This window comes from Lonchura striata, chromosome 1 (genome assembly GCF_046129695.1).
Source record: "Lonchura striata isolate bLonStr1 chromosome 1, bLonStr1.mat, whole genome shotgun sequence".
NCBI classification, from domain to species: domain Eukaryota; kingdom Metazoa; phylum Chordata; class Aves; order Passeriformes; family Estrildidae; genus Lonchura; species Lonchura striata.
Window position 1 is genome coordinate 140,638,292 of NC_134603.1, and position 104,003 is coordinate 140,742,294.

Below are 104,003 nucleotides of genomic sequence, written 5' to 3' on the forward strand. Positions count from 1 at the left end.
AACAATATGAACCTGTAAAGGGTTTTGACTTCATAAGTGCTATACACTTCAATGCAAAGTCAAATGCTGCTTAATGTCTTTGGAAGTATGATCATATTTTGTTCTTCAAAGAGCATTTTATGAAACAGATCTAACTCCTGTTACTCCATCTATTTTTTTGAAATAGATGTGTGAAGTGGGGGAACATGGATGAAAACAAAAATGCAGGTTGAAATATTGATCATTGAAAGACCTGAGATACCTGAGTTGAATAGCTCAAAAGAGATTTGAAAGGGGATCTGTTACCTAATCCTTAGGCTAAGAAGCTGCTGTTAGTAATAGTTTACAATAATTCCATTACTTAATCTCCAACTGTGAAATGAATGGGTATTTCTAGTCGAGTTATTAAGGGGTGTAACTGAACCTCACAAGGAATCTCCTATCCCCAAAAGCATTCTTGTTTGTGTCAAACTAGTCCTTTGCCCAAAGGGCTTTTGCTGAGGAACAGGAATTGGCCTACATAAGTTAACAAACTTCAGCTGCTGTTTTTGCCATATTCATGGTAAGCAAATAGTTCTTTCTCCAGAGCTGTTGATTTTGATACAAATATCCTTAATGATTTCATTAAAAAATCCTCTAAGTAAATGTTATTTGAAATATTAGCCTTTCTACTGTAAACAGTATAGAAAGTTGCTTCTCACAAAAAACTCTTCCCTTCTTAGACAACATCTTTCCATTTGTCATCAGCATGTAGATTTGACTGAGAAATTGTAATGCTAATTTCGTTCTTCATAATTATGTCTATTAGGTTTTAAATAATTCATTTTTCCTCCCTGCTGGATTACATACTTCAAAAAGTAAGGCTTGCTAAAATTACATGCTCTTGGATCTGGTAGCTGACAGAACATAATGCATATGAGACTATGGTCCACTTTCTTGAGAGGCATTTTTAAAGTATTCTGTAAAATACACTGATGTGATTCAGACCCTTGAGGGAGCAATAGGCATAATTGGCTCCAGTTTCAGCTTTTTACTTGCATAATTTAACTGACCCCTTTGTCCCTCAAGTAAAATGAAGGTGCTCTTCAAAATGGGCTGCAGTATAGTTCAGCACTGGAAGCAACTGCTAGAAAACCAATGCAGTAGGATACAAATGAAAATTATACCAAGGGACAGTGGCAGCTCACAAATGGCACAAAATGAGGATTGTAAGGTAGGTCCACACATCAGACTTTGATACACTACTCTGTAGCATAGCAGCACTGAACTCAATAACCATCCCTAAGGTACCTGTGAAAGATAAGTCCCAGGTTGCCTTCAAAATCATGCTTGTCTGCCTTCTTTACAGAGATCCCCTACATGTATTCCTTCAGCAGCTACAACAGCATGCTTCCATGCAAGATTTTATGTGTCTCAACGCTGCCAGGAATGCCTCATATTAGTGATTCACAGGCTCTCCATAAGTAGCTTGTGAAAGACCAAGTGAAGAGGAGCATGAAGACTGCAAATCACTCAGACATGTCAAGTGTCACACATTGCACTTGCTGCCAAATCATGTTGGTAGCAGAGCCAGCCATGACTTGTCCTCTCTTGCATCTCAATTGATGGGCATCATTGGTCACTCTTTCTGTCACAGTCTGTCAAAAATTGGCTACTCATACACTGGATCATAAAAAAATAAGAGCAAGTCATACTTACGATTACTTTGGAAACTGCTGTTGTGGAGCAATAGAAACATAGCCCAGTTTAACACATACATCATAATTAGATTTTGCAAGCATGTAATATAATTTTGTTCCCCAAAAAATGGAGCCTAGGTCCTCCTTGAGATAAAGCTGCAGGTCCATTCCTGGCAGTCTGTGAGAGATGAGAGGGTCTCCTTTATTACCTGTACTCCACATTTAATCGTGGAAGTCACTGCACTGAGGATGCAAAATATACATAAAGACATCTACTAACAATGCTAATTAGTATTAAATATGATCATTAAAATTAACTAGTCATTTTGATATGTTCTCACAAAATGCTTGTCAGTTCTCAAAATTTGCCTCTCATTTATTATTTCATGCTTGTGTCAGAGGATGATGATACTGATTATTTTGGATTACTTCAATTACATCATTCTAGATCTGAAGATCTTACACTCTCACACAACTTCAGTTCAAAGAGGGCAGCTTCTGTTTCTGCACACAGCCATTAAATAGGTTGTTATTTGCATCTCTTCTAAAGCCGACTTTCAGTGAAAGTCTGGGAACATTCATTATAAAAATGCAGACTGCATTTCTCTTAAATTAATTAAAAGGCAAACGTCATTATAGATTGTGTCAGATAAACAAAATTTACACATCAGCTGGCTTCACAAAAGGCTCCTAATTTTTGTATTACTTTTGAAATTAACTCTTTGCATGCTCAAAGAACACAGAGACCCATTTATCTTCAAAAAGCACTTCTCTTTGATCTGAGTTTCTGTCATTCCTACCTTCATGGATAAAAAAGATGTTAGATCTTAGTATGAAGCTCACAAGCACTTTAGAAATCTAGCACTCAAAATGAACAATGCAGAGAAATCATTCTGTAACATTCAGGAGTGGAGCAGCGCTCATAACATGGGTTCCTCATTTGCCCAGCGTGGGGAATCCTATCTGAACACCTCTGGAAGTGTCAGCTTCTCTCCAGCAAAGCTCTCCCCAGGCCAGCTGGCTGCTGACCTTGTAGAATGTACCAGCTCAGCAGAGCTGGGGCTGATCTGCTCTAATTCCCTCTCTCTGGAGCTTTTCTTTCCCACCAGAGGGCATACACTGTGAGCACACAACTCCCTTCAGAGGAATTTAAAATCTATATTGTGTACTAGATAAATGAACTGACTGGAATGCCAAGTTTTTGTACTCAATTCCATTCAATGGGGCTGTTAATTCATCCTGTTGCTCACTGGGTAAATTATTCCATTTGCTACAAAAGCAGTTGGTTTAGCATACTTTTGTTTGACTGCAGAGTGCTGGATGCGCAGCGCTTTTGAATAAGGCCATTCATTTATTTAGACACCGAGCTAACTGCTAGTACTGTGCTGGTATTCACCCACATCTCTGGATACCATGGAAATAGTTGCTCCCTGGGTTCTAGGCATGCCTAAAATTTTAATGTAAATAGGAGTCATTAAAACTATTTAAAAAAAAATGTGTCTACAGTGGTAATTTATTTATGTGAATTGTGTGTGACTAGGTGCGGGTATGAGGGTGGCTGTGAGGAGGGGAGGCAGCAGCACAGCAGGCTGCCCGGTGGTAGATGTCCTGAAGATAGCTGAGGTCCGTAAAACGGGTGGAATATGGCACGTTTTGGAATTTTCACTTTCCTGTATCGCAGCAATACAGGCAGAGGGGAGCGAGGGGAGGACGAGGAAGGCGAGACAAAGAAACTACGTTTCCCGGCGTGCTCCCGCGGCCTCGGGGCGGTGCGGAGGAGGGAAGGGCAGGGAGCGCGGTGGAGACGTACATGGGCGCCTGAGGCCGGGCGGAGGTCGGGCCGGGCTGAGCGGGCGAGGCCGGTCCGAGGGGCTGGGCGGGCTGTCCCGGCCCCGCCGGAGCGCAGGGCGGGGGCCGGGAACGGGGCTGGGGCTGGGTTCGGCCCGGCTCCTCCCGGCACCGCTCCGTGCAGCTGGCTGCGGCGGGGGCGCTGAGCCGAGCCGAGCTTGCCCCGCCGGACGCGGCCCGGCAGCCGAGCAGGAGGCGGTGAGCGGCCGGGGCCATGGCCGAGACCGGCTCTCTGCACGCCACCAGGTTCGAGGCGGCCGTGAAGGTGATCCAGAGCCTGCCCAAAAATGGTGAGTGCGGCGGGGGCTCCGGGGCAGCGGCGCCATCCGGGCCGGGCGGGACCGGCGGCGGGCAGGGCCCGGCGGGGCGCGGCCGCGGCTGGAGAAGCGCTGGGAAGCTCGGCCTCAGTGCTGCTCCCCGCCGCGGGGCCCTCCGAGCCCTGCCAGCAGCTCCTCAGTCCGGCCCTGGACCAGGGCATCTGTCAGCTCCCCGCGGTTTCAGCCTCCCTGAAATCCTGAAGTTGCTTTAACAAAGCGGTTACTGTGAGTTCCCCTCTGCTGAAGGAGTTAAGGAAACGGAAAAGAAAAAAAAAAAAAAAACCCGGGTTTTTGATAAGACTTATGATGATTTTTAAAACATTTTTTTATTACGTACAGCATTCATTCTGGTAAAATCGGATGTTTTTGAGGTTCTGAGGTAAATGTCACTGTAAACTTCTAATGATTATAAGCCAACCTCAAGCTGCTTAATGGATTAGTTATGAGTCTTCCCTGGTAGCTGTTAGAGTTTCATATTTACATTTTTTACCTCTACAAAAGTGTGTTCCACAAAGGAAGAAGAGAAAACCAAATCGGGAGGTACGGTGAAACTGTTACTGAAAGTGTTGTCAAATACCTAAGGTAAACAAAAACACTGCAGAAGTCCGTGTTCTGGGATTAATTGTGTTGGTTTAGATTGGTTATTTTGAGTTCTGGAGACTCGGAGTAAGTTATCCTTTGTTAACAGTTAAGTGACTTGCAAGATACTTTGTTTACTGAGACTAAACCTGTCCCTTTAAATTGAGTGACAGGACATCGGCTTGATGTTACTTATTACCTGTTTTTGTTCTAATTGTGGAGTTTGACCTTAGCAGTAGGAAAGGTTATAGTCCTTTATACTCCATTTAAAACTTGCTGTTTGTACAGTAAATATTTTCATTGGTGCTGGTTCTCAGTAGATAAGATGAAGATGTTCTCTGTTGGCTTATATTGTACTGCTGTAACAGGCTGCAGGCTGTTTTCTCGCAGAACCATAAGGCTTGTAAAATATTCAGTAATATTCTTGATGACAATTTAACTGTATTTTTAAATGTTTTCACTAGGTTCATTCCAGCCAACAAATGAAATGATGCTCAAGTTCTATAGCTTTTATAAGCAAGCAACCCAAGGACCCTGTAACATTCCACGACCTGGATTTTGGGATCCAATTGGTAGATACAAATGGTAACTTTTCATGAGTTGTTGTTTTGCGGATTTTTTTTTAATGCTTGGAGTGGAAATGTTTAGAAGAGTAGCACGTGGAGAAAGAAACTGTCTAAAATCTTTCTTTTTTAAATAAGAAGAACATTCATGATCTTTGATGCTTGAATTAGTTTTCTGTTACATTCTGACTTTCTAACTCAGATAACTGATCACTTCTCAGAGTTGCAGATGGAAATGTTCCCTTGGATTATGCAGGTGGGCAGGTTTTTCTTGGGCAGCCACCATCATGGTTCCTCTGCAGTGTTTATCCCATGTCGTAAAATGAATTCTTAGGTGCTCTGAAGAATGAATGATGTGGAGGAGTGTCTGGAGCTCTTCCTTCTTGAGTTTTTGTGCCTGAAGTAAATAAGAGCTCACTGGCAACCACTAATACAGCTTTGAGCTCTTGGTGGGGTGGTTGGGTGTATGTCTTTCTGGTTTGTCTGCTCAGTGGCAGGTCTTCCCACTATCTGTGTTTGCCCTGGCCTGGGAAGACTTCTGATTCACCAAATTCCGAAGTTGTCTTTGAAAAGCCAATGTGAATGTCTTGCTTATAATTTAATGATGATTTGTCCTGAAGAACAGGTCATGGTGGTCTTGGGAATCTGTGAAAGGATTCCTAGGATTTCTTCCTTCCATCCTTCTCAGTCTCTCCAAGCCAGAGTGCAGGGGATAGACTAGGGCTGGGAGCTTTCATCCACCAAGTTGGTTGTAGCTGGAATGTGAGCCACCAACCTTGGTGGTTTTCTGTGAGTGGGACAAATACTCTGGAATGTCAGATAATGTGCAGGACTGAAGAACTGTTTTATTGCAGTCTGTGTTCTGACAGATACCTTGTGCAATACTGATAAATTTGGTTAGAGTTTTCTGTCTTGCAGAGTTGGAGAGGGGAAGATTTTGTTTAGGTCATAAGTAGCTGCTGTGGTAACTATTTGCCTGCTAGACTTGATGTGTCTTTCCCCCATTGCTAAATTCAAAAAGGACAGATTTTTCTTCTAGCTTATTCTACCTCAGTGACAACTGTTTGTAAGTGCTGGCTGAAGTGTCTGGGCCTGTTTGTTTTGTACAGCAGAGGATCTTAAACTCAACTTAGTCAAAAGGGTAATGTGTGTGTCTTTTATCTGGACTTATTTACAATTTACTGGGTACTTAATCGTAGGTAGTCAGTGAGGAACTCTTCAGTCCCCAGTCTGTTCAGTTTGTTGCTTCTTCTTCCACTGTGTGATTATCCTAGCAAATTATATATTTGTACATAAAAAATAACGTGAATCATTTCTGCATTTTACTTGTATCAGAAAAACTTTGGGCATTACATAACTGACCTACTTAAGGCCAAGCTGAAAAAAATCTGAAGATATTGAAGTTTTATGCAACTTTCTTTCCTAGGGATGCTTGGAGTGCCTTGGGAAACATGTCCAAAGAAGAAGCCATGATAGCCTATGTTGATGAAATGAAAAAGGTATGCTTACTAATGAAGGGATTTTCTAGAAAAAATGTTCCAGAAATAGAGGAAGGGGGGTCTTGCTGACTACTCCTGCCAAAGCTCCAAATTAGTTATCCCCTGTGTGAACTGTTACATTTCAGTACTATGCTGTTTGGCCTGTAGGAAGAAGAAAATTACAAAGTTCCTTCAAAACACAGAATTTGTATTGTTTTCAGAGAAACATGAGAGTTCTAGCTGATAGGAAGCTTAAATGACAGAGCTAAAGAAAGTGAAATACTGGAATAATGGTAAAGGGGGCATTACGGAAAAAAAACTGTAACACACACTGCCTCAGTTCTTAGAGCTGAGAGAGGTAAGTGATCCTTATTCTGGAAAAGAGACTAAAACAACTTTCCAGAAAGGCTTTAGGAGAAAAGGTCTTACTCTCATGATTGGAGACATGAATATAATCCAGTATGTAAACTTAACAATTTTCTATTTTTCAGGAAGAACTCAGTAACCTGAATTTTCTGTACTTGTTACAAAAACACTCCATGAATATTATAGTTGCTGTGAAACTATTAGCATTGAGTAATGTGCTCTGTTTTCAAACAAATGTGTAACTTGTAAGCAGTCACAGTGACCATATTAAGCAGGGAATTGAAGCATTAACTAAAGTAAACAGAGTTAATTTTCATGTCCTTTCTTAACTAACTGTTTTCACTGCAGTCTTCTCACTGAAAGTTTTTGAGACTACTTCTCCAGTTTAAAGATTATTTCCTGTCAATCTGAATAAAAGTATAATTGTAATCTATTATTTTAATGAGGTTTGAGTCAAAGAAAAAAGTTCTACTCCAAATACACTTGCTTTTTTTCCAAGGCCACTATCTTGATGTCAAACTCTGAATTTGTTTAATAGGTGATACAACAAAAATTTTTTCTAGACAAGGAGCTGCAGTCTGGTTTACTGTTCATTTTCCTGTCTGTAGTTCTGGTAATTCAGTTCCTGCTGCTATTACTGTATCTGCTCTAAACTGGAAAATAAGCAGCCCCAGAAAACACAAGTTTGTTTGATTAAAAATCCCACTAAATTTTAACAATTCCTTTGAATGTGTGCCACAAAGTTTAGTGCTTCATTTCAAATCTTGAATTCAATATGTGTTGATATTTCAGTAGATTACCTTACGGGTTTTTTTCAGTGCAGTAAGTGGTTTGGTCAGGACACTAAAACCAAGTGAAACTGTAATGTTTGTTCTAAAAAAACTCTAGTAAGCCTCCTGTGAGGAAGTCTGCTTCCTTGACCCTAATGAGACACAAATATTCTGCTTCTGTGCAGATTATGTCTAGGGATTGGAGAGCAGATGACTTCCTGCCTTGCTCAGCTTTGAAACTGGGGAATCTGTTTACTCTTCTTTGGTGCTTTTTCAGCTCTCACACTTGGAATACTGCCTTCAGCTTTTCCATCCCAATTGATTCTACTTGCAATGTCAATGGAAGTGCATTTCAGATGGATCCACTGGGCTGTTCTATCAGCATATACTGCATTAATCCTCATGGACTTGCTGTGGGCAGTCTAATGTTGCTGTGTGGGCGTCCATGTCTGAGGGGGCAAAAACCCACTTGAATGCTGATATCCCAATGTTTAAGGGTGTATAAGACTGCCATATTCCCCCAGCCCTGGGGCATTCCCTGGCATTGGCACATTGTCTTTGGGCTACACATGCATCAGATGACCCTGTCACAAAATTCCAAATTTGTTTTAGGTTTTTTTCACTCCTTAGTGTGGCAACCTTGAAAATTGCAGTTGAGGAATGTGTCTGGGTGAGGTTTTGATATGCTGGTGAGAGATGATAAAATGTATTATTTTTAGTTAAAATAAGCAAAATGCACCTGTGCTCAGATTCAAGGTTAGTTTCATGTAGTGTTTCTGAAACTATTTCGTGATGTTGTTTAAACTAATTTGTTTAAATTTCAGATATATTGTTTTGTTACATATTACAAATAAGTGATAGCATGAAGTGTTAACACTATGTGGTGTTTCTAATTTAAAACATGACTATATATGAATTGTGTGACATCCAAGGAAAACAGTAAATCAGCATACATAATAACTTATTTTTCATTTTGAAATTTTGAGATAGCTTATTAAGCCTCATGGCTATAATAAGCAAGCAGTTACTTTTACTGGTGAATGTACTTTCTCTTTTTGTGCTCATCTAAAAGTTAGCAGTTGAAAAAAATTCTAAGAATAGCTTTAAGTAGCACAGACTATATTAAGGTCCATTTAGAATACATGAAGAGCAGTAATGTGAAGACATCACAGAAATTCATGTATGAAACAGTTTATAAAGCTGGCTATAGTAATTAATACATAACAAATGCAAGCCTTATTCTAGAAGAGGCTTCTTGTTTCTCTCAACGTTATTGGAATGAAAAAATCAGCAGTCACAAAACCATTCAATCTCTGTTTCATATCCAGCTTTGTGTATCTGAGTATTTCTCCCTAACAGACAGAATGAATTATGTACACTGAACAGATCAGAGAAGTGGCAGTGAAACTGCAGGTCGATAGAATTGTTGTCTTTTGGTATCCTTGACTGGTTTGCACGTGCTGGCTTGCTAGGTGTTAGCCAGCCTGGAGCTCCTGCTCTGTGCAGTAATGCTGCATGCTCCTGCTGCATGCTGGCATGCTTGGTGCCTTTGAGCAGCATCTTCTGTGGCAGCATGCACCTTCATCTGTTGCTTCCTTGGTGCCCCTCGGGAGGAGGAGGTGCTCTGTAGCTGTTTGTTTGCTTCAGCCTGTGTTTTTACCTACAGCTATTGCCACTTTCAAAATATGGTAACTAAAACAGTAGAGGATGAAAGAGGAACAAAGCTACTGGCAAAAAGCTTGTTTGAAAGGACTTAAACTGGAATGGGACAATAATATCATGTGCTTTAAAAATAGTATCCATTGAAGCTCTTCTGCTTATTTTAGACTTAAGATTTTGCATTCCTATCATATGATCAAACATTGTTTTTGTAACTTAAAATGAAGAAATGCTCCAAATGACTTCAAGAGCAGAACTTGGTTCTATTTCTCTCTTCTTCTAAGTGGGTCTTTGTGCTGTCTCTCTTTTGCTGTATTGTGTTTTTTATTTGGGCTTAGAAGAACCTTGTAGAGCACTTCTGATCTGCTCCTTACATTCTATTGAAGGTGGCAGGGTTTGACAGTACGGAGTCCTCTAAGACGAAAAAAATATTTCCATTTTATTGTCTCTGTGGAAATAATGATATTGACTAACAGCAGTCTGTTGAACTTTGAGATGGTTTTGTTCAAAATTGCAGAAATAATGGATTCCAAGGTCTACTAATAAATACTGTGTCAAGGCTGTGTCTTAGCATTGGCAAACACATTAGCTCTCTCGTCTTCACCTGAAAAAAATTAATATAAGATTTTTATTCAATAACTTAGTTTTATGTTGTTTCCCTGTAATTTAAAAAAGTAAAAAACCATCAGAATAACAAGTTTAGTGACTTAGTGAAATGTTACTGAGTTTGCAATAGCCAGCAGTTTCTAAAATCAGTTGAAATGAATGAATGATTGAAATGCTGTTTCATAAGATGCTTCATGTCTTGAACTTGTGCAGATTCTCGAGAGTATGCCAATGACGGACAAAGTTGAAGAGTTACTACAAGTAATAGGCCCATTCTATGAAATAGTAGAAGATAAAAAGAACAGAGGATCTGACCTAACATCAGGTTCGGACAAATAACTTTCTTTGTACTACTAATAATCATTACTCAGTGGTTTTGGGGGCTTGTTTTCTGTAAATGATTTAAAAGCTAAATGTTTCATCTCTTTGTTCATTCTCTTTACTATATGGCAGTTCGAATGGAGAAAGTCTCTAAGTATTTGGAAGGTAGGAATAATAAATTATGTGTAAATCCATCATTTCCATTGTTTTGGTGCTGTAGGAACTTCCTGCTAACACTTGTGACTTCTGGGCTTGCCACTTCATTAGGCTGGGTTTTTTATTTATTTCACTTTTAATGTGATTAGGTCCAGGAAGCTGCATGTTTAGTCCTTGTTGATGGGCTTTTTGAGCTGCTGAAGGAAGCCTGAAGAAAGGAGAGTATTTAAAAGAAAACTACTCTCCCAACCATATCTACTTTGTGCCTTTCCATTAAGAAAATGAACAACTAATGTATATTGATATGTTTTGATGTAGATGTGGATTGTCAAAATGAATACAATTCTGGTAATCCAGCTCTGTCATCCAATATAAAATTAAAAAAAAAAAAGTCAAACCTCATGCTTTTTAAATCATGGCTTCTCAAATTTTCTGAGGCTCAAGTTCATGAAGGGAATATTTAAACATTTTAAATTACTGACAGGTGGCAAACCTAGTGGTATCACAGCTGCATAAAAATAAGTGTGTTGATTTTTATTTAGCAATCCCATTGTGAGAATGTTTTGATCATACCAATTATGTTACAGATAATCTGTTCATAAGGCTGTTTCATAAGTCTTACAGTTGTTTAAATCTGGCTTAAAGTGACATTTAAAAGCTAAAATGCAGCAGAGAAAAACTTGAAACTGTTTTTAAAAATGAAATCCATTGCACAAATAAATTGGTTAATGTCTTTAAGTAGCATGAGTCAAGGTTAAATTATCTTTTGTATGTGGCTTTTTTTTAACACTACCTTAAAGGAATGTGGTTTTATTATCAAGCCTCAGAGAAACAGAAATAATTTTTCATTGTTTTGGGGAAAAGTAGTGGTAGAAGTTTTTACATGGCCATTTGAAAGTGGGTGTGACTTTTTTCTCAACTGAAGTTGTGTATACTTCATGTGTGGGATGCAATAGGTTTGCCTGACAGCTGGATTGATGGGGTGGGTAAGAGTATCAGTAGATTCAGGTCAGTGATCTGTGTAATAAGGATTTACTTGGACTTGGTGTCTGTGGCACAGTGCCAGAAGCCACTTCTTTAAAAAAATGACTTGTGTAGATACATAGAGAATCGTGGAAGTTAAACTGTACCTGTTTTCATAACAAATCTAGCATAGTTATTTTTTTAAGAGGCAGTTTAAGTATAAGGCAGTGTAAGTTAAACAGAACAGCAGATTTCAGCTTCACCTTGTTCTGTCATGGTTGCAACAATTCTGGTGATATGTCATCATTCATACCACTTACAGGTGTAACATCTGATTATGCTGTAATAAATTAGGACAGGTTTTCACAAAGTCCCTTGTATGTTACCATTGCCCTTAAGGTTTTGAAGCCCTTTCTTTGGTGCTCTTACCAGTTCCCTGATTAAGAGCGAAGCTGGAAATAATTATTGTTGTTTACAGTACAGATATCAAAACATTTTGCAGAAGTCTAGAAGCATGATTACCTTCAGATCTTCAGTCTTTCAGATGCCCACTAAAGAATATAACTGATGGGTCTAAAGTCTGTCTGAGATGATGTAGACACTGGTGACCATACTGTTAAAAATTGACACACGGTTATATTTTGGTTGTGTGAGTTTATCCAGTATTGTTTCTTTCCTCACCCCCAAACCCCTACAGTCTGTAAGTTCTGTTGTAGAAGGTATGTTTTCCAGGGGCAGGCAATTTGTATGTTCTGAAAACCTGGATGCTTCTCTTGACTACCTTGCTTCATATTGTACCCCCATTTTCTGGTCCATTCTGTTTTGAGTTTGCCTTCCATTCTTCCATCAAACTTTAATCTGTATGCAGATCATTATCTAATTGCTTAGGAATTGTATGCCACTGCCCCAAAATCAACAGTTTCTTGAATCAGTGGAAGAGAATTGTCTGTAAACTCAGTGTACATCAGTTATGGCTTGTGTATTGTCTCTAGCAGATTTGCCTCAACAAAAAAAAGTGTAATTGCATGTCTAGTCTTTGTGGTTTATTTGAAAATGTTGAATACAAACCATTGAAATATTGCCTTTCTGAATCAATAGAGTCTGTGGGTCCTTAATAAAGAATACAGAAGTCTGATATGCCATACAAGTCATTGAAATAAATGACTTGTAGCATCTACTAGGAAACAAGATGCATGGGTTACAAGTATCCAGACTTGAATGTGATGGTAAAGAAAGAAAAATAAAGACTAGACTGAGCAAATCTAAGAGTTATTTTGAAAGCACATAAACTGGGTGGCGTTTCAAAAGGTCACCCTGCAGCTGTGTAAGAAGCTTGACTTCTCTGGAAAGCTGTGTCAGTAGTGTCTGACAGGTATGAAGTGCTTCTTTACAGACAAAGTCATTGACAAATTATTTTTGGGTACGTGATATACTGGACATCAAAAAAGAAAGTGGGCTCTTAGCTGACATAGCACTGCAGAAGGGAAGAGGTAACTCTTGCAGCATAATAGAAAGACTCTTGTTTGTAGCTGCTGGAAGAGTAGAGGGACACATCAGGTGGATAGGTTCTTTAGAAGAGTAGCATTTTAACTTTTTTGAACTTGCTAATAAATGCACAAGAAATCTGATGTCTAAATCAGTGTTAAAAAGGCAAAGAAGCTTCACAACAGCATTGCTCAGTAAATGTGATTTTTTTAGAATGGGCTTCAAGTTTTCTTGTTTTAAAACGGCTGAAGAAACCAAAGATGGGCTAGGATTGGCACCTAGTGATCTGATATGGGGTGGAAGATACTGAGAGTTTCAGAACCAGTCATTCTTCAGAATTCTTTCCTGACAATGTTTGTGGATTTTTTTTTTCAGAATGAGAGTAAATCTAAAAGGGGGGCAAGGAAATCACTATCTGACAGACTCCCACACTAAGTTAAGGAATCTGAGCAACTAAGCAAAATATCTGGAATTGTTTACAAGTTGTTCAGTAGAATTTTTCTGTATGATCTTTTTGCTTTGTGAAAGGGCATTTAATTTGTTCTAAAATCCTACCAAATAAGGATGATCCTTTGCCTGCATGCTGAGTAGTAGTGGTGTTAGTAAACCATTGTGAAAACCAAATGTTGCCTCCAGTAACAAAAAGTTACGTACTGCAGAGACTGTAAGTAGTTTCATCATTATACTCTTGTGCCATGGCTTCCTAAGGACCGTTTCTCTCCAAAAAGCTTTTCTCCCAGCTGTGTTGCAGTTGCACCAGATGAGGGTCTGCTGAAGCAAGGTGCTGTGTATGCTGCATATGCTGGTTTGGGGCAGTGCTGATGGCAGCACAGGCTGTTAAGGAGGAACCCATGCAGGGCACTTCTTGTGTGAATGGCAGAACTGGTCCAGCTCACAGGCAGACACAGCTGTTTAACAATTTGCCTGGGATCTTCTTGCACTCGATATGGGAGCTAAGTTTAGAATGCAATACTCACTGAGGTCTGTGTGCTTTTAGAGCAAATACGTGTAACCATTTGTATTTCAAAGGCAGTAGTTAGCACAGGATCAGCTTTGAAAAAAGTGAGCCTGTTCCTAATTACTATTTTTCAGTAAAATACAGTATCTTTTCCAACTCTTCTTTAGGTGTTTCTTCAGATGGAGTATAAGTAGTTTATCTGTTCAAATAGTTCTGTTTTCTCAAAGACCTTCTGAGGTTATTTTCAGTATCTTTGCTTTCTAGTGGGGCATTTGGTGGCTCTTTCTGCTCGTGTGTGAGCCTTTGCTCTGAAACACCCTCTGTTTCATAAGCTCACTTTTTCATGGCTCTTTGACTGCAAGGATACTTGCTTAACAGATTTCCTTCCCTTCCTTCCACCTTTCTTCACTAGGATTTTTACAGAACTCAGTGTTGATGAATCTTCTTAGTCATTCTTAAGAAGGGGAAAAGAGCTAAAATCTGTGTTGCTTTGAACAGCAGTGCTTTAGTAGGTTCTATTAGTGGCTGCACCACAATGAGGAGTTGCATTGAGGCAGGAGGAGCTGCTGGGTTTGTGGGTGAGTGAGGTTTTTAAAATCCCATACTTCAAACTTTTCTCCCCTTATATTTTCCAGTTATAAATTAACAGGTATAATCAAGGTTACAAATGATATTCAGAAAGGCTAGCATGAAACTTACTATGCAAACACCTTTTGTCAAAATCTCAGTAGTTCAGCCTTCAGAAGTGTCTAGGACATTTTCTCCAGTATTTGCTGCAGGATGGGATTATTACAGAAGATTAAGGGCTGGGCCAGCAAGTGCCAGTCAGTGGAGAGTCTCAGTGAGATGTGGAATCAGTGACTCAACAAGACATGGCTTGTCCTGTTGCAATCTATATCTGCTTCACACTTTACACACCAAATCTCAGCCTCCTCTATGAACCCAACTTCAAGCTGATGGCTTTATTGGGTGCTGTCTAACAGTGCTGGAAACAGGGCAGAGCATCAGTGCAGCTCTAAGCCTGAGTATTAAACTGCTCCCCTCTCCATACAGAGTGATCAGAAAATGAGCAGCAAAGTATCCAAATGGGAAAATGTAAGATTAAAAATTATTTCTTTGTAAGTGGAGGGAGCTGTGAGACATTTTCTTCCATGGAAAGAAAAGCCTGTCTGTATTGTGATTTATGCTGTGTTGAGTCAACAGTAACAGTTTTGGTGCATAATTGGTTGTTGAACTTGGATTTTTTTCTTCCAGCCAGACAAGATTTCCATACAAAAGGGAAAGTAATTGCCAAAGCTCTTCAGGTTTCATAATTTAGGAGATGTACCCGCTTGCCAGAAAATTCTGGCATCTTATATTTTAGCTGTCTTATTGTAGTTAAGATCTTGTGATGAAAGAACTGGAATCTGTCTGTATTTCTCAGAGCTCTGTTCTGCAAAGAAAAGCTACAAAGAAGCAGTGGATGGAGGTGTGGGAGGCTGGGGAAGGACAAATACAAGTAGTCATATCTTGACTGCTGTCAGAAAAGTACCCAGTGGACACAGACTGGTGTGTTTCATGTTTAACTTTGTGTAGAAAAAAAAAAAAAAAAAAAAAAAAATTATAGCCTTTAAGATGCATGGAAAAGCCATTTGTTTTACCTCAGAGGCCGTGTTTGCTATGGGCTTTGTAAAAGGCAGTTCAGATGGTAGGCTTGGAGCAGACAACAGAATATGAAATTAATGTTATTTCATTTTTGTTTGTTTTCTGGTACAGGGCAAAACAATTTTTGATTGCTACAATGTGCAACTCGGCTATGTGGCCTTGTGTTGTTTTCAAGCATAATTCTGTTTTCTTTATAGGGTTCTGAGTTCACTGTGCTCACATTTTGTATTTTCTGGGACAAAACTCAAGGGTGTAATAATGCTCCTTCCTAGTTGTCATGCAAAGTGAAAGTTCCAGATGACGACTTTATCTCTTCTGCACAGAAAAGAGCTTAGCAAGTTTTGCTGCTCCCAGAGGGAAGTAGTACCAGGCTTGGGGACATCCTGGATCCTGGAATGATGTTACTGTGCTTTCAAGTGACAACGTCTAAGAAGCAGCTGTTCTTCATGTTCATTCTCGCACGTTGGCCGAGGCGCTGGCAGCAAGCGGGCAAAGCCTGGACCCTGCTCTTGCTGCACACGTGCCGTGTGTCCGAGCTGTGTGTGCCTGGTGGCCCTGGACACCTGCGGGCCTTTGTGGAGCTACCTGCCAGTGCTGGGAATGCTGTGGAGCAGCTGCTGTTCTGCCTGGGCTTCTCTCTGCCAGGAAATCCCAGGCACGTTGTCTCTGCTGCAGAAGGCTGAGGAGCATCAGGGAGGAGGGAAATGTATCCAAGTCAATCCCAAAACTTGGTATCCTTGTTTATATGGCACATACTCTGAAAATCCTTGGGAAAAGGTACTGACAATATGGACGGAGATGAGAAACTCCTTAGATATGGAAAAGTGTAAAGGTTTGGGATGACTAGTCAGTAATCCTAAATACTGTACTTGCAAGTTAATATGAATGTCTGAGAAGTTGCTGTTTTCTGTGTTTGTTCTTATCCACAGACTATTGTTTGAATGTTTATTAATGGTAAATAAAGATGTGAGTATTGTTGATTTAATTTTTTAAAATTAAATACAGAGGCATCTCTTGGAGTGTAACAGCTTGAAAAGCACATTAGCAGAGAGAGGAGTGCTGACAAAACAAGGCTGTAGTCTTTTGGAGTATATTAAAAGAAAAATAAAAATGAGGAGAGTTTTTTTCTGTTATAGTAAAGTTTAGGAGGACTAAACTAGACTAATAAAAAGGAAAACTATATAGAGGAAGATGTGGCTGCCCAAGTATGTGTGCTTAGGGTGTACATTTGTCAGAGAACTTGCACTTAATGCACTTAAATTTAAAAGAAATAAAACCATGGTAGTTAAAGACACTTAGATTTTTCAGTCTGTATTTCTGACAGACTCTTCTAAAATATTTTTGTGATAGCTGCTTGTTTGACTAGTGTAGAACATGTTACAGAGCAGCCTGGGCCCTTAGAAATTTTCTTTGCAAAGAAGAAAATATCTTTTTAATATAGTGATGTAGATATCTTTTTAATACAGTGTCCTATATTAAAAATAATGCAAGGAAAACTCTTGTTCTAGCTGAAGAGCTTATTGCTCCCAGATGCTTGCATGTACCCCTTGTGTTTCATGCAGGCACCACTCCTTGCAGTATTTGGTACATGAGTTTCAAAATGAGGTGGGGATTTGTGTAACCAAGTGTATTGGAAATGGCAGAACATGGTTGCACAAACTTGGAATTGAAGTAGGGAGCCTACTTGGATCAGTAACAAGCATGAAACATCAAGGGGTGATGGCTAGAAAATAATTACAGTTACCTGATGATGAAAACAACTTTGTACAGCATATAGACTCGACACTTAACATAAACAGAGGTGTGCAGGAGATCTCTACACAAGGTGATACAAGTGTAGGTCATGGAAATAATCTTCTAGTGGTTAAGAATTTATTGCTATTAAGCAGATAATAAAGTTATGGTATTTCACGAAAGCATATACTTTTTATTAAAAACTGAGGGTGTGCACAGCTAGCTAAATGTTTTATCACATTTCATGTGCTGTTGCAGACTGGCTCCTTCAAGGCATGTGAGAGGCTGTGGAACTTGTACTGTGGTGCACTGGGCTAACCATCAGTACAGCTCCAGCAGTGCATGTTAATTTTGTATAAGAATTACACAGCTGTTGATAAAATAAAAATACAAGGCATTTGAGAAAAACCTGCTAGGCAAGGTTCTCTTTGTCAAATGACCTTCAAGCTGGGACAGATCTACAGAGGCATTTAAGCTCTGAACTCCCATCTGGGTAACAAAAACAGCCTCAAAATATGTGAAGAGTTAAAATCTGCATACTTACTTTTGAGAAACTTAGCCCCATTATGAAGGTCATTGAGGATAATTGTAGTGATGCCTTTAAAGAAATATATTTAGAATGGTTTGTAGAAAATCCCTTAATAGAGCTGATACTAGAAAATAAACATCTGGTGAAAAGTTTGTAGAGAAGCTGCATCTTTGTTCTTCACATCCTTTCTGTCTTGCCTTTTTTTTTTTTTTTTTTTTTTTGGTCAAGTCTTTCTATTTCAAGTTGTTACTGTTATACGGCTCCTACTATTTAGCATTAAAAACCCCAAACTCACACCCCAGGCTTTTACAGAATACAATCCCTTCTATGGCTAAAAAGCAGTACAGCTTTAATTAAAAAATTGTCACAAATCTCTCAGTTTGATGTTGTACATAGTGAGATGAAAATAATAAACTAAGAGGAATTCTACAGTATCTAAAGTAGGGCAACAGAAAAAGCTTCTAACATTTTGCATGCAGTTGAAGTGAGCAGATGAAATAAAAGGTTGAAGGGTGGCTGGGTGGGATTAGCACAAGCCAAGTAAGGTTTCCAAAGCTTGCTTAACTTGTGTCATTCACACTGAGAATATACATTCCCCAGGGAACAGCCATTAACCTACTGGCAGGGGATGTGGAAGTCACTGCTAGCTGGCTCTGCTTAGTCTGTAAACCTGTCATCCCCAGGATTAAGTTGATGATTGATTGACCATCGTATCAAGGAACCAGCAGATACTGGTTCTCTTAGCAGATACTGAGAGCGACGAGAATGGAAGCCAACCGTGGGTTTACTGTGTAGTAAAAGCAACTGGGGATGGACCTGATGAGGATAGTAGTGTAAGGGTTCTGAGGAAAAGCACACAATTAGGCCTGGCATTTCAGGTGTCCAAAATCTGTACAGGGTTGTGTTCTTAGAGTGTGCATCAAAGCAATGCCTCTTTATGGTCTTTGGGAGCACTGTTGCTAAGAATGACTTAGTGAAAGAAATACGATCCTGATGGATTTCAGTTATTCAGGTGTCCTGTGATATGATACCATAAATCTGTAACTGCTGATACATTCTTTCAGTTCCTCCTCTTAATTTAAATGTATGTGTAAGTTCACTTAGAAGTTTCCCCAAATGAATAATCTCTTTACTGCAAGTAAGTGAAGAAAGAACAATATTGAATGTTTTGAAACATTCCTTTCAAAAAGAAAGTAAGTAAATCTTAGGAAAAGCCTTATGGTGTAGCCGGGGCTTTTTGCAGTATCTTTGGTAGGATGAGGAGCTTTACAGTTTTAATTCCACTTCACAGCTCAGTGTTCCTCCTGGTCTTGTCTTTCCTGTTTACTCCCACGGCGGGGTAGGACACATGGATGATTGTGTCCCCACCCCCGTGTTGTTAAAGGGAAGGCTGACGTTAAAGGGAACCTTGACTTACGGTGCCAAGGGGGCTGTGTTTGTGCCTAATGCTCATGCTGTGAACCTTATCCTTCTTATGCTGCTGCTTCTCAGAAAAACATCCTGAGAACTGGGATTCACAATTCATGAAACACACTTGTGAGAAAAAAAATATGGGATTGATGGGTTATGTTGGGATTTCTCTTTTGTGAAGCAAATTTCCGTGCAAATAAGTAGTGACCTTCTATGAGGAGAAAATGAGCAGGTGCTTATATTCTTGTGGTGTACAAGATAGAAAATTGCTTTTCCAAATCACATTTTACAATAATGTAGGGATATTTTAATCTTCAAATAAAGAGATGGATTAAATCAATCCAAAGCAGTGATGCATGGTGCCCACAGAAACATTACCTTGCAATAAAACTAAGGTGAACTTAATATTTCACATATTCATTGTTACTATACAATAAGTTATTTTACCTTTTATTTCTTTTTTTAAAGTGCTGTGGATAAGCTTGGAAACTAGAGAAATGTGGGAGGGCTCTTCATTGGAAGGTTAAAGTAGATAAAAACCTTAGCTTTAAATTACCATGCAGCAGAGAAAGTAGTGAAGCTGGTTTGGCAACTCCAGTGTAATTGGATATTATTTCGCAGCTTAATCCTAAATGTGAGAATAAATCTTTCAAGGTTCTGACAAGGGAACATAGAAATTATGCAAATGAAATGCTGTGGTGACAGTTAAAACAGTCAGATTTCAGCCTTGGAGCCAACATGTAATCTGTGCAAGTGTCTCACAGAAACTGTCCCCTCTGTACTTTTGTACTCTGTCCTAACATAGGAGGCTTAAATTAGCATCAGGATGTATTTGATCATAACTTTTTTTACAGGAGATGGTAGAATTGTCCTTTATATACTTCATATTTTTAAAGAATCTTTCAGTTTTTTGTAGAGTTACAGTAAATTGTGATCCTTGGAGTGATCAAAGATGTGGAAAACAAGGATTTGGTAGTTACTTTGTCTATTTCAATATTTGTTTATTTAAATATTTAGGGAAAAATACTCAGTGTATATATTAATTTCATCAGCTTTTTCACTGAAACCAGGGAATTTATTTCCCTGTGTCATTTGTTAGGTAAAGATCTGTATAAATGTGAGTCATCTTATCATATTTTGCATCTGCCTAAATTACAGCAGAAGATGTGTGGAATATTGTATTTACCTTTTTCAGAATTCTTTTGCTCACATAATTGAATACAATGTTTCAAGATTTGCCTCTGAACTGTGAGCAGGTTTGAAGCATTTCAGCTCAAAAGGGAAATTCTGTTAAAACAGTAATTTCTGGGTTTAAAAGAACATGGCTGCATCAGTCCCAGCTGCAGCTGTAACCTAAATACAGTAATTGGCTTGGTCTGAGACTCCTTCTGAAAGTGGCTGCAGTCTCTTCCCTGGGGGCTGCCTCAGAGTCATTGAGAATATCTGCACCAGCATTCAGGCACCCAGTGATGGGCCACAAAAGAGAAACATTAAACCAATTAATTAAGAGTTTACAGAAATAAGCTGCCATTATTTGGTACATCTTCTAATATAGACCTACTTTTGTAGAACTGTGACTGATATTTTTGGGGGTGGTAGTGGTGGTGTATGTTTGTTTCCTTTAAAATAAATCTTTTATTCTTTCCTTTTTTTCTTAGGCCTTAGTAATGTTATGAATTCCACTCCAAATATAAAAGCTGTAAATGGAAAAGCTGAAAGCAGCGATAGTGGAGCCGAATCAGAAGAAGAAGGGCTTCGTGAAGAGGAAGAAAAAGAAGTGCAGATGAATGGAAAGGGTAAGTTTTCTGGACCAGTGTGTGTCCCTGAGTTGTTCCTAGCCACCTAAGTGGTAGAAAACACCAACGTAGCATGAATACTTTTTCAGGGGAATTAGATGGAAATACATGTGAGTGCATATTGTGAAAGATGCCTGTGTTTCAACCTAGGCTGAAAGAATTAAAAAGAATACAAATTTGCAAGCTATGCCATATGATCTTTGACTTGCCTAGCAAGTTCAGTGAAAAGGTTTTCTAAATATCTATACCCTGCATTGTTTTGGGTTTTGTTGCCAGTGCTTTTTTGTAAGAGCTATGATTGACTACATGGCCTGTAAGAGTAGAATTGAAAATCACTGGTTTTTTTTCAGAGAAAATAAAACAGACCTTCAAGTAAGATTTATTTAGAGGATCCATAAAGAACTGGGTGCTGAAATAACAGCATCTAGTGAAACCCAAATGAAATAACATATTTAGAATTCTATACACATGTCCTCCAAGGACATTAGGATTATTTTAATTTAGAAGAGACACCTACTTTGGATTTACTTACTTATGTTTTAAGTATCTGCTCTTTGTCCTTTTTACAAGAACAGAACAATCCATACAAATTGGAATATAGGAGCATTTTTTGTTCCGTAGATACATTACACATACAGTCCATTAGTAAGCTAGCTGCTTGAAAAAATATGGTTGGAGCTATTACGTATAGAGCTTTCTCTTTGCAAAGTTTTCTTTTCTTTTACAGATTATAAGAATGTGAAACCTGAATCAGCAGCTGCTAAGGATTTGGAAGGTATTGTTAGTAATGGCTGTTACAAAGACAGATTTATCCCAGATATGCAGAATGGCATCCAGTCCAAATCTGCCTTGAATGGCTTGAACCCAGAGGAAGAAACAAATAAAATGGAGCCAAGCCTAGAAATAGCTCAGAACGCTGCTCACCAAGGTATTGTCCTTCCAAGACCATGTTTTCATTTGCACATGTTTTTCATGGAAAATGTTCTTTTATTGAAAACTTAATCCCAGGTTTCAGAGACTAGCAATAGTATCTTTCAGTTGCAGAAATCTGAAGACAGAATACTAAAACAAATTAATTAATTCCAGTTAAAAATAAGACTTTTTTTTAGTATCTCTTACAGAAAGAGAGAGGAATTCAGAGACAACAGAAGCCTAAACCCCAGAAATAGAAGTGTTTTCTTGTAACATCATTATGCTACCTGTGCAGATGCTATTTGCCTTTGAAAGTGAATTTGTAGTTAAACAAAAATCACTGATACCTGATTTATCATTCTGAAAAGCTGAACATTTTATAAATGCCAGTTCATTGAAACTGGGATCTGAATATATATTTTTAATACTAACATAACTTTAGGCAAAACTGCTTCATACTGAACTTAGGAAGGAGAGCATAATGCAAAAAAGCAAAATTAAAATTATGAAGTATACTTTTCCCACTAGTAAAGATTTTCTAAATTCCTAAATTAATAGAACACCTTTATTCAGAATCCAAGTTTAGCATGACAGTTGTAGTTGGAAGGGTCATGAATTGATGTTCACCTACATGTTTTAACTCATTGCTCTAGTCTTTGTCAGGGTTGGCTCAACTGGCTCACATTTAAAACCATGTGTGTTATCCCTCTTTCCCTGCAGGTACAAGTGAAGAGAATACTGAAGAGATCTCAGCAGCTCAGCACTTAACCAGTGATTCAGACAGTGAAGTTTATTGTGACTCTATGGAGCAGCTTGGACTAGAAGAGGTAGGGGTTCAGTATTGCTGGGTGTATTTTGAAGCTGGTATGCTGCTTACTTTTTAAGAGGTTCCTCTCAATCAAGTGAACATGGGTATGCAGATGTGAATGATGTGGCTCATGCATGCTTCTTCTGTTTGAACTAGAGGGGTTTGTTCCTTTCATTGCCAGCATTTTTTATGACTTGGTTACTGCTAATCTAAAAGCCTTGAAGCCCTCAGAGAATTTATGTATGGAAAAAGCTTCAAAAACAACAGTACAAAGAAACAATTGTCAAAAAAAGGAGAAACAGTACAAAGAAACTAAGGTCTGTGTCCACAAATTAATGTAGGGTCTCGTAACATGTAGGGATCAAAATTCAGATATTTTTAACAAATGGAAAGTCTCTTTGTAACAATTCACTTTTTGCTTGCCTTTTTTCTGGCCTCATGACTTCTGCATTTGTTTCTTAGAATAAATAAAGAATAAGTGTCAGCAGGTGACCTGTAGGCCAGTGCCTGCAAGTGGCCTAGGTCTTTAAAAGTGTGGGATTACAAAGATTTCTGTGTTCTCTTGTGTTCTCTGCAGTCATAATGTACACCTCTCACTTCCCTATAAAAGGTGAGCACCAATTGTGCTGCCATTGTTTTGACTGGATTTGTGCTCCTGCTGATTACTACTCATAACTGTAATCTTTGCTGGCTTTTTGGCCTAGACCTCCTTCAGAGGCCCAGGTTAAGTGTGGGCTTTGTAGGTTGTACTCAGAGAGCTCATTTACTGATTCTGGAGAGAAATGTGTGAATGGTGTCTGGGATCAGAAAGGCCAGAAGCACTCAAACATTGCATCATTCTCTTGTCTGGCTTTTTTAACATATCAAAATTCTGCCCAGTAATGAAGCATATTGGTAAATGTAATTTGATAGAAGTGCTGCAAGCTGTCTTATCTAGCTGATTGCCCAACCTTATGTATTGTTCAAGCTTGTTTGAGATTCTTTAATTGAAGTGGGTGGATAGTTTGTCAGAGTTTCCCAACCTGCATGAGGAAAGTTGTAGTTTTGCACAAAGTAACAAATGTTTAGGTATATGTAAAGAAAGATACAGGTCAATCAGTTCAAACTAGAAGAGGTTCACTTAAAAAAATAAATACTGCTGTTTCTTGGAAAAGATGTAGCCAGCAGTCTGCTCTTCAGTTCTGATGATCCAGTACAAATTTGGGCAACAGTTTCCATTTCACTGCCCCTCCTTTTGGTTATTTTGACTTCTCCATGAAAAAAGCTGACTGAGGTCCCCAGTCTGCTTTAAGGTATCCTTGTGCAAGGGCCTGCCCTGTGCCAAGGGCTGATTGAACCACCCACCAAGACAGCCCCAGTGCACAACCTGAGGAGCACCTGTGCCACCCTTTTTTACTGTCTTCCTGCAGTACCACCAGTTTGGAGTGAGAAGTCGATAGAATACTCTGCTTTCCCTTTGTTTGGTGTGAGGTGCACGTGCAGCCAAGCTGTTTGGAGCAGGCTGATGATAAGCTGCTTTGCTCTGAGTGCAGACATTGCCTGCCCAGGGCTGCTGACACCATGGGCCTTCTGACCATGGCTCCCAAGTTCAAGGGAAGAGACTGTTTCACTATCTAGGAATCAAAGCCAGTTTTACAGGGGAAAATGGAATGGTTTTAGACATTAATGTTCTATTTTAGTAATTATTGAGTATTAGTGTATGTTGGAAATGTCTAAAGAAATTCCTGTGGTATCACTGTTTTGAGATTTGCCTGAAATGCTTTCTCAATCTGGAAATAACATTTAGACAATATTAAGTATATTCTACAGGAAAACAACTGCTCCCCTTAAAAGAAGTCTTAATTCCGGGCAAAGTATTTTCTTAATGTGAAAGTAAAGATGATCTTCTTTTCCTTTTTAATGTTTAGCTGTCATATTTTACAGAATTTACTTACTTGCTAATGTTAATTTGTAGCCCTTGGAGATCATCACATCAGCTAAAGGATCTTTAAAGCATTCATCCCATTTCTTGGATGTAGATCACAGTCTTCTGTTAGAAAATACGGATTTTCCAAGGCGCACTTGCATGACTTATGGGAATCTCCAACCTGGAAATTCTGGAGAGGGAGTAGCTGAAGAACAAGGTGAAGTCAAATGCGGAGGAGAAGATGGCAAAGCCAGTAATGGGGGTCCTCACAAGGAGAAAAAAGGTGGAGAAAAAGCAGATTTCTACAGTGTCAGAAGAGGGAGAGGTACTGTGACCCTGCATTTGTTTCCCACTCTTTTCACTACCATAAACTACTGGTGTCCGAGAATCACCTGTCAGCACTGTCCAGTGGGACAGTCATGTGTATAATGCTGCTGCTCTTCACAATAGAAATAGGTAACAAAATGCCTATTACAGTGAGTAACTTATACTCCAGCTGCTGCTTATGGCACTTGGGTTTTTGGAAATGCAATCCTCAAGACCAGTCTGTGTCTGAGAGGAGCTTCTTTAGAAGTTACATACTTATTGTTAAATACATACTCATTTATATCTCTGTGGTTTATCTGAAATCATGGAATGCCATGGAAAGATACCAATGACATATTGTTTTGTATATAATTGGAATGTTATCCACACCTTTGAGTTATTCTGATATTATCCATTATGATTTTTAAAAATTAATGGTTCTTAATCACGTAATAGCCCAGATGTTCATTTTATGTTGGACCTCTGTGCTTTGAAATACCATAACACTTCTAATAGTGTCACCTATGAGCAACACCATATTCCAATGGTATGATCTGTAAAGTCAAGGATAAAATCAGTTTTTCTTGTAAAACCAAAAAAAGGGAGAAACTGTTTTATCTATATATAGCATCTTTTTTATATAGCACCTATAAGTAATCAGATGGAAAAATTAAAAAGAAAATCTAAATAAAATGTTTATGTTGGAAACTATTATAAAGAACATAATATAGTTAACTATCCCTTCTACTCTTTCTGTTTTATTTAAGTTTGCTACTTACAGCCAGAAACATGACAGGCTAGTTAGTGGTAGTTGTATCTAGTTTAAGGGAGTATTGTGGATTTCAAACAATTACCTTTTCTCATCACTGTATTCCAGTGATCTTTGTTTTCTAGCTGGAGACTTTGCCAAACTTAAAACACATACTAAGACAGATCTTACTTTTTGCTAGGGCAGAATTTACTGCTGAACTTGACTGGTTGTGTGTTAATAGCTTTTTATAAATGTTCTTTCAGTTCTAGGAATTTGAATGATACTGTCACACTAAGGCTGTAGGGAAACATCTCAGATGACTTTTCAGTGACCTCACAGTGCTGCAGTCTGAATATAGCCTGTGACGAGGAGTACCACAGTCCTGGGTGAAAACTGAGGAAGAAAACGGAGCTGTTAAACATTTTCAGTAGAGCTGTAGCCCATTCTGTGTTTCTGTTTTTCCTCCCTCACAACAGGGCATAGACTTCAGCCTTTAGGAGATGGTTCCCAGGGTGGCCAGATGGGCAGTGGAGGGGATGGCGAGCGCTGGGGCTCTGACAGAGGCCCCCAGGGAAGCCTCAATGAGCAGATTGCAGTGGTGCTGATGCGGCTGCAGGAGGACATGCAGAATGTCCTGCAGAGGCTGCATATGCTGGAGGCTGTTGCAGCATCACAGGTAATATTCTTTGGAGTTACTTGATCACCTGTTATTAAATGTCCTTGGATATTTTTGTGCTTTTTCAGATTAAAATTTTTGACAATAATTTCTTAAACTGTAAAGACATTTCAGTCACATTCTGTAGTTGAGTCCAACTTAAAATTTCTTATTGGTACCTACTCTTAGGAGTACAATTTGTAACTTTGATACATGTAAGCAAAAATATGCATTTTTTAGCATAGAAACTAACCATATGTTAATTGATTTCTGATCAGGCTGATCTTAGCCATAGTTATTGATACACATTACATGGGCTCTTATGGAGATTCCACAGTTAATGTTAGTAGTGCATGATCCCAGAGAATTCAGAGCATTTTCAGAGAAAGTGAGAAATTATCTTTCAGATGGTAAATGTTCACAGGCAGAACTCCAGACTCTATTTTTCAGATAGCAAAAGAGTTGATTGTTCATAGCTTTATTTCCTTGGGAAGTAATCCAGTTTTATTGGAATTGTACATCACGTCCTCATCCAGCCAATAGAACTCTTAAGCAAGTGTAGATGTTATTGATACACTGTTTCTTTTTTCTTTCTGTTTCAGTAGAACATGTTGTGAATATAGGTTAACCAGCAACCTGAAAATGTTTGGTTTTGTTTGACTTGCTTATATATTTTGATCTGCATGAGAATGAGCAAGATGTACAAGTAATATCCTATGGGATGCACATACTGCAAATCTAATGCAGCCATAGAAAAGAATTTATTAAAACCATACTTTTGCTGCATCACAGATATTCAAGAATCTAATGTTTGGTTAAATACAGATTGATTTTCTATCTCTGCCTGAGCAATATAAGTAGTAAAAGATTCTTTCCCACAGCAGCTCATGCTGTGCTTGCTGTCCTTACCTAAGGAGAAACAGAAGCTTCTGTTTCATTTTTACCTAAATTAAGAAAGACCTAGAAAACCAGATGCTTTGCTTCTGTGGAAGCATCACAATAGTGTATGGGAACAGTGTATCTTGAAAAGATTCTGATATTTCCATTTTCACTATTGCCTGGAAGACATGGAATGGAGTGTTCTCTTTCCTTTATGTTGTTAGACGTGCCTGGGGCAAACTAAAACAGTGTTTTTGACCTCAGTATAGACTGGTGTTGAGACATGCAAACAGTCAAATTAAGCTGTTGCGATTTCTGCTCTGGGTTGGAACTGGGAATAGACCAGAGCTGAGAAAGTTGCAATGACAAATTGAGCAGGGGAGCCTTCAAAAACTGTAAAGAGGTCCAGTAAGTGACACTAATTCATTTTGTATGACACAGAGAAGTGATAAAATTACTATAAAGAGTAGTGGAAACATGAGAGGTAATTTAGCAGCTATGTGGGGTCACATGGGGGTGGTTCTGTGCATTAAACTGTGATATATGCAGATTGCAAAGACATCACAAGATAAAAAACCTCATATTCATGTCTTGTGAAGAAGAAAAATTTTAATTGCATTTTCCTTATTTTATACTTAAAAGCCTTTTTTTTTGTATTTAAAGGCAAAATCTGCAACACTACAGTCAAATTACCAGCACACCTCCTCTGTCAAGGTAAAATACTGGGTTTATGATGTAAAAAGTGTGTACTGTGAAAAAAGATTAATTTGAATATTTCATCTCTAGCTCTTGGTATGTGCTTTTTATATTGTCTCTTCCTTAACTAGGAGATAAAAAATAATCTGTTTGAGGAAATTACTTCATAGATTAATATTTTCTTACGTCTTACTATTATTTTCTTTGGTACTGTAGCATTTGAAGTTGATGAAGTACACAGTGGTATTCACTATGTGCACACATTGCTCACTGGAATTTTTTTCTGTTTTCCATAGAAACCATCATGGTGGCCCTTTGAAATTTCTCCTGGTATTCTAGCTTTTGCTATTGTATGGCCATTTATTGCCCAGTGGTTGGTACATGTGTATCACCAAAGAAAGCGAAGGTAAAGATGTGCATTCAATAGAACAAATACATTGTGTGTCACCTGTTTAAACCAATAGGTAGTATCATGTTATTTAGACAGGACAGAAAATTCTTCGCCTTGAAAGTTTGTCAGTATGAGAAAGTACTGGTTAATTTGACTTTATATGTAGTATGCTTTATATGTGGCAATTTATGTTAAATCTTTGAAATGTGATGCAGGTTAAATAATTTCAAGCATGCACAAGTGGTGAGGCTGGATAGCTTGGAAGTGTCTTCTCCATAACATTCTTTGATCCTCCGACTCCTCGTATTTTCTTGAACCATTTTCACTGCTTCTAGGCTTCCTAGTCTCCTTGTGCCATGAGATTTTTTTTTTTTCATCATATTCTTTGTAGAGTGCTGTCACCTATATTTTATATCTACTAGTACCTTACTATAATATTTTTATAACATCTACCTTGACTTCCTTCAGCTGAAGGGCAGTTGTACTCTGATCTTGTCTCTTCTCAGCTCTCTAACCATCAGAAGGTCAAGTGAGTGTTCTCTAGTTACTGTCTGCTTACTTCAGCCTCACACCTGGTTCTGTTAGCTTAGTGTGCTCCTGGCTTTTACATCTTTTTCCTCTGTCAGACTGCAGAGAGTTTGCATGTGTGTGGATCTTTGGAGAATTAGCTGAATTTGCTCTAGTTTTTTAATGTTTGCTAGTTTTCATGGTATAGTTTTCTCTCCTGTGGTGAATCACAGAAATAGAGTGGCTGAGGTTGAAGGAAGGCTCTGCAGGTCATCTGGTCCAACATCATTGCTCACCAGGGACACTCAGAAGCTGGTTGCCCAGGACTGTGTACAGGCAGCTTTTGATTATCTCCAAGGAGGGAAACTCCACCACTTCCCTAGGCAACCTGTTCCAGTGTTTCCTCAGAAATGCTCCAGACCTTTAATCGTCTTTGTGGCCCTTTTCTGGACTCTCTCCAGTTTGTCCTTTCTCTCTTGTAGTCAGAAGACAGAGCACTCCTGGTGTGGCCTCTCCAGTGCTGAATGGAGAGGAAGGGATAATGTTCACCTTCACCCTGTTGGATGCCAAGATCCTTTTCTGCCAAGCTGTCTCCCAGCTGGCACATACTGATGCTTGGGGTAGTTTCTCCAAACAGTGCCAGACTAAGCTCTTCTCCCTGTTGTATTTCATAATGTTCCCATCAGCCCATTTTCCCAGCCAGCTGTAGTCCCTCTGGATGGCAGCACCACCCTCTGGCATATCAGCCACTCCCCGTTTTGTGTAATTTGCAGCTTTGCTGAGGGTGCACTCTGCACTCTGCCTGTCATCCAGGCCTTTGCTAAAGGTGTTAAACAGGATTGGCCCCAGTATGGACCCCTGGCATTCACCACTAATTACTGGCCTCCAAGTACACTCCTGTCACTGATCATTGCTCTTTGGGCCCAGCCCATGGCTTTGTAAACAATACAGCACCCACAAAAGCTGCACATCTGCCAGGGAGCTCCCCTGGCTCAGAGCTGTCAGCGCATCAGTGTTGTGCACTGTCTGATGAAACCAGAGACTGCAGTACTAAAGCTTTCAGGCAGTCATGCATATTTTGCTCATTCTTTGCACTAGCCAATGGAAATTTCCTTGTCAGTAAGGACAAAGTTGGGGTGTTTTAAATCAAAACTATTTAAGTATTTTACTTGAAGCTTCTATTACTTCAGTGTTCTGCTAATTGCTCTTGCATGGCTGTGTTCTCTCCCTCTCTCTGAACAGTGTGCTTCTTCTTGAAAATCTTTTTTGATCATCTGTTCCAACCTCTGTAGCACCCTCAATTCAGCCACGGATTCAGACAGAAATCAGTTTTTAGGAAAGCACCCTTTCCAGCAATTTTTCTAGTATATTGTCCTAGTAATTCAGTGCTTTGATGAATAAACACTGGTACATTGCTTTTAGTTTGGATTTGACCAGCTTCAGTTTGCATCTGTTGGATTTTCCTATATCTTTATGCAGTTAACAAAGAGCCTGTAATGTATTTTTATGGTTACTTTTTTGCTATCACCAGGTCATCTCATAATCTCTTGCTTAAATGAAACAAATGGAGCAAATGAAATCTCATTTTAAATTTGTTTTCCAGTCTTAGAATGATTCTTGTGGTTCATTGCCAAATGCTTCTGTTTTTCAACATTCTTTTTGAATTTTGGACACCAGGATTTGTACCAGTGGTAATACCAGTGTTGGTGTGAAACACAGAGATAGCATAGCCCCATGTTTTGTTTACTCCTTCATGTATTGTTTTGAGATGAACTTCAGTAACAGAAACAACGAAAGAATTTTCAGTGTTTTTGAGCTTTTCTCTCTATTTCTGAAGTCTACTCACAGGCAGAATTTAAGGACTGTGCTTCTGCAGCACGTTTCTATCTGGAGTTCTGTCTCCTCTAACAAAGCGTAGGAAGCTGATCAAGTACACTCAGTGAGAAAATGGAATTGCAAAATGTGTCCTTTTCTCCTGTCCTGTGGCCAGTTTCAGCTTGTGCTCTTAGGCAAGGTGCACGAGTTCTTAGGCAATAGCTGTTCACAGTGCCTGCATTGACCCTGTCTGTGTACTTTTAGTGTTAAATTATGTGAACTGTCCCTGCAGCAGAAACCACGAGCCTCTGCTACCATGCAAAGTTCTCTTGTGCTGCAGCTGTGGAGCCTTGACTTCTAAGCTCTTCTGCACAGTGTAGCAAATCCCATGTAACTGGTAGAGGAACAGCCTCCTGTAACCAAGAGCTTTGTGTTTAGCTCTTGTCCCTGGGCAGAGGTAGCTCAGCTCCATCCCAGCACCTCTTAACCTGTCCCCTATTCCTTTATGGGGAACTTAATGCTGAAAATCTGGGTACTCATATTGGAGCCTTCACCAAGGCTTGAAAAACTGAATCCTAAGGGTCCTAAACACAGATGGAAATATATTTTCATAATAGTAAAAGTTGTCGAGGTTCAGCTCATGGTTTTGGAACCCTCTAATTTTAAGTTTTATGGAGTTATGGGGAAAGCAGCTCTTAAGTGTTGCTCTGCCTGAGCCAGCACACCACTGACCCAGGGTCAAGAATTTTTCTGTGGAATTCCGTCTGCAACTCCAAATTCTTAGTGAATTTTCTCCTCCTTGGTGTAAGAGGGCAAATTTTTGGGTGTCTTGAAGCCCTGTTGTGTTTTATTGGAATGGAAACCTTTCACATGTGACCTAATTAGACAAATGAAAAATCACCTCATATGTGAAGGTACATTAAACTAATTTATTTGTTTCCTCTTCTAGAAAACTGAACTGAGAATTCATGACTATGTTTAAGGACTTCTAGGAGAAGATGGCCCTGGAAACCAAAGGAAGGCTGAATTCTCATAGAATCTCAGAATTTGGGATGATTTCCTTATGTTACAGTAATATTTTGTACTACCTTTGAGCTAAATGTTTAAGGACTAATATTATTGAAACTTGAATGATTCACATCTCCTAGGTAACAAATCGAATAATTCCATCCTCAACACCATATGAACAATGATTATTTTGGAATGTGCTTGTGGATGGGCCTTCAGTAATTACTGGCTTTGCTGATGTCAGTTGATGAAGAGAATAACATCTCTGTAAAAGAATAAATGAAAAATACATAAAACTGTCACTTTAACATTGAAATAATTTTACAATCTCAAGATCCCTGCCTGTTTTTCCACAGCATTACATATTACCAGGTGAAAGCTCTAAAAAAGTATAAATTCAGTACATTGTAAGCTGCTGGAAAAATACAATATAGCTCTGAGGAATTAAATTTGCTACTTTTGCTGCTAAACTAGTGTGGGGCAATTTCCATATAAATTGGTAAGAAATGAAGTTGAATCCTTCACTTATCCTGTAAAATTGTAAAGATTTGGGAATTTGTATATATCCTGAAAGTTAGAGCCATTAATAACACGGGGACTGTCAAATATAAGTTTGGAAACAGCATGTGGTACAAGGGATCCTCGTAAAGAGGCTGCACCTTATCTTTTTAACTTTCATAACTGTATTCTTGTTGATAACAGGTTATTTTAACTGAAATGCATAGTTTAGGCACAAGGTGCTTTAAAATTAGGTGAAAATAGCTCAGTAAGTCTAGCTTTAAGCTTTTAAAAAGCTCAGTGCACTGTAAGTTTTCTGTTGACAGTTAAATTAAAGTAAGATTTAATGTATTGTGGATTTTCCCCAAGTCACATCATGATACATATCAATTCTGGTATGTCTTTCTTATCCTTCTACTTCCTATCAGAAAAAACCTTTTCAGCTAATTTTGGAGCTTGTATTTTTCTTTTCCCCACAGAATATTTATTAACCCATGTACAGATAGAGGTACAACCTTGTGAAGTTTGCTTGACAAAAGCATGCTTTACACTTAATTTTAAAATAAATTAATATATAAGTTGTCTAAATCTCTGGAAAATGCAAATGCACTAGAATTAGATTTGACAGAAAACTTACAGTTTGCTATGAAGAATTATATCATAACATAATCCATAATTAAGCTCTGAATCTTCAAAAATTTCACCATTATTGATGTGCTTCCATTTTCCACCAGGACTACATCCTACAAATAATTTTTAAGGAAAGTTTTTTTGGTCCTTCCTGAAAATATTTTATAGTTTGGAAAACATTTTTCATATAAACTATACTGTATAAAAATGTAATCACAGAATTTAATGTTGGTTTTACCAGATAAATTTTAATCTTGTTTTTTAGTTATGTGAAAATTTTTTTTTAGTTACATTTCCCCTCTTCTGATTTTCTTATTGTAAAGCTGAATTTAAAAATAAAATAGCTGTAACCTCTTTGAAGATTGCTGTAACAAACAGATGGTTTCATGTGCCAGACATAAGTTTTGGCATGAGATGTACTGAAAACTCAGGTTTGAACAAAGCTTATCCTGGAAGTTCTGCTGGGACCTGAAGCCTTTGTGCCTGAGCTTAAAATTCCTAAAGTGACTGATTTCTTATCTTAAGGGATAGAAGTCATACAGGGAGGACACTCAAGCTTGAAGGTCACATGAAACCCCAGCCTCCTGAAGCAGCATGTCTTCTACCAGGACAAACCACCCTGGGGTGCCTCCCACAGCTCAGAACCATGTCACTTGTAGGGGTCGAGCTCTTAGAGATGGGACAGACATTCCCAAAGGTTTAATTGTTAACCTCTCCCTGAAATAAATGTAGGCTTGTACTATCCTTGTTATTTATTCATATTTCAATAAATCAATCCCTTAATATTTTGTATTTTATCTTTAATTTAATATTTCCTAAATGCTGTACACCAGATGCTGCATATACAGGAGCCTGCTGGCTGTATCATGAAGAATCAGTCACAACTTGAAAGTTGTAATACAAAACAACATCACTTGATTAACAAACCACTTGTTACTTGTTGTAACTCAGAACTGGGCCTGTCTCAAACTTACCATAATTTGAACAGGTTCCTAGTTGGCAGGTATTCCAGCTTAAAGGTAAGGAAAGCTGTTTGTTTTCATTTTTTTATCATTTGCCCAGGTGCAAAGAGACACAGCTTTGATGTGGAGGCAGTAGCATAAGCAGATGGCTGGAGCTCAGACCTGGGATACACAGCTTCAGCCTGTGCTCTCTGCAGGAAGGCTGGGAGCCTAATCAGTTCTGCATAGCACTGGAAAGGGCCAGGCCCAGCCCCAGACTGCACTTGTGCAGCAGACAGTCTTCACCTGGTTTCAGTCTTCAGTCTGGTTTCCTGCAGCAAATCGGGCTTCACCTGAAAGGCAGAAGCTTGCTCTGTATCTAATCAGATTAAACACTCCATCCCCTCAGAGCTGCTCAGCTGAGAGCACAGAAGCAGAGCCAGGCCTAAGTGTGTGCCTGGTGCAGCTGTTCCACCCTCAGGGCTCTGCTGCTTCTGTTCTGGTGCTGTGGCAGCACAGCAGGTGCTGAGGAGATGGAGCCACCATCCTTCCTTGGCTCATGGGAGTTATGCAGAGGAGGAAACTCACTCCCTGAAGGAGTTACCGCTCAGGACTCCGCTCTCCTGCCGTTGCAGTATACAAACGTAGCTGCTACTGAAGCTCCCAGGCAGGGGCGAGCAAGTTATGAACTAACTGAAGGGCATACAGACCTGTACTGAAAGTAATAGGTATTTCCTTAAAATCACTGCCTTTGCTGAGGTAGTGGGAAGCACTCCAGGTTTCTTTGTGTAAAAATCCGTCTGCCACATTCCCAGCAGATACACAAGTAACACAATAAAAGAAAAACAAGATGCAGAAGCAGCAGTACAGCTGCACTATTTTATTTTATATATTTACACAAAAGTAAAGTGAATTTTTGAAGCATGAATTGTGCAAATGAATAAGTGCAAAGTGAACTTTTGGAGAATGAAGTAGAGAGGAAAAGAATGCATTTTATTGCCAGAGTAAGCATGTGGTGAACCCAATCATGCTGAAACTTATCTCTGAGCTCAACAACAAATGGCAGCACTTCAGCACCTTAGCCCCCAGACATTGCCTCGTATGTAGGTGAGCCCAACAGCACATAAGGGCTGGGAATAACTGCCCAAAGCTGCTGCTTCTGTGTAACCAGGTACAACACTGATCTCTCCCGTAGTTTTCAGATGGACTGTACTCATGGCTGATAAACTGTCTCCCAAGATAACCTGGAAGCTATAGAGTTTGTGTAGGTTATGTACATAAAAGTTCAGGCCTTCAGGAAGCACCATGTAAGAGCTGGAGGACTTGCCAAGTGGTTTTCCACAACTTCTAAGGATCAGAAACTTTTGCCAGCCTATACTATTATTTGTAGATCTTGACTAATAAGAAACACTAGATCTCTTCCATTATACCTTTTAAACTTTTACCTGTAATATTTCAAGTCAAGCAACAAGTGGGACAAAACCAGTGGGATTGAGTTGACAAGGAATTCCATGTTGAACAATAAAGCTAGGATTGTCCTTTTTACAAAAGATAAAAGCCCCACCAACCAAAACACCCCACAATAAAAAAAACCGCATCACAAATCCTCAACTGTCAACATCTGACATCCAACTCCATGTTTATTATAACAAGGATAATGAAGATAATGAAAGAACAGGATATTGCAATATTTTCAGGGCTGATTGTGTGAAATTTTAATTTTGGACAGCCGTGTAGTGATAATTTTATATTAAACATTCAGATTTGTCAATTGGCTGATTTACTGTTCTACAGATTCTTGTTTTTGTATTAATTAACTGGTTTTGTATTCTATGTTTTTGCATTAATCAACTGGTAAACACTCCACAATTTTCTTTTAGGATAAGGTTTTTATAGAAGCTTGCTTGACCCTTGTAGATAATTAAGAACTATTTCAAGGGGCTAAAGAAGATAAGTGTAACAAGTTTCTTCCACCTTGGATGGGAATGTGTTATACTGCCAAACGGGAACAGGTGCAACCCTTTGTAAAGCACTGAAGACAAAGAGGTGTTCAGTTTCTTTTTTCTTTGACATGTAATCATAGTTAATTCTTTTAAGATTTGCTTCCTTAAACTAGATTACTAGAAATGGAAGAATAAATAGCATAAAATACCAGTAATTAAGGTACCCTCCTACCCCAGTTTATATAGTCTAACTGTACATAGGAGAACCACTAAAGAACTTCTCATCACTTTCAGAGAATGTTGTCTATGAATACTGCTTCAGTAGTGCATTTGTTTGCACCTTTTCCATCATGTAACAATTGCAGTGTGACTGAACAATTTAGAAGTTCTCTGAAACTACAGTCCTTAGCAAAGAAAGATTCACTGTATGTTTTGCAACTTGCCAAGACTCTGTTTCACAAAATTGAGTTATCACAACAAGAGCTGGGATTGGTCATTCTGAGTTATTAAAAATCGGCTCTCTTTAGGTCTTTCTAGGAAACTCCCTTTTTCTTCACCATTCCCGTTCCTTTCCCAGCAATCTGAGGGGATAGTGGGAAGCCTGGGAGACTATTTGCTCAGAATTCCATCAATAAACCTTGTCTTCCAGATAGCAGGGTAATGAAAGGACAACTCACTACTGCTACAAAAAGCGTCTGTTCATGAAACCAAAAGGCACTTGGCAAAAATCACTGGCAAAATGCTTGGCTTCTGGCACATGGCCCTTGGCTGGTAACGGCATCTAGCACAAATGAACTTTATCTAACATATATTAACCTGAAAAATTAAAATCTTCTTTAAGTTAGAAATACATATGCAAGAAAAATACTGAAGATTATTTAAACAGAATTATCTACAAATAAACCTCTAAAACCTAGCAGACACAAGATTTGTATTGCATTTAAAGATAAATTTAAATATACTTCCCCCTAATTTAGGTTTATACAGAATATACACTTCTATCTTATATTCTATTCAAAATCTAAGTTCTGGCTGTAAGTTTACAGAACAGTCTTTTAGCCTACAATATATTATAGTGTTTAATATTTGGCAGCTTCAGTATGAATACTACTTGTTAGAAAACAAAAAAATCACCTGTCAATTGTCATCTGACACAAGGGAGCCCACACACACTGGACATTTTCTAGATAAAACCAGTGACTAAAATGTATGTTCAGTCCAGCTTCCTACAGTCCAAGTGGTTACAACACAACAACTAAAGCAGAGCATTTGTTTAACAGACTTGCCCCAGGTATCCTCTAGGACAGGGTAATAACCAGAGGAACTCCTGCCAGTCTCCTGTGCCACTTGTAGCCAAATTAACTTGGAACACCGTTGTATCTTCCCATCCCTCTTGGGGACAAACAAGACAAGACATTTCAAAGTTGCATTATGATTCAATTTTCCACTTTAGTGGAATAGAAATGACCAGTTTTGCACAGTGGATATATATTCACACTGCTCAGACAGGACTGCTCCCAAACCAGCTTGCCACCACACTGAACCACCAATAGGTAAGTTATTCATTAGATACAATGACAATTCATTTATATCCTTTCCCTATTATGTTTAGCTGGGAAATAATGCCACACTTCCTAACTGTAATAAATCATTACTATTAAAAGCCCCATTATTGCCCAGAGTTATTAGGTCCAAGAAACACAATGCTCTGGCCCTCTTAGTAAGGTGCAGTAAGATAAAAAGTAGCACAAAGGCACTTGATACCAGTTTCATACAGTAGTTTACAGTATTTTAGAATAAAGAAGGCTATAATAAAAATAGACTGGTAACTTGAAACACACTATATTTAGCAAGGAAACTTAGTCAAGACCAAACTAGGTTACAAGACAACCTGTAAGTGTGCAAAACCATGAAGAATGTTCACTTATCTTGATGCTATAAGCTAAATCCAGACACAGTCAGGTGCTGAGCATTGTTTCTAGCATCAAAGTAAGAGGTGTCGGTCTCATCATCCGGCTGAGGTATAAATGGCATTGTTTGGTTCTGGAGATTATCCCAGTCCACCCCGTGAAAGAGGGGGTGATGCTTCAGCTCTGAAACAGAAGTTCACATAAGCATTATAAACTGCTTTATGTCCAAGCACCATAGTCACTTTGTTCATTTGTAACTGTCAGTAGACTTGCTCTTTATTTCTTTTTTAGAAGTTCATAAATGTGTAAATTGCAATTGGGCTTTGATTGCCCCCAACTTTAGGATCAAACTGTTGGCAGGACAAGTAGCTGTCACCCCCATCCAGGGAAACTGTTCCACACAGTTCCACTGAGCCAAAAGCAGCCTTAAAGCTGCACTTACCCAGAAAGACTGAATTTAGAGAAGCACAGCAGTACAACAACATAACTGGGGTTTCCCAGTACTAAAGTCTTCATGCTGTAGTGATAAAAGGGACAGCACAAATTTGAGAGAAGGGAGAGAAGATGACAATGATGGAAACTTAGGTACAACAAGAAAACTTAATGGTTGTTCTGAAAACTACTCATCCAACTTCAGTGAATTATAAATTGGACAAGATGGCCAAATACAGCTGTAAATCTTAACAAGGAATGAATTTTGAAAAAGCTCAGATAAGAAGAAACCATTATGTAATCTATTTTAAAATTCTGCCCTTGAACGGGCAATTTGGATTTCACTCTAAAATCCAGAAATAAAGACAATAACTTGTATTTAACTAAAACACCTTCAGATTGATTTTTGGGAACTATCAAAGCCACAGGATTTTCTGTTGACATAATAATCTTCACTCATAATTTTGTGCCTTCTCTATTTTAATTTGGCTTGATTCCAGCTTCTAGCATGTAGTTTATGTGTAAGAGTGTGTAAGCCTTTCCATAGTAATTTCCTCCTCTAGTGATTTCCTGAACAGTTCTCATAAGATTTCTTTCTCTATTTCCGGAATATCTCACTCTAAATTTCTTTCCATTATCAACTTTTTTTAAAAAAGCATAGTCACTGTTAACAATAGCAAATGTTTAAGCCCTTCTATGAAGAGAAAAAAGTAGACTTTGTACAGTATATATTGTCCAACTTTGTATTCTCCTATGCAGTCAGATAAGACAGGCTGATTCCTAAGAAAAAAACTCCTCTCTCTGAATTAACTGTTTGTTGTAGGAGGCTTCTCTCCCAAATTACCATCTTTTAACCTAAACATCATTTAGGTTATAAATTCCAAATATCCATTAGATAAGAGAGAACTTCAGTACATTAGATGTCCAATACTAAAAATGCATAGCAGAACAGCAGTAAAGTAACACAGAAGTTCAATTTAAAAAATTAAAAACAAACAAAACAATTCAGCCCCAGAATTACCTTGTTCAGAAAGGAAAAACCCCACAAGAAATACAGAAAATGCCACAACTTAAGTGCTGTGGTACTATACATGGAACCTAGTGAGGCATTGAAGTTTATTAGCCTAAGTTTCAGGAGGAGGAGATCACCACTTAAAAATTTGCAATTAGCTGCAAAGAACAATTTTAATACTAACCCTTCAGTCCAGCTCTCTTAGTAGTATCAATTGTTAGAAGAAGATCTATTGCATTCTGGGCATTATCAGACAACTTTTCTTCACCCTCAGGCCAGGGAATATCTACAGACAAAGAAAGAGTTGAGTTAGTAACTCAAACTATAAAATAAATATTGGAAATACATACATACCCTGATTACTGAAACAGATTACCTCTTTTCAAAATATTTTGGAAGACCTGTGTTGGTGTTTCATCATTAAAAGGTGGAATTCCAGTTAGAAACTCAAACAGACAAACTCCAAGGGCCCACCAGTCTACAGCAGAACCTGGTAAAATAAATCCACATAATTACACTTACAAAAATGATACTTGCAAAGACTTAAAGATTAGCAAAAGCTGAAGAGTGTTTAAATTCTGCAAGTTTCTTGAAAATTATGAAGAGACAAGTTGTATTTAATATTCATGCAGATTAAAAATATATTAAAAGATTTTTTAAAGCCACTCTGCTCCTTAATTCATTACAGGTAACACTGGGGTTTACTGATAAAACCAAGGAGGCTCTTAGTAAAAATCTAATTATCAACTCCTATCACAGAGAATCCAGGAGCTAACTTTTCCAAGAGACTGTTTTGTGATAAGAAATCTATGCCTCATGACTAGAGCCTGGATGATTGCTCCATGTTGACATCTGTGCCCTTCTCTCAGTTCTTTAAAGTTTCCAAAACCTCAGGCTATTGAACTTAATTTCTGTTTGTCTAAATTATGATGAACATCATGAAGACAACTTGCAGAAACAAGCCAGCACACATGAAGCTGGCATTACCTTCCATTACACTGAAATGACTGGGGCAATGTGTAGTTACTGGCTATCTCTACTTTGTTATAAGATAGTTCTGGTTTTCCACATTCCAGAGTTTTGTCTTTTTGCCAATCTCTCCTGTTAACCTACATTCAAACCAGCAGGCAAAGCAATCCCAGACACCACTGCATGCATTCTAAGCTTTCTGCATCTTCATGCCATGCCCACTCCACCATATAAAGAATAGATGCCACAACTGCCATTAAAAAAATAAAAAAACTTTGAAAGATAATAAATGTAATTGTTCTTGGCTGTTTTTGGCATATAAAAAACCTAAGACACCTCCAAGCAAAATGAATGTTCTGAGCCATTTCACAAAGACTACTGTGAAGTTTAGAAATGCTGAAAACCAAAGTGTTTAACCAGCAATCTAATACACTTTTAGCAGCTCCCAACAGCAGTAAGAGTGCCCACCAGGCTAAGCACATCAAAGCAGTCAGTTCACATCCACTGTTGTTAAGAGCACTTATATGTTCAGTAAAATATTCTCAGCTCCAGTCAAAGTCTAATAAGATCACAACCTGAACAGTGTAATAACCAGGTTCCAGCAGCAATATTTCCCACAAAAAGTCTAACTAAAATTAGATTAATTCCTACCATAATCCTGCTAAGCAGGACCCAAGGACAGCATGAAGCTGTGCTGGGGAGGTCAAGGTGGGATATCAAGAAAGTTTTTTCACCCAGAGGGTGGCTGGGCACTGGAACAGGCTCCCCAGGGAAGTGGTCACAGCACCAAGCCTGGCAAGGGTTCAAGAAGGGTTTGCACAAAGCTCTCAGGGACAGCTGTGACTCTTGGGGCTGTCCTGTGCAGGGACAGGAGCTGGACTCAGTGATCCTTTGGGTCCCTTCCAACTTGGGATATTCTATGATTCTGTGATTTGAAGCAAGAAGCAGTAACACCAGGTCTTGAGCACCTGAACTTTCTTCACCCATAGGCAAAGTAAATCAGACTGACTGCAATGAAGTGAAAGGCAGCAATGAGAAAAAGTATCTCTGACTTTACCTCATGTTAAACAATTTAAGAATGCTGACTTTCCTTCTGAAGTACATGTTTACATGTGTGATTTCTGATAGGTCAGTCACACTGATATGATGTTGCCATACTCTGCAAGCATCACACATTTTTATGTGGAGGCATATTGGACATGTCTTTCTATATAGAAACACTGTTCACCCAAACAATGTTCTCAGAAACAGTGATCTAGTTATACTTTGACTCTTCAGTTATGCTGAACACTTCAGCTCTGCACAGAATACAGAAAACTCACCAGAGAGCAGAGTCCCTGCGTTTGAAAAGACAATGAAGTAAAAATATTACAATTATTGAAAAAAAAAAAAAAACCAAAACAAAACCCATAACAAACACAAACACTGAATATCAAGTATGATTCTCCAAAGGCATAGGAATGAAGATTTTTTTCCCTAAGGTAGTATTCCACAATAAGGAAAGATGGCAATGTTAAATCTAAGTTAGAAACAAAAATAAAATAGTTTTGTAACATGATTAATTTAGGATTAAAACTACATTTACAAGCAGCTGAACACATAAAACATTTAGTGAGGAAAAATTTGGAGTTCCAAAAACCCTGGCTTCAGTAAAGGTAATGGGAGATTTGTAATTTCCTGATACAAACCTGAGACTCTGCAAGTTTTCACTGAAGTCCTGAAAACCCAGTAACCACAGAGAAATCACCCTAATTACATTGTCTAAGTAGCACTGATTGCATTTCCAAAATACTATCCAGTTTTAACATCTGCCAGATATCTAAGAATCCTAAATGGCAGTACAAAGCAACAACTACGTATGTTTAGCATTTTCAGTCTTTACCGTTAAATTGTTAAATAGCTTCATAGAGCTTTAGTTAATTTATATTAGCAGAATTTTATTGCTCCACAGGATAGTAATGGACTGCTTCTCAATTCAGGTCTCTCTCTCGTGTAGTTTTCCCAAGACTTGCAGCTCTACAAAATAGTAGTATACTTTTGGGATGGAAATAAAATGCAATTATACATCAACAACTGTATTAGAGATAGATACATTGCATTTAATTTTTCACAAAGCTTCTTGCAAGTTAGCAGAAAACTATTTCAGACTTTTTGTTCATCTCAGAATCTGACACAAAGAAATTTATGCCCTTCAAAGTTGTGCTGTTTTAGTACAGTATTTTGAAAGCAAACAAACAAACCCAAAAAACCAACCTCTAAAAATTTGGTGGCTATTACTGCACCCTTATACAGAAGATCCCATCAGATGTCTGGTGTGTTTCATCAGGTCACTCAACAATAATTGATTTTGAGGCAACTTCATAAAATTGTCTAGCTTCACATAACAATTACCAATAAACACAGAAGACATTCTAAAAATAACTGGAGGCTTAAGCCTCTCACTCTAGAATTTCACTAAATTCCATCTTTCCCATCCCAAATAATCTTTAAGGACACTCAGGATGACCAAGTTGTTACTCCTAAGCCAGATACAACTCTCAAGCTGCCAAAGCAGTTTCCAATGCTGACTGGCAGCAAGCAAGACTGTGACAGACAACCAAATCCTCTGGTTATGAGAAAGCAGTAAATGAATGGAAGGAGCATCTGAAGCAAACACAGCCACCCATGATGGCAAGAGCTTAGCACGAGCTCTTTTTGAAGAATTCTAAATCTTATTGCTTGAAGTGTTTACAGTTCTACAGACAGTTTGCAATGTAAAGGTGCCACCTCTTTCAAGTACTGACAGATGGCTGGTTTGCCTTACCATGAGGCTGTGTCAAAAGCAGCTCAGGTGCCAGGTAGTCTGGGGTCCCCAGAATGCGTTCACCTTCTACGGGGGCAGCTCCTCTTCGAACACTCTTTGGAGTCCTGTATGGTGTGCCAGCATCCCCCTGAAAATATGGGACAAGGACTTCAGATGGCAAACAAAACCAGCTCAGAAACTCCCATCTCCAGCTTTAGTCACAGATGTGACTAAATGTAAATGTAATAATTGATACTTAAGTTCAAGCCAAGAACAAGTCACAAAACATTCCCTGAGAAGCATGTGTGAAATGCGCTTCTATTGCTTTATCTCAACAGTCTTGAAGTATAAAGATGCCTACTCTTTGAGGAACTTTTCCCTAAGTTCTTCCTCCAGTGTCACATCCAGCAGCTATCACTCTTTACATCAATCTTTTTAATAGGCTTGTAACTGGCATTTGACAGAATACATTATACCTTAACGTTTACCAGGATAAAAAAAAAGAAAGTAGCATGTACAATGGCAGTTACCAGCAGCTGAACAGCACTCACACTTGGGAAGAGTGCAGGATAACAAAAAAGAAAAAAAATCAAAGACTTCTCATTACATTAGGAAACCTGTAACTGGTCACAGAAAATACAGCACTGCACTAGGAGCAGACAGAGACAAAATAGCACAGGCTTTTTTTAATCAGTTCTCTGTAACAGCAAAGATTTCTCAGAGATGGACAGTCAATGCATATTGAGCCAAAGGCAAACCAGTGAACATAAAGCTACTGCTAAATTCTTACAGATATTATAATTTTGGCCACACAAGTCAGCAAGTAAAACCCTTTCAACAGAGGTAATTTTGACAGATTATCTCAAACTACGTAAGTTTTCCCTAAATTTACCACTGAAATAATCAGGTCCCTAATGTCCAATGCATGTACCAAGTTTCTATCTGCCTCCTTACCTACCTGATAGACCTGATATGGTCTTCCTTTCTGTAGTGGAGTGATAGCTGTTGGGTAAGAGCCACTGCAAGCAGGTGAAAGATCCATTATATCTAAGGAAGCCATGCTGCATGGCTCAGATATATTAGATACATTGATTGGACTATTGTAACTCCGAAAAACAACAGCATTTTTTTTTAAGAGACTCAGTGCTTCCATCATCTTTTCTGAAGGAGAAGGTACTGTGTCAAGATAAGTTTCTTCCATGTGTTTCTGGTCATTATCCTTTTTCTGTTGTAATGGCTTGCAGTCCTGGACTGTATGTGCCTCCTCTCCATACCGTGAGGCATCTTGGGACTCTGGTGACGTTACTAGCACACCTTCAGGTTTTGGTTCCTCAAAGGAGAGGTCTTTAATACTTCTGTCCAAATCTAAAAGCTGTTTTTCTAGATGGCTTTCTGTAACAGACACTTCAGGAAGTAAGTCAGAATCTGCACTGAAGACATCTAAAGGTTTTTCATCATCAGTGCCTAAAAAACTTGAGTTCATGTACTCCTTTTCATCATCCTTTCCACAGTCTGCATCCAGATCACACATAAGATTTTTAGCTACAGTTGGAGTGAGTGATCTTCCTACTGTTTCCTGGTTACTAATAAAACTCTTAACTTCTTCCTTGCTTTCACAGGTGTCACATAGGCATCCAGCATTACAAAGTATTAAGGATTGAATTTCTGTTGTCAAACCTGAACCTTTGTTTGCCAGAAATTCTGAGATCTCACAGCCACGTTTATATTCTGCATTGCTTTTTTTAACATAGTTAAGTTCCTGACAAGGACTACTGTCAACTGATTCAAAGCTTCTTTTTACACCTGCCTTTTCAAACATTACTTCCTCTTTGACAGGCTCATTCTGCCTTGAAAGAGACTGTTGTAGTCTGGAAGTCTCTGCTGTTTCATACGTCATGTTTCTTTTATTTACAAAGACATTTTCTTTCCAAATCTTATTTTCAGAAATACACTTTCTTACTACGCCTTTCACATCCAGAGTGCTCACGGGAGTATCTGTTAAATCCAAATGTTCACTTTTCAACTTCTGCCTACTGCCAGACTCATTGCTGGCAATGGGAGAAATGGCAGACTCAAGTTCTTTTTTCTGTAATACTTCAGTACCTTTGCTATTTGGCAACATAGCATTTGAAAGGAGAGCTGACCCACTGTTACTGGTTTTGCATGTTGTAGAACGAAGTTCATCTCCACTTTGCTGCAAAAAAGCACATTAAGTTTTGAGTATCAAGAAAAATATGATTACAGTATTACAGAAAAGCTTAATTTGAAATACTTTATTACAACCTCCATAAGGAAATGAAGATTTGCAAACCTTACTCATTCTAACTACCACTAGTGAAAAAACAGACAAAAAAAGTCAAAACCAAATTAAGGATAACTTGATAATTTGACTTCTTTTAAGAACATAAAATGAGCTTGCTAGAATAGAAAATGTCATATTTTTAAATGCCAAAGGATAAAAAAAATAGAGCAATTGAAGCTGTATTTGTGATTTTATTTTAAGAAGTTAAGCTACAGAAGTCTTTAGTTTCCAAAAAAGTCCAGAGGAAAGAACACCATTATAGTTCCCTGCAGTATATTACACTTCAGAGATGACAAAAGGAAAATCTGATATTACTCATGTTTTCATAACACAATACCAAAACCAAGGCCTAAGAAACAGGTAGATACAGGATAATAAATTGTTTTAAATGTAAGTTGTTCTTTATGCTCTAAATAGGAATCATGGCAAGGATCTACATAGCACAGCAGCATTTTCTTTTAGGTTTGTGTAGAATTTCATTAATACATTTAAGCAGGATAAAATATTTTAGGACAAAATATTATCAGCTATAATTATTGGTGTTAGGTTAGTTGATACAAAACCCTTCAGTAATAAAAGCCTTAAACTTTTCAGTTTAATAGCTAGTAGAACTTTGAAGTGGATTTTATCTTTTTCCCAAGTTTGGTCTTTTAAAGAAATTACTTCACTCACAATGCTGAGCAAATAAAGCTACAGGGACAACTTCCAAAAAGCCACTGCTCCCAGCAGTGCCCACCTTGTGCAGGATAGGGCTAAACCAGTGATGGTCAGTGGAGCCTTCTCTTTCACTCCTCTGCTGCAGACTCAATAGCATTTGCTTCTCCTGTTACATTGCAAGGGACTAATATTTGTTTGAAGGAAAAGGCTTTATTGGTTTGATCCAAAATCCTACTCAACATAAATTACAACCCCTGCTCCTTCTACTGTAGGAAAGTTTCTCAACACTTGAAATAACTGAGGCAAGTAGAGTAAATAGAAGACATTTGCATACACAAGTACAAACTAATTTTAATTTAGAGTGGAAAGATGAAACAGTCCTGACCTCTACATCTTTCCTGCACCTGGGGCTGCTCCAGTTTTCTGATTCCACACTGGACAGGTGTGTGTTAGACTGACTACTGACAGTGGAGGTACCAAACCTGTTTCTTGACTGAAGCAGAGTAGGAGTTAAACTCCTCGCTGGCATCACAGGTGTTAATTGAGAATTATCCAGATCTTAAGAGAAAAAAAATTCAAATGTTGATACAAACAGGCAACATGTACTGACTGACTTCACACTATTTTAAGCTTTCACATCAAAGGAAGCTAAGGAAAGCTATGTATGACAACGTCTCTTGTCATCTTTCCTGCATAGTCAGTTTATGCATTTGTTGAATCAGGAATTTGCCAAGAATGTACAAGCAGTACAAACATTAGCAGCATAGTTGCCTTCTTTCTTGTTTCAGGTTAGAAATGAAAAAGTAGTAAGATCAGACAATTTAAATGAAAACATACATGCCTATATTTAACATACATGCCTATATTTAACAATTTCCACCAAAAGTATGTCAAGAACTGACACTATTTCCATAAAAAGTTAAAGGTGATTTTGAATTCGGAGGTCATGATTTGAAAAAACCCAATCAAACAAAACCACTTAAGAAGGTGACATAAGTACTGTAGGTGAAAATATGTCATATGTAAAGTACTGGAGAAATGGTGGAGAGCAAGACACCAAGAGAATCACACCTTTTATGAAGACTCACATAAAAATAAAAGACCCAGACCTTACAGCCAGAGGACTCCTCAGCACAAGGTCTGGTATACTCACGTGTTTTGAATAATTTAGTTGAAAGAGGGGTATTTTCCTTTTGGGCCATAGGTACAGGAGAAACCGCTCCATGCAGACTGTCAGATGTTGGACTCAATTTGTGCCCCGGCACTTTCATTCCTACAGGAGGTGTATACTAACAAGCAGAAAGAAGTACAGTTAAAAGTAATGGAGTCTGAACAATCTCAATCCAGGATTGACAGTATAACTTCACACATTGTTTATGATGTTTGCATTGGAGCTTGGCCATGCCCATTAAAAAGTCAACAATTCAAAATACAGTCCAAGATAATCACATCAGAATTTCAAAATGCTCTAAACATATCATAAGTAATTCTACCAGCTGGCAGAAGGGATGCAAGAATAGCCTTAGCATGCCAACTATTGAACTGAAGATAGTAAATAAGCTAAAAGGATGAAGTACTTCAAAGACAGTGAAAATTACTTACAAAGCCCAAAGAACTGATAAGAGACAACAATTGTCCTGGAGTACGTGAGTAGTCCTGTTTTGGCTTTGGCATTGATGGGGTAGTAAGGATATCTATCATATTTATCTCTACAGAAGAAAAATCCAAAATCAGATATATCAGGTTTTCATTTTGATATTAAACAAAGGCAAAGTTGCAGACATTTACTTAAGTTTCATGAAGATGAAAAAAACATTTAGTCACATACTGAACAAATATACAAATGAAGCTACCAAGACCAGTTGAAGACTTACCTGTACATTCTTACTTAACACAAGGTGTTATCTCTTATGCATCCATACATTTATACATACAAAAGTTGTAGAAGCCAAATTTCTTTTCCAACATACTACGCAAAAAGCACTACATGTTCTAATTTAATATCAGCTTTGGTTTTTAGGCAAAAGTTCCAGCTTATGGCTTGTGGAATAGGATACTAAATTTGATTCCAAATCTGCCATCACTCCAAAAGGCATCTCAAAATAGCTACACAAGATTTTTTCATAGGTGAAATTCAACCTTAGATACCCTTTTTTTTTCTGCTCACTAGCAGTAATTAGCTTTAAAGTTGTCATATAATGTTCAACTAGATACAACAATCTGTTGCATTAGAACACCAGATAAAGCAGTATACCATAAAAAATAGAGAATACCTGGTATTTTCCTTTATATTCTTAAAACCATGAATCAAACTCCATAGACAACTCTGAATTTCTACATTCCTTTAACTATATAAAAAGGATGTACTCTCCAGCAGCTGTCTCAAGCAACTTATGTGCAGCATAAGTTTGGATGATCTGGCTAAGGAAGTACAAACCAGTTCAGAAATTGGCTATTCACCTTAAGATCTGCAGCCTGTACAGACAGTAATGACTATTCAGCTGTATTTTCTGCTTGAAAAGAGAACATTCAAATGCCAAAGCACTGTGCTAATCTTCCCCATATCCCTCAAACTAATGTCTGGAATGTCCCAGTTAATTTATTGGAAATTAATTTATACAGGACCGAGAGCCATGAACTGAAGGCCAGAAGTAGTCAGAGAAACAGGAAAAAGCCAGAATTATTCATTCACCCATTGAAATCCATATCCCTCCAAAAAAAGGGCTCTAGATCTTATTTCATACAGCCTTGTCCCAAATAATAAATATTTTACCTTCTGAAGTGCAATGCTAAGAGCAGACCCCTTACTAGCACGTAGCTAATCAGTACTAACCTATTAGAAATTAGGTATTACTGCAACATTTGCACTTGTTTAATTGAAAGGTGCCCTTTACAGGGATGTTGTGTTCAACAATATGGAAATGTGATGCAGAAATAAATTTTAATACAACCAAAAGGATAGAAAGAACTCTTACCTCTGTTCAGAGTAACTCTGGAAAGCCCAAAGTCTGTCAACTTTATATGTCCCTGATTAGAAATTAGCATATTGTCTGGCTTCAAATCCCTGAAAAAATGAATACAGCTGAAGTCAGCAAAAAGAGCACAGAGCAACACAAAGAGAGTTCACTGAAGAGAAACACTCAATACAAAACATTGGTTAGATTTGTTTAATAGTAACACCTCCTAGCCAGGAGAAGATTCCAGTTTGAGAAACACATGAACTGAATCAACTATATTTAGCATTAAATATGGCACAAACATCTCAGGTTTTGTAAAAATCATGCATGCATGTCAAGAGTTGCATATTTTGTCCTTCAGCAGGCTCAACAAGTGTCCTTCACAAGTAGCACCATCATAACATTCACTCATGTGCCGCTCCTACAGGTGACAAGCAAACCTCCAGCAGGAGTTTTCACGTGTGCTCTCTGCAGCATTGCTGAATGCAAGAAGAGCTCTCACTATGGGGGAGCATCAGGGTAGCCAGCCCTCTCCTACAGGCAGGCCAAGTGTGCAGTACCCAGGGGGTTCCTGAACCATCACAGCTGCTAATACAGCACTGGACTGGGAAAGAACTGGCAGGGAAAAGCAGCATGGGTTTGTGTGCTCAGCACACCCAGACAGATTTTATTTTAGCCATTGTTTCACAGCATTGCTGCATTGCACACGTGCAAAAAGTTTCCAGGAGCTCTAGCAAATGAAGTGCCTGTGGAAGCTGCCACAATGAAACTGTGACGGTTATGCGTTAGAGTGAAAAAACAAAAAATCCAAACTACCAAATACTCATTTGTAAGAAAAAAAAATTCACCTGTGGATTATTCCATGCCTGTGAAGATAGTCAAGAGCCAATGCTGCTTCAGAAATATACTTAACAGCCATTTCTTCATCAAAATATCCATAAATATGGAGAAGAGATTTGACATCTCCACCAATAAGGTACTCCATCACCTGCCATTCAAGCATTATAAATTTAAAACACATTTCAAAATTGAAGTAAAATACAAAGTAACTTTCACCCCTATAAAAATATGATTTCAAGGAGCAGAAGCAGAGAGAAGCAGCTTTGTTCAAACCTCATTTCCCACACAATACTTTTCACTTGGATAAAATAATTAAAGTGTCATGTAACAGACATTACACATTTTCTTTCTGTAGACCATTTGCTTATTTTATTTGCCTACATTACTTTTAGAAGCTAACTAAAAAGCTGACTACAGCCTTTGAGAGTTAACTACAGAAAATTTCCTATATTATAAATGTTATATATTTCTATATTGAATATTATGTATTTTAACCTATATTTATATTCATATATTACTCTATATTTAACTTAATATTGTATATTTCCATAGTATAGAAAATGAAGTGCAAAGCATTCCTGTGAAACTCCACGCCTGAAGCCAAAGACCACCTGTTCTATACAAATCAAAGTATCTCAACATTTTATCTTGCAATCATTTATACACAATATTAAATTCAGACCTAAGCTTTGTGAAATAAGTGCAAACTATCAAAAATGCAAACAGTGAGAGTTACTGTGCATATAAGACACTTAAAAAAGAGTGCAAAAAAAATTCACACACCCAATAGACCATTATGCAGACACATTCTGATGGCCCACGTCATATTCAGAATAAAATACAAGTCAGCAGAACTTCTGAAACTCACTCTTTGATGTCAAGAATGCATTTATGGGGTTTTGGTCAGGAAATCTCACCAGTACTTATATTCCAATACACAATATTCTTCCATGCACATATATATAAACACACACACATATACACACACACACACACAGAGACATGATTCTGGCATCTCCTTTACAAATCCTTCACCCTGAAGTCCTCTACTCCACCCAGCAATTCAGAGACTCCAGAAAAAGAAGGCTTTGTTTACACTCAAAATGCATTGTAGGAGTGCATAGCAACCTTGTCTCAGAATTGCATCAAGCTTTCCCTGTGTGTGCTTACAACAATCCACACAAATTGTGCCAGACCCTTTGTAGACAGTCTGAATCCTTATGTGGAAGCAGTACATAAACCCATGCACAAGTCCTGCTGTGCTCCACAGTGCTCCATGTGGACCAGCATCTAATCTTGCCACCCACTTTCCATCTTGTCATGTAGGCCAACAGCTGTAACAAATCTTGAGCACTGGCAATAAGTAAAATAGATTTCCTTTCAGTGAGCCATGGAGTATCATCCAGTCACCTGGCTTCTACTTGAATAGAATGATTTCTTATTTTCTCTAAGATCTCTATGTATTTCTAAGACAGAACAGTTGTAAGAATTTCTAAGTCTCCTGTAATAGAGGGGGACATGAGCAGAAAGAGCCCAAAGCACCAGAGGAAGATAAATATTTTACTTGTTCAACCATCCTGAGAAAGATGTAAAATTGACTAAGGAATACCATTACAAAAATGCTTTGAGATATCACTGCCACTCATGCTCAATTTTCAAGACTATCATAATATGCCACAGCTATTTTTTTACTTACTAAATATACATTGTTTGCTGACTGAAGTGAGTAGTATAAGTGCACAATGAAAGGACTTTTACTGAGAGCCAATGCATCCCGCTCTGCCTGCACCTGGTGAACCATATTTTTGTTGATCATGTCTGCCTTTTTCATCACCTGAAAAACAAAACAAAGCACACAAATTATTTAACCTCAAAATGCTCATAATAAAACTGCACAGAGATATATAGCTCTGCAGAGCAATGCCTATTTTGCATGACTGTTTTTATGTTTCCTATTCTTGGTGTACTACGTAGCTTGCTATAATCCTTTTAATCACAAAGTCAAGTTTGCACAAATAATTGGTAAGGATCTTACTAACAGCAAGCCTGGATTTTAGTCCTTTATGCAACAACACAGAAAACGCGACAGGTTTTGGTTGGGTTTTTAAAAATACTTACTCAGCAAGAACGTTTTTTTAAAATTTATTCTCGTCTTGTTTCTCAAAGGCGGTGCTTTAACCCCCCAGGCAGGCGAGGCAGCTGAGGGGGCTCAGTTACAAGCGAGAAGCCAACAGCGCTCTGGCGCTTGGCAAGGTTTTTGCCGCTATTTCCCCTTATTTAAAGTACTTTTTAAAACCTGCTGTCGTTACCAGAGCTCCCCTGAGTAAACCCTGCAGCACTTCGGGGAGGTGAGAGCAGGGCACGGCCTTGCACACTGCCGGGGCAGGGCACCGCCCGGGCAGCGGCCGCTCCCGAGGGCCGGGGCTCCCCGAGGGCCGGGGCTCCCCGAGGCCCGGGGCTCCCCGAGGGCCGGGGCTCCCCGAGGGGCCGGGGCTCCCCGAGGGGCCGGGGCTCCCCGAGGGGCCGGGGCTCCCCGAGGGCCCGGGGCTCCCCGAGGCCCGGGGCTCCCCTGTGCCGCACGGGGCTGCTCCGCAGCGGGGCCGGCAGCGCCGCCACCCCGGCCCCGCCTCACCTTCACGGCGTAGAGCCGGCCCGCCTTGCGGCCGAGATACACCTTCCCGAAGGCGCCGCGGCTGATGGGCTTCACGATGGTGAACTCCTCGATGGAGGGGGGCCGGGGGACCTCGACGCGCATCGAGCCGGCGGCTGTGGCGGCGCTGGGGCTGGCAGCATCGCCCCGCTCCTCCCCGGGCCGCTCGGGTGCCATGGCGCCCCGGCCCCGCGCCCGCCGCGGTTCAAACCGGCCCCGCCCCGCGCGCGCCGTCACCAACGGCAACGGAGCTGTCGCGAGACCCGCGGCGGCCGCGGGAGGCGCGGGCGCGGCGCGGGGGGCGGGGAGCGCCGCCCTCAGAACGTGCCGTGACAAAACACCGAAACACCGCCCCTCCGGGCTGGCAGGTCGCTCCTCGGGGGCAGTGCCGCCCTCAGAACGTGCCGTGACAAAACACCAAAGCACCGCCCCTCCGGGCTGGCAGGTCGCTCCTCGGGGGCAGTGCCGCCCTCAGAACGTGCCGTGACAAAACACCAAAACACCAAAACACCGTCCTCCGGGCTGGCAGGTCGCTGCTCGGGGGCCAGTGCCGCCCTCAGAACGTGCCGTGACAAAACACCAAAACACCGAAACACCGCCCCTCCGGGCTGGCTGGTCGCTGCTCGGGGGGCAGTGCCGCCCTCAGAACGTGCCGTGACAAAACACCGAAACACCGCCCTCCGGGCTGGCTGGTCGCTCCTCGGGGGGCATCTAGGTTTTCCTACCTGGCTCTAGGTTGTAACTAGCTGTCAGCAGGTACTGTCCCCCCATTCCCACGGGAGGCTTGAAGGTGTCCTTTTGCAGGGACAGGAGTTGGACTGATGGGTCCCTTCCAACTCAAGGAAATTCTGTTTTTCTATAATTTTCTCACACTTGTATACTTGATAGCTCCAAGACCTGTGTCCAAAATGGAACAGCCAGGAGGGCTTGTCTGCCAGAGAACACGCTTTTTCTAGTTCTTACTACTGCCGTTCATCCCTCGCTATCTCTTTGTATTTTCTGGGCTAGCGATGGCAAACCGCTCCCTGGGCGGGTCTGTACTGATCAGGAGTCAGATTAACGTGGTCGGTCGCTTCCCACCAATTCTTGATTACTTCATCTGCTATTTATCTTAGGCAGGGTTGTTCCACAATTTGTTTCCTTATTTTGGGCATCTCCATGGCTACATCCTGCCTCCCTCTTGTGACAGCAGGGTCAGGGATGGCATTTACAGTGTACTCTGACCCAGCTGCCATCCTCCTGTTCCCAGAGCACAGGCCTTCTGCTCTGTTTACACAGCCCTCAGTGTTTACCAGTTTTACTGCTCTCAGCTGTGTTCTAGGTCACTTTTTTAACCCTTGCCTTGCTGATTTTATGTTGGTTTCGCATGTACATGGCTGTTCATTTTTATTTCACAATGATCATAATTGTTCTGTTGCAGTCTGTGCATCAGCAAAGAGATATCACTGCAGAGGTCAATGAACAACAGCGGGTGTCCTTTCACACAGCAGAGTAATTATGGGGCCCTTGTTTTGCTCCAAGATACATCACTTACAATCTGACCATGCTCAGAGACCTTGCTTGTAACTTGTGAAGGCGAGCTGCTACCCCACATACAATAAGCAATGCAATTTAATAAGAAAATGCAGAAAGCATGTTTTAAATTAGCTTTTTGTAATGGTATTAAATACAATTTATCCTTGTTTGTGTTTGTTATTTAACTCTGCAATGTTAGTTAGGGTGTGTCTCATGGGCTGCAATGCCAGTGGAAAAATCCAGCTGAGAGGAGGGGTGATTGCTTCTTGTGCTGGCACCCTGGGCAGACATCAGGGTATGCCAGCAATGATAGTGCATCAGGGGCGTGTATTCCACTACCCGAGCCTGAGCTCGCTGGAGAGAGGGTAACACCTTCCCTCTCTTCCTTCGAGGCAGCATGAGCCATTGTATAGCTAAGTGGAAAGCTGCTTCATGGAGTAGATCTAGGTAAATGTTCATCACCTTTTAGATTTTTTTGCTGTTGTCAGCTGAGGTTTCTGCCAAATCAGCAAGCTGAGCTACATGACTTTGGTCACGAGAGTGCTAGTGGAAAACAGGAGAGATGTACACAAAGCCAGGGAGAGGCAGCAGTGGGGCTGTGCTCATCCAGAGCAGTGTAAGTTGGTGTGGGATAGCACTTTCAGTGAATAGTGGTCAGGTGAAAGAAAGAAACCGCTAATAAACCCCCACAAAAATCAGCTTTATGTAAGTCCAGATAAATGGCATATGTAGACCTTCCCTTATCCACTGATACAGTTGCTCCATACTAGAAGGCCACTAGGTTGGTCAGACAGGATTTTCCCTCGGTTAAACTGTGCTGGCTGTCTCGAATTACCTCCCTCTCCTCCATTGCTTTAGAAACATCATATACTTGGCTAATCTTTTGTTCTAAGGAAAAGGAAGGACAATCCCAAAACAAATGGGCTGTCTAGACAAGAGCCACCAGGATTGAAGTCAGGACTGAGCAGTAATCGGGAAAAGGTAATTCTGGCAGTGGGAGACCCTGACCACCTACTTGAAACGGACGCCAGACTTCAGTGGAAGGAAGAACTGCACCTACACATTGATTAGCATAAGAAGCGAGATCTATAGCTAGCAAATACGGGGTTGAAGTCTAATTAACAGAACACTTATGTCAGTTGTAACCAACGAATGTGATATCGTTGTTAAAATGTAGTGTCAAGTTTTATGATTTGTAAGCCAGCCTTTCGTGAGTCACCACTATGCTCCCACTTTGTTCAAACTAGAATAAAAGTTAGAAATACCTCGCCTGGGTGTGTGAATTGGCGCTGCGCGCCGGTTAACGATCCGCGTTCCGGACAACACCCGGGGCGATGACCCCGAGCAGGGGCAGGCCCCTGTGGCAGCTACACCACCGCCGGCTGCGAACCGGCGTCCCGCAGGGCCCTGCCCGGTCCCCCGCCCGGGCTCCCCCGGGCCCGGCCGCGCCCGCTCCGCCCTTCCGCCTCCGCCCCGAGGCGGCGGCTGCGCGGGGCGGCGGCGGCGGCCCGGAAGCTCTTTGGGCCGCCGCCGCTTCCGGGGCGGCTCGGCCCGGTCGGCGCGGCCGCGGGGCGGACATTTCCCGGAGCGGAGCCGCGGCGCCTCCTCAGCCGCCGGCGGCCACAGCGGGCGGGCTCCTGCGGCTGGGCTGGGAGGCGGAAGAGGCGCCCGCGGCCGCCGCCGGCCCCGCCGGCAGGATGTTTTCCTTCTCCACCGTGCAGCCCCAGGTGAGGGCCGGCGGCGCTCCGGCCCGGTGCCGTGCGCGGGTCTCTGCGCGCCGGGGCCGCTCTCCGGTGGGCTCGCTCCGAGTCCGGGTGGAGGCGCTCGGAAGGCCCGGGGGTTGCGGTGGCAGCGGGAGGAGCCGAGTTCCTGCCGGCCGCGTTCCGGGGCTTTGGGCGTCAGCGCGGAGAGCAGCGGGCGGGGACCACGGCGGTGCGGGGTCCGCAGGAAGGAAAAATAATCGTAAATGGAGGAGCGGGGAAAGTACAGCAAAAGCTTGTAAAGAGTAAAAGCATCCCGAAACGACGAAATAACCTTAGATAGGGCTTTTTAGTGTCTGTTTTTGTGGCAGAAGCAAGGGATGGTGACGTGTGTTAGTACAGCTAAAGTGTGCTGTTAATTTTAACGGGGTGTTGTGAAAGCCAAGAGGAAATGACTTAGAAGAGTTAGTGGAGGGAAACCCGTCAGTAATTTGTTAGCACAGAACAGTCCGAACGCAATCGGGAAGGCATCTTTAATTAGGCCATGAGTCTGATGGGGCTGGTGAGTTTTATGGATTTTGATCTTAACCAGTGGTTTCGCTTTTATTTTTAAGTGTTGTATTAGTATGTGATAGTCTGTTAACACGATAGTATTTGATTGTTCTTTCCACACGTGGAGAATGTGTTCAAAGCTTTCATTAGAGTACTGAAATGGAAGAATTTGTATGTTTGTAGGAAGGTGTCATTTCACCAGAGTTTGGTTAGTGGTTGGGATGTTGGCTTTGACCTCTAGAGGCTTTATGGTTTTACCACAAACTATTGAGTCTAATTACAATTTTGGACAATTAATTATGAGGCAATTTTCATGTCTCACATCATTGTCTCTTTTGATCTTCTGTCTAGTCAACACAAAGATGGTAGTCCTTGCAGGAGGACGTTCATAGGCATACCCAATTGTGCTTCAAACAGGAATTGCAATCTAGGATTATTCCAGTAGCCAGGGTTGTGTCCCAGCTTCTTCCTAGTGACATGTACTGAGTTTGAGGAGGTTCGGAACTGCTGGGGTTGTTTGTCCCATATGTTCACAAGAGATGTGGTGTCAAGAGGAGGAGCCCTGATAGGTGGTGCACCTGGGCTTCTGTACCGATTCATGAGGTGGAGTTGGCTGAATGCTGATCTGCACATTTGACTTTGTGCTTTACATAGTTTCATTTTGATCCTTAAGCTGAAAGTGTGATCCCAAGGAGGAAAATATGAAGGCAACATTTGGAAATGGCTTATAATAATGCAAGAAAAAGTACAAATAATTCAAGTTATAGAAGTGTTGCTTTAGAGATGAAAATAAGAGTTTCTCATGTGTCATATATGCTTAAACTTCCATTTTTTCTCTTTAAAAAGAGTTATCAGCTAATACTGTGATGTTGAAGATCATGTGGTTTATAATTAAGTCCTCAGTTAAAAGGCAGTGTACAAGATATGCTATTATAAGTTAGAGTTTGGAACAGAAGTATATTTAAATAGTTTAAACAAGCTCAAGTCCTTACCTAACTTTTTTCCAGGCTACTGTTCCTCTGAGTCACCTTGTCAATGCCTTTCATTCACCAAAAAACTCCACACCTTCTGCCAGCAAAGCGTCCATACAGCCTGTTCAGAGGGACACCTCCCCAGAACATGATCCTCAGAAGAGTGAGGTACAAAAAACTTTTTGAAAAAGTGATGGTTTAACTGATATTAAAATCTGAATAATATCAGTTTAAGTGAATGTAATATTTGACTAGTCTGTAAAATAATGTAATATGACTAAACAAAACAGGGTGTTAACATGTAGAATGTATCCTTTTGGCAGAACTGCTGTCAGTCAGTGTTTTGCCAGTAAGGATTCTAAAAAAATACATTTCATTAAAAAATGAGTTGGTACTTGTCTCAGTAGTACTTTGCAAATGAGGAACTGATTTGTTTTATTTCCAGTTTAATAGTTCCTTCTGTAAAGTAACAATAAGTTTTCTGTTAATAAACCCTATATTACCTTTTAATTCTGAATTCTAGCAAGGTTTGTGTCATTATTGCTTGTGAGAAAATGGGGACTGTAACTTAAGATGTGTTGAAGGTTTTTGAGAGATTAAGTGGCATGGTTTCATGTTTGGTTTTATTTTTCTGTTAAAATATCTTTCATTATCATTGGGTATTTCTTGCTTTTGACGTTGAAAATTAAAATAGTGCCAAGTAGTATTAGATATTGCCACTTCTCTTTCAACTAGTTTCTTACAAGTTTTGTAACTAAGCACTTTTTTGAGAGAAAAACCATGGAATTGCTCAGTAACTGCAGAACCATGGAAATCAGCATGGCTTGTACTGCTCACCACTGTGTTGTGATTCCATTGTTAGGTTTTTGTTGGGTTTATTTGTTTGGTTGATTTGTTTTTTTCAGTCGTATTTGCTTTTTGGGCTACTGGGAATTTTTTTTCCCTAGGGTAATCTTACGTAAATTTTTAACATTCATTTCTGTTTTGCAGTCTGTATTTAAAAATTTAAGAGATCTGGGATTGTCTGATTTGAAAGCTAACCAGTTCAGAGAGTTGGTGAACAGGCTGCTTCCTGGCTACTGTACAGAAAGCAAAGTCTCCTCGCAGTGGCACACGTCATACGTCTCTGCTCAGTCCTTCTTTGAAAATAAGCATGGTATGTTTGAGTGAAGTGTTTGTGAGAGTTAAATTACAAAGGTGAATACAGTTGTTCGTTAGTTTAATCTCTTGTGCTGTAGGTAATTTTTAGTTAAGAGTATTTAATAAAGAGTATTAATGTATTTTTTGTTGTATATAGCTTGTCTCTGTAAACTTGAGAAATTTAGAAAATTCAACTAATTATTTATTTGGATTTCAAGTTGGTTGCTGTTAAACTTTTCTGAACCCAGCTCTAATACAAATGCATTTCTCTTAATGATGAGCCTGAGCTGTGAATATTTCTTCCAGTTTGTTTCATCAAGACGTTAGATTTTGCTAATCTACTTACGTCACAGACATCTCCAGTTTACATTTTTATCAATTTTTTACTTGAAGGAATGTGACACAGAGATACTAATTAGAAAGGAATTCAAGGTAGCAAACTGTTAACGGTCCATGTAGAAATAAAGAAGAAATAAAACAAGAGTAGTTCCTTGCAGTGAAGATGTTTTGTTGGAATTAGTCTGAAATGAAGGAAGACCATTGCAGTTGCCTAAGAATCTATTAGAAAAAGAAGTATATAGCTGGCATTTGAGATACTGTCTATATAGTACTGCATTAGAAGGAAGGAGTGTAAGCAATAATATTGCAGGGCTGCTATTAGAAAAAAAATATTAAATTGCATTGTGTTGTGAGATACAAAAAGATAGCTCAGAGACATTGCCTGAAAGCAAACAAATACTTGGAAATGCTTCAAAGCTTTGATAGATGGTAATTTGTTTAATTATGGGTGCCTGGAGTATTACAGTAAAATAGAATTAGTTTTTTAAGAACTAAAAAAAACCAAACTGTGCATGAAGTAATGTTGAGTTGCCATTTAAGGTAGGGTATATTTACACTTTGTTGTATCTTTTTTGCAGGTTTTGTGGATGTTTTCAGTGCTTTACGCTCATCTTGTTTGTATGGACAACATCCTAACCCCCTCCATAATTTCTGTTCAGACGTTCGGTGTTGGCCAGGTATAAACATTAAACTACCCTGGTTTTAATATCTACAGAATTTGTCTATTCTGGAAAAGTATTTTTGGATTTGTCATAGAGGCATGAAATACCAGGAAGCTTCCAGGAGAAACTTAGGTTTATCATGAAGTTATTTTTTACACTTGAGTAAAAGTTATTTTTTACATTTGTGTAGTGTATTTCCAGAATTTAGTAATCACCACATTGTTCCAAGATGTCAGTATTTGTGGATCATAATCTCAAAAGACCACAGAAGAACTGACTACTTTTGAATCAGTAAATATGTTGAGTTCAGTACTCAACCAGATGAATTTTCTGAAGGGTTTGGTGGCTGGTGGCATTAGTGAAAACATAATGAATAGTTCAGGTATTGTCATAAATTCAGTTCTTCTGATGCTACCTCTAGGTATATCTGTGTTTGTATCCTGTGGCAAGGAGAAATGCTGACAACATGGAGATAGTCCAGTAACGGTTCACAAGGATTTTATATAGGGGGAAGCTGAAGGTTCTGAGGTTTTAGTTAAATAGAATAGAATAAAAGGCAAGGCGTGAGCCAACTGGATGCTATTGGAGCCATATCAGTTACCCTTCTCACATACACCTCAAAGAAGAGACAACAATCCCAAATAAAAGCAAATAAAACCTGTTTGAAAGTTTTCACAATGCAAATGGATAAGTTCTGAAACAGATTGTCTGGAGAAGTTTGGTTATCTTAATCCTTGGAGATTTTCAGAACTGAGCTGGACAAGGTCCAGTTCTACCTGATCAACTGCTAGACCTTTTTTGAGCAGGGGTCAAGGGTCAACTGCAGAGATCTTTTTATCTGGTGGCGTTTTAGAATAAGGAAAAGTTCAGTGAAACCAATCTAATTGACTGGTGTTGATGTTTATTTTAAAGTATATTAATACAAGAAGAAAAATGTTTTTTGCCTGTGGTAAAATGTCCATCACAAGGTTTCTGGTGTGGTGGGAGAGAATTAGAGTGCTGTAAGGTCACTGTGATTAAATGGTCTCATTTCTTTTGTCACTTACAAAGTTAACAGGACACTGAAGCCATTCCAGATCTCCTCAGGGCATCTTACCAGCAGAACTCACAAAGCATTATTCCCATCCTTATGGATTTGCTTCTGAATGTTTCATCTTTGTCAGCCTGCCTGGATTTAATTGTTTGAATATCTCCTCTTCCCTGAGTTGACCAATTAGCTATAATTTATGAAATGAACCTAGATTATTTTAACATGAAAATTTATGTGAAACAGAAGTTTGCTTGCAAGGTCAGATGACACAGTTCATGATCCACTTACAGTACAGTGGATATGTTGGGAAGATTATATTCCATATTCTTTCATGTAGTAGTTTTGGAAATTTCTTAAGACTTTTTTTTGTTTGTTTGTTTTGGTAGTAATGATTAGGTTTTAACTTCTATTTATTCTTACTACATAAAGTTTATGTACAGACACGGAACTTTAAGACTCTGAGATCAAGAGCGAGACGTCTGCAGTCAACATCTGATCAATTCACAGAAACAAAAAGTTCACTTTCTTCAGTTTTGAAGGTAAATACAAGTAACATTAAGTTATTTTGGGCTTACTCAAACCATCTCTTTCTCTTGAATAAACCTTCAAAGTTTTCCAAGGGTGTTTTCTTTCACTAGCATAAAAACATTTCTTAATTCTAAAACTTGAGCTAATGGCAGTGTGTGGTTCTTTCTTTTTAATGCATGTTGTTTCATATATCACCAATAATAAGGTTATTTGAATTTTTAGGAGAGGAATTTCAGCATATAACTATGGTTTTAACTCTAGAAATTAAATTCTTTATTTTATGTTTCTAAAACAGACTATAAACTAAAAATAGCTTCAAGTCAAAGGATTCATTTCTTTAGGCAGAAATACGGCTAGTTTAACATACAAGAATATGTGTTTTCAAGTCAGCAGATAATTATCCAAAGCAGTAACGAAACCAAGTTAACCTGGGTACTGTTTGCTTCTAATTGCTGATTGTACAGAAGTCAGGCTAATTAACTAAGGCTTTTAATTTTACTATGTGTTTAAATTAACTTTGAACTCTTTCCTTCTTCTAGGCATGTATGGTTTATTTAATCTGTGGACTAGGTGTACTGTGGATGAAGATAAAACCAGAGCTAGCCCCATGCAGTGCTGCTCTGAAATTTGACAGGGCATATGAGGTGCATTTGCTTAAGCTTCATCAAAACAATACTTGCAAAGATATTTTGCAATTGGAAATAAAGCAAGAAGCTTAAGCTAGTAAGTCCCACTGAATACAGTGAACAAAGCTGGCTTTGTGCACATCTGTCTTACGCTGTGTTTTCTATTTGGAACTGGATCCAGGAGGACTCCAAAACTGATTTGCTCAGCAAAAATGAGAGTGCCTGTGCTCAAACCATGGGGATTCCACACTTGAGCTACTGGCCTGTACCCTCTAACTAATCCAGCAGCGCATGAATTATATGCTGTTGTAATTCTTTCTTTTCCTATCACCCATGTTGGCCAGGTGGTAAGTTAACTGTTTATGAAAACTTGGTGTATGCTAACACTGTTTTGGAAAACATTGCAGGGTTTTATCCTGAGAAAGCGACGAATTGATGTTGAAAACTTAGACACACTAATGAAAACAAAAAACATCCCAGAGGCGCACCAGGATGCTTTTAAAACTGGTTTTGCAGAAGGCTTTTTGAAAGCACAGGTATTCCTGCAAAAAACACTTGGTAAGTTGTTTTAAGTCACATATCTTGTCCTTGCAATAAGAAAGTAGTTTATTTTAGCCCATGTTAAATATGTTTTTATTTTCTTTTACAGATTCCTTAAGAAGATCACGTTTGCTTTCTTTCTTTCTCTTCGTTCTTTGTTTTTATCTTGCTATATATTCATCATTTTTACCTGGGAAAGGTTCCTTTTCTGATGCTGGTTAGTTAACTTTTTTCCTACACTGTTTCACTTGCGTTGTTTCTTCCAGCAGGTTTAGCATAAATGAAATATGTTTTGACATTATGGTTGGTTTTTATTAGTACACTGAAAAGTTATCCTAAGAGTTATTTACTGCTTCTGGCTACAGCCTTGCAGATGACAGTATGGCAAAGCATTTATGAAGACAAAAATGTTCTGTGTCAGTATAATTATTTCTTTTGGTGAAGCAGTTACTTGGAACAAGAGAAGTCAGACTGGTAACCAGTTATGTATTTGATTTTCATTCTAGATGATGTGTTATCTAAATCAGTTGTAGGCAAGATGGTTTGAATTTTCAATCTGTAGTCACAGCCTAGTTTATAGCAACTAGGAACTTGCGTTGCTGAATTGACATCTTGAGAAACTTACTGTAAACAGTGGAACAATCAAAAGGCTGATCTAACGTAACTGGAGACATTCAACTTGATGTTAAGTTACCACCTGAGTCTTAAGAAATTTAGGATATGTATAGAAACATTGAGGGATAAGTTCTGGCTTTGTGTACATGTTTCTGGATGAAGAGTTTTCTGTACTACATGTGACTAAAAAGCATATCACTGAATTAATTGCAGATATTTTAAATATTTTTTTTTTTAAACGTAAATGTTATTCCTGCTGGAATAAGGGCAGAAGGGCAGGTGTAAGGTCAGTGTCTTACTGGCATGTGTTCAGGTGCAGCACCCAGTCTTGCAATGAAATGACTTTGTGTGTAAATCTGTTGTTCGTCATCTGCTGTTTGCTCTTAGTACGCTTTCGAACATCAAGTATCTTTGATGCAGCAGTTGATCCAATCCAGTTGAAAAACGTCACCTTTGAACATGTTAAAGGGGTAAGATCAAAAGTAAAATGTGTGCAAGTTTCTTGTTTTAAGTAATCGTTGAGTCTGTTTAACTAATCATTGTGAATGTCTTGGTGTGTTCAAGAAATTTCTTTCTATGAGGTGAAGCTTTATATGCATTGACCACTCCAAGGTGAAGGAAGGTCTTAACCACTCTTTTACTACTTTGTTTTTGTGGCATTTAATACCTTATAAAAGGTGCACTATACTTGTTGAGTAACATTTTTAAAGACTATAATAGCAAATGGCAGGCCACAAATATCAATATTAATCTACCTTTTGCAGAAGTTAATTGGCATATGAAGATAATGATGCCATTTGATTGTTTCTGAGTGCCATCTCTTTCAGGAAGTGTTATTGGGACAGGAGACATGGAGATTCCCAGAAAGAAGTGGGCATGTCACTGCTGATGGGATACCTCTATTTTTTCTGTTCAATTGTTCTTTGACTATTAGTAGCAAAATGAAGACCTCCATCTTTCCTTCCCCTTGGACAAATAGATAGAATTAATCTCCTTTTAATTAATAAGACTAATATCTTGATGTAGAATTTTTGATTTTGCGTTTATTTCTTTGGTCACACCTGGTCTTAAACTGTTTGGTTGTTCCTTCAGTGTTACTAAGTTTAATGTTTACTTAGTCCTGCAAACAGGTTTAGGATAGGTAGAATTAAATATTGGTATCCACACAAATTCTGTGGAACACTTTATCTTTTTCTGTTTGTATTTTTGATCAATACACAATTAGGGACTTAATCTCTAATACAAAACTTACCTGCAAAAACATGCAGGATTTTAGAAATACTTAGTTATTTTTGTGGCATGTTTTTCATGTATAGGTCGAAGAAGCTAAGCAGGAATTGCAAGAAGTTGTGGAATTTCTGAAAAACCCACACAAATTTACTGTATTAGGAGGTAAACTTCCAAAAGGTAAGAATAATTGCTCAGTAGAAGTGAAAAACCTAGGTAGCCATAGCTGTGAGGCATGTTCTGTACTGAGTGACTGCTTTACACCCTAGTTTTTTACTATTTCTTCATGTATTATGCAAATTAAAATTTTTGGGTTTAGACAAAATTTACTGTGCCTTCTTCAGTTGTTGAACTAATAAGCAGCAGTAGTATTTTGTCCTGTAAAGCAGGGGAGTTTATTAACTGAACTCTTAAAAGGCCTTTATTTCTTCCTTATGGCTTTTAGCAGCTTTAGTGCTTGCTAATTGCTTTAGATAGTTCAGAAACAAATGTTTTCATGTAAAAGGATGATAAGGATCATAGTGGAAATCCACATAAATCTGAAATGCGTAGACCTGAGAAATCTGTTTCATGTTAGTGCTCTACACTGTTTAAAGATAGTTACTTGGAAGGATTGAATTTAAAAAAAAAGATTCCACAAAAACAGCCAGGAAAATGTCAATTTAAAGCAAACACTGTTAGGGATTCAGCTGCTAAACTCAGTAGTAAATCAACAGAATACTTCAGGCTTCTGTTTTGATGGTCTTACAAGTCTTTGTTGTTGTTTTAATATGGATTAAATTGTATTTAGATTTGTTCCAGGAAGCTCCTTCAGACTGACAGTAATGAGCAGTACCTGAAATGGGCTCTTAACAGCTTTTGAGAGCCAAGTGCACATTATTTCTTCTAATGCATGGAAGAAACTACTCATTTAAGAAGACTGTGTGGATGTGGTGGTTTTGTTGGGGTTTTTTGTTTGTCTTCTAGGCATTTTGTTAGTTGGACCACCTGGTACTGGCAAGACGCTTCTTGCACGGGCTGTGGCTGGTGAAGCTGATGTTCCGTTTTATTACGCGTCCGGCTCAGAGTTCGACGAGATGTTTGTTGGTGTGGGAGCCAGTCGCATCCGAAGCCTGTTCAGTAAGTTCAGTATTCCTGGGTTTGAAATAATTCCACGTGTAAGATTAAGTATTCAGTGTTGTTTATGTGGATTGATTGTGTACAGTTCTGGTTACTGAAAAGTAGTAAATAATAAATAAAGCTTTAAGTGTGTAGGTAAATGTCACAATTCTGTGAGCATCAGTTAACTGTATAATCTTCCTAACCATCCCATGAAATTATAGCTAAAAACTTATAAATGGTTTTACAATGGTCCCAGAGAGAAGTAGTAACTTAATTAGAAAGGTAATGTTCTATAAACTAAATTGAATATTTGAAATTGTAACTTAACTATTTATACATAAATTGTAGTAAATTTTAACTGCAAATGTAAGATAAAAAAAAATTGTTAACCTCAGTTACTGCCCTCATATTTAGATTTTTTTTTTTTTTTTACTCTGAATTAAAGCTTTATGACATCATGGTATGGCAATAAGCTGAGATTTCCTTTCTCAGAATAAAAGGCATGGTAATAAAACTTGCAGAACTAATGTTTAGATTTATAACTTACAGAAGAGACTTCCTATTTTAAGTGAAAATATTATTGGGGAGGAGAAAATTCAGTTTCCCTCTTAAATGGAAGATAGGGTCAAATATATACAATGTACAAAGGAGTTTGCTTTTGTAGAAAAAAATGTGACTTTATGTGGATGGGGTGCAATGTATAATACACGTAGTACCTTAAAAATGCATTTCCTTCTGTTGACCACAGAAGTGTAGATGCCTGACAGGTATGTTAATATTAATGTTACAGGTATGGCTGGGGGGTTGAGATGATTGCATCCTGGTATGCATGTACCAATTGATGGTCTTAATGTTTATCATGGCATTTTTATTTCGTGTTTTAATACCTGTAAACTTGAGTGTGAAACCTTCACTGTAAAATAACAAGCAAGTTCTATTAAAGTAAGTTAGTGTTGAGACCCATCACATTTCATAGTGTTTTTATTTAATAGGGAAATACTCTCTACCCAAGCCTATAAATTAAACTCTTGTAAGAAGTTCATACAAAATATGACAATTTAATAGTTTATTTTACCAATGATTTCTTGTAGCATGAAAAGTATAAGCTGGTGAGGAAATATATTTTTGAAATGGCGAAATAAAGAGAACCAAGACACTATTTCGTTTTTTTTTAGGCTAAAAGCAAGACAGTTTTTGTGATGTCTAATAGAACACTTTATAATCCAAGAATAACAGACAGTAGAATCCTGAGCTACCTGATAGACTCTTTCCTTTGTGTGGTTCAAGGTTCCTTCTGCTATTTTCCTTTTGTCAGGGGAAGCAAAAGCAAATGCACCTTGTGTTATTTTCATTGATGAATTGGACTCTGTTGGTGGGAAGAGAATTGAATCTCCAATGCACCCCTATTCAAGACAGACCATTAACCAACTCCTTGCTGAAATGGATGGGTAAATATATGAATTCTGAGGGCACGGAAGGTGCTTGACTGACTGATATTTTGGATATGTGGGTGAACTTTTTCTTCTTGGCGGCTTTGAAGTTTTTTGTAATTTTTTGTAATGCTTTTAAGGATATATATTTAATATGCTTTTATGGCTCTTTTCTAATATTGCAAACAGTAGCCTTAATGGACTTACTGTAAAGAATATAGACGCTTTTGCACAATAGCTGCTGTTTATTTTAATTAATTTCTCAGTTTTTTAGCTTGGTTATAGGGAGAAGCTCAACACTGAGATTAGACCATGTTTTTAAACAGTTGCTGGGTTAAACATGTTCATTCTTGGATCACGTGTTGTAGTGTGAAAGCATGTTTTTTACTGGCAGTGAGGTCAGTAGCAGTGGTTATTAACAAAACTGTAAATTCTGTGTCCATAAAAAAATAATTCACACCTTGTTTTTCATACAGCTTTAAACCAAATGAAGGTGTGGTTATTATCGGTGCTACAAACTTCCCTGAAGCATTAGACAAGTGAGTATAATGCATTGCTTGTTTTATAAACCATGTAGTAAAAAAACCCTGCAACAAAATCAAAGTTGCTTGTGATAATCTTCAAGTATTACAGTGTCATAGCTGGAGTTTTCCCTCTTAAAAATGATGTGTATTGACTGCTTTTTGGCATTTAATAGGTTGCAGAGTTAATAATGGAGAAATAATTAATATGTTTCTAAACATTTGACATTTCTGGAAGTTTTTCAGCTAAATTGATAAGCTGCATTCCTTGTTCACAATGCAAAATTTTCAAATGCAAAAAACCCTTTGAAATTAGTTGTCAATAAATAGCTTTCATCTGTCCTCTTACAAGCAGATAAGAAAAACATATTCTTTGCATGTGTGTAGTTATCTTTAGAAACAGCAATGGATTTTTGTTCCTTGATATACATTATTAAGTTTACTGCAGCATTTTTGAGTCAGTGTACCAAATTGTCATTTCCCTTAGTGCTCTAATACGTCCTGGACGCTTTGATATGCAAGTTACAGTTCCCAAGCCTGATGTAAGAGGTCGCACAGAAATTCTGAAGTGGTACCTTAACAAAATCAAGTATGACCCATGTAAGTAAATATTTTACTGTAGTATGTTTTTATGTAAAAGTTTTTATGCTGGATCAACCCCCTTATGTTACTCCTTTATTCTTTCAGCAATTGTGGCTTTACTTCATCAATAAAGAGCACAAAAATTGTCTTATATGTCATGACTCTCTGTAGTCCCTAAGAGTTCATAGTGTCTTGAGAATTTGGCTTAATTTCTTTTAGAACTGGTTTGGGTTTTTTTAGTACATAATTTTTAATAGAATATGCTTCTTAAAATTTCAGGAGCAATGTGGACTCTAATAAACAAAAGTATTTTGTTCTGTTTTGTTTTTTTCTTTCTCTACAGCTGTGGATCCAGAAATAATTGCACGAGGCACAGTAGGATTTTCTGGAGCAGAGCTTGAAAATCTTGTAAATCAAGCTGCCTTAAAGGCAGCTGTTGATGGAAAAGATATGGTAACCATGAAAGAACTAGAATTCTCCAAGGACAAAATTTTAATGGGTAGGATTTTATACAAAATACATTATTGTATATTACTATTCACAGATACAATAGCTTTTCTTGTGTGATAAGGACTTTTACAGGGGAGTAGAGAAGTTTTTATGGTGTTGTTTTTTGGATTGTTGCACTGTGGCTTTTTTTGGTTGGTTTCTTTTTTTTGTTTTTGTTTGGTTTGGGTTTTTTTTATAGTGGGGTTGGGGGAGGGATTTCTTTCTTTGTTTGGATTTTTTTAACAAATGAGGTTTCCTATTAGTTGTTTTTGAATAGAACCTTTTGAGACCAGACAGTAGTATGTAAAATCTAGTGTGGAATACATTCTTTAAAATTTCTTACAATTTTTAAAGTTAAAAATGCTGCATGTCATACTTCAGCCTGGAGGGAGACATAGGCTTAGTCTTATCCTTCCCCTACCTATGACCAGAAACCTGGAGCTTCTGTTTTACTTCTCGTGTGGTAGCATAAATCTTACATCTTTTAGACATAACCACTATAAATTTTGAGAGAAGAAATGGAGTTTTCTCAGATACTTAGACTGCATTTTAAATCTACTACTTTAAAAGCAGTTTGTCTGTAGAATATGTTTGGGTCCATTTTTTAGACATTAAAATCTGACCAATAAACATTTTGCACTTAAGTGTTAGTTCCCTTTGGTCACATGCTGTTCCTTGGCTGCTTTGTGCTCTGTTTGTGTTTATATAATGTGTGGCTCATGGTGGCCAGCTGTACAAAAAGGTTAATTTAATGTTCCTCTGTTTAAGGACCTGAGCGTAGAAGTGTAGAAATTGATGAGAAGAACAAAACCATCACAGCTTACCACGAGTCTGGACATGCTATCATTGCCTATTACACCAAGGATGCAATGCCGATCAACAAGGCCACAATCATGACACGAGGAACAACACTGGGACATGTGAGTGTTTCTTCATCCGCTTTTTTAGTATTATTATTCAGTTTATTAATATTTCTTTATTTAGTGGGGTTTTTTTTGTTGTTGTTTTGGTGATGTAGAGGAATTTGTAATTATGCTATTTGCTGTGATTATGTTAATAAATATTGTAGTCTGTTGAAATAGTTGTGAGCAATCTCTTGGAAAACCCAAGGTCATCTTTTCTATGTGATAAAAAGCTTTATTTCTTAATTTTTTAATAAATTACTGTGCACTGGTATAACAGTTCCCATGTACAAGGAAAGAGAAATATAAGTAAGCTTGGTTCAGCTGCAGTTGAAATAGCATCCAACAGCAAAATTTTGAAGAACATCTAAAGGACTTGTAGATAGAAACTCAGCTGTACTTTTAACACAGACATCCTTTATCAGGTTGTTCTTTGTCCAGTTTGGCTTTTTTAAGTTTCATTGGTTGCCCATCTTGTTTTTTGTATAGATATCAAACGTTTTTCTATTTTGCCTTTATCTAAAAAGCATTTGAACAGAAAAATATTTTAATTATGTCTCTTCCTGTTGAACTTTTTCAAGTTAATGTGTTCAGTTAATGAAAATCATTGGTCTGAGTCTTCTGGGCAAGTTGATTTGTTCTTTTTCTTCTGGCAGTAGGTGTAAGTTAGGTCTGCTGACATTGATGGGGTGCTCAGAGGCTGCTGAGGCTGTTTCAGTGGTTGAACTGAGCACCTCCAAGCAAGCCTGATGAATGCATATCCTAGAGGCAGGCCACAGCATGCAAAGTGTTTCAAAATCCTTATCTGCTTCAGATACAAACAAAAATATTTTTGAGTACTTTTTCAGTTTTTGTTACCTGACCACAGATCTGTATTTTACAGGTATCTTTACTCCCAGAAAATGACAGATGGAGTGAAACTAGATCCCAGTTGCTCGCACAGATGGATGTCTGTATGGGAGGAAGAGTAGCAGAAGAGCTCATATTTGGAAGTGATCACATCACAACAGGTCAGCTAATTGGTAGTTAAGAGTTTTTGATGAAGGGTGTGGACTGGCGTGTTTAGTGTGGTTTCAGTAAAGTAACTTAGATCTGTTTGCTCTTTAGGTGCTTCCAGTGATTTTGACAATGCTACTAAAATTGCAAAACTGATGGTGACTCGATTTGGAATGAGTGAGAAGGTAGTATTATCAATCCTTTAATATTTATATGGAGCAAAACCAAGTTCTGTTCTCTAGCCTATTTGTCTGTCAGTGATCTCTGAGATTAGGGTAAGTAGTTACCACAAAAAGAGTAAGCCTTATGACCTGGTCTGCTATTGAGAGCTCAACTATAAAACCTGTGTATTCGACAGTTTAAAAAACTACCATGCAGGATTTTCACTTCAAAATTGCCTTGAAAGTTACTTATATCTTCAGGAAATAGTTATAATAAAGCCAGACGTTTTGGGATTAAGGATAAATCTGAGTCTGGGAGGGCAAAGGGGGTAACAAGAGTGAGTTTCCTAGACTTTCTTTAGAAGCTTCTTTAGTCATGTTGATTGTCCATCAAGTATTAGTAGTGTAGGCATTTTGTTTTGGCTTTTAAGTTAAGAAAGCACCTAATTAGGATCTGTACTGTGACCTATTGAAACAGAATTCTGCAGTAACTACATAGTTGATGAATAGGCTTCTTGTTTTGCCTCTACTTAGAGCTCTTCAGTAGGCATTTGACTCATGATTTTTGTTTGCATGCAGAAGCAGTGGGTGCTGAATTGGGTAGAGAGTTTTATGTGTATGACTGCAACAGTAGCAAGATATTTTTGTTGTTTAGCTTGGTGTTATGACCTACACTGATACGGGGAAAGTCAGCCCTGAAACCCAGTCTGCAATTGAACAAGAAGTGAGGACGCTTCTACGGGTAAGAGCCTCTACCCCTCCACTCTCATACTTCTGAGATGAACTGAACACCTGCTTGATTGATTAATTAATTTAAGTAATGTATACCAGTTGAAAATAGACAGGTGGATGAAAGTATTCCCAAGTATTTAATGTAGCTGCAACTTTGAATCTCTGCATATCAAAACTTGTTGGCGATTGTCATGCACAAATAGTGTAAATCAAGTTGGTGGTGTTGGGCTCTTTAATGTACTCTTTAACACTCCTCTAATATTTGGTCAGGATTTGTGATTTTCCTATTTAATTCACAGGGAAAGTATGGATACAGATTGTTTTAGAACAAATGTGGACGTTTTATGTTACTTTCACATTTCATAACTCCCAAGATAGGTAATTTTGTATAAAATCACAGGAATGGCTGTGTCAGATCAGAGTGTTGCCTCCACTATCCTGTTCCTCACAGTGAGCAGTGTCAGGTGCTTAGGGAAATTTCCAACGTTTGCTAATCACTGAACTTCCTGATTACTCTTCTGGTAATCTGACTTAGTTTTGTACAGGCAGGAGAATTACTTGTATAATAACATTTCAATGAGTTACACTTCCACTGTAGTTGTTTTTGAACTGACTTGGCCTTGTGAGAACTACCAGGGTAGAACTAAAAGTTGAAGCTGGTAATGCTGGCAGTGGACATCTACTGATGACTTTCAGTAGCTGGTAGCTTTCAGCTTTCTAAAACTACATTGTGTTTTGGGTTTTATAAATACTTTAAAATGCTAGTTTATGAGGAAAAATCTGTGAATGCTGTAGCTTTGCTCGTAGTTAAAAAATTGTTATAACAATCAGGAAATTTTCAGATCTAGTAAGTCTCTTCTAAGTCATGCGTAACAATACTAAGGTTTGTCTCAGGACTTTGCTTTTAGCCCTACTTGTGCAAAATGCACAGATGGCATGAAGTATTTGGTGCTTTTCATTAATGATGGCAGCTGTATTTTAAAGCTGTGTGAATCAGGAGCTGTGCTAGTTTTGAAATGTAGGGCACAATTTTAAATGTTTGTCTCATGTTGTATTTACCTGGAAACAATTTTTAAAGTGGAATCTTACTGTTGTTTTTGTTGTAAAGTCTTAAAATCTCCTTCTACATGTTCCAAATTAGGACTCCTATGAGCGAGCGAAGAACATCCTGAAGACTCATGCAAGAGAACATAAGAATTTAGCAGAAGCTTTATTGAAATATGAGACTTTGGATGCCAAAGAAATCCAAATTGTTTTAGAGGGGAAAAAGCTAGAAGTAAGATGATAACTTCTGGGATATGTAACTGATATTTGAAGAATGTACATCTAGCAATGCAGTAGTCTTATGCAGCATAGCCTTTTTTTCTCCTCCTGATGTGTGTATGGCATTAGTGTCACTTTAATATTAGTCTGTCTCTTGTGAGCTTCTGTTACTCATCTATTTGTTGTGTCTCATCAGAATAAGACACAAAATAAAGCAAGTTCCTCATTCTCTGCTCGTTATACTCTTCGCACAAAATGTTATTCAGAAAGATAAATCTCAGGGTTGAATTCAGCATTTTGATTCAATCAAATATGTTGAAGCTGAGCAGAAAAACATGCAGATCCACTGGTGTGTGGTGGCACAGCTTCCTGCGCCATGCTGCTACATGTGTGTTTGAAGCGATACCTCACAATATGTGCTCTGGGATGTTACGGAGAGTGACAGACTGAGATGTAAAGCAATAGTATGTCATGTAGCTATTGCTCATACTCTGAGGTTAGAGACCACTATTAAAGACTTCTTATTTAGAAATGTAAGAAAACATTTCAAAGGATGAACAAGCCACACTGTGGGAGCACCATGCTACACAAAAATGTTAGTGGTCATGTGTCCAGTACTCTTGGGGTTAAAATACACACATGTATGGCTGGGAGAGAAATTGCAAAAACAAGAGGCTAAGTATGTCTAAGCCTCTTTGGACCATGTTTTGGGTAGAACCATAGCAGGGATAAGAGAAATACCTGTGACCTCTGATGTGCTGCTGACAAGTTTCTTAAAATTTTTATTACTGCAGTAGACAGATGACAGTGCTTTTACACTGCTAGAGATTCTACAGAACTTGTTTCTATTAATACTATGTACGGCGTTTGATAATCCAACAGATAATGTCTTCGAAGAGGACAGCATTGCTCACTGAATAGTAATTCAGAAAATGTTTGAAGCATGTGTTGTTTCAAATAACATTCCCAGTTCTATTGTAGTAGAAGTAGGGAAATAAAACCTTTTTTTTTCAACCCTTACAGAAACCTTGGGAAATTCTAAGAAAATACAAAAAAGGTTTTGAAAACAAGACTAGTTTCCAATCAAGCGGAAGTGATGGCTAGCAATTATATGCCAGTATTCCTCTGATCTGATGGAACTAGATTTTAGGAATAACACATCTTGATCATAAGCCTTCTGTACAATCAGTTGTAGTGTTCTGGGATTACAAACTTCTGTTGCAAGGAGGGCATATTAATGTTGAGAGTTACCATACTTGGATATGAAAATAGTTGGGCTGGTGCCAAGAAATGTGAATGGAAACTGGTAGCTACACCTAAAGCTAGAAGTAACATAGTATTTTAGAATTTTCTGAGTGTAATGCTTGATTATAACCTAGGTTTTTTAGTAAGAGCACATGCTTTCTTTTCCCCCCCTTTTAAAACAAGATCAACTTTCTTTTTGCCTGTTTTGTCAGCTTATTATAGTGGTATCCTGCTCAGCGTGGGAGAACTTCCAAATATTATAAAACGGTATAGGAAATGTCTAGGCTGACTAGTTACAGTTGTACATGTATTTTGGAAATATGCCAACAGAAACAAATATACTGCATATTTGACATCTGTTTTTGGAGTAATAAAAGTTAATTTTAATTATGAACATTGGTTTTCTTCTTATTAACTGTAAATTGCTATAAAATGTAATACCAAGTTCCCTAGTATGTAAATTGAGGTGTATAAGACATTTAAAATTGTAAATAAATTTAAGAATTACGGCAAAATTGCACTCTAAGTGAGATTTCTAGGGAATTTTCTCCCTAGAAATTCACACTTTTTTTCAATTGCTGCTTCAGCTGTGGGACTTGGAAGGGATTTTTTCCAGCTGAATAATGTTAACTTACATTTAAGAGAAGCAAAAAAACTTTTTCTTGTTTGAAGTTACTAAAACCTGTATTGAATGATCTTGTTTAGAGGGGTAAGTTCTTGAAGTCCAACTTTTCTTACTCAAAAACTTCTTGCTGTATGCATAGCATAGCATAAAAAAGGGAAATAGTGATGTATCATTGGGTCATGAAAGATTATTACAAGATCAGCCATAAAGTGTAAAGGGTTGTTTTGCTTTCTGGCCAGTTTAACAGTTAAGCACAAGTATTACTGAAGAGTTGACTGTCATTCCTAGTTGGTTTTGTACATGTAATGTGTAACATATTCCAAGAACCTTGTCTGTTGAGGCATTGGATTTGATTGCTGGTGCTCTTGGGAACACCTGTGAGCTGGAATTTCTCCTTTCATATTATTGGGCAGAGATAGGAGAGCACTGGATTGGGTTTGTGTGGCAGGGTTTTTGTAGTGAGGAGGCTACGTGGGTGGCATCTGGGAGAAGATGCCAGAAGCTTCCCTGTGTCCAGCAGAGCACTGCCAGACAGCTCTAGGAGGACCTGCTCCTGTCCAAGGCTGAGCCCAGCAGCTGCAGTGGTAAAGCCTCTGGGACAACACTCTTAAAGAAGGGGAAGAAGCTCTGCCTGAGAGCAATTGCAGCCGGAGAGAGGAGTGAGTATGTAAGAGAAACAGCTCTGCAGATAGCAAAGTCAGTGAAGGAGAGGCAGAGGGTGAGAGTCCTCCTCACCCTGAGGAGGGAGGAGCAGCAGATGCAACCTGTGACGGACTGACCGCAAGCCCGTTTCCTGTCCCACCCCCACCCTGCTCTTACTGCTTGAGGGGGAGGAGGTAGAGAAAAGTGGAAGTGAAGATGAAAACTGGAAAGGTGAGGGGTAGGGGAAGATGTGGCATTAAATTTTGTTTGTTTTCTGATTTGATTGGCAACTAAACTCATTTTACCAACTCAAAACTGTTTTGTCCGTGATGGTAAGTGGTGAGTGATCTCTCCCTGCCTTCATTTCAACCCAAAGGCCTTTTGCTGTGTTTTCTCTTCCCTGCCCAGCTAAGGAGTTATAGAGTGGCTTTGGTGGGCTCACTGTCCAGCCAGGGTCAACACATCACAACTACAAAAGAAGCTTCCAGAAATCAGTCAGAGAGGCTTTCCTTTAAGTAGGACCAGCTTCCTGCTGTTGAAAACAGTGCAGAGCTAAGTGCTTAGATACACTGTTTGCTTTTTAAATATCTCTAAAGTGGTCACTAGCAGGGTGGCACATAAAAATAAGAAATTCGAACTTGGACATAATTCTGAATTTTCCATATTCCTCAGGCTGGCATGCCAGAATTCTACCAGCAAGCTTAACACAAAGTTGTGGCCTGCTCCTTCTGGCTGCTTCTTACTCTGTGATGAACTGAGTCTGCTGAAGTGTCAGAAGAGTTTTCTAAATCTTAATCCTTTAAACTGTCTGTGAAGATAGAGCAATCAAGCCATTCCTAACTTTCTGCTCTACTGATCTGCTTGGAAACCTTAGCTAGAAGGAGAACTATTTTTGCTTCTGAAGTATGGCCAAGCAACATGATGAGAAGTAAGAGTACATGGTTTAAATGGGCTGCTCTCTCTACTTCACTCAGAAGTAGATTACCCTTTTTCCAAACTCCTGACTCACACGTGTTTATTAAGAGGCCTTCTTTTGGCATTGGTCAACGTGAGAGCATCATCTGCTCCTTCCACAGCATCATCAATGCATAAATGGCTGCAACACTTGCCACTAGAGCACTGGTATGGACCACGAAACATTTAATGGGAGAAGTGGGGACTCCAGTGCATGGGGTTGTGCACTCTAGTGCATTTGTTTTTTCCTGAATCTAGGTTTGTGTTTAGTGCCCTGTCCTGGAAGCTTAATGCTGCTAGCTATAATTCTGAGATTCAGCATGGGGGTTTAACTTTGAGTTCAAGAGTGATTTCTTCTAAGATTAATATGAGTTTCAGTCTTTCACTACTCTTTCAAAAACTGTTCTGGAGGAAACAGAAGGATCCTGTCCTGTCTACTGAGTCTCATGAAATGGGCCAGAAGTCACAGGAAACAGAGGCAGATCCTGTCCCACTTGCTCAGTCAGAAGAAGCCCTCCACAGCAGCAGATTTGGACTGAATGGTAATAAGTTCTACACCAATTTTTCCAGAGTTACATCAGTTACCATCATTCACTTTATTTCCAATGGGTCGTTCATGATATTGGCAACAAATTATTAATTGACTTTTACCTACTGTCTTATCCGTACAAGTTAGAAGGCCACTTCTCAGATATTCTTAGCTCTTATTCAGTGAAAGCTCTATCAACAGATCACAGGATGAACAAAATGGAATTTATGGGTTTACAGTTTTAGGATTGATCTTTTTAAACCTCAGTTGCCTTTTCACTTTATCTTGAATCAGGGTGTGATTCTCTCTAGAGAATCCTTGCCCTGTCATACCATAGCACAGCATCTCTCAGGGTGGTTACTCAGGAGGTCCATGCAAGTTCAATAACCTACAGCACATCCCTTTGCAAACTGCAGCCAACAGAAGCTACACACAAACCTCTTAAGGGTACCAGATGTTCAACCTTAGCTAGAAAACAGGATACCAAGAAAAGGCTTTGAACAGAAAACAGCAGTCACCTTGGGGTGAGTCTTCCCCAAGGTTTTCTTGTGCTGCATTAGAATTAGAAACCTAAGCACATTTTGTCTCCTGAAGGCTTACGAGTTATTGCCATCTGAGACAGTTCAGACCTTTTGTAATTTTTCTGTAAAACATCCAGATTTGAGCTCTTAGGCAAAAAACTGTCTTCCAGCTCAGTGTTGTGATGAGTTAGAGCATCAATACAAACAAGGTGGAAAATGCAGTCCAGTGGAAATGCAGTTTCCCACTGTGAAGATGTTTTAACAAACATTTAATGTTGTCCATTAAGCTGATGCAGTGGTCAGTGTTAATAATAACTTTAATACATTCAGTAAACACAAAAAAATATTTAACAACATTAACATGTTGACACAAAAATGAGAAATGCAAATGTAATCTCTTTAATTATTTTTCTTGCCTGGCTTTCCTGACGCCTTTGCTTCCCTGTTGTATTTATTTCTTTTATCTTTCATTTCCTTCATGTCTTATATTCCCTGATAGTCATTACAACTGAATCTACATATAGTAAATATAAATTATAACACATTAAACTTAGTCACAACCAACCTTTATAATTTCTCAAGCTCAAGTTTTTAAGATTTGGTATTGGGTGATCTGCCAAAGTTTCCAAAAAAGGTTAAAAACACTGGAATAAAAACAAGACCATGAAGAGCCCCAAACAAAATAACAAGGAACATGATCTTGAAGAATGTCCTAAAGATATAGGTGTTTGATGCAGCCAGGACAACTACGCCTAATATTGTAGAAACTGCACCCTGTAGAACTGGGTAACCTAGCAGGGACAGAGCTTCAATTGACCTTTTATTGGCTGATGACTCTCCACTCGTAACAAAGGCATAGGAAATATGAGCAGAAAAATCTACTGAAAACCCAATGCAAATGACCAGGTTGATCATGGATATGGAATCGAGGTTGACGTTCCAGAATGTCATGAAACCAGCAACGCCAACTATAACAGAGGCTATAGCAAAAGTCACCCACAAACAGCACAATGGGTTGGGAATGAGCAGAAGGGAGACAACGAGCATGGCCCCGGCAGCAATGACAACGTTCTGAACAGTGTTCTGCACTATTACCAGGTACTGGTCATAGTAGATGAAGGCTGGGTGATACACCTTCAGTGGAATGCTGCACTGCTTGGCTGCCTCCCTTAACTGACTGAGGAGATTCTTCTCGTCCACGGCTGATGTCACATTCACTGTCTGGATGAAGAAGCGCGAAGCCTCTATTTCATCCTGAGTCTTGTTTATGTCCCACTCAAAACTGGGAAGAATTCTGAACAGTACAATTAAGTTATTTAAGAAGTCAGTCTTACTGTCTATATTTACCAAACCCCTTTTGGCAAGTCCTGTGTATACTCTCAGCCATGACTCCGAGTAGTTCTTATCTACATAGGAAATGTTCTCTAAATTCTGTGTGCAGCTCTCAATGCCAAGACGCACCGACTCATTCCAGTAATCTACACTCTCAGCAATGACAACCATGACCCGGGGTCCATATGTGGAGAAGTATTTGTCTTCATCATCATAGTATGGAATAACGTAGGAGGCATCATTTGCCAGATTTCGGAGATCAATGCCTTCCCTGATCTGAGTACACCCATAAATGCTGCCACCCAAATATGCTCCATACAGCAACACCATGAGCACCTTGATCCATTTATTTGTAATAAAAGGGCCATAATACTTTTTAAGGAATGTGCTCATTGGATGCTCACCTTCTGGCTGAGATGGCTGCCCAGAACAGCTGCCAATACAGCAAGCATTGTACAAGCAGGAGTTCTCAGCCTGATCTTTACCTACATCCAGAGGCATACAAGTCAGCCAGTGTCGGTTCCCTTGCTCCCTTTTGTGATTTAATACCAGAACTGCCCCAAAGAAGGTCAGGGTATATACATAGCAGAAGACAAAAGCTGTGCCCGTATAGAGGCAAAAAGACCTCACGGATGGAAAAGCAGTCCAGGTGCCAATGAAGAAGGCCAAAACATCTGTCAGAGTGGTGATGGTCACAGAAAGCGCTGCCTCTGTGTAAGTCTCAGCCAGCAGAGATTTAACATTGGACTTCTCTTTTTTCCTTAAACTTTGTTCCCAGGAAGCAATCATGATGAACATGTCATCAACGCCAACCCCTGCAAGAGGAGAGACTGTTAATGCTGCACTGCCAATGGCAGCTTCCACCAACACCCAACGAAACTACAACATTAGTCACATTTCATTCTGCCTAAAATCTGAAAAAGGAGACTGGGCTACAAACACTGCTCCAGTGCTGATGCAAGTTGCAAGAGAATCTGGAGAACAGATGCTTTGTATGTGGCTGAATGTATTACCTTTTAGCACTTCCTGGTGACCTAATGGGCTGTTGATCCCTCAGGGACCCCGATGAAGGATTGAGCACACCTACTGCAGCTCTGACAAGTGTCTTGTAGCTGATGTCCATTTGTCCCCTGATGCAGATGACACAGATTTCAAAGCATCACATATTCTGATGCTCAACTGTTCTGACTGGAAGCATCCCCCATTATCTCTGCAATCTCTTCCACCCCAACTGCAGCAACTTAGACCAATAATTTCTTGTTCTGCCTTCAGAAGGCAGGAAGAGCAGTTGCACATGGGAGAAGAGTGATTCCAGTTTTCCGGTGGCTTGCTTTTTTTATGCTCTTTCCCTCCACTTCTCTCCAGTTTATCTTCCAGCACTTAGTCACAATTTATTATTCATTTTTGTTCACATTTATACCAATGTGCTCATAAATATTACCTGACAGGTCCCTGGGAAAGCCTGCCAGGGAGACTGGATCCTGGGTTTGGGATTTTGCTAAAATGCCAGAGTGAGTGAGCTGAAGTTCAAAAATGAAGAGCAATGGGCTTCTCTCACCTCTGCTAACTTTCAAGATTATTATCTCACACTTTTTAGTATTTTGCCATGCTGTCAAGGGCTTTTCTGTTCACTGAAAATTAATCACACAAAAGGGAAAACAAGGCTGCCCGAATAGCGGAGTGAGATTTAGCCAAGCACAGAAGAAGAGATGAAATCATTACCTGCTACCTGAAAGGCAATTGCCAGCAAACACGCAAAGAATCATTAAGCAGCACATCAAAAGGTATTACGGGATGGCAGCGAGCCAGGCTGCTTTGGAAAGCAAGCAGCCTTCAAAGCAAAGCCTCTGATGTACTGAGAATTTGTTTGCTTTAACGCAAGGAAGACAAAAGTCTGTGTGTTATTTCTGAAGATCTGAAGAGACTGGCTTAAGTCCTTTCCCAGGTATACAAAAGGGCCTCTTTGATAGTAAGAGCCACTGCAATTGATGAGCAAACAAAAATAAATAAAAAATGCATTAGAATTATGCAGAAAACAGAAACAATGCCTGCCCAAAGGAGCATTTGCATCGGATAGCTTAGGATGATGCACAGCCTCTGTCAACCTGGGAGCTCCATGTGTTTTCCTCAGCATGAGACCAAGCCAAAGAAAACATCAGAAGAATGTATGATACGGGAGACCAGTAAGGATTTTAAAAGCAGTAATTTGTTTGCAGCAACATTATGTAATTGGAAACATGATCTAATTGCAGCAACACTATCAGTATTTGGAAAGTTCAGCACTGGCTGTTAAGCACTCTGTGAAGCAAGGATGCAATACCAACTTCCTTGGGATTTTGGGGGGAGCTGCTTGCACAAATGGTGCATCACTTCAGTTGTGCAGCCGACTGAGACTGGTTCATACACAGATGTTATACTGCAGAGGATTAATCATCCTGGCTACATTTCCAGGGACACTAGAACAATGCCAGAAGTGCTAACCTTACCATTCTCCCATTTACAATCTTCCTGCTGTAGCAGTGGATCTAGATGAGGCCTTGTCTTCTGGGGAAAGCTGCCCTTGCACCAGAACCCAACTCCAGTCCCACTGAGCTGAGCTGAGGGGCTTGCCTACCTGTAGGTGCTTTGAGGGGGCTGCACCTCTGGGTATCTCCTACACTCGCTTCAGGAGAAAATGTTGTATTATCTGACATTCACATCATAAAAGACTGACACCATTACATTGTTTTAACTTCACTCTGGTCTTCACTACTCACTTTTTCTACTCACCCAGAATCAGGAATGGTGCATTTGCTACAGTGACCACAAATGGCACTCCACAGAAGAGCATCAATCCAAAGCTGCTTAATACTGCTAAGCCAGAAGAAAGCACTCCACAGCTTGCAAGCCAGATATTATTTCTTATACAGCTCAGTCTGAAAATATTTCAAGGAATATCTTAGTTATGTGTCAAATATTTCACCATGGTGTTTGGCATGAAAAGTACAGAGATACCATTGATTCTCTCTCTCAGAATAACTCCTGATGAAAGCAGCTAGGAGAGTTCCCAGGTGTTAGCATTACACAAAATTAACTTCTCTAGGAGGTGTTATTAATACCACTGCCCAGCTATATTCAGAAGAGTAAGGATGTGTACTGATCTTTGCATCAATAACAACAGATGGCTAAATAAGGATACATAAGCTCTACTAGTGAGGCGAGACTTTGGGTGATCCAAAAGAATTGTGAATTTCTAGAAGGTCTTTGATTTTACATGAGTTCTTCCTGTAGTGTATCAATGGAAGCACTTTTCAGGCAGTATGTGCCATGTATAGAAACTTTCTCAGTAGGCAGGTTGGTTACCAGCCTTTTGCCAAGATGCCCCAGATTGCTGGCTTAAGCATTCCACAATAAATGCTCTAATAGGTATGATGCTTTATGAAAGCACTAAACTAGCCCACTCACCCTGCAAGCCCAATTTTTTTGGAAGTACAGACACTGCTGTACAGCTATTGATTGTGCAAGGGTTCACCTTCCATCAGCACAAAGGAAGGGCAGGTTAAGTTCTCTGTGGACAGCAGGTAAAGGCTCTGACTCTACAAGCAAGCAAAACAACTAAGGCTGTACCCAGACTTGCAGGAATCTATGAAGTTACTGCTCATCCACCTGAACACTTGTTCAAGTTTTCATCTGCCATCTAAGCAGCTGGGAGATAAGCATATGTAAACAATAAAAGGCAAAGAAAAACATTTTGCCTATAAAATGTCATCGAAATTCTGCAGCTTCAAGAATGCCTTCACTTGACAAGAGCAGAAATCAACTGAGGGAGGTAAAGAACAGCAGAGATCACTGCTCATTGAGCCATAGCCTAGAGACATTTTACCTTAGGCAAGAGATGACTGCAAAACTTATTGTTAAGAAATATGTCACGGAGAAGAGTGGAATCACACTCTTGGCATTTCCTTCAAACTCCTCTTGTCTGGACAGTGAGGTAAAGTAAGTCACCTGCCGTTAAAACAAGAAACGTTGAAGTACTTTTCCTCTTCTTTGCCTTTCTGCACAAGCACAAGCAAGGCCCAACACCTAAGCTGGCAGAGGAGCATTGGCCTAGCCCTCGCAGCCTGCCTGCCTTTCCCCGCCACTTTGCCTTTCCTTTTCCCTTTCCTTTTCCCTTTCCTTCCCTTTCCCTTTCCCTTTCCCTTTCCCTTTCCCTTTTCCTTTCCTTTTCCCTTTCCCTTTCCCTTTCCCTTTCCCTTTCCCTTTCCCTTTCCCTTTCCCTTTCCGTGGCGGGGCCGCCCGGACATTTCGGGCTCGGCGGCTCCGCACGGCCCCCGCGTTACCTGAATGGAGCCGAGGCGCAATTCCTTCACTTTGGCCGGGATGTCCTGCAGGAAGCTCTCCAGCCACTGCCGGCTGTCCTGCGCCTCGGGGCCGTCCTCCCGCAGGTAATACACCAGCTTCAGGGCCCGCGCCCCGAGCAGCCGCCCGCCGTCCGTCTCCACGCCGCCCAGCGCGGCCCCCAGGAACTCGCTGCCGTTGATGGGGAAGCGGAGGCTGCCCGGGGCGGGCGGTCCCGCATCGCCCCGCCGCGACAGCAGCGGGTTGGGGCTGGCACAGCCGCCGGCGCTGCGGGCGCAGAGCCGCTCGTAGTCGGCGTCGCGCACGGCCGCGTTCAGCCGCAGCACCTCTGCCCACGCCGCCGGCTCCAGGACCGAGGTCCCGTTCGTCGCCACGGCGATGAGGGCGGCGTAGGCGCCCTCGGTGGGCAGCCGCGGGGCGGAGAAGCGCTCCGAGTCGTCGGTGGGGAAGTGCCGCCGCACGAAGTCGCGCTCGGCCTTGGCGGGCCCCCACGTCGGCGTGAACTGCTCCTCGATGTCGTTCGCCTGCCGGTGCGGTAAGAAGACGAAGCCGGCGCCCAGCACGCCGGACAGCAGCAGCGGCACCAGCACGAAGGGCCAGGGGCAGGCGGCCACGGCGCTCGCCAGCCCTTCGAAGAGCCGGCGCAGCGGCCGCTCCACGCAGTTGGTGTTGCGGCAGGAGCAGCGCTCCGCGGGGTCCCGCGGCCCCGCCATGGGCCAGGCGGGCACGGGCTGCCGGCCGCAGCGCCTCGCCGCGGGGGGGCCCGACGGTGCGGCCTGTGCCGCCGCCGGAGGACAGGAGAGGAGAGGAGAGAGAGGAGAGAAAGAGGGACAGGAGTTCAGAGCATCTCTCCGCCCGGCGGAACCTCCAACTGCATTTTTCAGCGGGCGGAACCGCCCCCGCCGTGACTCAGCGGGGCTTCCGCCGCCTCCCTGGGGCTGACGGTAAGGGCCGGGCGGGCAGACCAGGCTCCCCTCGCCGCGCCCCGCCCCGGGTTCGTGTCCCCCTGCCCTCCGTTTCCCCCTTGGCTCTGGGTCCCCGGGGTCTGGCCCGTTTGCATCGCCCGGAGCCCGGCTTTGGCACCGTGATGACCCTGCCGCTTCCCGACACAGCCCCCGCGCCGTCTTTCTCTTTCTTTCTTTCTTTCTTTCTTCCTTCCTTTCTTTCTTTCTTTCTTTCTTTCTTTCTTTCTTTCTTTCTTTCTTTCTTTCTTTCTTTCTTTCTTTCTTTCTTTCTTTCTTTCTTTCTTTCTTTCTTTCTTTCTTTCTTTCTTTCTTTCTTTCTTTCTTTCTTTCTTTCTTTCTTTCTTTCTTTCTTTCTTTCTCTTTCTTTCTTTCTTTCCTTCCTTCCTTCCTTCCTTCCTTCCTTCCTTCCTTCCTTCCTTCCTTCCTTCCTTCCTTCCTTCCTTCCATCCATCCATCGCCATTGTATCTCAAGGACTAACACTCGAGTTTCCATGCCAAGTTATAATAAAACTTCATGATTTTTTGTGGACCCTCTGTAATTTTTGTTGTTTCTTTCAACAATGAGCATTTACAAATCTTGGAATCTTGGCTGCTCCCTTCACCTTAAGGGTGTGACATCCCTTTTTTAGCATCACTGACAGGATGCCATACCCATGAATTCCAGGCAGGTAGTGATAGGAAGAATATAAGGTGTACCCAGCTCCCCCAGGCACAGTATGTGCGAATTCGAATAGTCCTGAGGAAGGATTTAAATGGATAAATGTGATAAATGAACAAAAGATATGGAAGGGGGAAAGTAAAGGAGTTTTATCTGCTATTTTTTGCCCAAAAGGAGAGGTATGCCGACAAACAGGCAGGGGGAGAAATTATTTGATCTCAACAGAGTTTGGTGAAAGGACTGCAGTATCCGTTAAGTGAGAGAGGAAATCGGCTTTGGTAGCAAGTGTTGCTTGCTGCCGGGTGCGATAGTGGAAGGGAGAGCAGGCTGCAGGCTGCTCGCTGCTGAGCGCCGTCAGGACAAGGAAGAGAGGCTGCCGGCGGACGCGCTGCTCGGAGCGCTGCAAGAGGCTGCAGGTACAGGGGCTGCTCGCAGCTCAGCGGGGTCGGGAAAGGGTCAGTGAGCTGCAGGCGGGACAACGCTTGTGGAGCGTGATCGGGAAAAACGAAAGAGGAGGACACATGGAGAAGTGGATGTCAGCTTCTCACTGTGCAATTAAAATTCGTATTGAAAACATTCTGGGTTTTGATATTCCATGCCTTTAACTGCTGCTTACTAAATTTTGCAAAACTGGTAAGGCAAATTCAGAGATCATCCCACTTACAGGGCGCAACTCTAATCGCAGGAGTCATCCACCAAAAAGGTGGCGGAAGCAGCAAAAGTAGTATGGCAAGCACTTAATGAATCAAAAGTTAAGATTCTACCTGAGGAATGTCAAGATCAATCTGTCCCTGACAGACCAAAGAGATCTTTATTCAACATAGCTGCATTTAAAGAGACAGAACAGAGATATCCTGTGTGGAAAATAGGACTTTTGTCACTAGCTCAAGCTGTTCAACAACTTGAGTCTCGATACTGGAAATGTTGCCACGCGTCTGCACTGAACATCAAAGGACTGCTTATCCTTCTTGCAATCATTGCCAGCATGAGCTAAATTTGGCTCACATATAACAAGCTCGACCCACAGGGTGGAAGCCCTCTGTGAGAGCCAATTCAGTTTTGTTATGCCTCACCAATGGTTCTCAGGGGCACATAGGGGAGGGATGCATGTGTGCCATGTCCAGGAGGCAGCTAGGAGAAGATGGAGGAAAGCCTTGTCTTTGGGGAGACTGCCTGGCAACCATGTCATGTCTCACATGGGACAGGCAGTCAGCAGGGGAACATGGAAGATAGTGTGCCGGAGAGACACTGTCCAGTCAGATGGAAAAACGTCTCTACCAACGGACTGCAGTGGGACATTGGACTGGGCCAGTGGTCTCCTGTCACCAGGTGGTCTTTGGGAGGAGCTAGGGCCATAAAAATAACTGCATCAGAAGCTTTGGGAGCTCTTTGGGGGTTGTTGTGTCCTTTGGCTTTTGGTTGTCTTTGGGGGCTTTTTGAACTTGCATTGGGAGTCCTGCCTTTTGGCTCTCTTGCCCTCGCTGGCTCTTGCTCGCTGTCTCGCCTGCTCCGTCTCTGTGTCCCTGCCTAAGCGCCCTGCATCCAGCTCTGTCCGCCTCCGAGCCTGCCCACCCCCGGGATCCTCGTCGCGACCCTGCCCAGCCCTCTGGACATCCTGGCTGAGCGCCCCGCGCCTCGTGTCCGGTCGCCCATCGCCACGGGAGCTGTCCCCAGGCAGGCAGCGTGCACAGCCCCCGCCTCGTGGATGTCGACGGCGCTCCCCGACCTCCGGAGGTAATGCCCTCTTTTTCCCTGTATCTCCTCTCTCTCTCTCTCCCTCTCCCATTTTTCTTTCTCTTGCTCTGTCTTCTCTAGCCCTCTTTAAGTAGGGTAACTCCTTTTTATTTTTTCTCTTTCATTACCACCAAACAGTTCTCAGATACAGTGTTTGCCTTGTTTGGCTTAATTTAATTCCTGACCATCTATTTTTAAAAGAATTCCTCACAGTTTCCCACATTGGAACACAGCATGGTCACTTCTTTGTGCTAATCAGTATGGCAACTCTAGTATATTCTGCATCACACATGCTTCTCAGTTGTGGGTGCAATTTACTGTGAGAGAAATTATAAAGGAGACGAAAGCAATTTGCTCACTGAAATTCAAAAGGTAACTTGACATAATACAAGTAGATTTAAAAGGGAATTCCACCCTTGGTGTTACCTAATTAATTTCATTTATAACCCAACCAGCAGTAAAGGCACAGTCTTTGTTTTAACAATGCACAATGCTGTGTGGTATATAGTATATACCCAATCATTGTGTCAGAATTAAATCACAACACAGCTGCAGCCTACCTCCTGGATAACAGAGTATGGGAGGGAATACTCTGATGGAATGGATGCGCCTGTATGAGAAACTATTGTGACTTTGTACTTGTAGACAACTTTATGATAGATTCAAGTAATCACCATTATATTTGTGTGTGTAACTTTGTTGAAATTATAAGATGTTATTTTAGTATACAGCTCCTGTTGTATCTTATCATTGTTATGATTTAATTATGCACTTATCATTATGATTCAATCATATATAAGATCTAAAACCTACCCCTATTGGAATCAATCTCACCTTGATGAGAAAGCTCCTATTGAAGCAAGCACAAGAGAAAAGACAAAGGACTTTGATTACTGTTTGTCATCATGTGGAAGAAATCCACTGAGTGATGGTGCAAGTGAAGAAAGATGGGGACCTCCATTGTTGGGACATTTTATTTGGATGGTCAAACAAGCTGATAGATACTTGACATGCCTAAGAAGAGAGCTGACAGGGATAGCTGCTGCTCCACATTTAAGCAGGTTGTATTTGCCTCTTTTCAAGATCTGTGGGGACCCAGCCCTATAATCAATTAATTTCTAATATCCTAGTGGCCTTATCTCTAGGTGGTGTCAGAATATGCCTGACACTGCCCACTTGAAGTCTAGATAAACCAGTCAAGAGCAGCTATAAGAAAACCCTGAAAAGCCAAAGAACAAACAGATTGTTCACTGTTCAGGTGGCTGAGTTGCATCCCTGTTGCACAGCAGTGAAGGTCAGATCATTTCTCAGGAGAGCAGTGTGGGAACCCAGGACATCCCTCTGGCTGCCCTGGCTGTCTCGAGACCCTGGCAGGGGGCTCGGAGACTTTGGCATGACGTCAAAAACATCTGTGGCTTCAGTTTTAGCCCATGGAAAAAGCTGCCAACTTTGTATGAAGAATTACAAGGTACAAGGGTTTGAGTAGTGTGGTAGTTGAATTAACACAGGGTGAAAAAGTAGAATTTTAAGAGTTTAAAATAAGGGGTTCAAGGGGACAAGATGGAGGGATTTGGGCATGTCCTGAGCTTCTTCTCCTTCTTCCTGCCTTCCATGTCTTGCTGTGATGGTGACACTTTTCTATTGGTTTAAGGTAGAGACACACTGTCCAACATAAATGATAGATATTGGCACATTATTGTAAATATAGTACACGTAGTTTTTAGTATAAAATGGCAACACCACCCCAAGGGGGTTGGAGTCTGTCGCAGACTGACCTGCTAGACAGACCACAGCTCCTTGAGAAAGCATGTTATAGATAAGAGAAAATAAAAAACCTTGAGAAGCTAACCCTATGCATTCTGACTTCTTTGGCTGTGCAGGCTGGGAGAAAAAGACTTTTTATGATCTCGGGGTCATCTTGACCTCCAGACCCCTGAGAAGCAGGAGACTCAGGCTCAACCCCACTCTGAAACTGCAGTGTCAGAACATTCTTTCTTCTACAGCAGGGTCCACTGTCTATCTCTGGGGCATTTTTACCCTGCCAGAAGCAAGAAGCAAGAATAATAATTCAGCCCAGGTGTCTTTCAGAAACAGCCCAGGCAGGCTCGCAAATGCACACATGACTTTGGTTGTGGCCTAATTCTCACAATGGCTCCAGGGCTGAGCCAGCTCCTAGCCAAAGAGACACCAGGTTAAGGAGAGCAAATGCAGTGTCTTGCATGCGTGACCTTATGCACAGCATTTGAAATTAAAGATCAATATGTGCCTGGTTGTTGAAACTCCCTGCTTCACAGCCTTTTTCTTGTTTGAAAACCATTCCTCAGTTTGCCCCTTCAGTCTCCATTTCCCTCTACTTGGAGCAGGGCTCATCTGCTCTGCCCATGGCTGCCTGTTGTCTCTGCTCACAAACTCTGTCACAATACTTATTTATTTTGAAAGGTAAAGCTGTCCCCAGTAATGCTAACAAACATTTTCTGCTTGGTCTCTGTATTTTTGTGTCTTTCAAACATTTACTGAGCCTGGAAGTGATTCCTACAGTTTTGTAGAATCATGGAATACCTTGTGTTGGAAGGATCCTTTGGCACTCATGTCACATGTGCCCTGCTCAGAGCAGGGCTGCTGTGGGTGCTAGGCCAGGTCACTCGGGGCTTTTCCCACATGAGTTTAGAGTTCCCTCCAAGGGTACATATTCCAGAGCCTCTGGGCAACCTGCCTCAGTATTTGGCTACTTCATCATGACTTTTCTCCTCATAAATGTCAAGGTTTCGGTAGAGGGCCTACAGGATGGCCTCTGTGAGGAGAGACCAGGACTGCCCTCAGCTGGTCACAGTCACTGCAAACAGACCCAGCTACGGCATGGCCGGGCCCATCCTCAGGGAGCCTGTGGCACCTCTGGAAAAGTGTCTTCAAGTGACAGTGGCAAACACCAAGCAGAAGGAGAAACAAGGCCAGGGTGGGAGGAAAAGACGGAAAGAAATCTGCAATGGAGCAGGAGAGGGAAGAGAGAAGAGCATACCTAGGCAGGGGCTGTATCCAAGGTTTTGCCGGAGCAGGAGCTGAGATGTGCAGCCTGGAGGAGCTGCTGCGGGTGAAGGAACCAACCTCGTGTGCTGGTCCCAGTCTCCTGCGCTGGCCACTGCCTCAGCAAAGGAGCTGAGCATGGCCTGTGGTGAGGGCACTGAGGAACAAAAGGTCTGAGGGGGGAGGAAAAAGTACAAAGGAAAGCAGGATTTTTTCCACAGGGCTGTTTGGTTTTTTTAAGTTTTCCTTGATACCAGAATCTGTAATTAATAGATTGTTAATTGGCAAATAAATTAGATTCATGGAAATTCCATGAAGGAGGAAACAGTTTTTGCCCGTGACAATATCTAACTGAAATTTCTCTGATACAGTTTGTGACAGCTGGTCCTTGTTCTTTCCCAAGGTACTTCTGAGAGCAGCCTGGCTGTGTCTTCCCTGTACCTTTCCGTCACATGTCTGAAGATAGCAAGAGGATGCTCCCTACCCATGGTCATCTCCAGCCAAGATCTAGGTCCTGTGCCCTGGTACATTTGGGTGCTCCAGGACCCAACCATCATGGTGCCCCTTCACTGGTCTCACTCCAGTGAGCTGATTTCTCTCTTGTGCTGGGGAGCCCTACCCTGAGCACTGCAATGATGATGAAATCTTGTGCTAAATGGAGGAAGATATTTTCTTTAACATGCTGGCTATGCTCTCGCTAACGCAGCCCCCAATATGGTTGGCTGTCGCCACCACAAGGTCATGTTGTTGACTCATGTTCATGCATTGTTTACTCATGCTTAGTTGTCTGAGTGGTGAACAAAGTCTTAAAATAAACCTGTGACGTGTATATTCTTATGAAATAAGGAGGAAGGGATGTCAACAAACAGCACTTTTTACTTTCTCAGCTCCATGGGTATTTATTTCCAAGTATACATTAATGAAAATCCCTATCTACTCTGTTTTTCATAGGTAGAAAATATCTTTGTGATTTCTGTCCTTTCAATAGATCCCTTTAGCCTAAAGTAATTTCCTCATACTGCAATGATCTTTTGCAATCATGTTATTTGAAATAAAATGCCATGAAATAGCATTTAATGTAAGTTTTCCCAATTTCTTGAAAATCTCATCAGAAATTCTAGCTTGTATGTTCTATTGTTTGGAATGTTTAGTATACACAGGAGAAATGACAACTTTCCCATGCTTTATTTCAAGTTATGTAAATACTGTTCTTCATCTAATTCTAATGTCTTAGCTGCCTGCTTTCATGAAAAAATAGTAAATCAAAATATCATAATTAATTGTAAAGCAAAATAAATTTCCCCAATCATTCCAGTTGGAAAGCTGTCTAGAGATCTAGTCTACCCTGACCTTCTGAAGGGTCAACTAGAGCAGGTTGCTCAAGACATTGTCCAGTCCAGTTTTGAACATCTTCAATGGTGGATTCTCCACAACTTCTCTGGGTAACCTATTCCAGTACCTGAGAATCCTCACTGTAAAAAGTTCTTGGTTTGATTCTTACTATAGGGGTAGTCTAGAAAAGTTATTAAATCAGCTGTGAACATGAATGCCACTCTCCAGAAGCTAAGGACTGAATTTGTATTGCTTGTCTATTTTCACAAAGTCTTTGAGCTCAGTTGAAGACTGTGGTGAAGTGTGACACAACCAAGCACAGTGTATTTTAATTTCAAAATGCAGAGCCGTGTTCTTACATCAGGAATGGACGTTTGTAGTTCCAAGTTCTCAGTCAGAGCATAGATGGCTTATTTCTGACCCTCTCTTTGGAATGCCAGGACAGTGGGGCATTTCCAAATGCATCCAGTCTGCCCTTGGAAAGTGCTTTGCAAATGGTGTGAGACACATGGATACTGGGGTAAAACTAAGTGACATCAAGAAGTCTTCTATCCCATTTCTTCCACCTTATTTCTTCTTCTTATGATGCAGCATAATTATGCCAGTGCCATTTCTAAAGGAAAGTTGATCAACTTGCTCTTTACAGTGCCCTCCACAACACCTGAGAGAGAAATTACATCCTATGCTATGCTGTCCTGTTCTTTCCATGCATGTGGGAAATGCAGTGTCTCAAAGCCCTGTGTCCAAAGGGAGCAGTTTAATTGTCAAACTGGGGGCTGCCAGAGGGAGATGTGTGCCCTGTGTGCCTTCACCAACCAGCGTGCAAGAAAGGATCACATTTTCTTTGGCCTTCAGGAAAATGCCCACAAGGAATGACCGGGGTAGCAGGGTGATGGTGACAGCAGAATGGGAGGTGAATTCTTGGTTTCCTCTAGGGTGGCTTGTCTCTCTAGAATATAAGATTCCAAAGAAACTCCAGAAATTATTCTGGCACCAGGACCCGGAACTAACAGGTGTTTATTCGTGTTGAGAAGCCACTTTTCCTTTGTTTTGGAAGCACACAGTGACACTGTGAAATTGCCACATGCTGGGTGGTGGCAGGATGAGTGGCTCCTCTGCTGCAGGATGAAATTATATTCATTTGATTTTTCATTTTTGTTTTTGGGCAGAGTGAAGGTGCCTAAGTGTTTTAACTGTCTGGGTGATACTGTGGATAGAAACTGTTTCAATTGAACATTGTCATGATGAACAGAATTTCAGTTTATCAGTGTAGGATACCCGAAAGGCAAGGTATGTTGCCAGATTTTATTACTTTAATTCTGGGGAATATTTCTTTTCAAGCTGACTTAAAGAAAAATTCCTGTCTCCACAGTGATTTCTTAATCACGAGGCTTCGCAAGAAGACTGCATAAAACCCTGGAAGGCAATGATATGATGTAACGTGAACATCATTCTACCAAAAACCTAATCAACATTTGTGCTTGTATATCCTTATAAAGGGTCCATAACATTTCATTTTCCTTAATATACATGAATGATTTCCCAACTTATATCCATGAGAACTGCAAATTTTTTGCCTCTTTGATCAGTTGTTATTATTCACTTGTGATATCTTTGTAGTCTGCTTTTTTTTTTTTGCATATATGTTTATGGATTTCATCATAAAATGGTCAGTCATTCCAGAACTGTAAGTGCACATTATTTATGGAGAAAAATAGAGTAAAACCACAGTGCCTGTCTTTACTCCTGCTTTGATCAGGCAATGTGTGCTTGAAAGTTTTTGGTGGGAGCTTTTATTTTAAACACTTCCTTATAATTTTATCTATTTATATATCAGAGAATACTGATACTGAACATGAACTGAACTCTGATTTATGAGAGTGCAGAAACACAACAAAGATATTGCAGGGGCTAAGGTGAACATTTATTCTGTTATCCTCTGTGGAGAGGATGACCTTTCAAATCCCTTCCAATTTCATTTACATTTGGAAGAAAATGTTATGCTTCCTTGACAACAAAATTTTTTGGCAAAATACACAACTAGTGTAACCACTGCCCTTCTAGTCCACAGTGTTTCTGTGCCAACAGGATGTTAGAGGAGGTGTCTCCTTGTCAGGTTAATCCAGTCTCTCCTGTCATCTATTTATTATGGGTCTGCATGTCAGGGTAGTATCTTCTGTTGCTGGTGCAAACATGGAAGTCTACTTGTCTGGCTCTATCTGTGATTGTATTTTTTTAACAACATGTATTTTTAAATTGCATTTTGTGAGCCAGAATATTTGCAGAAATGTCAGTACCTTCTTTACATACAATATAGAAGAACTCTGTAGAAGAGAATTCCAGCTTCTTGAATTCCTGTCAGCTTGGGAGTGTGTTTCTTAGAATGCTGACATGTCATATGGAGACTACATATCCTTAGAAAAAAACCTTTTTTATCCCTGAGTATTGATAGCCACATTAAATATTACTTTTCATAAATGAGCCAGATTGCATCCTGAACCCACCTTGGTGTTCCCCTGGTACCTTCATCTTTCTTCATCCCTTTCTTTTTCCTCACTAGTCAGCTACTGGAATATGGTCCAGAGAAATCACTCCTGTTCAGTTAACAATGCTCTCAGATTACTAATTGTAAAGCAAGTGTAATTCTGGCTGCCTTCCTTTCCCTTTACTTTTCTTGGTTAGGAATTATCCTCTAACTGAAATATTTGTCCTTCCTTTCCCAGCCATTCCTCATGTTCATTGAATCCACTTGGAGTGGGAGTGCAGTGACCACTTGCACTGGTCCAACAGCCAGTTCTCTTCAGTGCTCCATTTCCTTAATTGACCAGATGTCATGGTTTAACCCCAGCCAGCAACCGAGCACCATGCAGCTGCTTGCTCCCTCTGAACTTCAGTTCAGGTTCAGACCAATGTTCCAGCTTGTCCAGTGCAGCAGCACAAAACCAGCAGGAGCACCCTGGCCACCTGCCAGCCCAAGCTGGCAAACATCACCATGGCTGTTATCAAGATGTTCCCAGGCACAATTCAATAAGGTGAGAAGTAGCAGAGCACTGCAGTAGGCAACAAAAGCAAAAAACAGTCACTAACTAGCGCTAGGCTCTAATATGTAGTCAGGAAAGCGAGCCCCATGGCAAGCATAGGTGCCCACTCATAACCAGCTAAACAGCACTGACATATCAATTCAGTCTAGCACATCCCAATCAGATTTGTCATTAACTCAAGCCCTTCAAGCACCATGTTGGGCACCAAGCAAGGACACTCAGCAGCCAAGCCCAGGCAGATGCTCATTCACTCCCTCCCTCACCTGCAGGATTAGGAAAGAGAATTAGAAGGATAAAAGATAGAAAACTCATGGGCTGAGATAAAGACAGTTTAATAGAGAAAGCTAAAGCTGTGCAAACAAGCAGAGCAAATGGGGGAATTAATTCCCATTGGGAGGTAGGTGTGTTCAGCCATCTCCAGGAGGGCAGTGCTCCATTATGTGCAATGGGCAATTACTTGGGAAGACAAAGGCCATCACTCCAAATGTGTTGTGTCTCTCCCACCCCTTCCTCAATTTTCTCCCCAGCTTCATATACTGAGCATGATGTCATATGGTACAGAAAATCCCTTTGGTCAGTTTGGGTCATCTGTCCCAGCTGTGTCTACTCCCAACCTCCCAAGCACCCCCAATTTCCTTGCCAGAGTGGTGGTACAAAAAGCAGAAAAGGCTTTGGCTCTGTGTAAGCCTTGTTCATCAATACCAAAAACATCTCTGTATTATCAACTCTTCTCAGCATAGATCTAAAACACAGTCCCATGTCAGCCAATGTGAAGACGGTTAACCATCCCAGCTCAAATCAGTACTGTTAAAGGCTCTTACTTAGCACTCATCTCCCGTGTAAGTAGATCCTTACACAGCCACCATCTAGAGTGTTCTAGTTCTAGGTAAAGAGACTTCAATTTATGTGTGCCAGATTAATATGCAGATCTGCAGTTCACATGCCTGTCTGCTAATTCTATGAGGTCTATTTAGAAGAATAACGTCTTCTTAAGAACTTTTCTGTCAGTAAAGCAAAAGATCAGCTCTTCAGTTTCTTCTGGCTCATTCTAAAGCTACAGGGTTACCAAAACAAATTTTTAGGAAGAGCCAGATTTCCACAACCAGAGACTAGTGCTAAATGGTTCAACCTCCAATTAGAGATTAGTGATCAGTGGTGTCATGAGGCTTCCAAATTGGGATCAGTAGTATGTAATACCTTTATCAATGGCATGGACAGTTGGGTTGAGTGCACCCTCAGCAAATTTGTAGATTACACCAAGCTCAGTGGTGCAGTTGAGAGCCCTGAAGGACAGGATCCAGAGGGAGCTGGACAAGATCAAGAAGTAGTCCCGTGGAAATCTCATGAGGGTCAACAAGGCTAAGTACAAGGTTCCCTCCCTGCCTGAATTGAGACAATCTCTGCTACCAATACAGGCTGGGGGATGAAGGGAATGAGAGCAGCCCTGCTGAGACAACTTGGGGATACACTGGTGGATGAGCAGCTGGACTTAGCCAGCAATGCAGTCGCAGCCCAGAAAGACAACTGCATCCTGGGCTGCATCAAAAGATATATTGCCAGTAAATTGAGGAAGGTGATTCTGCCCCTCTGCTTTGCTCTTGTGGGACACCATTGTGACACTGTGGTCCCCACCCTGCCTTTTTCTGCTTAATAGCCACCAGTGCTAGTTGTGATGGCTGTATCTGACTTACAGATATCAACCCAATAGCTAAGGGCCCTAAATCTTGCTCGACAGCTAAGGGCAGTTAGTTTTGCCAACAACTCAGGGCTAGTTGAGCATGCAACCACTCAAAATACATCTGGTATGTAAGTATGACAGTAAGTCAATTTTCTTATTCCATGAATAGTGGATAGCCTGGGCCCATTGAGCTGTCCTGCATGGGAGTGAATTGCATGCCAGAATCTCCCCCTGAGCAGGAATGTCTCTCAAGCCTACTCCTCATGGCTGAGACGCCTCTTACTGCAACAGATTCTTGGTAAGTGATTAATAGCATGCTAAACTTTGAAATCATAGCTGAGTGATATGAAGGATTGATTGTGCACAGATTATCCTTGAGGCACAAACCACTGATCTAGTCTGGGACTAAGTCTGCATCCATCTAAATTCCCCTCAGAAAGCATTAAGAAAGCAGTGGGTTTTTTTCTGAACCTTGTGAGTCAACAGGAGGGTGTCCCTGACAGTTTTGTCTGACTCTGACCTTTATGCAGTAAAAATCAAGTGTACCTTGAATTAAATCTCGTTAAACCACTGTCATATTTACTAACATACTTTGTTAAATTGCTTGTTTATATAAATAAACATATTGCTACTTCTCTCTTACTGGTGAAGTGGATCACTTAATCTGTGATACTGTCCTGGCGTACTGCATTAACTTTTGGAGTCCTCAGCACAGGAGAGACCTGGACCTGTTGGAGGGGTACAGAGGAAGGCCACAAAAAAGAACAAAGCAATGAGACAGCTCTGAGAGAGCTGGGGTTGTTTGGCCTGGAGAAGAAAAGGCTCCAGAAAGTCCTTTCAATACTTAAAAGAGGCTTATAAGCAAGACTGGAATAGATTTTTTTTTTTTTTTTAATAGGGTCAGTAGTAATAGGACAAGGTCTCATTGTTTTAAAATAAAAGAGGATAGATTCAGAGTAGATATAAGGAAGAAATATTTTACAATGAAAGTGGTGAAACACAGGAACAGGTTTCCCAGAAGGGTGTTAGGTGCTCCATCCCTGGAAACATTCAAGATTAGGTTGGACAGGGCTCTCAGCAGCCTGGTCTAGTTGAAGAGATCTCATTGCAGGTTTTGACTTGATGATCTTTAAAGGTTCCTTCTAACCCAAACGATTATATTTCAAATTACTTTGAGCTGTCTTGCTTAATGGGAATGGCTTCAGTTTAAAAAAAATCAATAAACAAAAGACCAAGAAACCAACCCATTCTTCCTTATTGGGAGGACTGTTAGTTGATGTGGAACAGAACCTCTTGCAGAGAGGCAGACTGAAGGAGCACTTATTTTTGGCACCTAGAGTTAAAGATAAGTGAATAGCAACCAGGTAAAGAGGTGCCAACTTCTTCAATTGCCTCTAATTGCCTGCAGCCACCGTGCAGGAAGGGTTGAGGTGGGTTGAGCCTTTAGCTGAGTGGCTGCATGAGGATGTTAAAGAGGGCAAGAGGGCAAGCACAATGGAGCTTGGCTCTTCAACCTAGCAGATAGGGTGTTCATCTGGGAGGTGAAAATTACTGATGATGCTTCTGAATCAAGATGAAGGTTTTTATTTGAAACACCTACTGCCTCCACTAGCAAAATAATTCAGTGTAGATGATTCAGAGTCTTCCTGGTGATTCTCTAGTGATTAGATATGTAGATGATAGAGAACATCATTATGGTGAGCAATTTATTACCTCTGGATAAAGGCTGAAAATGTGTCACCATTTTCAGTGCCCACAAAGCTAAATGAAATGAATGCCATCAGTGCTGTGTTTTGAAATAATCTACATGTGTTGGTTGTGCTCTGGGCCTGTTAGACCAGATTGAATTCACAGGAGTGCCTAGTGTGTCTGAAATCTTATAGGTCTGCTTGAACAGGATGCTTACTTTTTCAGTGCACAGACTATCTGATGAGAACAGGATGGCAACAACAGGAGTTCAGGGTTCTTCTAAGTTGAATATAGAGGTATCTTGTCAGTTCACATTCTGGTCTTCTGTGTGAACAAGTTTTGGGGTCTTTTTTGTTGGTTTGGTTTTATTTTTTAGTTAAATTTGTTTGTTAAGTCTCAAACACTCAATGAAGTCCTGAGGTAGTTCTTGAAATCTTTATTTGGATATAGTCTATATTGCCTTCCTGTTGACAGTGGTAGATGAACATGCTTTGTAAGATGTTTTTAATCAGAGAACAAAAATAATCTTTATTGGAGTGCAGCTTGGAGTACAGAAAATAAAAGGTACTATTGCATGCTGGCATCTACACCATAATTTCACTTATTTAGTAATTTTTTTCTGTTTCCATTAATAATATAGTTTGGAGCCTTATTTCAACTTTCCAGTTTTCACAGAACTCTGTTGACAAATTTTAAGTTCCTGCTTGAACAGGGAAGTTGAATCAGATGATCTCTGTAGGTCCTTTCCAGCACAAACCATTCCATGATTCTATGAAAACTTGCATTTCTCACAACTTTTGTTGGCATGCCAATTAGTCATGCCTGCAGGGAAGCAAGCACACAGGCAGATGGAAGAGTCACCAATAGTCTTTCTCGTGGGCTGTTGTTCACCTTTTCCCTGTGTTGGTGATTGTGCTGTAAAGAATTATTAATAAATACTGGAACTCTACTCTGAACTGCAAATGTCTGAGATGGATCTAAGCTTACTTTGCTAGGAGCCTACAACACATATTACATCTTAGGAATACTTTTGTTAGTGAGAAGCTGTTTCTTAGTCTGTCTATTTCTTAGTCCCAGAGGTGTCTCTACAGTGCAGTGCTTATCTGCATGACCAGGTGTATGTTGACTACTTTTTTTCACTGTGAGTATGAATGTGTTTAATTTGTATATTTGAGATCCTGCAATGATTTTTAAATTCCTTTGTTTTTAGCAAGGATTATTTAATTCCTTTGACTTTACTTACTTCTCTGTTGGCTAACATTAGCCATTTGCACTTCATTACCTGGTATGTGTTTGGGAGGTGTGCATATCTTGTGTGTCAATGTATGTGAAATTTGTTAAAATAGTTAAATGTATTATTGCTACCTACAAGAGTGACAAAGCAACATGTACATTTGGCCAGCTAGAGGCTCCCTTCAGTAATACCTATGTATATTTAAACAGAGATCTGTGGTTGTTTCACCACTTGCATAAGACCCTTGTGAATTGCCAGAAGATGCAATTTCTGTGAAAACTTGTTTGCTGTCTGTAATCCTGCAACAGTCTGCCAATCTGTAAAGGCTTGCATATGCTCTCAAGTTGAGAGCTGCTAACAGGTTTATAGAGCCCAGGAATAAAACCAGCTTTTCTTAAAGGAACAGTTTTAAGTTGATTGAGCTGTTATTTGAGGGCTAAGGCTACAATTTATCAGCTGTCAAACAGAGAGCTTCTGCCTTGCCTATAATTGCTTTGGTTGCAGGCTAGATTAAAATGTACACCATTTATTTTTGCATTAAAATTCTTAATTGTTCAATAATTAATACTGGAGAAAACTATAAATTATCTGCTCTTTAATATTAAGGGAAGTCAGTGAGGCATGCAGGGGTGGCAATGGTAAGGTGCATGGCTAAGCGTAGATCAAAGGGTACAGGATGTTCCTGCTGCCAGGGACACCCAAGGCAGGGCAGGGAGCTCCTGCCTGCAGCCAGCAGCTCTCGTGAGAGAGGCTTCTGCAGTTCAGGCCTTGCCAGGAGCAACTGTGGGAGACTGAAATGGCCCTGGGGAGCAATGGGACCAGGATGGGCAGATGGGGATGGAGATGGGGATTGAGAGGATGCAGCTGTTAGCACAGAAGGGCATGTGAGAACGGCCACACACCCTGCCTGTGGGCCCACAGCCCAGGGAAGTGCTCTAAGTCTCTGCCATAATGGTGGGTACATGCCACAGATATAAAACCACTGATTCTACAGAGAAAGCCTCTGAGATGTTTGAAGCTTCTTGCAGATGGGCTGGTAAGAAAGGAGACTTCAGTAGAAGCAGTAGGTTGCAATGAGTGACCACACTCTTCTGGAGAAAAGGTAAATGTCTGCGAAAGATGTGCACAGGGTGTTGCATCAGCTGGCTGAGTTGCAGGAAACAGTTAAAAGGCTGTGCAGTACTAGAGAGGTTGAGATGGAGATAGATAAGTGGTTTCAGACCCATACACTTGTAGCAGGTGACACAGAGAATGTGACATCTTTGACCCTCATAACCTACAAAAGCCTGACTCTGCTTCATTCCCCACCCTCCAGCATTGCAATCCAAACCAGATATGAAGCTTTAACTGCTGTAGACACCTTTGAACAAGGTCTGTGAGGAGAAACTATACCAGCAGCAGGCAGTGGGTGCCACAGAAGGAAATGACAAATGCTTGTAGTGGGTGATGCACTGTTAAGAGGTATTGAAGCACCCATCTGTGGGCCTGAGAACAGGATATTCTTTGATGACAGTGGCCTGTTTGAGAAGGATGGAATCCACCTCTCTGGAAGCAGAAGGGTAATCTTCAGTAGCAGGCTGGACAACTTAGTAAGCTTGGCTTTAAACAGGAGGACTCTGGGGGTGGGGTCCAAAGTGGTAACACACCGTTGCAACTAACTGTGGAATAAGTCAGGCCAACAGAGTCGTGACAAATTTTCCTTATTTGCCTGGCCAGATAGAGCCAGAAGGCAGCCACCTGATATATCCAGTGGGTGTTGATCAATGCACACTATCTGAGGAACAAACAGGAGAAACTGGAACTTCATGCATCAGTCGGAAAGTTATGATATCACAGGAATAACTGAACCATGGTGGGACAGTTCACATGACTGAAGAATTACAATGGATGGCAATGGACTGTTTCATAAAGACGGGCAGGGATAAAGAGGAAAATGAGTCATGCTGTATGATAAGGAAACTCAGAATATGTAGAGATAAACAATTGAGATTCTAGTTGGACAGAAGATTAACATTTTTCACAACAGGAACAAGAAATCATTGGAATAATCTCACCAGGGAAGTAGAATTCCCCAATTTTGACACTTTTAAGATTCAGCTGGAGAGGGTGTCAGCCATCTGGTGCTTTTTCTAAAAAAGATTGCAGCAGGTGATCCTTGAGGTCCTTTCCAGCCTAGTATTCTATGATACTATGAAAATGCTTGTTTGTATTTACTATAAAGGCTACACATAGCTCAAGTCTAGTTCTACCCTTTTTGGGTTTTTTTGGTTCTCCCCTTTTTTTTCCCTGACCAGTTATGTTCCATCCTTAAAAAAAACCATCTTAAACATCTAAATATAAGTCCTGGTACCAGATGCAGTTACTCAATAGTGAAATTTTCAGGGGAACTTTTTGAGATAGCTGAATGCAATGTCATGTATCAGGAATAGAGAAAGTGGGGATTTGAGAGGATGTGGTATTTCCTTCTGAGAAGTTGCAATTCTGAAAAGGAAACTAGAAATCCTGTTAGTTAATAATCTTATTTCACATCTCAGATTAAATGTATAGGAAAATAAATTAATGTCATTCCTGCATACACGAAAAGGAATATTGAATAGGTATAGGGAAATTATTGTTCCACTGCATTTGCCAGTGAAAGTGTGTTGGGGAAGATGAAATAGGAAAGCCTTATATATATGTTTGCCTGGTAAAAGATTTAGAAAATACAGAGATTGAGATGGTAACAAGTTTTAAGATACCAAACCTTAGTTACTGAACAACTAGAAAACAATAGTACAGCCAAGATGAAGGCAATCTCCCCTTCTGCTTGGGCAATGCCCTTAGCTACAGCTAGGTCCAAAGGTGAAATGGACTGTTCCGTCTCAGCCCCAAATGTATGGTTCATCCCACATCTGTAACCCTTCCCTGAAGCATCTGGTATCTGCAACCCCATTGGCCCAATCTTGTCCCAGCCTACCTTGAAGCCCCCTGATAAGGAGTGCCTGAGGGGCCAGACCCTCTCTTGGAACTTCCTCTCTTAGGACTCTCTCTTGGAACACCCTCTCCCTCATGGGATCCTCTCTTATCTCCCTCTACCCGTTGCCTCTTCCATCCCCCTCTCTCTAAGGCCTGCCACGTGTCATGTCTGGCGACTCCAAGCAGGGCCTTTCACCCTCTCTAATAAACCATATATTCTAAGAGCAGCCTTCAGAGATCCCTCATCTCCATCCATCCAAACCATCTTGGAGTCCAGCACTCCTCACAAAAGTGGTTTTATATAACTTTAACTCTCTAAATTGATCTGATTCTCCCACTGCAGGTTTTTCTCTGTTGGAGAAGAAAGCTTAGATGGTTACCATAGACTATGTGCATAACATTTGAATAGCTCAGGGTAAATGGGGGGAACGCTATCCATGTCTCAGCAATGTTCAGAGTTTACGCAAGGCATGCAGATTCCAGATTCCACATCTAGGAAGTTAAGAGAAATCCTCTTGTGCTCCATTCTTTCCTTATCATTCAAATTTTAGGAAAATTTTGCAAACATCTTCATAGTATGATGTCATGTCTTCTCTTCTATTTGTTGATCATCAGAAAAGTAGTTGCTTCTGTCCATGCTCAAACTATTACCAATGGCACCACACTATCCGCAGCTGGTCTGAATGAGGCAGGGCCTGGATATTATTTCAGGCTTTCAACAAATGCATGCAGACAGTTTTGCATCATTTACTAACATATAAAAATCTTGGTTTTGCAATCATACATGAGATTACTAATAAAGTGGAGGAAAAAATAAAAGAAAAATAATTTAGAGGCCAAAAGCTGCTCTTCCTTTTACTTCTGTTCCTCCTGAGTAGCCCCATAGTGCAGAGCTAGTAAAAAGAACTAGGGGTTGTCACACAAATTACTCTTTGTGGTGGGGTCCTTTTTCACCCTATGGATTAGTTTAGCTTCTGGCACAGCAGAACCCTGCTGTGCTTGGTGTTTATTAAAACTTCTATAACAATAACAACAGCAGTGATAATAAGTGTACTGGAAAACTTCATACCTGTAGAATTAAAAAGGTAAAAACTGCTCCCTTATTCAATTACACATTAATTAATAATAATTATATATAAAGGTAATATTTGAGATTTGACTGTTTGGAAATTGTTTTGCCAAAGTGCCAGTGCCTTTTCTTACTAGGTTTTCATGATGATGCAGAATGACATATTTGTGTCACAACCTCTTATGTTATCAGAGCACTGCTTCAGTGAAGAAATAATATCTAGTGATTTGTGTAGTAGTCCTTCTTGTGTCCTGATGGAAATAGGGAACCCACATGTATTTTAGTCTTAATATCTACTTGGAATTAAAAAGCATTCAGAACTTTTTTGTCCATGTTGTCTTTGAAAGACAAGCAGTCCTATGGATACTTCACTCATGCATGTTTTCTCACCAGAACACAGTACAAATTTGATTGAAATAATAAAGACTAGGAAAATAGATAGCTGGTTTCCTGTATTTGAGTCTCAGCTGGATTAAATTGTTTGGGGAAATACACATATATTTTATTTTTCTTTTTACGATTATCAGACATAAGTCTGGATAGAAGAAACCAAAGGTTTCGTTCAGAGGTGAACACTGTAATGGTATTGGAGACAAAACAAGTGCAGTGCCTCCCATTTGACAGGTCTTTGTTTACCTTTTCAACTTTTTACTTTTGAATTTAGATAAAACACATGACAAATCAACATGGAACTTGATGACAAACCAACATGCAATTCAGTTATAAATAGACTGCCTACGTTAGTAACAGACTCAATCCATTATTGCTACATTTGCTTCCATACTTAGTTCCTGTTTCTGTTTCTGTCATTGCTCAAAGGATTGGGCAAGCACTTGGGTTTATTAATATATTCCATCTATGATGAGACTTGTGCAAGTCATCAGCACTCGGGCAACACACTACACACCTATAAACAAAAATGTTCAAAACCAATCATGTGAACAGCTCTTAGTCCTGCACTAGTGTTCACATTGTTCATAATGTGTTTGGATTACTGGAGTTCAGATTGGTTTAACTTGCATTGAAATTAATGACCACAGATGTGCAGGATTCATTTCAATTTTCTACCAATACCTAACCAATACCTCAAAATATGGCTTAGCAACCATTGCTTTCAGGTGCTGATTGTGAAACTGTAACAGAGGTTCCACAGTGCATTCCTAGTTCACTTGGTGAATCCACGTTCTGTTCTGCCAGGGAATGTTAGTGGTACTAGCAATAACAAGAGTGCTCTTTAGATATGTGTGAGCTATGGAGATTCTCAAGTCGCTTTCAGACTAGCCATCTTGTTAATAAGCCACGTAACGATATCGAGGAAGTATGTTAATTAAGTTAAAAATAATTTAATAACTCCCAACAATCTCAGAATTGAGAAAGGTGAGTGACTGAGATATTCAGCTATGAAATGGAGAGAATGGAGAAATGGAGAATTTAAAACTTTTCAGAGCAGGTTATGAAGCTTCTTGGTGGCAAAATATAACAGAATAAACTTTTTATTTACAGCACAATACTTTTTTGCTTTCTTTGTGGAAAGAGTCGAGTCCCATCGTCAAGGAAAACTTAAATCATAAGTGAATGTAACCCTGTGTTTCCATTACAATGTCAGAAGAGGAGAAAGATGAGTTTAGGTGGTTGGGATGAACTCAAATGAGCAAGAGTGAAAAAGGGACCTTGCAGTGACTACTGGACTTGATCCCTTCAGAGCTTATTTCTGGATATTCCAGTGTTGTTTGGCTTTTAAGCAGATGGCAGTTTTTAGAAAGAAAACTGCCTTTAATGTTGTGGTAAGCTCAGAAATATTTGGGGACTTTTTTGTATTTTGACAAGGTTTTTTATTCTTCTACATTTAAATGGTTGTGCTCAGTAAAAGAAAGCAGCTGTGGAAAGAAACATGAGACTCAGGTTTTAAATTTGTAGAGAGTTTATTTTTCATTTTCAGAAATTATGCCTCAAACAAATAGATAGGGCTTTTACACTAGTTCATATTCATTCATATTAAGAGTAAACCAAACTGAATTGTTACTATAAAGACAGAGTATTTTAAATCATAGTCTTAGGATCATAAAGATTTTATGAGCTATTTCATTACAAGCTATCTCAAATTAACTCTTTTGCTAACTGTAAAAAGATAAGACAGAGGTTTTACTACTGTTTTGATGTGAAAACTTATGACATCAAGAATTTACTACTCCGGGGAATTACTTTTGAACTTTAGTCGAGTTTACTGACTAATCACATGACTCATCCTCATTTTTCCTTTGAAAGGCGTTAACATTTTAGCATGCCCATTGAAAAAACAAACCACACAAAATCCTATATAAACGACTTCCACAGACAGCCTATTGCTCCTCCCCACTGGGACAATATAAGGTAAGAGTTACATAGCTCCAGAGATGCCAAAGATACGTTTTATGTTTTGATTGGAAGGTCCTGAATTTTCTATTACTTGCTATTTAAGTAATAACTTAGGAAAAATACTTAAAAGTACTTTCATGATAAAACATTTTGTTGGGCTTTGCAGCTTTAGTTTAGTAGTTACATTAAAATAAGAAATCATAGAAAGAATTGTTGTGTCAATTTTGAATTTACATTAGTAAAATAGACTTTACTCCTAGAGAGCCAGATTGTCATCTCCATATTTTTGCTAGGCGGCTTTTTTAACTTTTTCTGACTTTTCTGTTCTTAATGGAACCTAGAAGTAAATTTTCAAAGTGTCAAGCTGAGAAGTTATTCCTAATTTCATCTTTCAAAGCAAACGTCCAAGAAGTGATAACTCTGAGTGAGGTGTGGGGCTGTGAAACAGCCTCATCTCTGCTTCACTG

General features: G+C 40.1%; 4 protein-coding genes across 5 annotated transcripts; 2 read left to right on the forward strand and 2 right to left on the reverse strand.

Moving 5' to 3' along the window:
• Nucleotides 1-3,568: 3,568 nt before the first annotated feature.
• ACBD5 (acyl-CoA binding domain containing 5) lies at nt 3,569-33,387 on the forward strand. 2 transcript variants are annotated; one of them, XM_021543044.3, is made up of 13 exons: nt 3,569-3,796; nt 4,867-4,987; nt 6,392-6,464; nt 10,058-10,169; nt 10,298-10,330; nt 20,703-20,840; nt 21,568-21,768; nt 22,473-22,579; nt 24,515-24,791; nt 26,000-26,199; nt 27,721-27,771; nt 28,050-28,159; nt 31,416-33,387. In XM_021543044.3, the coding sequence occupies exons 1-13, from the start codon at nt 3,721-3,723 to the stop codon at nt 31,426-31,428; spliced, it is 1,512 nt and encodes a 503-aa protein (XP_021398719.2). In that variant the 5' UTR covers nt 3,569-3,720; the 3' UTR covers nt 31,429-33,387. The 2 variants fall into 2 exon arrangements, with proteins under 2 accessions (XP_021398719.2, XP_021398721.2); XM_021543046.3 differs by lacking the exon at nt 10,298-10,330 and having other exon boundaries at nt 3,571-3,796.
• A 1,778-nt stretch (nt 33,388-35,165) lies between these two features.
• MASTL (microtubule associated serine/threonine kinase like) lies at nt 35,166-52,117 on the reverse strand. The gene is made up of 13 exons (XM_021543042.3): nt 51,980-52,117; nt 51,044-51,181; nt 49,356-49,495; nt 48,526-48,614; nt 47,153-47,259; nt 46,704-46,839; nt 45,936-46,108; nt 43,550-44,785; nt 42,613-42,739; nt 41,132-41,146; nt 39,217-39,330; nt 39,025-39,126; nt 35,166-37,579 (listed from the first exon to the last, which is right to left on the reverse strand). Exons 1-13 carry the CDS (start codon nt 52,100-52,102, stop codon nt 37,422-37,424), a joined length of 2,658 nt encoding a protein of 885 aa, XP_021398717.2. The 5' UTR covers nt 52,103-52,117; the 3' UTR covers nt 35,166-37,421.
• A 2,982-nt stretch (nt 52,118-55,099) lies between these two features.
• YME1L1 (YME1 like 1 ATPase) lies at nt 55,100-73,258 on the forward strand. The gene is made up of 19 exons (XM_021543041.2): nt 55,100-55,239; nt 56,772-56,903; nt 57,726-57,891; nt 58,793-58,891; nt 60,336-60,445; nt 61,468-61,618; nt 61,710-61,817; nt 62,603-62,685; nt 63,532-63,622; nt 64,409-64,561; nt 65,859-65,991; nt 66,450-66,512; nt 66,982-67,094; nt 67,420-67,575; nt 68,334-68,485; nt 69,351-69,477; nt 69,575-69,648; nt 70,280-70,366; nt 71,498-73,258. The coding sequence occupies exons 1-19, from the start codon at nt 55,210-55,212 to the stop codon at nt 71,639-71,641; spliced, it is 2,172 nt and encodes a 723-aa protein (XP_021398716.2). The 5' UTR covers nt 55,100-55,209; the 3' UTR covers nt 71,642-73,258.
• Nucleotides 73,259-76,434: 3,176 nt separating this feature from the next.
• On the reverse strand, nt 76,435-82,530 carry LOC110477329 (patched domain-containing protein 3). Its single transcript, XM_077788650.1, has 4 exons — nt 81,787-82,530; nt 81,330-81,451; nt 80,237-80,382; nt 76,435-78,282 (listed from the first exon to the last, which is right to left on the reverse strand). The coding sequence occupies exons 1-4, from the start codon at nt 82,516-82,518 to the stop codon at nt 76,727-76,729; spliced, it is 2,556 nt and encodes an 851-aa protein (XP_077644776.1). The 5' UTR covers nt 82,519-82,530; the 3' UTR covers nt 76,435-76,726.
• Between the last annotated feature and the right edge of the window lie 21,473 nt (nt 82,531-104,003).

Excerpts from the sequence above, each read along its gene's own strand:
- ACBD5 (XM_021543044.3), top strand. The coding sequence starts at position 3,721 with ATGGCCGAGACCGGCTCTCTGCACGCCACCAGGTTCGAGGCGGCCGTG. Across the intron at positions 10,170-10,297 it reads AGGATCTGACCTAACATCAG|TTCGAATGGAGAAAGTCTCT; the intron begins GTTCGGACAAAT and ends ACTATATGGCAG. Across the intron at positions 21,769-22,472 it reads TCAGAACGCTGCTCACCAAG|GTACAAGTGAAGAGAATACT; the intron begins GTATTGTCCTTC and ends CTTTCCCTGCAG.
- MASTL (XM_021543042.3), bottom strand. The coding sequence starts at position 52,102 with ATGCGCGTCGAGGTCCCCCGGCCCCCCTCCATCGAGGAGTTCACCATC. Across the intron at positions 48,615-49,355 it reads AGGCATGGAATAATCCACAG|GGATTTGAAGCCAGACAATA; the intron begins GTGAATTTTTTT and ends TCATTTTTTCAG. Across the intron at positions 47,260-48,525 it reads CAGAGTTACTCTGAACAGAG|AGATAAATATGATAGATATC; the intron begins GTAAGAGTTCTT and ends TTTCTTCTGTAG.
- YME1L1 (XM_021543041.2), top strand. The coding sequence starts at position 55,210 with ATGTTTTCCTTCTCCACCGTGCAGCCCCAG. Across the intron at positions 63,623-64,408 it reads AGGAGGTAAACTTCCAAAAG|GCATTTTGTTAGTTGGACCA; the intron begins GTAAGAATAATT and ends TTTGTCTTCTAG. Across the intron at positions 70,367-71,497 it reads AAGTGAGGACGCTTCTACGG|GACTCCTATGAGCGAGCGAA; the intron begins GTAAGAGCCTCT and ends GTTCCAAATTAG.
- LOC110477329 (XM_077788650.1), bottom strand. The coding sequence starts at position 82,518 with ATGGCGGGGCCGCGGGACCCCGCGGAGCGCTGCTCCTGCCGCAACACC. Across the intron at positions 81,452-81,786 it reads TGCGCCTCGGCTCCATTCAG|GTGACTTACTTTACCTCACT; the intron begins GTAACGCGGGGG and ends TTTTAACGGCAG. Across the intron at positions 78,283-80,236 it reads TGCACCATTCCTGATTCTGG|GGGTTGGCGTTGATGACATG; the intron begins GTGAGTAGAAAA and ends CTCCTCTTGCAG.